Source organism: Lepidochelys kempii, chromosome 13 (genome assembly GCF_965140285.1).
Source record: "Lepidochelys kempii isolate rLepKem1 chromosome 13, rLepKem1.hap1, whole genome shotgun sequence".
In the NCBI taxonomy this organism is placed as follows: domain Eukaryota; kingdom Metazoa; phylum Chordata; order Testudines; family Cheloniidae; genus Lepidochelys; species Lepidochelys kempii.
This window is the reverse complement of record NC_136392.1, coordinates 15,409,538-15,531,433: the sequence shown is the minus strand read 5'-3', so window position 1 is coordinate 15,531,433 and position 121,896 is coordinate 15,409,538. Positions and strand designations below refer to the sequence as shown.

The 121,896-nt window shown below is 41.5% G+C and overlaps 1 protein-coding gene across 2 annotated transcripts; it reads right to left on the bottom strand.

Annotated features, from left to right (window-relative positions):
• Nucleotides 1-260: 260 nt before the first annotated feature.
• Nucleotides 261-95,027, bottom strand: ATP9A (ATPase phospholipid transporting 9A). Of its 2 annotated transcripts, XM_073309379.2 has the most exons (28): nucleotides 94,784-95,024; nucleotides 77,676-77,820; nucleotides 75,368-75,481; nucleotides 69,761-69,869; nucleotides 61,484-61,542; nucleotides 60,355-60,406; nucleotides 59,297-59,391; nucleotides 57,437-57,517; nucleotides 55,763-55,838; nucleotides 50,695-50,771; nucleotides 48,997-49,157; nucleotides 48,281-48,423; nucleotides 46,210-46,322; nucleotides 39,436-39,648; nucleotides 30,943-31,104; nucleotides 21,106-21,198; nucleotides 20,100-20,183; nucleotides 19,122-19,292; nucleotides 16,301-16,399; nucleotides 14,759-14,848; nucleotides 14,494-14,638; nucleotides 13,050-13,114; nucleotides 11,863-12,018; nucleotides 10,273-10,337; nucleotides 9,170-9,278; nucleotides 7,537-7,594; nucleotides 5,381-5,584; nucleotides 261-4,132 (listed from the first exon to the last, which is right to left on the bottom strand). In XM_073309379.2, exons 1-28 carry the CDS (start codon nucleotides 94,849-94,851, stop codon nucleotides 3,996-3,998), a joined length of 3,144 nt encoding a protein of 1,047 aa, XP_073165480.2. In that variant the 5' UTR covers nucleotides 94,852-95,024; the 3' UTR covers nucleotides 261-3,995. The 2 variants fall into 2 exon arrangements, with proteins under 2 accessions (XP_073165480.2, XP_073165482.2); XM_073309381.2 differs by lacking the exon at nucleotides 261-4,132 and having other exon boundaries at nucleotides 5,508-6,079; nucleotides 94,784-95,027.
• Between the last annotated feature and the right edge of the window lie 26,869 nt (nucleotides 95,028-121,896).

The following is a 121,896-nucleotide window of genomic DNA, read 5'->3' as shown; positions in this document are numbered from 1 at the left end:
GACATACATCCTTATTAAAAAAAAAAAAAGTCTCATTCCAAATAAGCACAAAATTCAAGTATAACAGAGGAAAAGATGTACTGTAACTTAAACTTCCAGTATGGCACCTATTTACTTTGTGCAGTAAATACAAACATCTGAATGAAACTTTGCTTTTAAAAACTTTTTTTTTAAAACATATGGGGAAATAGTTTACATACAAAGTGCTAAACTTAAAAAAAAATAACAATCATACCTCTCCCATCCCTGGTGTTTGTAAGTGGCAGTTTTACCCTTTTTTTTAATTGCTTTAAAAAAAAATTATACCCAAAGAGAAATACTTCCTAGATTTACAACTCTGCGCAAGAAACTAGCTACACCCCTTTCACAGAATGCTAAAGATGATTAATCACATCATTGCTAATATGAGTTCCTCATTAAGGTTATGAAGCCATTAAATATTACTGAAATTGCAATTCACCCCCGTTCTTGGTATAAGTTATGATTTTGCCAATATGGTCCATTTAGTGTAAACTGCATTGACTCCAGGAGACAGTGAATTCTAAATTATACTTTCCAAATATTTACATACAGTAGCATGGCACTGTTATTCTTACAGGACATTTAACTACTAATACACAGCTATTAGGGACAGGAGTCATTAAAATATATCTACTGTCATGTATTTTCATGACAAGGACAAGAGACTTAACTTGTCAGTCACAACAAGTTGCCAGAACCATTCTTGATTATTACATTTAAATCTGCTAAATCAAAATTTTGATCTGGGAAGCCAGCAACAAATGTATGACTGACCCTATCCTGTAACTGTAGCAAATCACTAGGAGAACATGAAGGATCTTTTTGGCGAACAGATGTCATTTACAAAAAACTGACAACCCAATTCTTCTACAACAAAGCTTTTCAGACACGGCTTTTCTTCTCTGAAACAAATCATAGAAAAATATAGAATTCAGCCGCCCCTGATACAAATCTGTATTAAAAAAGAAGAGTGGAAATGTTTTGCTGGAAAAAGTTTGTGACGGGATGTGCGAAGGTGAATTTTTAAAAAATACTGTAAACATAAATACAGCAGCTAGCTAATTTTTCCTTCTTGCTGGGTTGTTTATAGAGGATGCCACTGAGTATTCTGCTTTTATGGGGACCAGAGAAAAGACAAATCAAAGCCATGTAGCACAAAAGAAAAGCCACTGTTTTATCTTAACAAGTGCTCGCTCTTCTTATTCCTCTAAAAGAGCTAATGGACTTTGAAACATAAGACTCTAAATCAAGTATGCAGAAAGGAGACCATTGTAGCCAGCAGTGCTGGAGGCTACATTTCCCATCTTGCACTGCAGTCTAAAACATTTATTCATCCACTATCAAAATGGTCATACATAGAACTATTGAATGGTGAGGACCTGGTATTTCCCGCGATGGCATGAGAAGGAACAAAGGACCAAGGAGGAGGAGGGTACAAAAGGGCTCTAGAACACACAGTAGGGGTGAAAAGAGCCAATAGTGCAGGCTCCCTTTCCCCCAGGCTCATGGCCGCCCCTTCAGGTCAATTCAGTGTGGTGACAGCACTGTCAATTCAGAGAATGCGAAGGTGGGGAGCATGGCATGCTCTCTTCTGAGCCTAGCAGGTTTCCCATCAGGAAATCTAGTATGAACTTCATGCTCTTTGAGCCCTATTGGAGGAACAGGGCCACTGGCAACATGGCTCCAAAGAGGAACAAGCTGTCAGGAAGAGGAGGGGATCCAGGAAGATTTCCACTTATGTAGATAACCCAGAATCTACAGGGCAGAAATCAATATACTTCAACTGATCCTTTGGTGCTGCAGAATGGAAAAGCAGCAGGTTTTGACTCACCCACTCTGGGAACATCCTACATACTGCTTCAATTCATGCTCCTGGTTTCTCCAGAGGGTTCTTCTTTGAGAAACAATGACAGGTCATAAGGGCTTTTGCAGCGCAAGTGCACGCATCTCCTCCTGCCTCTCAGCCATTTATGTGATTAAATGATTGACAGATACCCAGTCCTTTCAAGGTTGCTAAAGTGTTTGGAACTTGCATGACTTGGTCTTTGTTGGACCCACATGTATCAAGGGTAGCAAGGTCATGCAGCATGTTCTTCAGAGATTAGATTTCCAAGTGCAAGTGAGACAACTAAGTAGTGCTAGGGTTTTCTGCAGCTGATAATCCAAAACATAGAGGTGCAAGTCACTGCCCACTACAGATCTCATTTTAAACACTGATCCAATTCTGCATTCAAGTTTGTAAGCCAGAAAATTTTATTTATCATTTGAATGCTTGTGAAAGTGCCAGATCTGCAGCAATGGAAACAAAAGTTGGCAACCCATCGAAGAGGTACAGCATGGCAGAGAGGGCCTGTCCTGCTGCTCCCCACGTGAGCACAATTTAAAAATACCGCAAGGGAAGTTCAGGGTATTTGGATTAGTCATTGCTGGTCTCCCTGCTGACCCTGCAAATAAGGGTGCTTAGTTCCGGTTATGACGGTGGTTTTTATGATGTGGATTCTGCTTCAGTAGAGCTGGACACTACACAACTCATTTATCACAGACTAAACAGTTATTAGATAAGTGTGACTGTCACTAAAACTATGACACATGTGACCTAGTGGTGGAAGCCTCTATTAGCTCATTGCCATACTCCTAAGCATTCCAGTCATATATTTCTGTCTCCATCCGCAAGGAATGCTTTATAAATTATGTGAGTTAATGCTTTTTTTAATTAACAACACACACACATACACACACACACACACAGAGCCCCCCTCTGGGAATTTTGCTGTTTAAAATAAATGGAAATCTTATCTGTACTTCACATTAAACAAACAACCATTTTGTGCATGGGCTCAGTTTCTGCCCGCTCTCAAACTCATGTCCACTGAGGCAAGTTCCAGTTTTAAACAATGCAAATTCCATAGTTATCTCAAACTGCCTCTCTTTGTAGACTGTGTCATGAATGGCGCATGTAGATGACTGCCTAGGCTTATTTGCAGCTCATCTTCATTAATTCAGCCTAACAGGAAACAGATTTTATGTAACTGTGAAGAGTAACAGCCCTGTGACCTTTCCTTTCAGTCTCCAAGGATTCAACACACGTCTGCCACATTGTCTGCAGAATAGGATGAGTCTCTTATTATGCTGTCAACACGTTCAAAGGCTGATCAGCTGCAAGTTTCCTTCCAAAAGGCTTTGCTTGAATTTAGGTAATTTTCTCCTATAACATAACTATATAGTGTAGTTATTTGTATGTCATCAGCTCCTTTTAACAAGAAGCACAAAAGCTAAACAAAATGGAATTTTCCCTTTTTTGGATGATATTTCTCAATGTGTATTAATTGCTGGAAATCATCAAAACACACTAGATTTTCTACATTCAGATCTTTCATTTTGATTGAAGGAAAAACTCAAGCAGTTAGGTTTTCAATTATGTATAGATCTGTTTAACACTGGAACCCTACAATCAAAACAGCATGACACCACCCAGTAGTCACCCGTTGGTAATACAGTACATCACCTATTTTAAGGGACTTCCAAAGATACACACAGACTCTCTCTACCTGAATTGAAAAGATAAATAATAATATAAAAATATAACACAATGCAAGGAACATCACAGACACTTAAACTAAAAAACAAAACAAAACATCTGTCATGTATAAACTTCAAGGTCATTTAGCAGCTTTCAGATACTCTGATCTCACATGAGAAACCAATTATCATTGCAGTTACATGCATTTGACCCCAATTAAGTAAATCCAAGTGACAAAGACTGAACAAACTCCTACACCTCCCCAAAAGACTCTAGTTACTGTTAGGTTTCAGTTTACTGCAGTTCTTAGTCTTTTTCATTAAAGCAGCACATAATATTGATTACTGCATAATCCTTATGCAACTATCGGACATAGTTCTTATGATGACGAATACATGATTTCTGTCTCTCCACGGTGTGCAAAATTAGTCTCTGCTCTGTGGGCCGAGCAGCTCTATGACGTGAGCTTTGAGTAGCTGGGGGGAGAGAATCTTCGCCTCAAGTACTTCAGGACGTAGAGGGGAAGGCAGCTCACCAGAGTGATGACTGTGACCTTCCACAAGAACGACAAGGTTGCAATGAAGTAAACATCTGCAAGGAAAGAGCACAGAAGCAATGGAGATGGGCCATAGACTGAAGTCAGAATTGCACTGCATGGGGAGGGTCAAAGGTCAAAGTGAAAGCTTCAGGGGGAAAAAATTCAGCCCAGTAAAGCTTTGGAACAGCCTCCTCCTCCTCACACACACACAAAACAGCATTTTTGCTCCTTATCTTTTTTTTTTTTTTTTTTAAACCAATGCAATTTCTGTTCCCCAACCACCTCTTGCTCTCTTCCTTTCTTGTTCATGAAGGATACAGCTTTCTCCCTAACACACTGCTCATCTCATTTCAATAAGGTATTTTGTCTAAACAAACAATTATAGACAATAAACTCGGTATGAAATATTGCAATCCTTCACCCCCCTGGCAGAATGACCTATATTAGCTTCCTTTACAGGGTCCGTAGATGGATGTTAGCTCTGGGAGTTCTTTTTCTTTGACTCGCTAGTAGTGCTGAATATGAATTATCTCCGTTCATGCTGATACCATGTAGCATCTCCTTTTACCCATTTACATTACATAATCACGGAAGCACTGTGGATATATTTGAAGTGGATTCAAAGATGAGCCACAATACTTTCCTGTACAAGATAGCCTTATTGCACATGGAGGCTTTGAACAAGAAAATGAGAGGGCTGTTTTATTCTGTAGCAGGATATCATCCTGGGAGTTTACAAGGCTTTCTGGGGGAAGTAGTGACATCTTGTGGTCCCTGATAGCACACTGAAACACGCTGCAGGGATCTGATATTTAACAGACTGACTGCCCAGGGAAATGTGGAATTCATTATCTGTTTTCTTCTAGCATGTGAGGTGTGTCTTCCATTTAGACAAATGAAAATATAAAACAAAAGTCCCAATGAAATAAAGAAATTGAGACAAGTTTTAGTGAGTCCACTACTACATGCAGCTAATGGACATGGTCTTTCACTCCAGCAACAAAGGGTGATGCTTTTACATTCAGAGGTCTCAGGTTCAGTCCCCACAGATGACCCAATCAAGTGGTGTTTTGTGTAGCATATTGGCCAAGTGTGTCTTTGTCCCTCTCTAGTGGCTGGACTGTGTAATGAGATCTGAGAGTCTGCTACTGCCTTCAAGCTAACGGATCTGGTCCCTGGGGTAACTTACAGTAGGTTAGTTCATCAGCAGTTGTGAGCCCAATTCATTCCCTTAACCTCTTGTTAAGCATGTAAACATTTGTCTGAAAAGACCTAAAGAAATACAAGATATTTAACCTTACCAATAAATTCATGTAAGAAGACCAGAGAGGCTATGTAGCAGGAGAGGCTGAGCAACTCTGCCACTATCATGAGCCAGTGCCATGTCTGGATTGTTAATGCCACCATCAGCAACTCTGTAAGAATCAGGGATGTGAAGGAAATGGCCACAATGTGGACAAATTCAGACTCGAACAGCAGAAGAGCTCCATACATAATGATACTCCCTGTGAGGAAAAAGAAGGAGAGAGGCTGGATATCTCACCGCTAAACATCAATCTAAGTTCTAAACATCAGTCTCAGTCCTGAAAGAGCAGAAACATATCGTCACCTCTTAAGACAGTTTGCAATGGCTTTTGGTAATGCATGTTGGACAATAAATCAGTTATTTATGACATGGCATTAAGAAGATAAAAGAACTCCTGTACAATGAGTAAAAGACATCACACAGGTGGTCAATGTTTCATGGGGCATGTCAGATTTACTGATGTGGAAATATGAAGTATATTATTTTAGCTACTGTCGTAGATCACTTGAAGATTATGGTGATCTATTTGTCCTTACAGAAAAAAAAGGAGTCACCACTCAAAAGAGAAGACATATATCAAACTCTTGTAACTTCTACTGTGCTGCCCTGAAGTCCAGATGGAAGCACAAGGTGTAGGGATGCTGAGTGCATATAGTTAGGTTTTCTGTGCCCTCCGTGGGCCATGTTCTCCACCCTAAACAAGCACAAATTAAAGCGGCATTAAGGAAGCATTATTTTGGGCCTCTATTCCAAGTTGGAAAGCTCACACAACTCCCTGCCCAGCCACCTGCACAAATAATTCATGTCAGCAGCATGAGTAATTGGCACCAACATCCATCACACAATAGTTTCTGAGGGGAAACCCTACAAGGGACTAGAGACTGAGCCACAAAGTTCAGATCCAGCTCTGAACTTTTCAACGTTTGAGGCTGTTCAGTTTTGGGTCAGGCCCACCACTGCTAGCAACTAGTCTAATTGTTTAGCCTGCTGCTTTCTAGTCATTTAGCACAGAAGATATGAAGTCACTTTAACCAAATACTGTATTTAGGATAGTGGCCTCATCTGAGAAAGAACTTTTCCTCCAATGCATCATCCTCTGGCTTTGACTTTCCACCACTTGTGAACTTCCTATAAATGTCTTGGCTTTGCCTTAGTATTTATAATAGCAACAGGAGACCATTATTCCTGCCATAGCATTCTACTGCACTAGACTTATCCCCTGAAATCTAATAGAGGTTTTATATTGCTGGCCCCACTCCCCATTTAAGGATGGTCATTTAAAACTGCTGATTTTGCCCCATATCTTCCTGCTTCTGTTGATAAAGGACTTTTGGAAAAATATCCTTTTGTCACAGGATCGTATGGCCATTTTAACTATACAACCTCAACACTATATGTGCATGTGTTGCATGCTTCCTTAGCAAACAGCAACAGAAATCACTTGTGCTTGAGGTTCTCTCTTTCTTTTTTAAACCAACAGGCTGACTTCCTAGGAGCTAAACCAATGGGTGCATCCACACTTGAAACAAACACAGGGTATTCAAAAAAGTTTTGTTAATAGCTTCTAGAAACTTGAAGATAAAATCCCAGATAAAGTGGAAGTTATTTGATCTCAAGAACTAGAACTTTCTTCAGATTCTTCACTACCAGAAAGGGTCATTTCCTTGGCTGGGAATAAGACAATCATCTCAGCTAGGCAGTAACCAGAACTGGGACTATTATGACTCATAGATAATACTGTGTTTATATAGTGGTTTCCCTTAAAAACAAAGGCAAGTGTCATTAACTTCATTTTACAGGTGGGATAACTGAAGCAGGGTATGGTGAAGAGACTTGCCCAATGTCAAAAAGCAGATCAATTGCCACTGTGGGAACAGAACCCAAATCTCCTGACTCCCATGAGGTCTCCTATCATGACCCAGTACTTCAAAATGTTGGTAAGCCACTTGCTAAAAATGTTTAGTTTTAGGTGATTTTTTTTTGCATTAGTAAGATAGTTGCTATCATTGTTCTGATGCAAGGAATGGCTATTTCCACCCTATCCTAAAGAGTCATTATTCCAGCAATACTCTACTTTTGATAATACAGCAGGACAGCTATATAATTCCCGACAGGTATGGGAACGCTGAGAAAACAGATGCAGTTTCTTACCTTGATAGATACTTATCAAAACCCATATTAAAAATGTTTTATATGACAACGGTCGCCCCTATAAAGAAAAAGAAAGACAGCAAGTATGACTTTTGAAAACTAATTTATAGGTTTTCAAGCAACTCTGACTCATAAATCTAAAATAGATGGTTTAGAGGTGACCTGCAAAGGGAAGAAAATTGATGTCTTTTTTGTGCTTCTTCATGGTGCATAATAGGCATTTGACTGTACTGTCACGATTATTTTGGTATAAACAGTGCTTCTATATATCAGTATAGTTATTCCTGTACGGGAATGGGAATAAACTATGTTTTGGTACAGGGTATCTTTTTACCATTAGAACTGCATCCACACGAGGGGAAATCTGGGTATAAGTAAAAATGTAAAAAAATAAAAATCATTCTTCTAACTAACATAGCAGTACAAAACACTGTGTGTAGACCAGGCCTAGGGATGGTTGGAGAATTAGTGGTTTATGACCTCAGAGATCACATGAGAGTGAAACCAGATGGAGATGGGCGGCGACTTATTCAGACTGTTGGAAAACACTCACTTTGCTTCTGTTGGACTCCATTTAATGGAAATTCTTGGGGGAAAGGATGTCTTTGTTGAAGAATCAGCTCACCCTTCCCTTCAATTAAGGATGTTCCTAGTCCACATACCCAAATCCTTCAAAGAGTTCTCCAGAAAAATAAAAGGGTGGCAAGGCTTGGCATTCCTCACATTTCTAAGGTAAAAATCAAATCAAGTGGACTTCCCCCCACCCCCCCCTTTCTTTTTTTTTAAACAAAGAAAACTCTTTCAGGCTTCCCGTACACATCATAAAGCAGCAAAAACAGCACAAAACCAACCTTTTGTTCTCTTTTTAGGTCACCTGTAAGGCAAGTCTCCATGCAAGAAACCATCTGAACTACTGTTTTTGAATAGATCATAAGCAGTAGAACTAGTCCAGAATTTTCCGACAGAACAGATTTCAATTGGAAAATACTGATTTCACAAAATCAACCCATTTAATGGGAACACATCAATTTCAACAAAATTTTCAACAGAAAGGAGGGGTTGGTGGATTTTCCTCCCAGAGTTCCTGTCTTTCTGTCCCCATAGCACGATGCTGGATCCCTATCACTGTCTCCCCTTCCCACAGCTTCAGCATGGTGCTGGGTCAGTGCCTGCTCCATCCCATCTTCATGTCATCAGGGCCCACCACTGGTGGAAGTGAGAAGCCATGATGAGAGAAACACAGAAACTGAGGAAAAGTGGTGGAGGTGTCATGTTCCAAAATCAGAATATTTCTTTTTTGTGGGAAATTCTGAGGTTCGATAGTTCATTCTGATTTGAAAGGAAACAAAATCTCAAACATTCAGAATTTTCCACAGGATGGAAATTCTATTTTATGGTCTGTTCTAATAAGCAGCTAACTGTTAACAAACACAACGAGCTGTGAAAAAATAAAAATAAGTTAAAATTGTAAACAGAATTGTGTGTCTTGACAACTGTACTTTCAGAGTCATACAATAAATTATCATGTCTATGGATATCGTGTTTGGTTTTTCTCTCTGAAAGCCAGTTCCAAATCAAGCCAAAGATTATATATGAAGCAGATGGAGGAGAAACAGAATAAGATCTACTCGACCTTAAGAAGATCTTTGTAGAGCTCTGGATACAACATGGCAACCTCAGATTTGACATCCCTGTCTAAGACCAGAGAGAAGACTGGAAACATTGTATAGATTGTGGAATACCTAGCAGAACAAGACAGGAGACATCAATAGAGCACACATTGTTTAAGCCATAAAAATGACTACAGCAGTCTTCAAAAAGGAAATATATGCTGCTCCCTGCATCTCAACAATAGTCACATCATAAACTCAAAAATGGAACACAGTACTGTATGTACAGCAAAAAAAATTGCAACATTTACTACTTTAAATTTATGAATAGAACTATTCCTAAACGGAAGCTGCAGGTATTGCAACCGATGTTACACATTTTCCAATAGAGTTTCTACTCCTTTAAGAGCTGGAACTCTTTCAGTGCTGTATTTGACTATGTAATTCAGTTCAGAGGGTTGGGCTGGGTTTGTTTGTTTTTTTTGAACACACTTATCTGAGAGCACGAGCAAATGTATATTATGCAAGCACCATGACATGGGCATAGTGAGATTTGGGGCTGTACCTCAGAGCCCAGAGGGAGGAGGAGGACTAAGGTGACTTTAAGCCACCTTTATACCTTCCTTATTCTGGGCTGCTCAGAGGGAGATACAAAGGTCCCCCGGCAGGCTATGCAGGTGACACAGCCTTTGCCTAGCTTCTTATGGGTAGTACTGCGGCCCAGAATCTCCACAGCATTGTGTGCTGCAGCCTCACCCTTGCCACAATCCTGTGTCATGGGCTCACAAAGACATCACTAGAAGATAGCCTGCTTCTGTCTTCCTCAGTTCCTGAACCAGGGGAATTCTTCTTTGGCCAGATCCAGGGCTTTTAGAGCCCCTTTACACTACCCCGCCTTTTACAACAGCATACAGGGGCTGGAACAGGGATGAAACTTTCTCTCCAGTTTCTGAAGTGGCATTTGCAGTAGGCATCAATGAAGAGCACTACTGAGCACTTACCAGTACACATACTAAGGAGACTTGCATACCTCTGATAAACTTCCACACGTATCACTTTTCAGACAGGAATCTATTCATTTTGCACAGGGTTTTCACATTTTTTTCCTGAACAATTTTGCTCTTACCCAATAATGAGGAAACCCTGGTAGAGAGGAACTGATGCAAAGTAAAACACCGATGAGAAGACAGCCTAGCAAAGAAAAGAAAAGGACTGTCAGGCTTCAAAAGCTGCAGTGTAAGTTATATTTGATAAATCCTACTTTATCCAAACTGAAAAGTATTTGAAGTAGACTCAAAATTCTTTAGATGAAGACAGGAGACTGTAAAACCGTTCCCTTGATTCCTGCACAAAACTTGGATGAAGGAGAATATTTAACAGCAAACTGTGAAGAACTGAACCCTTTTGGTAAACTTCTCTTTATATAATCCCGCAAAAAGAGAGGTTGGAGTGTTTCATCTAAAGCCCGTTGTTTTCATCCAGATGTCCTAAAGGACAGGGGTTTAGATATGTGTAGCTCACAATGTTTTCACAATGTAAAATGTATTAGCACTTAGTGATGGAGACAAAGGAAAGAGAAACTCCAGCATGGACTTTTGACCTCAGAATGGGGGTGGTACCTGCATTCTCAAAAACAGGAATGATCCCGTATTTTACTGAAAAATGTTTGTTTAAAAGAGATGTATTTGTCAGCAGTCTTATGGCTTGAAAGAAAAACTTCCAAACAGTAACCACTGTCACCAAATATGTCCAAGAATCTTGCCCTCATAGCTGAAGACAGAATTCTGCTCATGAACTCATATGTTTCTTTAAACTATCTCAGTCTAACGCAACCTATTGTTTTTAATCAACTGACAAATACACATCAATCTTGCTTGCTCAATACTGAAGTTGTGCAAACATGATGAAAAATACCCGAAATTCTATGAACACAAAACATATTTTGTCATTGAGGACCCCATTCTTTTTCCCACTGAAGTCAATCTCTTTTGGCTCAGTTTAGCAAGATGCGGAGCACTTAATGTGGGTAACACATGCCTCAACTCCTAATGAGGTCAGCACCTCCCTAAAGTGCTCAGCACCCTATAGGACTGAGCTTTTAGTAGGCCCTGATTCAGCAAGGTACCTAACTTTAGGCACACGAGACGTTCCATCGAGTTCAGTGGGGCTCCTCATGTGCTTAAAGTTATACATTCTTAAGTAACTTGCTGAAGAGAGGCTTTAGGAGCCATTTCATACTGAAGAAAGCTCATGAAAGCTTATGCTCAAATAAATTGGTTAGTCTCTAAGGTGCCACAAGTCCTCCTGTTCTTTTTGTGAATACAGACTAACATGGCTGCTACTCTGAAACCTGAAGAAATACAATATTTTATAAGATTTCCATGGAATGGCTGTTGTCACACTGACATATATGTGAAATCTCCAAGCTCACACGTTTTTGATGTTTGATGTTTGATGTTGTTTTGTTCCCAAAATAAAGTAAAATAATATTTTGAAAAAAAATTGCTGACTGTTCAAAAATGGAAACACCTTTACATGGAGGCGAGCCTCTTCTCATGCAAAAAAGTTACCCTTTTTTCAAGATCAAGCCCACTATAGTTCCAAGGAGAGCCAGGGACTGTGTCAAATGCGAAATGCAAAGCTTGTTTTTTGAACTTTTCACATTCCCTCCCCCATCACACACACACGCCCCGCCAAGATGGACCAGTCCATTCACCTGCATCGTACTGATACACAAGCTTCTGTGGATCACAAACTGGCTGAGAGCTGCAGATCTTTTGTAGCTGTTCCTTCCATGCACCATCAGTAACCGACCCAGATGTTTAAACTGAGTGATAGAGAAATCTGCTGCAAGGGATGCTTGTTTTCCTTCCTATGTAGGGTAATAAATCAAAGACCATGAGATCACAAGATTACATAAGATTAAGAAACACCATTCATGTTAATACATGCCTAAACAGTATTGACAGTAAAAATACCAACTCTGCCCACTTCCCCTCCCCCCAATATATATATATTTATTTTAACAGGACTGGATGAGGAAAAAACATTATCTTAGCATCTCTATTTCTTCTCTCAGCCCCCAGCTGCTTCCCCGATTTCCTCTATCTCCCGCCCCCAACACTCACGCAACGAATGAAAAGACCATACAAGGACAATTCCTATTTGGTTTCATGGTTCAAACCCAGAAGGAACGTCTGTGAATTACGGTTCACAGCATGCATGTTAGTGTGGCACTAACATCACCTATGTTACCAGATGCTATATCGGGAACATACCCACTGTCAGTACCACAAGTACTCAAATGAAAATGTCTGGATGAGAAGTGTACTGCAGTGGCTATGAGAGATAATAGGATACCACCATTTACTGGGCCAGCAAATGAGTTATAACACAACCTTTTAGGCTCACAAGGTTGCTTTCAAACAGCCTTGATTTTATTTTTTGGCCCATTTCATGCACAGCCTTTACACTCTTTGCAAATGCATTCCTCTGGTTCCAAGGTATGTAGGTATTCTGTACAGTAAAGTGGTGGACTCCTGAGCCAATGTCACTGTTTTCCAAATTAATACAAAACAGTTCTAATGAATATGTTATAGAACCAGCTACAACTCAAATGTTTTGAGCATCTATTTATAGTGATGAAGCAAGAATGAAATAGCCAGGTTTGACTATGTGGAATCCTCTAGTAAATATCAACATGAGTTTTGCTAAATCACTGCCTATTTTTCATCCTAACCTGAAAAGGGCCAGTGTTTTTGGCCCAATGTCTTTTCTTCTCAAGGCAGGTGCTCTCTCTATGACATGAATCAACAAGGATTCAATAAAAGGGGCACTTGGAAATCAGCCTCTGCATTTATATGACAAATCGTATCAAATGTGATGTGTGTTTCATAGTCTCACCTTTCCTTCAACCCCAACACCACAGTCAGCTTCTTGAATCATGCTGACATCATTCCCTCCATCACCTGCATGTTAGAGCACAGAGAAAGGACAGGGAATATGGTAAGAGAGCCACTTATTATAGCAATTGAATGTAGCTAAATTAATAAATTCATAAACTTTACAGTCAGAAAGGATGTTAGCCCATGGGGAATTAGAATAAAATCATCAGGCTTGACATGTTCAAAGTGAGCTAGAAGGAGTGGATGCCCTCAATTTTAAATAGGAATTGGGTGTTCAAATGTCTTGCACAATTTTTCATAGATTCGTAGGATCTTAAGGCCAGAATGGAGCACTAGATCATTTAATCTGACCTCCTGTATAACACAGGCCATGAAATTTCATCCAGAATATTGAAGTAAAGTTAGCAGCTTGGCTTAGAATTAGAGCTTCAAAATGAGTGTTGTTGCAGCCGTGTTCATCCCAGGATATGAGAGTGAGAACGGTCAGTGAGGTAATATTTTTTATTGGGCCAAAAAAAGATATTACCTCACACACCTTTGTCTCTCTAGCTTCACAATGAATAATTTTTCCATATGAAATGTGAACTCTTCTTTTTGTGAAACCCAACCTCAATATTTGTGAAGTTTTTCTGCCCTCCCCCCTGCCAAAAAAAATCATGAATATGCACAGTTTAGTTTATAGGTTATTCCACAAAACACTTTCATTTTATTTGTTATTTCTTGTTACCACTGATGTCACGAGGTGTCACAAAATATTTCCACTTCCGTCATGAAATGAAAGAAGACTGCTTAGTTCGAAAACAGAAGAGTTGCCATACCAGGCAACACAGGTCTTACATAATAATAAAGGAAATTTCTTCCTAACTTCAGCAGTTAGTGGCTGGTTTATGCCCTAAAGCATATGGGTTTATATTCTCTATATGACTGTAATTCAGCACAGCACTTTAAGTATATGCTTAGTTTTAAGCACATGAGTAGACCAACTGACTTCATAATACTTATGTACTTTAAGTACTTGATTTTATAGGGGGAGCTAATGTTTTTAAATTCATATCTAATATAAAACATTTTATAGGTTTGACCTCAATTTCTAGTATATGTAAAAAAAGCAGAATTAAATAATAACAATAAAAATAATCTTTCAGGCTTGTTTACGCAATAAAGAGCAAGAGGACAAAGGCCCTTGTTTTTTCTTTGCTGAGCACTTAGATCAGGAAAAGAAAATAGTGTACTGTATATTCAGAAAAAAAATTAATACTAAAAATGATCTATTAATTTTTAACTAAAGGAAAGCAGACTTGTATGTTTTTCCCTCCGTTTGAGAAGAGTTGAATCCGTTTCTCTTCAATGTCTTAAAAATTAATTAAAAGAAAAGTGAATATAAAAATGAGACTGCAATGGATAGCGATACCATAAGTTAGAGTTTCTCTTGCGTTCCTCACCTACAGCGCAGGTCAGTTTGCCAGTTCTTTCCTTAAGCAAGCGCACAATCTGGGCCTTCTGTGTGGGGGCACATCGGCAGCATACCACAGCTGGACATTGGCAAGCCAACTCCATGAACTCGTACTCATAGTATTTCAGACACACCTGTTTTACAGGAGACGGAAGTTTCAAAGATGATTATACGGCATATATTTCCCTAAACCAAATCACACACATAATACCCTTGGGACTCCTATACAGATGTCATAAGAGTTCGAAGCTTACCTCTAGCGAGTCACCAGAAATCACAAGCGCACAGTCATGTTTCCGACGGAACGCATTCAGCTCCAAATGAGCTTCTCCGCGGTTAGTCACCTGGAAATGAGCACAGAAGCTGAGAAAGTATGTGATTGGCGAGAACAAAATAAATTAATACAATCCTGAACACATACTCCAGGACGCTGGCAAATCAATCAGGTTATCAAACATACTTCTGACTAAAAAGAGAACCAAAAAAACCGGGGGGAAATTAAAGTCCACATTTTCAAGTTTCGTGTGTGTGTGTGTGTAAACTGGGGTTTACATCCCCATCCCTATTGCCCTCTTTGTGTGCAAACCTCAATTCTCATTCCCTTGTCAGGGAGTGGGGTTTGAATATGCACAAGAATCTTGAAGACTTGGGCCTAAAACTGTATTTGAAAGAACAGAAATTAACCAATCTTCTTATGAAATATGCATCACATCATTTTTTGCTGAGACTTTGGAAAATCAACCCTAGGTTTCTTATTAGTGTTTGCAGAAATGAACAGCACAGTTACACAAGGGCCTTTGCTCATGAGGGCTGAAATAAACGGCCCAAGGTGTGTGCTGGTTTTAGGGTTACATGACTCCTGCAGTGGTCAGGTGATGAGGCAACAGTCTGGGGACTGATGCCCTTTCTGGGAGTGCAAGACATGCCAGATTTTTTTAGAAAGTAAATCATTGAAAACACAAATTAAGCACAGGTATGTAAGAACAACTACTTTGTTTCATCAAACTTATGTATTTATTAAAATTATACATTTTTAATGATTACTGTAATATACAAATAGAAAAATATTTCTAGGTTTAAAGAACTGACCTACTTCAATGATTTTTGATAAGGGGTGCGAGAACATATTTTGAGAACCAAAGGGGTGAATGCTGCAGTAAAGGTTAAGAACCACTGGACTAAGGGATGCCCTCTGAGTATTTTTGGAACCATGAGGAGAAATTACATAGTTATTACACGGTCCTCCTGGAACTTCAAAAACTGTAAATCTCAAGTATCGTCAGTGACCTGCCCAATTTCACTATTATCTCTGCTCATGGGACTGAAGTGATCTATTGGCATAGTGCCCACTCAAGGCCCTCCATGATGCCAAACCACCATTGCAGTGTGGCAGAACAGCCCTGTGTGGAAGGGAGGAAGACACTTTACTCTTGCATGCTGCAGGGGCTCCATGCTAGCTCCAAACAGAGCAGCACAGAGGGTAAATCCAGCACTACTGAAGTCAATGGGAGCTTTGCCACTGACTTTGATAGGTGGAGGATCAGACTCGAGGGGAGATCTGAGGTAGGTGTGTATCCTGCTTACGCTAAATCACTGGCCAGGAACCACCCTTGTAGGGAGTGCAGAGCAGTAGCCATTATTCCAGGCCACAGGCTGGAGGAAGCACCATGGAAGTAATGCACAATAGCCTGCCTATAGATTGGGGTATTCTATCCCTTCTGATCCTCCACTTAATTCTTAACCAAGTCCAGAGAGGGGTGAATTTCACCCACAGGGAATAAGTGTACACTACTCACCAATCTGAATATATGAATGTCCTGGGTTCTGGTCACCAAATGAGCATTTTTCGCTGTACAAGTAGCTGTTTCTAGCTTATCCCCTGTCAGCATCCACACCTGAAATTCAAAGTATTTTTATATCCCCAAATAAACACAAAACCTAACACACACTATGTTTACAGGGAACTTCTAGGAACTCTGGGGTCTTATGCATGCAAATAGACCATATTTACAACAGAACGTGTGTGGTGTTCAACAAATTCCTCTACAACAGAATCCCATTTAAAAAGGGCAGGGAATTCCCCTACTCACAGAGGAACTGAGGGGTTTGAAAAATGCTTCAGTATACAGTGGGTTAAGAAATGTGCACATTTTTCCACCTGGCATTTCAAGACTTCACTGATAAAACACAAAACATAAATTGAAGAGGCAGACCCTTTGAATGTCTCCCCATCCTCAGCAAGTTTTAGACAGAAATCTTTAGCCCCCGCTGCAAATAGATCCTGCATGGCCCTGCCTGAAATATAGATGATGCAACTGCAGTTAGCTCACCACCCTTGTGTGTGTGGAACAAACTAAACATAAGAATGGCCACACTGGGTCTTACCTATGGTCCATCTACCCCACTATCTTGTCTTCCAACAGTGGCCAGTGCCAGCTGCTTCAGAGGGACTGAACAGAAGAGAGATTCATCCTCTGCTGTCCAGTCCCAGCTTCTCGCAGGCAGAGGGTTTAGGGACACTCACAGCATGAGGCTGTGTCCCTGACCCTCTTGGCTAATAGCCATAGATAGACCTATCCTCCATGAACTTATCCAGTTCTTTTTTGAACCCCCACAACATCCACTGGCAATGAGTTTCATAGGTTGACCATGAGTTGTGTGAAGAAGTACTTCCTTACGTTTGTTTGAAACCTGCTGCCTATTAATTTCATTGTGTGACCCATGGTTCTTGCATTGTGTGAAGGAGTAAACACCACTTCCCCTCTCTCCACACCATGACTTTATAGGTCTCTATCATTCCCCCTTAGTGGTCTCTTTTCTAGGCTTAACAGTCCCAGTCTTTTTAATCTTTCCTTGTATGGAAGCTGTTCCGTTGCCCTAATTAAAGGACAATGAAGACAGTGTATATGAAAACAATTCAGTCATTAAACGAGGACACTAGAAAGCAGTCAGCAGTGCTGACCGATATTTGCTATAATCTGGAAGGGAATTTTCTCAACAATATTAATGATTGGGGTTTTGGCTATTCTTTACCTGGTGCTTTTAATTCCCTCCAGGCCTTCCCCTGTTGGAGCAGATCAAATAAGGATCCACTTGTTTGTTTCATTCACTAAAAGGAGTTTAATAAGCTAAAAACGAGGTAGGACACTTATTGTAATTAACAAGATAGTATAATAAAGAAATAAAGAAAACAGATAGCTCCAGAATGAATTACAAAACTGCCTTCAGTCTTCATTCTCTACTGACATGCAGAATCCCAAAGAACATGAGCAGCAGAACATCTAAATTGCAGCAATATGTATGCAGTCACTAACAGGGCTATCCATTCAGCATGAAGGCAGTGACTTTAGCCAAGTTAACAAAACAAACATTTTTGGACCAAACAGTCAAGACTTAACTAATAAAAATCAAAATATTGCTATGGAAACTATGGGAACTGCATTCTGTTTGTTTGACCTACTCAGTGACATGTGCAAAGTTATGTTGATATTAGAGATGGCATCAAAGTTAAAACTGTATATTGAGGACTTCCCCGCCCCCCCAAGAAAAAACAACAACTTTGTGAATTCAGGTAAACTGGGTACTGGATCTGAAACAGCCTAGTTTTGAGTCTGCAATACAAAGTGAGGCTTTGTTTATTTACTGTTTGAAATAGGGAACCAGAATGGTAACCTTTTATCCAACTCTTCACCCCCAACTGTGAGTGCTAGTTCCAGATCACCCCTGATTTTGTAAACCTAGAACTTGACTGACAAGATTTTGGGCAAAGGCAGAGTCAAACCATAATCATCCCTGGCTTTGCCCATCTATGTATGGCTAATTCTGTAGGTGCACAAGTGGTGGAGATATATAAAGCTAGAAGGCATAAAAAAAATCCTTGTGAATTATTCTTTTTGGTTCAGACACCCTCTGGTGGCTATATATCAAGGCATAAAAATTCATAGTTGTGTGGTTCAACTTCAGTGCTCAAAAACTTGCACATTATAATTTGGGTGCCAGAAGAGAAAGGAAATAAAGCCGAGCTAACTTTAACTGCAGCCACTTACAAGACTAGCTTGGCTGACTCTTTATACTTACCTTTGATATATACTATTCTGTCTGCATATTTGGTTTCTTCGTATATTAAAAAATTTTGGGTGATGGTGACACATTTTAAGGTGCTCAGCTAGTACTCAGCACTTACAATGCTTTATATAGTCAAAGCGCTGTACAAAAATATTAGCTAGCTATTAGATGATAACATGATATAATCATTGAATCAGAGCACATGGGGTCATCATTTTCATGTCCTGTTGCACTTCCATTAACCAACAGAGCAGACCAACATTAGATAATAAGGTTGTTTCTGGACTGAATAATATATATAGAGTTTCTTTGTTGCTGGCGTCTTATTCTACAGCCAATAGAAAAAGAATTTTTCACTTATCACTGCTGCTCACCTATTGCAACAGTCACACTCAATGGAGATCACAATTTTATGGGGGTTTATCATCTGACAGACCCATTTACTCCAAATGTTACATTCCAGAGAGTCTCCCCGCAACTGTCTGGCCATTATCATCAACTGCAGTGTCAGTTACACTGAGGTTCCGCATTCCATTTCTAGGTTAGCCAAACCTTAATGCCAGCGTTTCTCAGGGTCTCCAGAGTGGGTCTGACATCTGCCTGCAGCTGATCCTCCACTCCAGTCAGACACAGCAACTCCATCTCCATTTCCAGGCTCTCAATCACAGTGGCTACCTTCAGCGAGCGATCGTGCACACTTAGCTTCGCCTGAACATAGCGTGCCTGAGAATAGCACAAGACAAAAACCCAGTCACTGTAATTCAAACTAGGAGTGTTTGTGTGTCTGTGGAATACAGGATTAAACAACACGACACAACTCAGGCCTCTGAAGGCCATAGGCTAAGTCCACCTCAAGGCTGTCCTCTGTAATGACTGGTTAACGTTAACTCTACAGTGCAAAGACAAATGAGGCTAAACAAATCTTTCCTGGTACGCTTATGCAAATCTGCCAGTTAGATGCAGAGTTATCTGATCTGTGCTCACAAATAATTCGTCAGTATACACAAAATTTGCAAGTGCTATTTTGAAGGTGGATCTTGAAATTTGGCTCATCTAGACCAGATTGTGGTAAATAGACAAATCAATCTGCCGGAGTCACATACACAAGCAACTGGAGCCCCCATTTCCAAAACACCTGAAAGTACACAGGATTCTTTGACTCTCTCTTGTTTTGCAAATGTCAGGATACAAAATTGAAGATTCAAAATGTCAACACAGGTTATTTCAGTAAATTTAAACATGGCTACGCAGCACTGAATGTTGGCAGAAGTAAAATGGCAACAACAGAAGTCTACGGGGCAGGATTCCTGGGCTGCAACTCCTGTGGAATCAATCCCTAGAATGGGAACTTGTGGAGATGGCAGAAGCAATGGCCTAGGGAGTAGTACACACCACTCAGTAGACACCTCCAGCTGATTACAAGAGCAACATGATGGTGATTAGGACATAACGAGTGGGGAGATGAAAGCAGATACTATAAATCAGAACTCTGTGGGCATCACTTACATGATTATAAAAATACAAACTTACTTCAAAGTCTTGATACTGTTCCTCAGTCAGGGACTTCTTCGCTACAACAAGGACCCTCAGGCCTTCCCTAGCCATGTTACCACACTGGAAAGAAGTGTCATATTGTAAATGATCACCCACATCACAACTTAACTGATTCAGAGATTGTAACAGTAGATACGATGCTAACAAAATAATTGTTCCAGTCAAACAACCCAGTTGAATACATAGCATCAGATAAACAGCATGATAAAGTAACCAGGGAAGAGGAGATCTCAAATTCTATTTGTAGGCTGTACAACTGATCTGGAACGATGCTCCTCTCACAGCAGTGTCAAACTGGCATAAGCAACTCCATTGGCTTCAGTTACTCCACTGAGCTCAGTTACTTTGAATATATACCAAAGTAAGAAGGGATCCAAGCCCATTGGTTTCAATAAGTACTGTATCTTTTGTTCACAAACTATTTAAAGAGACACTACAATATTCCTACGTAGTCAAATAGAAAAAGAACCATTTATATCTGCTATTGTGGAGACTGTTCACCATTACCAGCAATACGATGGAATGGGTTTAAGCAGGGAGGTTCAGAAAGACTTAAAATCAAAATGCAATTCTTGGTTTTCCAAAAAGTAAACAGACCCAGCAGTTTAAAATAAAGCCAAGTGCAGAATCAGGCCCAGTTACCCAAGATAAATCTTGTGAGAAAGAGGAATTACCAGACAAAGAACGAGAAACCTGGACAACGTCCATTTTGTTTACCAGAGTTATCCTGGACTAAATGGGTTGAATTCACCACATGGCTTCCTTACATTGACTAATACTGTATCTGTATTTCTGGCTACAGGTTAATCCAACCAAAATGCTAAACCAAACAATCTTTTTCCTGCATACATTTTAACAGCTACCTCAGCCTGCTTCACCAACGTAATGTCAGAAGGGCTTAGTGATGTGTTGCCATGGAACAAGCAGCATCTGCCTGAAGAAGTAAATATTCTACGCCTAAGAAAGTGAGACCACTTTGTACCTCTTCCTCTAGCCAGTCATTGTACTGCACGATGCCAGCCATGACTACATCGGCTCCCTTCATGTAGAAAGTGATTTCTCCCGTTGACTCATCCTGAGAGAGGAAAGAAAATGGTGAAAGATTATGGGTTCAATTATCTACAGCAAGCAGCAAGATACTTCATGCAAGGATTATCAACTTCTTGGTCAATAACAGGTGATACTGGCTCAAACCAAGGGGTGGGATGTATTCACACTATTCTATATGGAAAATAGTCATCCCCCTTCCTAACTCTCATCATTAATGGTCTAGTGTAACCATGACACTGGTGCATTTTGTTTTCATCCTGGAAATCAACGTTGATGTTTACACTTAGGAGGGGAAAATCAAGTAACAAATAAATACAATTTAATTGAGTAAAATCAATCTTAACGGCTCCCTGTATTATAATTATGCTGTATATATAAGTACAATTAAAACTCTGGCCTGCCACCAGGGGTTAGGCAACTGCCTGCCTCACCTGATGTGATTAATTTGTAGATTGCAAGCAAAGCATATTTACACTGTTACAAATTCATAATCCTTTCTGAGCAGGCAAATGTCTAAGGAGGTCACAGTTATTAGTATGGTGGGCTAATGGAAACACTGGCAAACTCTGCAAAGGAGATCAAACAATGTGCAAGGAGAACTTGCACCGTAAACCAAGATAGTATCTGTGGATGGAGAAAAAAAAACGTACAGAACAAAAAGATGAAGGTTTGGAAACATCAGTGAATGAACAAAACCAAAATACTTTCCAAAGAAGACAGGAATAGGGAAAAAAAATGCAATGTTTGCAAAGTACTCTCTCCAGTTTACATTAGATGATGCAAAATTACCTTGTATTCTAACCACTACAAAAGCTAGTTAAATGGAGATATGGCTGACACTATATAAAAATAAAAAACCCTGCCTCAAGGATGCACTAGGAGACCCAGAAGGAATGGGCAACTGGGGCGTGTGTGTGTGTGTGTGTGTGTTGTGTTTTGTTTTTTAATCTTTTCCCCCTCCCCATCTCCCATCTGACAATTCACTAGGGCAGAAAGGACATTTTACTGATGTGGGTTAGTGATGTGGGAAGAAGAGGGACTGGTCTGAGAAATGGGCGAAGGCCTGGCACACTGGTGTTGGAGAGGGTGCTTTCCACACACAGCTGGCAGCATGGAAGAAAAATAATTAAAATGGGCGTGGAAGAAGGAAATGGATTCCTTTGCTGAGGAAACTTCATGGGAGCTGTGGATACTCAATATCTCTGATTATCAAGACACCTTTTCATTCAGGTCCCTACACTGGGAATAAAGTGCCTAGCTTTAGCTGCTTGTGTTTGAATGTTGTTGCTTAAGTCTTTTTGAGACCTTTACCAGGAACATGTGGTGGTTCTTACAGGTGCATTACAAACCATTTCTGATTGATGGTGTTGACTCTGTGTCAATATGCACAGTTCATACATCTCAGAGTTCAAGTTTTACAGGTCACCAAGAAAACCCAGAACATGCTTAGTTTTAAAAAAATTAAGCTTTCTGGCACTGACAAAAGATTTATGTATTAAATTATTTGATTAAGAAAAAGTGTTTAACAACATCTCTGTAGGAAACTGAATAAAGACTCTACTTCCTGTGCTATAGAATTGGCTTAAGATAGTTTATAAATTTTGTCCAATATAAATATTGTATCAACTATCTCCTTGCATTAGTCATTTCCTCTTGCAGAGTTCAACAGGAGGTTAGCACGTTCTCATATTATGGTAAGATCACACTATAAATCTACAGAGAGATATGCCAGTTGTATTGTTTTAGAGCTTCATCTTTTTCCATCGTGGTCTGATTCTGGCCATGGTTCAAAGGCCTCTTTCAGTTCCAGATATGACAACAGTGCTATCTTTGTTGCAAAGCAATCATCATCATTCCACATGTGTGAAAAAAAAAAACAGAGTGGAAAATGTTGTGATCAACAAACAAATATCTTTTTAATGTAACCCTTTTCTTAGCATGAAAATAAGCAAGTAAACAATTCTGTAAAGAGGGTGGCTGCTTTCTTATAACAAGACTTCTTAGAACTGGAAGAATAAACCACCAGACAATGACAGTTGATATATGTAACAAGCAAATATTGCCAAATTGTCTTAAATGAGGCAACATCTGCTACTTGCGAACATACACTGCCACCTTAGTCCTCATCTGCTGAAGAAGCTTAAACGTTATCATAGTAATAATACAAAGAGACCCTTTACAAGAGACAGAGCAGGCAGGACCACAAGGGAAAGCAGGCATCTCTGAGAAGAAGTTCAACCACACATTTTTTTGGCTCTGTGTAGGAATCCTTGGATGAAATTCTATGGCCAGTATTACACAGGAGGTCAGACTAGGTGGCCATACTGGTCCCTTCTGGTGCTAAAATCTGTGTGTCTATAAGGACAAGTAGGACAGGAGGAAATTAGCTGTATATCTTATTCAGATAATTTTCTGAAGTCTTACAGAAGTTTACAGCTTCAAGGAAGAGATTTTAGAATTGTTTTTCCAACTGTGAATTTATTTTATACACTTATCTGCTCAATAAGCTATTTTTTCCCCACACACGACTCTTACCAACAGTTAAAACACTATTTTTAGAATTAATATTGATGAAATAACTGGTTCAGTTGCACCCAGTGTATTTGGTGGCTTGTAGGTAAAAAATAATATTTGGTACCTGCACTGGTATAAATATACAAAATTTTACTTGATAACTAGAAATTGTTAAGCAAAAAAACCTTTTTCATAAAAAGGAATGAAAACTTTGTTAGAAGACAAGAGTTCAGAGCATGCAGAAACACAGTATGTGGTGATACCCATCCAGTTAGCACCTGCTAATTAAAATCTGCTTCAGTTCAAAACAGAAGACAGAGCTCGTTTGGTTGTTCAGCCACACAACATTGAAGGAACAGGTTTTCACAAGCCCATTGGAGAGGGGCCAAAACTTCCACCCTGACACCACAGTAGTATAATATATGTAGACACTCAAGATTTTAGGCCTGATCATGTTTCCAAATGCAGTGAATGAAAGTTTTGCTATTGTCTTCAGAGGGATCATACCTAATATGCACTGTATATTAGAAATATTTTTAATTAGGTAGGGAGAGTTGTGGCTTATAGAAAAGGAGTACTCGTGGCACCTTAGAGACTAACCAATTTATTTGAGCATAAGCATCTGATGAAGTGAACTGTAGCTAACAAAAGCTTATGCTCAAATAAATTGGTTAGTCTCTAAGGTGCCACGAGTACTCCTTTTCTTTTTGCGAATACAGACTAACACGGCTGCTACTCTGAAACTTGTGGCTTATAGTTACCTTAAAAACTAGGATGGAATTGAGAATCCTGGCCTGTGAGGTCCAATGCCACCCTAAGTGATAGATTGTCAGAGAGGAAGGAAAAAAGGAAGCTAACTAAAGCTCTCCCTTTCAGTGAAGATAAAGTTCAGAATGTTTCAGGGACACCCATCTCTCTGCAGGGATGGTAAGTTTAAACCTTGATGAAATTCAAGTTGGTGACTGTTAACCACTTGGTGCTACTGCAATGGAACAAAACTAGTAAAAATTTGGGGAGAGGGAGAGATTTTGTTGAAATTTTTCCACAAGTTTTGTCAAATCTCTAGGTCTCATAGAGACCATTCAGATGGTGCCAACCCACCTGTTTAGTCTACACCATTTTCCACTATAGAAATAATCCAGCTGATGAAAAGGAACACAGCACTCGCTATGTTTCTATGAGCATTTGGTGAACGCATTGTCCCAACTAGGTCTAATATCAGACACTTGTTGGAACAAAGTTATGAACTGTATTCTCGAGGATATCCAGTTGTTTTCTAGATTCCTGTATTTATCATGTATTTCTGATTACCTCACTTGCACTCTGACCACTAGTCCATTCCCCCTAGGACTTATTCTATTGTTCCAAAACATGGAGCAATTCCAAATACAGGGTTTTGTTTTTTTAAAGCTAGCCTGCCAATAAAATTCTCTTGCTTCCCTTCACTCCCACCCCCAAAAAGGTGCCAGGGTCCAGGCCACAGAATGGGAAGCACTGAGTCCTGAACCAATGGCAGATTCAAGGTCTGAAATGCCACAAATGAGATGGGACATGATATTAATATATTGATGGTGCTGTATAAATCTTTTATCAACATTGCCTAGCTCCTCACTCATAGCTTAGTTTATTGACACCGTCATGTGTTCACATTATATCTTAATCTGTATGTCAACACAAATTAGGGAACCAGATGCATGCTAAGCTTCTCCAATCAATCACTTAGCTTTTTGTTGTATACCATCCTCTGCATCATTCAACTTTACATTATCTGTTTAGACTGTAATTCCTTCTTGCCTCTTCATGTCTGCAAAAGCACCTCACTCTTGTGGTGCTATAAAAAACTATAAAGCATGAGACAATGAAATAAACTTCATGTGACTGTATAGCAGAATCTCATATTGAAGATGCCTACAAATACAAGTAAGATTTGTCTTACCATTCTAACCTGTAATAATAGTAGAGTGGTACAAGGCCCTTCCTAGGCCATGTCTTTGCTGCTAAAAAGGTACACTTTTAATGACAAGATAACTAAGTTCACATGAACTATCTTAGGGTAAAAACAGAGTGAAGACAATGCATGTTAGTTTTACCATAATGTAAACTAGATGAGGTCAGCACTATACTACCGCCCGAGGTATGGGTTTGGTTTTTTGTTTTTTCTTTTAACCTCCAGATAGCTCACATGCATTAGTCACCCAGTGGTAAAAAACCAAAAAACAAATACACCTAACATGCATGAGCTATCTGGAGGTAAAACTGAAGTGCCTGGTCTTCACTGTGTTTTTAAACCTCAAGACAGTTCATGTGCTTTAGTAAAAAACACATCTGTTTAGCAGTGCAGACACCTCAGCCACTATTCATTTAAAGAATGGGGAGGTCCACTAAGCAGAACATAGTCGTGAGAGCCAAAATTATTAGAATTCTAGCCCCAAGGTGTAAAACTACTCCCGCTGAAACCTTGGGGAAGTCCTTCAACTCTGTATCAGCTTTCTCATCTGTGAAATGGGGAGGGATAGTTTTCCTTTCAAGGCTATTGAGGATTAACAGTAGGGCCTATCTTGGTTGGTCCTCAGGCACTACCAAAACAAAAATAAATAAATAATAATGCTGCACTTTGATAAGAGAGCTAAGAATGTTTTGGAAAGGTTTAAATATGGGTTCACCAGTTTGTGAGTAGGTAACAAGCATCAAGAGAAATATTACAGTTAACAGCCCTAAGAGGGGAGAGAAACAGAAAAAAATTACAATCATATTTTCACTGTTTCTAGCACTAGCTCCTTCTCAGCTGAATCAGGTTTTTGAAAATCTAGTCTCCACTGTATTAGTGCATAGGACCAAAATAAAGAATTAAGTGTGCAAGTGTATAGGTAGGTGCATGTCTAATTAGCACTGTCATTAAAGACATAAGATAACTGCATACACAAATACACCTTTCAGAGTAACAGCCATGTTAGTCTGTATTCGCAAAAAGAAAAGGAGTACTTGTGGCACCTTAGAGACTAACCAATTTATTTGAGCATGAGCTTTCGTGAGCTACAGCTCACTTCATCGGATGCATACCGTGGAAACTGCAGCAGACTTTATATACACACAGAGAATATGAAACAATACCTCTTCCCACCCCACTGTCCTGCTGGTAATAGCTTATCTAAAGTGATCATCAGGTTGGGCCATTTCCAGCACAAATCCAGGTTTTCTCACCCTCCACCCCCCCACACAAATTCACTCTCCTGCTGGTGATAGCCCATCCAAAGTGACAACTCTTTACACAATGTGCATGATAATCAAGTTGGGCCATTTCCTGCACAAATCCAGGTTCTCTCACCCCCTCACCCCCCTCCCAAAAACCACACACACAAACTCACTCTCCTGCTGGTAATAGCTCATCCAAACTGACCACTCTCCAAGTTTAAATCCAAGTTAAACCAGAACGTCTGTGGGGGGGGGGGGAGGTAGGAAAAAACAAGAGGAAATAGGCTACCTTGCATAATGACTTAGCCACTCCCAGTCTCTATTTAAGCCTAAATTAATAGTATCCAATTTGCAAATGAATTCCAATTCAGCAGTTTATCGCTGGAGTCTGGATTTGAAGTTTTTTTGTTTTAAGATAGCGACCTTCATGTCTGTGATTGCGTGACCAGAGAGACTGAAGTGTTCTCCGACTGGTTTATGAATGTTATAATTCTTGACATCTGATTTGTGTCCATTTATTCTTTTACGTAGAGACTGTCCAGTTTGACCAATGTACATGGCAGAGGGGCATTGCTGGCACATGATGGCATATATCACATTGGTAGATGTGCAGGTGAACGAGCCTCTGATAGCGTGGCTGATGTTATTAGGCCCTGTGATGGTGTCCCCTGAATAGATATGTGGGCACAATTGGCAACGGGCTTTGTTGCAAGGATAAGTTCCTGGGTTAGTGGTTCTGTTGTGTGGTATGTGGTTGTTGGTGAGTATTTGCTTCAGGTTGCGGGGCTGTCTGTAGGCAAGGACTGGCCTGTCTCCCAAGATTTGTGAGAGTGTTGGGTCATCCTTTAGGATAGGTTGTAGATCCTTAATAATGCGTTGGAGGGGTTTTAGTTGGGGGCTGAAGGTGACGGCTAGTGGCGTTCTGTTATTTTCTTTGTTAGGCCTGTCCTGTAGTAGGTAACTTCTGGGAACTCTTCTGGCTCTATCAATCTGTTTCTTTACTTCTGCAGGTGGGTATTGTAGTTGTAAGAAAGCTTGACAGAGATCTTGTAGGTGTTTGTCTCTGTCTGAGGGGTTGGAGCAAATGCGGTTGTATCGCAGAGCTTGGCTGTAGATGATGGATCGTGAAAGCTGGAGGCATGCAGGTAGGAATAGCGGTCAGTAGGTTTCCGGTATAGGGTGGTGTTTATGTGACCATTGTTTATTAGCACTGTAGTGTCCAGGAAGTAGATCTCTTGTGTGGACTGGACCAGGCTGAGGTTGGTGGTGGGATGGAAATTGTTGAAATCATGGTGGAATTCCTCAAGGGCTTCTTTTCCATGGGTCCAGATGATGAAGATGTCATCAATATAGCGCAAGTAGAGTAGGGGCTTTAGGGGACGAGAGCTGAGGAAGCGTTGTTCTAAATCAGCCATAAAAATGTTGGCATACTGTGGGGCCATGCGGGTACCCATAGCAGTGCCGCTGATCTGAAGGTATACATTGTCCCCAAATGTGGAATAGTTATGGGTAAGGACAAAGTCACAAAGTTCAGCCACCAGGTTAGCCGTGACATTATCGGGGATAGTGTTCCTGATGGCTTGTAGTCCATCTTTGTGTGGAATGTTGGTGTAGAGGGCTTCGACATCCATGGTGGCCAGGATGGTGTTATCAGGAAGATCACCGATGGATTGAAGTTTCCTCAGGAAGTCAGTGGTGTCTCGAAGGTAGCTGGGAGTGCTGGTAGCGTAGGGCCTGAGGAGGGAGTCTACATAGCCAGACAATCCTGCTGTCAGGGTGCCAATGCCTGAGATGATGGGGCGCCCAGGATTTCCAGGTTTATGGATCTTGGGTAGTAGATAGAATATCCCAGGTCGGGGTTCCAGGGGTGTGTCTGTGCGGATTTGATCTTGTGCTTTTTCAGGAAGTTTCTTGAGCAAATGCTGTAGTTGCTTTTGGTAACTCTCAGTGGGATCATAGGGTAATGGCTTGTAGAAACTCGTGTTGGAGAGCTGCCGAGCAGCCTCTTGTTCATATTCTGACCTATTCATGATGACAACAGCACCTCCTTTGTCAGCCTTTTTGATTATGATGTCAGAGTTGTTTCTGAGGCTGTGGATGGCATTGCGTTCCGCATGGCTGAGGTTATGGGGCAAGTGATGCTGCTTTTCCACAATTTCAGCCCGTGCACGTCGGCGGAAGCACTCTATGTAGAAGTCCAGTCTGCTGTTTCGACCTTCAGGAGGAGTCCACTTAGAATCCCTCTTTCTGTAGTGTTGGTAGGGAGACCTCTGTGGATTAGTATGTTGTTCAGAGGTACTTTGGAAATATTCCTTGAGTCGGAGACGTTGAAAATAGGATTCTAGGTCACCACAGAACTGTATCATGTTCGTGGGAGTGGAGGGGCAGAAGGAGAGGCCCCGAGATAGAACAGCAGCTTCTGCTGGGCTGAGAGTATAGCTGGATAGGTTAACAATATTGCTAGGTGGGTTGAGGGAACCATTGCTGTGGCCCCTTGTAGCATGTAGTGGTTTAGAAAGTTTAGTGTCCTTTTTCTTTTGTAGAGAAGCAAAGTGTGCGTTGTAAATGGCTTGTCTAGTTTTAGTAAAATCCAGCCACGAGGAAGTTTGTGTGGAAGGTTGGTTTTAGGCTTTATAGCTTTAGGCTTAAATAGAGACTGGGAGTGGCTAAGTCATTATGCAAGGTAGCCTATTTCCTCTTGTTTTTTCCTACCCCCCGCCCCCAGATGTTCTGGTTTAACTTGGATTTAAACTTGGAGAGTGGTCAGTTTGGATGAGCTATTACCAGCAGGAGAGTGAGTTTGTGTGCGTATGGGGGTGGGGGGTGTGTGAGAAAACCTGGATTTGTGCTGGAAATGGCCCACCTTGATTATCATGCACATTGTAGGGAGAATGGTCACTTTGGATGAGCTATTGCCAGCAGGATAGTGAGTTTGTGTGTGTGGTTTTTGGGAGGGGGGTGAGAGAACCTGGATTTGTGCAGGAAATGGCCCAACTTGATTATCATGCACATTGTGTAAAGAGTTGTCACTTTGGATGGGCTATCACCAGCAGGAGAGTGAATTTGTGTGGGGGGGTGGAGGGTGAGAAAACCTGGATTTGTGCTGGAAATGGCCCAACCTGATGATCACTTTAGATAAGCTATTACCAGCAGGACAGTGGGGTGGGAGGAGCTATTATTTCATATTCTCTGTGTGTATATAAAGTCTGCTGCAGTTTCCACGGTATGCATCCGATGAAGTGAGCTGTAGCTTACGAAAGCTCATGCTCAAATAAATTGGTTAGTCTCTAAGGTGCCACAAGTACTCCTTTTCTTTTTACAAATACACCTGATTACCCTAATTCCTCTGGGAAACCCCATGCACCAAGTAGTTCAAGGAAACCTCTGTTCCAGAAAAAATGCTTATCATAATAGCTATCAGGGCACAGAAAAAAGAAAGGAAATCACATAGTAATTTGTTAATTATTGCCCCACTTCTTGCTTTATTTTACATTTTAATATACATTGTATAAATAATATAATCCCAGCATGCTCATTTGACAGTTTACTTCTTAATGAGAAGCAAACCAGAAAGTACCTTCTTAAAATATATGTTTGACTTTCAGTAGCCCCTCTACTATACTGTAGTTATGTTATGAGTCATTAGAAGTCATCATACAGTCTACTATACTGTAGATATGTTATGAGTCAGAACTCCTGATTTAGCTGTAGTTGAGGGGTAAATCTGCATCTATTTATGGTGATTCTTGAATTGGAGTTTGTGCTCTTTTGTTGTTACTTTCAACAGTGGCTACAATTCTTTTCCTACTGTCTATGGGTTAAGGACTGCCACAGGCCTTTGGAGTTTGTGTTGAAAGAAAATACACTTTACTTATCAGTTCCAGGGGGATGGAAGGACAGTACTTCAACGTATAAAAATATTTTAGTTTCTGGTATCTGAGATAATGTAACATTCTCCCATAAAGAACAACATTGCTGATATCAAACAGATTGTACTTGCTTATTCAGTCAGTGTTTTGCAAGAGTTACATGAAGATGAAAAGAAACATGAAAAGCAACTTACCCTAACGATGATTCCCATACGTTTACTTTCATAAGTGAATGGAAAGATCTGGAGGATGGTGAAGTTTAGTATCTGACCACCAGGTGTCCTCAGCTGCATGGAGGATTGATCTCTACCAACCAGTGTTAAGCCTACACTTTCAGTCCACTGTACCAGGGCCACCTAAATACAAGAAAGGTCACAGGTCAGATAGACTGCTGAGCTTTGTGGTTCAGAGGTCATGTAAATGAACACCAGAGGGGAAGGGACAGTGGGTTAACTGAAGAAAAAGTTACTCAGTCATTAACGTCACTGTAAAACGGATCAGTTTTTCTACGTTGGCCATGTAATGTGAACAAATGGCTCTTTAGTGTTATTCCCTGCGGCCATTCCTGCCCATTGACAATATTAATTACTCTGTCCCTGGAAGGACCTACTAATGTCCAATAACACATGACATGCACTACACTGTGTTCTGAGCCAGCCAGATGATGTTAAAATAAAAAAAAATAAAGTTGGCGATGGAACACACAGTACATAACTGCCCCCATTCAAATGGGTTTAAGACAAGCAGAGGATATTAAAGCAATGAAAGTCTAAGTTGCCAATACGCCACTAACCCGAAGTGATGACACAGGATGTGATCCTGCACCACTGAGGTTAGTGGGAGCAGAATTGAGCCCATAATGAAACTGGAAATGAAAAGGAAGTCAATGAAACAGATCCAGGCAGTGAGTTTATGTGGCATTACTGTGCGCTGGGCATTCGGCTACAATGTCAAAGGATGTAACTACTGTTGTAAACAAAGCTGAGCAGAGGAGAGTTCTAAAGATCCGAGGACAAATGAGAGTTTCAGCCTCTTGCAGTGTGATATTCTCTCGAGACAACCGCACCGACTCAGCACAGCTAGTAATAGGTTATTTAAATCTGATCAGGATGAGTTTCAGATGGAAACATTGCACATACTAGGAAATGCCCTTTCCTCCCTCTCCCCAGTGAAAACACCTCCCCCTCCCCCATACAAAATTTTGGGCTAAATCTATATCCAACTCTTAAAACTCAGTCCCACCTCTGACTATAGTTGCCAACCCTGCAGGATAGGCATGGAGTCTTCCAGAATCAGTGTTGATCTCCCAGTGCCTATTAAAAGCAATCCGGGAGATTTTAATAGGATATTTTAAGAAAATGACATTACGTCATGTGGGGGGGCGGGGGGGGGGAAGGTTTGGAATCTCCCGGAATACTTTCAGTCACAGTTGGCAACCCTACTACCTCTGACACAAATATCAGGCCAAGTTCTCTGCTTGTGTAACTCCATTTACTACAAGGCAGTTACACCAGCAGAGAATTGGACTAATTCATTTTAGTGCTTGCAATCTGGCACTTATATTCAGTGCACATCCCAGGTTCTTTCAGCAAGGAAAGATTTAGACTCAACAGTGCATATAAATCTCTTAGAAGAAAGCCTGCTGTATCCTAAGTGCGCTAGTTCCTAAGTAAATAAAAACAAAACATAAGTGTCAGTGGATTTCTCACCTATTTTTATAGACATCCATTAAGAGTGGCATGTCTAAAGAGATGCACATAAAAATCCTTTACCTGTCTTGTCTTATAGCCATTATCTTGTTGAGAAGCTCAGTGGAATGAAGACCAGTTTTGTAGAGACTTATTTACTAATAATCTTTTCTCTTCATTAAAGAAATCACTTCTATAACCATAATTATTGCTGACATTTCATCTCTTTCGTCACAAGTCTATTTAGTGAACGCAAGCAATAGGACAAAGTATTCAGTTTACTACTAAAGGAGTTATGTCTTCCAAGAAAGTTCATGAAAAAATACCTACAACACATGCAATACTTAAGCTATGGAGCTATCCTCTCAACTTGAAGTACCTGCTTTAACCCTCAGTGGAAGGTGTGGGCACACATTAAGAGACACTGCCCTCATTTAAACCTAGTGTTTCTAACATGCTACAGCACATAGGACCTCATCCAAAGTTTCAACTGACTTCAATAGGCCATTCAGACCTCAATCTAATAAGGTATTTCAAGTCTAGAACTATTGGTGTGACTCTCCGTGGCAGGTTCTCCTTCAAGCTAAAGCTTATTGACTATTTTTAGGATTTGGACAGCCTGGCTCTAGGTCTCTCATACACTCACCATGTTGCTAAAAGCCCCCTTAGAATCTGTGTAGTAGCTTACCCATCTTCATCACATGATTACAATGTACTGAAGAAAAAACTTACTGCAAAGTGGGTGCCTAAATCTTCATTTACCCTAAAACCCGGCGGGAAATAACATGCTTAAAATGCTGCTTCTTGTGTTCGACGTTTCATAGTTTGTGGGATTCAACTTAAAGGAATTGCTCCCCCTCAGGACTGCAATAAATGAAACTTTGGAGGGCTAATTCAGAACTTATCTATACAGAATATTTGCATTAAGACACCTTCCAGTTTCTGCTCTACCTCACTTCTTTACTCTGTCTTACCATCATTTTATATTTTTCCGACAAAAAGCATGGTCCAACTAAATGCACAGAGCCCAATACTAGTTCAGATTTAGATCACTGTCATTGCAGCTGAAATAAGAACTTATTAAAAGGGTCACCTGAATTCCTGCTGGGCAGAACCCTGCATAGATATTTCAGTAGGGACTGCTCACAGACTAAGGTTCTTCACACAGCATGAGGATGTATGGCAGAATTAGACCATACATCATTAGTTAGATTATTTTTTTTACAGCACAAAATTCTTTCGTGGATTTGGAACCACAATGTGGTATTTGGAGAGGCAAATTATTTAACTGTTAAAAAAAAAAAAAAGAGAGCGAGGGCATGGCAGGTTTAGGGGAGGGAGCGGGAAGGGGCGGAGTGGGGACAGGGCATGTGGCAGAGCAGTGATCTCCCTCTCCCCCCCGGCACATTGGAAAGTTGGTGCCTGAAGCTCCAGCCCCGAAGTCGGTGCCTATTCGAGGAGCATGTGGCTCTGGAGCCATGGGCTGGCCACCCCTGCTCTATCCCATCTCCACAGTGCGATGTTACATTAGTATCACTCTCTGAAATCTCACAGACCGAAAAGAACACTTCACGCTTATTTGTCTACATGTTTGAAATCTGCAGTTGTCTGAAGGCCTAAACTTCCTTGTTCCCTTCACAGCCAAGTAAGAGTCTCATGGAAAAATAATTATTAAAATACCTGGATTTTCTCATGCAGGAGACAGGGACTAGATGAGAAATGTTACCGTACTTGGACTATGAAAAAAGGAAAGAGGTGGTCTGTCTCCTCCACTCACTCTAGACTGTCAACGTCATGCAGTGAGGTAAAAAAAGGCTTTATAAAAAATTTTCATAGGGGACAAAAGCTTCATCAGGGCTGTTAAGGAAAGTGTGCAACAAGCAGATGTGTTAAGAATAAGAGGACCAGAATTACATGGAATCAGCTAGTCAGAAATATTGAAACCCATTAATTTGCTTGTGTCTTGTTGATCAGGAGAATAATAGATTTTGTACCTTAGAGGCCTTGGTTTGTTTTTTAAACCTTTCACTTCCACCCATGCCCTAATATAGCATCACTGAAGTTTTCATATGTTACATAAAATGAAAAGTAATTACCATGAGTAATAAATAAAGAGAGTTACAAACCCCACAACATACAAAATCCATATGTGATTTACCAGGACATTTACAATAACTGATTCCATAAAAAAGAATTGATATAATAAACAAGGTTATCTTGGACTCCACAATTAAAATGAAATAAATCAATGGCTGGACTGCCATTAAGACAAGATACAAGGTGTAAGTCTCTTACAGAAGGAATGGAGAAATATCTATTTGGCTCTCAATCTAGGCTAAAATAAATATCCCTGGTGATAAATCAACTTAAGTATACTTCATTGCCAGAAGTTTCCTGATTGCTAGGATTCCCCATACTTTGCAAACTATTCCTCTGCTCAAAAGCCAAGTTGTACCCATTTACCAAATACATATTTCAAGCAGAAAAAAAGGCATAAAGCAATCCAATGGTTAGAAACTGAAGCTAGACCAATTCAGACTAGAAAAAATGCAATTAAAACAAACCACTTGAAACACAGCAAGTAGTTAACCACTAGGATATACCTAAGGACATGGTGAATTCTCCATCAAATGAAGTTTTTAAATCAAAACTGATATCTTTCTGAAAGATATGTTATAGCTCAAAACAGAAGTTATGGACTTAATGCAGAAATTACTGGGTGGGCTTCTATGGTCTATGTTATATAGGAGGTAAGATTAGATGATCATGGTGGTCTTCTGACCTTAAAAATCCAATAATACCTGCAACTGCAAGGAAAACTTTCTTAGTCAATTTATGAATCATTTCCCTATGAGCTTTGCAGATGGTTTAATTCTGCGGCACCTCAGGCAGAGACGGAGGACTCCTTTTACTCCTACATTTAACACACTAATTCAGTTACACATATTTAATATCAGCATCTCCTGGAAACTAAAAAACTACAGAGAAGTAGGTGTCGATTTTCCATATGTTGTACCGCTATTGAGGTAGGCTCACTTCCCCCCTCCAAATAGATCCTTTCTTTCTTGATCTGCCATTTAAGTTAGATCTCAGGACAACAAGCATTTAAATTTCCAAAAAAGTTTACACTTAGGGTAATATGTAAAACTGAATATAACATAATTGAAAAATTAGCTGAGTGAAGACCTTACAAGCCTCATAAGGTGGTGCAGAGTGCAACACAATCCTAGGGCTCTAGGACCCAGAAGAAGCCTGCACAAGAGAAGAAAGAAGCAGATCCTCCCTCCTGCTGCTGTCTCCGCCCACCTTCTGGTCCCAGACCAACCCCTCTGTCCCTTCTTAACTCTACCCTGGACCTTCAGTACTCAACTCAAGGGGAAGGGAAATGGCACTGGCTTTTTAAACCACCACTTTCCAACCTCCAAAAGCCGCAGAATTCCTGCCTCTGCCCAAAAAACATTTTTCACTGAAACTTTTGAAGTTTGCTGACTAGCTGTAATTGAAAATATTAAAATTAATAGGTTTACACAGCACCTAGTGCAATGGGGCCCTGGCACTACCATAAAGAAAATAAATAATAGTGTCAACATCAACAGGGCCTTCGTCGATGCAGATTTTGGGCACCCTGTTTTACTGGACATAGGAGTGCATTTTCAGAGTAATCAAAGATAGGAAACTGACATACACTGCGCTATTTAAACTGACAGTTATGTGTGTTACAAGTCACAGTCATGCTGTCTGAGAGAAGCATCTGAGTTGGAAAATAAGTGTGGGTGGGAAATTAAGTGCGTGCGTGTGTGTGTGATTTATATATAAAGCAAGCAAGAGTAAAACCGATTTCAGAGAACCCTGTGACCACTGAGAGAAACATAGCAAGAGAGTCCTCCATGCTCAGAGTTGAACAGCAACCAAAATAGCTAATAAACCTTTATTACTACATTCTAGGAATCTCTGGATATTGTTCTGTTTGCCTATACTATGTTAGATATATTTCTCTGCAGTGTAAGTCAGAATTGCTAGTGCAACTCTATATTCCATGTCTCTAAACGTCACTCTCTGGCCAGTCATTAAATTACTCAAGCCATCACTGAAATGGATATTGATTAACAAATTTCATTTTAAAGAGAGACAAATTGATCCTTGTTATTAGTTGCTCTTCAAATGTCCCCAACTGGATTGCCTAGGAACACAGACAATGGCAGTAATCAAGTGGAGCACACTCTTTCGTGTCCTGGAAGCTGTGGAGTGCTGTCAGAGTTAAAGATTGTTTGCCCAAGAATCCCAAGCACGCTTATCTCTGATCAGATTATATCTATTTCATTTCCCCTGTTAGTTACTGTATGGCTACAACGGACACAATCAAAGAGCCCCAAGGCTGTAACTGATATCTGAATAAAGATACTTCAAGACTTCTAAATGGGAATATGCACAGGAAACAAATTTAGGAAATCCTGTTCTCTGTTACAGGAAATTAATCCTATTCCAACTGGTAGAAATTACCCTCACTGTTCAAAAGTAAGAAGAATAAAAGTTTTTGTACTCATTTCATAAACTGACCTCTCCTGACATGCTAATATTTTATTGATATAGAATTTCAAAGTAGGCTTTAGATGCTTGTTAAAGACTTTCCCTCTAGGAATCCATGAATGCTATTTAACAGTATCACACTTTCCTGAAGGGTTTAACTAGCGCTGGTTTCATATTTAGTACTCCCTATTGTGAGACACATAGTAGATGTCTGACTGATATTTGTGCTCTTGAGACCTACAGACAAGATGTCTTCAGTAAAGCATATCTAATTTCTGAAACCACTTGTAATTCACAGTTCAAATCATTGCAAGGAAAACAATGTAGACAAAAGTATAATTTCAGAGAGATTAGTTATAAAGTTACAATATAAAAATACCATGTATTACAGCCACATTAGTTGCAAAAAAATTTAAAGCAGGAGTTACAATTACAATTGGAAATATGTCAAACTTCACTGAGACTATACGGGCATGTAGGTAAAGAAACAGAGGCTATGAATGTAAATAGCCAATAAATTCACTAGGAAACAGCCTCAAATACTGACCACAAAAATTAACATCTGGAAATTGTTCGGATCCAATTTCAACGCAAAGGCACTTACTTCTGTAAAACTGCTTTATTGGCGAGAGCAGCACTTCAAGGAGAAACCCAGGTAAGCAAAATACAGAAAAAAAGTACAGCTCGGAAGCAGTATTTGCACAGTGCCTGTTCACTCCAAGCACCATGAAGACACAAATACCCTTTTTGTCACCACGAGCACAAGAATTTTGTTTACAAAAGAATGTACTTAAAATGATCCTATACTGGGGGCTAGGAAACCTTTTGTCCTCTTGAAAGGAGATCATGGTCTATCTGAGTGAGTAATCATAGGAAATATTTTAAAAGTATGTGCAACGTAGGGCAAGTCGTCAGCACAATCTTTTGAGGTTGTACCTTACTAGAATAATCTTAGAACTCTGGATATTTGAAGGATTTAAAAATTTTCTTATATGAACAGCTCCTCACCTTTAATACCACCTTTAGGAAACCTAGCTAGTCTTATAATGTTAAGAGTGAAAAACTGTTTATGTAAAGCAATAAGAAAAAAAAAACGTTCAAATACTGCCAACGATCTACACATCATCAATGGAATTTCTAAGAAAAATTTCAAATTTTCAGTCTTCTAGCAGATATGGGCAAGTGTAATTATTCAAACAAAAGCTGATTTGGGCTGGGGGGGGGCAGGGGATTGGGCTCTGGGGCTAAAAATAGCAGTGTAAAGTTCAGGCTCAGATTGGAGACCCTCCTCCACTCTACTTTTATAGCCTCATAGCTCGAGCCCCATGAGCCTGAGTCAGCAGACCTAGGCCAGCTATGGGTCTTTTATTGCAGTTTAGACATACCCATAGAGGTGGGGGACTGCAGGTATCTGTGCCAGATCTGGACCTTTGCACCAGCAGCGAGTTCCTCTATGACAGAAGAATTCTTTGCTGGGCATTTGCGGTCAGTTTATGCTTCCTTTGTCCCATAACTGCATAGACAGTCTGACCCCTTGACTTGACTAGAATAGGCTTGCCTTTAATTAAAGATGAGCTGTGGTTCACCTTGCTAAATATACATAAAATTGGTTTAATATATAAGCAAAGAGGGAGGGTTTGTTTCACTTCTAAAATATTTATTGTTTGACACGTAGCACTTACATTATTTTCCTATTCATTCCTATAGTAAAGAGTTTTTGATTATGCTTTTTCTTAATAGAAGTGACAGACTTATTTTCAAATACACCTCTACGCTGATATAAAGCGGTCCTTGGGAGCCAAAAAATCTTATCGTGTTATAGGTGAAACCGCGTTATATCGAACTTGCTTTGGCCTCGAGCATTTCCATTCTTAATAGTCACTTCCCGCCCCCTGACTGACCCCTCAGAACCCCTGATCCATCCAACCCCCCTGCCCGCTCCCTGTCCCCCGACCCCATCCACACCCCTGCCCCCTGAGAGGCCCCCCGGGACTCCCACACCCTATCCAACGCCCCCATCCCCTGACCGCCCCGCCCCCAGAACCTCCGAACGATCCAATCCACCCTGCTCCCTGTCCCCTGACCACCCCCCAAGACCCTCTGCTCCTTTTCCAACCCCTCGGCCCCGGCCCGGCACCCTTAACATGCTGCTCAGAGCAGCGTTTCGGAGCCAGACACGCTGACGCGCTGATCTGCCAGAGCATGCAGCCCCGCCTCCCAGAGCGCTGCTTTACCGCGTTATATCCAAATTTGTGTTATATCGGGTCGTGTTATATCGGGGTAGAGATGTATGTTAATGTGACAATGACATAATTCATCGTGAGGATGCTCTATTAGCAATTATTAGTTAGCACTGATGGTTTGACACCGAGCTCTTCCATTTCAGAGAGGCTTCCTTCAGATATTGCCTATTTCAAACCCTTAAAAACATGGAGGTGAGGGAGAAGAGGGTGGGAAAAAAGGAAATCTCACCTCATCAGGACTGGAAGCCTGGTACACCCTGCAGGAGTCTTCATAATGTCTCTCAGCTTCAGCCTGATCTGTCACACCATTAGACTCATACACTGGTGTCACGTTGTGGCAGAGGGCAATCGCTTTCACAGCCTCGTGAACACGGCTACTCATGGTTTTACGTACTTTGGTGGCCAGGGTGGGGCCTTTTAAAGCAGGAGGGTCTTGTGACTGCTAACGAGAAAGGAGAAAAGAAAGCGTAGACAGTTTTGAAAAGCAGGAATAAATAGAGTATCATTAAGGATCTTGCTTCTGTTATAACCATACACATACTATTTGCATGGACACACACCTCCACTAACTTGGGATATGTTTTTGACTGGGGCATCTTCTTTGTATGTGTTATCATGGGAATAACTGAGACCACTTCCCAGTTATATGCAGCTAAATGAAGTTAGATTTACTTAATTAGAGATGAAATGAAAAAATAACTCCCTAAGATATTTGTCCAAGAGTTTTCAGCACAGCTTGAATGAAAAGGGTCATTTGCTGCTGATCCACCAAATCACTACACAAGCTTAGTGGATAAAAATGTTCCCCCAAAATCACCAGATTGTGTGTTCCGTTGAAATCACATTTTGGTCAGCAAAAGACCCAGTGGTTTTTATGCTTGAGAATGAATGGCTTTCATACGCATGAACAGGATTGCTGAAAACAGAAAACAGATGGGCTCACATGGAACGAGAAACTTAAATTAAGTTCATTTAATTTTTAATACTATTTTTAGTATCAGAATCAGACTCCTCTGGTAATTACACAATTACTAAAGTATGCTGGTCACAAAGAGGAGACATAGTGATCCAGTTTCCTGTTCTGTTAACCTTTAATGTCAAGAGGACAAAAGCTTCACTTCCAGGCCAAAGGGCATAGCATGGTAAAAATAAGAGCAATGAAGAACTACAATTTAAATGAATCATTACTAGCAAATGCTTCTAATTATAAAGTATCTTAATTCTACAAAATTTCTGTGCTAAACTTGTGTGCTGAACTTCCATAAATCTTATAATATATATATATATTCTTATATTTTAAAAATTAAATGCTATCTTCAAAATTTGAGTCTCTAATAAATCTAAAATCTATCTGTGGGTTTTAAACTGCTACCCATCACCCTGATATTAGGGTGCATTCCACATAAAATCAATAGGAATAGTGAAGTCCTTGGTTCAACCACATTTAGAGTCACATACAGTACTCAACCATTCATCCATTAAGTCTAGTACCCTGTCCTGATTAATACTGGATGCTTTAGGAAGTAATTTACCACTAGTCAAGTTTCTTCACCTCTCAGACTGAGATGGTGCCTGAACAGGTGTAGCCTGATCACAGAGAAATGTTTATAGACAGGAAGTATCTGGCAGTTCAGACTGACTAGCAGCTCTCAATGTCTGACAGAGATCAGATGCCAAAATGGCTGTGAAAGCCAAAGAACAAAAGGCAGGTAGGTGGCTAAGGCAGTCAGCAGTTGAAAGCCGCACCTACTAATATGCACATAAAGATTCTGAGGTGTTTGAGAATGCCAGGTGTGCAACTATACCTGAGAGGCAAAAGAAACAAACAAAACACATTATACCTGAGGCACACACACCAGTGGATATCTCACGAAGAGACAGCTCAAAATGCCAAATATCCATTGGCCTGGGAGGGAGAATAGGGGCTTTGCTTGACAGTTTGTACAAAGGCCAGCTGAATCACAGAAAGGAGATTTTCAGATTCAAGAAAGAGCAGAACAGCTCCTCTACAACCATACAGCACACTTCAATGGTATGTCTACACAGCAGCCAGGAGCATGCTTCCCAGCTCAGACAGACAGATATGCAATAGCTCTGCTCAAGCTACTGCACTAAAAATAGCAGTGTGTCCATAGCAGCACGGACAACGACTTGGGCTAGGCATCAGAGTACTACCCAGGGGTCAGATGGGTTTGTACTCTGAGAGCTAGCCAGAGCTGCCGCCCATGTCACCATGGCCACACTGTTATTTTTGTCATGCTAGCTCAAGAAGAGCTAGCGCATGACTGTCTACCCATGCTGGGAAGCACGCTCTCAGCTGCTATATAGACGTACCCCAAGGAGAAGAGTCCTATTTTACACTGCAGTTTTTGTCTTTTTTTTTGCATGCAGAATGCATGCTTCATATTTTAACTTTGGGAGGTTTGTGCATTCAGTTGGTTCTAAAATACCTTAGGTCAAAATGTAAGGAGATGTGATATGCAAAGAAGCAAATTACTGCACTCGGCATTTTGTTTTGGGGAGAATGTTAGTCCCTTGGCATATACACTGTCTTATGTGAAGTGACTCCATAACCAAAAAGAAATACAAGTGTTTGACAGTAAGACCCCATTGTACAATGACCCACCCATCTGCTGCCAAATTCTACTGACTGAACCTGCAGGGTCGCATTTTACAAATGAGGAACAGAGCAGTCACTAAAGACCGAGACTTCTGATCATGAATAAGCCACTGCAAAACTATTTCTAGCTGCAGGAGGGTCTAATGGTTGGAGAGAAAGCTGCTTGTTAAGAACAAATTTTAAAAAAATTTAAAAAACCCATTTTACTGATGACTAAATTACTATTAATCTAAACAGTGTTAAAAGACAACCGAAAACATTAACTATTGATGACTTCCCAAGGGTTAAACATTTTTTCAAGGGTAATTAACCTGCTGGGCTAGTGCAGTAGAAATTCATCCTGTTTTCGGGGAAAAGGTATGACATGTTTGATATGAAAAATCATCAAGCCCCTCATTAGCATAAAGAGTGACGTTTAGTTATTTTAATTCTCAATGAACAGGTGTTTTCATTGAATTTAACCATTCTGCTGCAATGTGTGCAATGCAGTCCCAGGAGCCTAACACTATTACATGCACCCAAAATGTTAAATTGACCAACCTTTTGCATTTCACTAAGTTTGGATTAAAAAAATTTTTTTTAAAAAGAGTACTTTCACTTGTTTTAGGGGAGGAAGTTCTTTTTAAGTCTGATTTTTACTGGACCATTTCCCTTTAAAAGAGACAGAAAAAAATACTAAAATGTAAACAAATTTCAAATAATAATTGAAGGCTCAAAGCAATCTATTGCGAAGAGGATTTGTAAAGGATTGTAATGAATTATGAATCCCAAATCTAGGACAACAGGATATGTGTTCATACTTCATGGATTGGTGCTGATGGTTTTGGATGTGCCCTTCATGATATATGTAGGCACAGCTGTGGTCATTACATTTTCTTCACAGGAAGTTGCAGGAGTGACTGCTAGGGTCCTTTGGTAGCTTTACCCAATTTACGAGAATGACAAAGGAAATTACAAGTCAGAGCCAGGAAATATAGTTTTCTCACCCTTACAGTTCAAAAGATGTCTATTTGTTATACAAAACTGAACCAAAAGAGCGCAAGCATATAAACAAAGAAGTTCAAGATTGTTCACTACCATAGAGAAGGAATGCTAAGGGAAAATCTCCCATTATCATAGAAACATAGGACTGGAAGGGACCTTGAGAGATCATCTAGTCCAGTCCCCTGCACTCATGGCACGACAAAGTATTATCTAGACCATCCCTGACAGGTGTTCATCTAGGATGGCCTTGCTTTGTAAGTCAAATACTGTACTTACTCATGTGATTTACCTGGAGATTTTAGGTATTTAACGTTGAGAAAAATTGGCCAAGTTTCAAAAGTACAAATTACTGTTATATCAGCCTGAACTATGATTTTACCCAATTTTGAAAAGATACAGAACGCTGTGGAAGAACTTCCCAAGTTGTAGCCAGTTTTGAAAAGTGGATATTTGGTTTGGACCATAAACATTCCCAGGAAACTTCTGATACTGTACTGTATGCAGTATTACCAACGACAAGAGATCAAAAATCATAATTCTGGCCCAAAATTCATGAGCTTTTTTAAACAGATTGCATTGTGTGTTTAGGTCAGTCTCTTGATTTTTGAACGCATACTGGCCATCCCCAGGGTGTGTACATATGACAATTAGTGTTGCCCACTCCCACATATACTGGATAAGGTGATTTTGGCCCCTGCTGCAGGAGCTCTCACCCCCATATCTGCCACTCTCCTGCCCAGCAATTAGTCCTGTCCCACAGTCCCTCATCAGTTGTGTCCCAACCCAACCCCCTCAATTCAACTCCCCCTCAGTTCAGTCCCACAGCCCCCATCAACCCCCACTGCACTCAGTTCACCCTCCCAGCACTCACCGCATCTGCTCAGATCAATATAGCCCTCCCACCCTACCAGCCCCCTCCCGCCTCACTTCAGCCCCACTGCAGGCCCCAGACCATAGTTCAGCCCTCCCAGCCTCACCTATGCTCCTCTTAAGGTTCTTCACCTTCACCAGGCTGCAGCCGGGGGGGGAGAAGGAGGGGGAAAGGGAAGGGACTGCAGTGGGGTCCCCTCTCCCACTTCCCAGATTGGCAGGGGAACCCTGGCTGCGGGGCTGACAGTGGGGAGCCCTGGCCACTGAGGGTTGACAGTGATTTCTAAGTAAAATTAAGCCTCACTCGTGATCTGGCTGTATTTCAAGGAATCCCTGTTGAGGTTACAGGGACAAACCATCCCGATGAGTCGAAAGAATAGTAAATATGGCAGGCGACCAGCTTGGCTTAATGGTGAAATCCTAGCGGATCTTAAACATAAAAAAGAAGCTTACAAGAAGTGGAAGGTTGGACATATGACCAGGGAAGAGTATAAAAATATTGCTCGGGCATGTAGGAATGATATCAGGAGGGCCAAATCGCACCTGGAGCTGCAGCTAGCAAGAGATGTCAAGAGTAACAAGAAGGGTTTCTTCAGGTATGTTGGCAACAAGAAGAAAGCCAAGGAAAGTGTGGGCCCCTTACTGAATGAGGGAGGCAACCTAGTGACAGAGGATGTGGAAAAAGCTAATGTACTCAATGCTTTTTTTGCCTCTGTTTTCACTAACAAGGTCAGCTCCCAGACTGTTGCGCTGGGCATCACAAAATGGGGAAGAGATGGCCAGCCCTCTGTGGAGATAGAGGTGGTTAGGGACTATTTAGAAAAGCTGGACGTGCACAAGTCCATGGGGCCGGACGAGTTGCATCCGAGAGTGCTGAAGGAATTGGCGGCTGTGATTGCAGAGCCATTGGCCATTATCTTTGAAAACTCGTGGCGAACAGGGGAAGTCCCGGATAACTGGAAAAAGGCTAATGTAGTGCCAATCTTTAAAAAAGGGAAGAAGGAGGATCCAGGGAACTACAGGCCAGTCAGCCTCACCTCAGTCCCTGGAAAAATCATGGAGCAGGTCCTCAAAGAATCAATCCTGAAGCACTTACATGAGAGGAGAGTGATCAGGAACAGCCAGCATGGATTCACCAAGGGAAGGTCATGCCTGACTAATCTAATTGCCTTTTATGATGAGATTACTGGTTCTGTGGATGAAGGGAAAGCAGTGGATGTATTGTTTCTTGACTTTAGCAAAGCTTTTGACACGGTCTCCCACAGTATTCTTGTCAGCAAGTTAAGGAAGTATGGGCTGGATGAATGCACTATAAGGTGGGTAGAAAGTTGGCAGCCGGTATCAAGTGGAGTGCCCCAAGGGTCGGTCCTGGGGCCGGTTTTGTTCAATATCTTCATAAATGATCTAGAGGATGGTGTGGATTGCACTCTCAGCAAATTTGCGGATGATACTAAACTGGGAGGAGTGGTAGATACGCTGGAGGGGAGGGATAGGATACAGAAGGACCTAGACAAATTGGAGGATTGGGCCAAAAGAAATCTGATGAGGTTCAATAAGGATAAGTGCAGGGTCCTGCACTTAGGACGGAAGAACCCAATGCACAGCTACAGACTAGGGACCGAATGGCTAGGCAGCAGTTCTGTGGAAAAGGACCTCGGGGTGACAGTGGATGAGAAGCTGGATATGAGTCAGCAGTGTGCCCTTGTTCCCAAGAAGGCCAATGGCATTTTGGGATGTATAAGTAGGGGCATAGCGAGCAGATCGAGGGACGTGATCGTTCCCCTCTATTCGACATTGGTGAGGCCTCATCTGGAGTACTGTGTCCAGTTTTGGGCCCCATACTACAAGAAGGATGTAGATAAATTGGAGAGAGTCCAGCGAAGGGCAACAAAAATGATTAGGGGTCTAGAACACATGACTTATGAGGAGAGGCTGAGGGAGCTGGGATTGTTTAGCCTGCAGAAGAGAAGAATGAGGGGGTATTTGATAGCTGCTTTCAACTACCTGAAAGGGGGTTCCAAAGAGGATGGCTCTAGACTGTTCTCAATGGTAGCAGATGACAGAACGAGGAGTAATGGTCTCAAGTTGCAGGGGGGGAGGTTTAGATTGGATATTAGGAAAAACTTTTTCACTAAGAGGGTAGTGAAACACTGGAATGCGTTACCTAGGGAGGTGGTAGAATCTCCTTCCTTAGAGGTTTTTAAGGTCAGGCTTGACAAAGCCCTGGCTGGGATGATTTAACTGGGAATTGGTCCTGCTTCGAGCAGGGGGTTGGATTAGATGACCTTCAGGGGTCCCTTCCAACCCTGATATTCTATGATTCTATGATCTCTGGATAGAACTCGGAAATGTCAGGATTTTTTTTTTTCAGTCACGGCTGGTATGTATGGTAATTATACATATATACATATTAATCATGCAGCTGCCTATATGTTTTACTGAAAGTTTGAGCTATGTAGTCAGGATCCCTTTATGAACAGCCCAATGACCTGTCAAACTAAGAGTTAAGTTAATCAGACTTTACTTTACCTGCGTATATATACTAAATATATGGCTCTGCACTTCATCCATGGAGTCCAGTCCATAGGCTACTGTCCCAAGGTGAAGCCGTTTAAAAACCATCTCATTCTGTGTGAGAGTTCCTGTAACAGAAGCAGCATTATAGGCCACGTCCAAGCCATGGCAGATACTTATTTTCCAGTCAAACCCTATTCCCTGCTCTTCCCAACAAAGAGAGAAAGGATGAGATGGGAGCACAGATGTTTACCTAGTTACTATAATAAGCTACTAGTGCAGCTTCAAGCTTAATAATTTGTGGGTAGATTCTTGCAGGGAGTGGTAGAATACTTGGCTAGGAGCTCCATTAAAATGAGACTATTCACCAAGTAACTTACTGCTTAGTGAGATAAGAGTATCAGTGTGAAATCCTGACCCCACTGAAGTCAATTTCAGTTTATCCATTGACTTAAATGGGTCTGGGATGACATCCCAGAATCTGGCCCTTGGTTATTAACTAAGGCCTTTTGTTGTCCTAGACCAGAGTCGTGAAGGTTCTGTGACAATAAACGCTGGAATGATGGCAGGTGACTGGTTTCTGTTCCTAAAGAAGGGTTGTCTGTAGAGCTGGGCAAAATGTATTTGGCAAATTTACTGCTCGCTAAACAATGCATTTTCAAGGCACCAAAACTTCACCAAAATAAATAAAAGCCACAAAAACTGGAAATGTTGATTTAAAGTTTCATTTTGAAAAGGTAAATTTTATTTCACAAATCAAAACACTGTGTTTCAAGCCAAAAAAAAAAGTTTTTTCAGTTTTTCATTCTGGGGAGAAAAACTGGAAAAAGAAGAAGAAAACTAACAGAACTTTATTTTGTATATTTCTGTCCAACTTCCAAACTGAAAATAAGCGTATTTTAAAAAAAAAAAAAAGGGGGAAGAAGGAAGTTATTCCATTCCCTCTAGCTCACAGAACAGGGACTAAAGACTGACAGAAGTGAGTGATGGTGAGAAAAACACACAATAAACCATAAGGGGTGAAAAATCATTCAGGTCTCTTGCCCGTTTCTGTGCACACCCCCTCATTAAGGAAGGGCTCTATTATATATGAGAACAACATGGAGATTCAAAACATTGTTTATACTGAACCACATTTTCTAAAAGGAAATCCCGGTTAGAAAAGAAGATACGTTATATCAGTGGTCACCAACTGGTCGATCGTGATCAACTGGTCGATCCTGGAGACTACCAGTCGATAGGGATCTCTAGCTGCACAGCCGCTAAGGCAGGCTCCCTGCCTGCCCTGGCCCCACACTGCTCCCAGAAGTGGCCAGCGCGCCCCCGCAGCCTGAGGCAGGATCTCCACGCGCTGCCCCTCTCTGCAGACACCACCCCTGCAGCTCTCATTGTCTGGGAATAGGAAGCTGTGGTCAATGGGAGTTGCGGGGGCGGTGCCTGCAGAGATGGGTAGTGCCTATGGAGCCACATGTCCCTCCCAGGGGCTTCAGGGGCGCGTTGGCCCCTTCCTTAGCCCTGCTGCACCGCCAACCAGGAGCTGCCCGAGGTAAGTGCCCCCCGGCAGGAGCCTGCACCCCAGCCCTGAGTCCCTTCCCAGAGCCAACTGCCTACACCCTAAACCCCTGCCCCAGCACTGAGCCCCCTCCCACAGCCAGCACCCTGTACCCCCTCCTGCACCCCAACACTCTGCCCCAGCCCGGAGTACTCTCCCACACTCCGAACCCGTCAGCCTCAGCCCAGAGCCTGCACCCCTTCCCGAACCTCAACCCCCTACCCCAGCCCAGTGAAAGTGAGTGAGGACGTTGGAGAGCGAGCGATTGGGGTGGTGGTGGAGGAGGGGATGGAGTGGGCACGGCTTTGGTGAAGGGGCAGGGCCACAGGGAAGGGGTGGGGTAGATCCTGGGTTGCACTTGAATTCAAAAAATGATCTTGTAAAAAGGTTGGAGACCACTGTGTTACATTTTCCTACCCCATCAAAGAAGAACGTATATTAACTTATTTGACTATTCAAAGAAAATGTTACCCAAAGACCTCCTTCACGCTTTTGCCTACACCAAAACTCCTGATAACTCATTTACCTGCATACCTGTTTTGTCTGTAAGTAAATAGGATATCCGTCCGAGCTGCTCTGGAATAGTGCTGGATCGAACCACTGTCCCAGGAATTTTGGAATCCCTACGGATCATCCAGCTGTAGACTATTTTCCCCATATCCAGGTTCACACGTAAGCTATGTTGGGGAAAAAAAGAACAAAAGGGCTAAAAAGAAATATCATCTGAGATTGTCCCCAAAGTATGGGGATAATAAATTTGCTATAAACCTTTGGACAAACATCATGAGCTACCACAGGAAAGTGCTGTAATAAAAGGATGAGACTTCCATATTAGAATTGATCAGCACAAGAAAGTGTTGAGGGAGAACCATGTATTAGCTCCTGCGACAGCAATGAGAAGTTCGAAGTTGCTAAGCAAAAAAGATACACTGTGAATGGAAGATGGACACACCATCTAAGTAGGGACAAAATGATCAACAACCAAAAAACCAGAGGTTAAAAAAAAAATTAAAAATCGTGGTGGTTTGCTTTCTTCCCCTCACCCCCTTCATTTTTGCTCACCTCTCTTCAGGGAAACAGGATGCCTATAGAGCAAGAGAGGCTGTCCCTGCAATAGGCATTTCTAATCCCTCATTTCTGGAGACCTCACAAGGAAGTCCAATATTGTAAAATTCTAGATGTGTATGTTAAAGTGTGGCAGAGTAGAAGGCTAATACATTTTGCTGGGAAGGGTTAATTGATTGGCTTACCTAATAGGAATGATGTTTGAAAACAGGAGGAGGAATCGTATGATCTGAAGATACCAGCGGCCTGCGAAATGCTGGAGGGCCACCATGACAAGCGAGACCACCACAAGGGCTCCAAACAAGATTTTGGTGAGGCAGTTCACTTCCAAGTCAAATAGGCCAATCTAAGCAAATAAAATAAAATATTTTCCACAGTGTAAAATCGAGAGATTAATCCATGTAGTGTTCTCATATTTGGCATGAGCTGCCATCATGCCTTCGAGTGTGCATGCACCCAAAAAGCTAATGGGACTGATGCGTACATTTCCAATGCAGAAGAAATGAATGCAATAAACGAAACAGAGCTCTAGAGACTACAGGGGTGGGGACCCGCACAAAATTAAAAACAGCAAGAGCGAGATTAAACATTAGTTTCAAATCAACTGGCCGTTCCAAGACGTTCATCCCCAGACACATTTTCATCTCTTCATTTAAATCCCTGTACTGTTTTGCATTTCAAAGCAACACTTTCCCCAACTCAACCTTCATGCTTCCAAGCCTTTGGAGTTACAGTGTCACAAGCACTGGAGTTCTACACACCTGCTGCTGCCACTTTCTAATGCAAGTGGCCTTTTAAAAAAAAAACGGTATTTAGAAGAGATCAACTTGGTTAGCACTTGGGTGAAGAGATCTGAGACACCTCATATCGTCAGCAACTGGCCACTAACATCCACAGAACTAAACTTAGCTAAGGGACACCATACAAGATTGTGTGTACACAATTTCAATTTATCTTTATAGTTAAAGCTAGCGTGGATCCAGTTACACTGGTATAAATGTACTTATACTAGTAGAGTTTAATCCTGCACAATAAGCCAAGCCACTACAACTGAGCGAACACTAGGGGTTGTACCAATATAATTACTGATAAATAACGATTCGTACCCCTAACATACATCACTATTCTGGTACCAAAAACCACTTGTAGACCAGGCCTGAGAAAGTAAGACAGGAAGAGACCACCTATGAGGAGTATCCTTAATTGCACACTGGAAGTAAATCACTACTCAGCTGATGCTGCCCAGTTTACACCTTGGTTAGATGTTTGCTGTGTAAGAGACAGAAACTCAACAGTATCTCCATGATGAACCTTTACATGGTTGCCCCCACTGATAATGTTTCATTTTTCTCTGAAACAGCAGGTGTACGCAAAGTTTGCAGGGGCAGGTCCAGTCAGGCAAATGGGGCTGAGTGTGGTGGGGATGGGCAATTGCCCACCTGCCCAAGGCTTGCAGTTTGAGGGGGAGCAATGACCCCTCTGCCGCCCCCCCACCCAACAAACTACACCCATGGGCGTATGTATCTGCAAGAGATAGAATACTGGGCTAGATCAGAGATTCTCAGCCTCTTTAATGCGGTGATTATATGCTAACTCTCCCTCAACTAGTTATCGTCAGATGCACCCCATAAACAATCTCGGTTCACATGGTGCTTTAGAAGAAATAAGGAGTCCATGGGTGACGCAAAGGCAGTGCCATAGGAACTGGGGTAATGAATTTACACTATTTCTCGTATCTGAGGAGAACTGATTACTAAGAACCTAGAAAATCAGCTTAGTTAAACATCAGGAGTGGGAATGAGTTTACAACCCACAGGTTGAGATCCATGGTACTATGGTGGCCCAACTGTCTACTATTGTACACCAATGGCTAAACACTGTACCTTACTTCGTGGATTTGAAGTGTTCATGACACTGCGCAGTTCCCTCCCTGTGTAAAGAACAACTCCCACAACTGTGCCTAAATGAAATAAAAAACACGATATATATTATTCTGGGATGAACAGGTTAAATAATGGCGCTTTTTTTAAAAAAAATGGTTGGGATGATGCTTGTTCTTAAAGGTTTATTTTATCCACGGACTCAATGTGCAGGCACGTTTTTAGTAGATTAATTTTAGAAAGCATGGAGAGCACCCCCCCCAAAAAAAACAAAAAAAATCAAATCAACTGATTCAAATACATGGGATATAAATTGGAAGGGTGGAGAAACGGAGACTGATTTTTATATTCAGAGTATCTCCCTCCTACAAATGCCAATGCTTGAAGCTGGACACAGCACTCTTAATTATCGTCTGTGCAATTAACCTTTAGATAAGGCAACATAAATTAATCTACTATAGTGCCTAAAAGGATAAGTACCCCCTTCTCCCATTTTCCTCCCTTAAACTCTTGGTGTGAATTCCCACCCTGTTGCAATCAAAGGAGTTGAAAAGCAGGGGTTTCGGTTCACCACCACCAATTGCCACCACAAAGTTGTACTGTTGCTTAGGTTGCCGGCCCTAGAGGCTACAAACTGTTTAAGCCTTACTATTGTCCTCGAAAAGCATAAAACAGCCACTTCATTCTAGTGGCCATCACTGCTAGCTAATGGAAATATAATACAACATTTAAACAGCAACGTGGTTATCTAGCTGCAGAATGTCAGTATTGCATACATTTTGCAACATGTCAGCATTGCACATTTCTACCCCAGCACTAAGCTCCTGTGGGTGATGGAATACTTAGTAGGACAGACACCCCAAGGACTCATATCCAGTTAGTGCTTCCATAATTTTGGGAGAATGTTGATCAAATGCATGCAGTTACATTTTAATTCTGGCCCTAGAAGCACTCGAACATCTTTAACTGGTGCACTTCACAAGTCTGAAGTCACTGTAGCCCTGATGGCAATTTCAGTGAAACAGGACTGTGCAATCCAATGTGTTCGACACGTGACCATGAGCCTTGATGGCTTCCTCTTCCTGTCTCATAAAGGTTGCGGAATTATGCCTCTCTCACAGGGCATACAAGGGCAAACAAGTTGTGCAGGGCATATAAACAGCTGTTAGGGCCTATATTTTTAAAGATATTTTGTACGTGTTAGATGCACAGAGGACATTCATGCAAATCCATGACTCCAATGTGGTTCTCTCCCTCAGTGTGCTGCTTGTCCAAGACTTACTTTGTAGTGCTAAGGCAGAGGTCCCCAAACTGTGGGGCCCAGAGAAATATTCAGGGCCCAGGCCAGCCTTGAATGTGGGGGGGTGGGGGGGAACACCACCCAACTCTGCTCCTGGCCTTGGCTCTGGCTGCCGGCCTGGGACCCCGGCTGTCAGCCCTTGCTGCCAGCCTCATGCCCGGGACCCGGTTGCCAGCCTTTACTGCCAGCCTTGCACCCGAAACCCTGGATGTCGACCTCGACCCCTGGCCCCGCCCCCTAGGTGTGGCTCCAACGTCTGCCCCCTTACCTCTGTCGGAGTCCCCACCTCTCAGAGCCCTGGCCCCGCTCCCAGCACTGGCTCCGGGGTAGGCGGAGGGCACGAGGTAAAAAGTTTGGGGACCACTGTGCTAAGGGCTGTGTGGAATGTAACAGACTACGGATGACAGAATGATTATCACAACACCATGTTCCATACAGGGCATGCAATAAGACATTCATCACACACAACTTTGCAACTTCAATAAGGGGAGCATCATAATAAAGAAGGCTAAGCTGATCTGCAATAGTTAGCGCAATATTCTTTTGATGGCCTTCCTACTACACTGTATGGATAAATTACGCAGGCCATGAATCCGTATATTTGTAGTGACAAATATTCCTGATTAAACTATACAGCTCAGTTTGATCTTTCTTTTGTGCAACTGTGCAAAAGATGCCAGGTACATTTCCTTTCTACTACCCCAGCTCATCTTTTAAGAATTAGCATTCCATTTGCACACAGACAGATCCACAATGCATGGGAATCCGAGGGTTTTTTTCTTCTTTGTAAAATAACTGACATCTGGAAGACAATTCAGTCTAGCAGCAGAGTCAGGAAGACCAATAACTTTCTTAAATTAAGAGCTCATTAAACTGAATTCATTGGGTTTGGTTTAAAAAAAAAATCCATTTGAAAAGTCTTCACTAGATTTGGATAGGCAGAAGATCCAAGTTTTATCAAACGTTTGGAAAATTAAATTTTTAGTCAGTGCTGTGGTTTGTAAGTTCTTTCTCAGTTATAAAATTCTGATAAAAGAAAACTGCATGAAGTTGCTATAAGCAGAGCAGTGAAGTTGCATCCAAACAGGAGACACAGGACTTGATCCTGCTCCATTCAAGTCAATGGAAAAATTCCAGTAATATTGTAGCTTTGTAGAGGCCCCATTGTGCTAGGCACTGTGCACATGTTAAGAAACAATCACTGGCCTGAACAGTTTACAATATTAACAGAGAGGCAAAGGGTCAGAGAAAGGCTGTTACAGTCATTGGGACCAGTGAGAGCTAGGCATAATCACATGAACTAAATAAATGTATTACGTAACTTTAAAACTATATCGTGAATGTTAAACTAGACATACGCCTGCCTATTCTCAGGAAGAGACAGAATCATACTAATTCCTACTATGCAGGAACAGATGGAGCTGCTGGGAGGTGGCAAATATATTTTAATGCTGAAATAAGTAATACACTGAGCCATTTCAAAAGGGCTAACAGTGAGTGTATGCCTCTTAGAAACCAGATTCTTTTAGTTGCTCTAAACCCATTGACAGGTTTCAGAGTAGCAGCCGGGTTTGTCTGTATCCGCAAAAAGAAAAGGAGTACTTGTGGCACCTTAGAGACTAACAAATATTGCGGTTTTAATACCTTGCCCAATTCCCACCATGCCCATTACTAACCAAGGTTTCAGAAGGCCGCAAACATATTATTTTTAAATAAAACTTAAGATGTAAAACTAATTCAAACTAAAAATATCCTGGGAAGCATTCTTTAAAAATAAGTCTCCGGAGCCAGATGACAGAAGGTGGCAAGCACACTAATTCAGATCAGCAGATGGCAGGCTACTCCAAATCTGACAGCAAACAGCAAGCGGAGTCAGACTCGCTCCTACCGCAGCAGCAGATGGACATGCTGCAAAGCTCTGCTTTAACTCAGTGCTGCCCCCAATCGCATGTGTATTATTTATTCTACTAAAGAGATAGGGAAACTGTTCCGTGTAGAATCACAGAAGTTAAAATAGGGGGAAAGCCTATTAGGGGATGGAAAAGGCCTATTAATTTTTCTGAGCAGAACAAAATTTTCACTGGGTACTTGTTCCTAATTGTTTTATGGATATTTGAAATAGACTACATTGTATAAACTATTTAAAAAGCTATTAAAATATTTTAAAATGCCATTCTTCTCGACTGATCCCACAAACACATGTGTACACAAGTAACTTTGCTCACAGGCATAAGTGACAGATTGGGCTCAAATTGTGAGCTCTTTAGGGCAGAGGAAAAGTCTTTGTATCATTTTGTACAGAAGATAGAACAATGGAGCGCCAATCCTGATAGGGTCTTCTGGGAGCTACTGTAAATAATAAGCTTATCGGGTAGATCTGAATGCATGCAGTTTCTCCCACCATAGTACAAGTGCCTATACATGACAGCCCATGTGCATATAAGCACATCTGATGGCACAGATTGGGAAGAGCATAATACTCTCTAGGCGCACTGAGGGTAAAATCCTGGCCCCACTGAAGTCAAAAGGACTTTTGCCATTGATTTCCATGGGGACATAATTTCACTCTGAGTCTGGTCATGTCATACAAATATAGAGCCATTAACAGATCAGGAAAGACTTCAGAAGACTATATGAATTGATTAAGAGTTCCAGTTTAAATTATCTAGCACACAAAATAAGTAAGATAGAATAGAAAAACATATCTGAAGAGGCAAGAGTTACTAGAACAATGGCTTTCCTGCCTCTTTGTCTTCTTATTTGGTTTAGGAGATGGACTGAATTGAAAATGTGCTCTGAACAGTCTATTTGATATTTGAAGCTGCCTGCACTAGTACTTGTGTGTTTGCATCAGGGGTGGTGGGGAAGGTTAGTTGCCAATCAGTTGACAATTACTGAACTATAAATAAGATTTACTCTACAGTACTATATTTGGACAGCTATATTTAATTACCTTTTGACATATCACTGTGACAACATATATTAAATTTTAGCATATTTTAAAGAGAAGGAGCAGGAGAATTGGATGGAAACATTGCAGAAATGAAATGCACCTACCTTTCTCTGCTAATGAAACGTTGGGGGGGGAGGGGAAGAGGAGGTGTTTCGATTGTTCCATTACAAAGAGAAACTTTCTGAAGTTCATATTCCTTCCCATCAGTCACTTTGTGAAGTGTCTCAAACCATAAAGTGAAACCTCTAAAACTCAAAAACTTCAATCCTCAAACTGCACTGCAGAATTTCACTCTTCTTCTGACACTCTCTTGTTACTTAAGGGCACCTTAGCTAGTGAAAGAATGAGCCTTTTCTCCAGACAAGCATTCAGAAGAGAATATTGACTCCTCTCATTCCTAGCAACTTTAGTGTGTGTATGTAACAACCCAAAATGTATCACAGAATGCTTTTTATTTATAGAACCATAACCTAGTGGAAGCATTTACCTGAAGATCTTTTATGTTAGCTTCTATTACTAGACTCTATTTGACACCATTTCTGTTACAGATTAGAATGTCAATGTAGCAATTAAGTGCTATTCTGGTAGCAGACGCTTAAGAAGCGCCCAAAGGCCCCTGGAATTCCAGTTCCTTCTCATCTATAAATGTCCAAGAGGTAATTAGATGTCAGCTCAGCTCCTCTGAGATGTTAGGACAAGTGGTAAACTTCATTCCAACCACTAAATTCTCTGACAGAGATGATTATTCCAAATTACAAAAGGATTTTTAAAAATTGCTAACATACTCCTCAAAAAAATTATACGTGCTTCCATCTTACCTGATGCAATCACTGTGCTGGCCCAGAGGGTGTTTTCTATGCTTAAGCTTTCATTCACTGGAGGGTCACTGTCTTCCTAGAACGGATACACAAACAGCATTCAAACGGCTTACTAGATGCATTCATGACACACAGAGAGGCAAAGGAGGGAAAACATCCTAAGCTTATGAAAATCCTAAAATCTTAACCATCAGATCCTCCTGGTTGGGCTAGAAACACAGGCATTTCACAGTGGGATGAAAGGGTGGGGGCAGGGGAAGCCTACTATTGTGCCTTTTCCTGCACAGGCAGCCCCTCCTCTCCAAGTTAGAAGAACGGTGGCTTGTTTCTTATAACTATTTGAAAGTGATTTGAAATCTTCAGCTGAACTCTGATTCAGGAACCACGACATTGGGTATGTTTTTCCAACACGATCCACTCACTCATGCAAATGACTGACATTTATCTGTCTTTTACTGAAAGGTACCAGTGAAATTTCTCCTTTTGCAGTTTAAGCCTCTCAGAAATGCCTGGAAAGCTAAATAAATAATCTGAACCATGCCAGTAAATGACACAGAGTGATCAGTATGCTAGATTCAGTATCCTTTTTTCAGGGATCAGGAGCATGCTTTACCTTTGCATTACAGTGTGCTGGGGAATTAAGGCCTTTTTACGGCTAACATAAAATTGCTTCTCTATCTGGATAGTCCAAGGGGATCTACAAACCTCCCAGGCTCAGTAGCTGCCCAAGCTGCTCCCTATTCCATGAAAGTACTACCTTCTGTAAAGCCAATCAAGCAGCAGCTATAGGATGGTGAGATCACAGTCTATCACTTTAAAATAAACAAATGTTGGCAAGCAATTCAGAAAATGGCCTAAAAAGTCTCAGGGCTTTTACCAAGCTGCCCATGCTCCTTCAAGCAGGAGGGAAAGGGGGTCTTAAAAGTAAGGAATCCATATATAACATGCATTCATCACAATCCCCTTTCTCCAGGGAGCAGTGGAAGAAGTTTTGGGCCCAAACACCCATTGCATCTCTTCTCTCCATTTCCCCCACCCCTCAGAGTAACAGACAGCTTAATTTTTTTTAAAATGTTACATTCTCAGGGACCTAGGGCCAGAACAGACTATTGGAGGTGCACATGTATTAGGCCACATTAACTCTTACAGACTGCCACATTAACTCCCACCAACTGACCCTGAGAGGGGAGAACCAACCAACCCAGAATAGGAGTTGATGGCCATTGGCTTATTTACCTAAAGTCTTCTGCCCCCACACAGCTCTGAATGGCAGAGATTTTTTCAGTCTTTGACCACTTGTGTGGTGGGCCAGCCTCCCTTCTGAACAGGTGAGCTTATTTTGCAGCACCATGTTGTTGGACCCAAATGGCCACAACTAATTCCATCTGGATAAGACCCTTAATGCTGAGTGGCCTGCTGTCTTTTGTTTCTAAGGCAAACTCTTAATGAATTATAAAGCTTTAGATTTTATTTAACACACGGATGCATATTATTTAGAAGAGAGAAGGATCCCTATTAACCTATTTGACTTTAGTATATTTGTACAGGGCAAAGCAACATTTCAGCATTTCTCGTGAAGCAATTTAAAGTCACTTCCAAGAACCAAAATGCTATTCAAAAGGTCTGTGTGGCAAACGCTTATATATAATGCTTAAAACATATCAGTAGACTTACTCTGGTGAAGGTCCCCACAAAATTATGTATATCAATATTGGGCTCTTCTGCATACACATAGGATCGGATTTGAAGAAGATCCTAAAGAATAGACATGTTATGGCAGCAGTTAAAACACGATTATCCCACAATATATAAAGCCTTTAAGCCTCCAATTATTTTATGAATAACATTTCTTTAAGCAAATCAAAAAAAGACACTCAATGTACTCATACGGAAAATCTCTCAGCCGATGAAGACAGAGTAGAATCATTACAATAGCTTCACTAGAATGGTGTTGCCACAGTAAGAGTTGGCAAAACAGCAGCACACTCAGCTGACTTGTTTTGTTTCTTATAACACACAAACAGAGTTCTGCAGGATTTGGGAAGACACATAGCATTCAATGGTTATATATTTAGTTCAGATGGCAAAGAGGAATAACCATGCTCTAACTCTCCTTTTATGAAGGCAATCAATTGCTTAAGTGGCAGGAAAAGTTCCATTGTCAGGTCACATGATTTGTTCTCTTGTAGTACAGTAGAGCAGTGGCTCTCAAACTAGGAGTGCTGCTTGTTCAGGGAAAGCCCTTGGCAGGCTGGGCTGGTTCATTTACCTGCTGTGTCCAGGTTCGACCAATTGCGGCTCCCACTGGCCATGGTTTGCCACTCCTGATGCGGGGGGGGGCTGCACATCCCTCGGGGGGCTGCGGGAAGGGCGGCCTGCACATCCCTCGGGGGGCTGCGGGAAGGGCGGCCTGCACATCCCTCGGTGCTTCCCGCAGCCCTCATTGGCCTGGAGCAGCGAACCGCGGCCAGTGGGAACCGCGATTGGCTGAACCTGTGGACGCAGCAGGTAAACAAACCAGCCTGGCCCACCAGGGGCTTTCCCTGAACAAGCGGCGCCCCTAGTTTGAGAACCACTGCAGTAGAGCTCAATAACAGAAAGGGGAGTATTTGAGAAAGCAGGAAGTGCACTGTCATCAAGGAAATGAACCTTTCTATAACAAATTACTGGTAGATGACTTTCATGTATACCATGCCCCATTTGATTGGCTCCTATTTCAAGGCAGTTCTTTGGATGCTAGCTCAGTAATTCTATTTAAGTTTTCCATAGGGATCCATCACTATAGTATCGAAACAATATTAACCTGTCTGTTGAAGTACCCAGTTGAATTCATGAAGTCTTCTGCTATTCTCTCTTTCCTGGCAAAAAGAAGTTCTAATTGTCATTCCTCTTCAGCTGCCAAATTTGCCTCAAAACTGCATAAGGCATGTTGAGATCAATACTTCATGCTGCAGAAGTGGTTACTGTACACCTTATGGGGTGTATTTTAACCATAGATCAATGGGTTACTAAGAGTACATTTCAAATAAGAAGTTAGGTGAATGTCATTCATACCCAAATCTCTCTCTTCCAATACCACTTTATTGTCTCTTGAACAAAACACAGTCTATATACCACTACTTGTACTTTAATTTGTCGGTTTCCTCCATTTTTCAAAATCCCAGAGCCCTAACCAGCTGTGAAGTGAGAACTGGAATAATAAAAATGACATTCAATCCTTCCCCCTCCACTCCTCTCCCCGCAAATACAGAAAAAAAACCAACCAAACAAAATATCAAGAAACCATGATCTTGTGGAAGAATGGATTTTTTCCCTTCAGTACAAATATTGGCAGGAGGATCAAGTGTGCAAATAATTTTCAAAGTCTTCAATTCTGATTCCAAAATGGCAATTATTTTGCCTTCTGTGAAAGCCAGACAGAACACACATTTTTCGCTTTTGGCAGATTACGTACGATTACGTACACTTTCAATTGTTCATGACACACTGATAAACAGTTAATTCAAAAAAGTCTTTTACTAGGAAACTACTTACAGAAGCGGTGGGTAATCTCTGAGTGCAGGCAACTGGCAGCCGCAGCTTCCAGTCTGTCTCACCATCTAGCTGATCAGTCCGGAGGAAGCAAGATCCTGTGGATGTTCAACATTTGTTAATGGTCTTTTAAAATCTATTGTAAGTACATATATGGTTCATGGAATTAGTTCCTGAGATAGGACACATTTCTTCCTATGAAAACAACAGCTGATTAAGAGTAACCTTTATGAGAAATTTAAATGAAAAGTTTCTTGAGACTCCAGCTATTTAAATAAGCCAAGACTAAGGAAACAAACAAACAAACAAACAAATCAAACCAAACTTTCAAGTAAGTTATATGAAGGGAACAAATCAAAGTAAAAAAAATATAAATATAATTTTAAGAGGCTAAAACACATATAATAAATAGCTAGTTAGAGACACTTGGATACAGTGCTGGATGACAGGTAAGGCATATACTACCTTATGTATGTAAAGGCTGTTTTGAGTTACAAATGCTATGAGACTGGCAACGATTTCAATGGACACAAAGAGAAACGAGTATGAATGTTTTAAAAGAACAGTGCTCCTGGCAACTGTTCATTTAATAAACCATATTACAGACACACAATGGGGGTCCCTAAGGCACGGAAGCCATGTTATTTTTGAGGAGTCAAGCACTCCTTTCCTTTTATATGACTGAATACAGCAAATCAGTGTACTCGATCTGTAAGACACAGTCAACCTATTTTCTAAGCCCCCTGATTAAACATTTACCCAAACTATCCTGTGTTTCAGCAGGACAAAGCTGAATGGCAATTCTAACCATATAGCTAATTCTCCATGTAATGAAAGCAATTGTGTGATTTCACTAACTATGACTCAACCTAAAGGTCAACTGTCTTTAATTTTCAAAAACCATCAGAATATAACAAAAAAAACAACACAAAAGAGCCAATCCATCAAGTGTTTGTAACTCTAAAACTGTATCATTTGTGTTACATTTTCAAATGATTATTTTTTCCAAATAACCAGTGAAAGGTTAATGGTTATTTTCATAATTAGTTCCAGATGTTTACCATTCTTCTCTGACGTCCTCAGGAAGATCATGTCAGCAGGGACCCGCTGGTTCTGTTACAAAAGGAAAGGCTGTTACCGCGCATAGCTGTATGCACATTCGTGTACCCCTGCATCCCGTGGCATAAAACTAAGGTTTTTTCAAAAATAATATTTAATTCTTTGTCCAGTTGGGGTTCAGGATTTATTTTATTTTGAATTCCAAAACAGGATCTCTTCCCTCTACCTGTGCTAGCTCACTGTAGAAATCCAAAGACAAAGGCATTAGGAGCCAGCTCCCAACAATTTCAATGGGAGCTGGCTCAGGCTCTAGGTTTTCAAAGAACTCATCCATTAGCTCTGGAGAGTCTCAAACAATCCAGCATTAGGAGCTTAAAGCCTGTACTGGTTTCCTTCCAAGAAGGCCTATGCTAGTAAAAAGACACATGCATGTGCTTTTTTCTATACAGGTTCTGTTTACCCCTCATCTGTACAAGTTGTTTGTTATATTACTGCTGATAGACATCTGCAGAAACAGAAAGTGGAAGTCTGTGCAAATCATCCTCTGAACAAAGGGGCAAGTTGATACAGGGTCATCTGAGGTCATATAAAGCACATAGTTTTCTAGGTTTTCAATTTCCAGTCAGCTACAGATACTTATAATATTGTGCAAGAGACTCTCCATCAAGCTTCATACAGGGATAATGTATTTGAACATGCAATGTAGGTACCTGTTCAGGTCAAGTGGGTCTTCGTGTATCCAAACACTCAGTTACAAGCATTTGCACATGCACATTTTATTGATGCACTTGGATCAAGAATTTGGCCTACTACAGATTGTAGGACCATGTGGGGTTTTTATCTCGTCATGCAGAAGTAAATGGAAACTTCAGATCATAGGCTTCCACAGAGAAATTTGTTCCAATTTCTAGAAACTTACTGAGAATTATTTAATACAGTATAAAATTATGGAAAAGGGAATATTACTAGGAGAGATTATTAAATATCATCACTAAAATTTTAGCCATTGTAAAAAAACACTGACATGGCAGATTTTAGTGAAATATTCTTATTGATTGTGCGAGAAAAGTATTTTACAAACTAATCCCCCACCCCCACATACACACAATACAAATACAAATCCACACAAACCTTTTCAACAATGATAAGGTCCCCTACTTGGATACTAGAACTCTTCACCTTCATGGTTCCTGCAGAAGTGAAACAAACTTCAGTAAGTTACAACCCTTTTCAGCAAAAGATACAGTATAAATACACACAGCTGAGCAGGATCTTTAGCTAAAGGTCCATCAAAGCTATACTGGAAACTGTTTGGGAATACTTTAAAATTTGTTATTTTGGAGGTGGCCAATAACAAATCTATAACATACAGAGCTGGTCCATACTACTTCTACCTGATGCTTTAGTTAAAGTGATAGAGGCCTATGCTTTGGTGTTGGAGATCCGAGGTTCAATCCCCAGTGATGACCCAGCAGGGTGAAGTTATTCTATTATTTTTATAGTGCTTAGCATCCATGAGTTTAAAAATGCTTTCAAAACTTGTTAGGCAGACTGTGGTATAACAATGAGAATGTAACAAGGAGCTATGAATTTCCGGTGTTTCTTTTCAGCAACGTTGGTGGAAAATGGAGGCTTACATCTTCAATATAATACCTGACCACAATAATTTAAACAGATACGTCAACCTTAACTCACGGTTAATTTCCTTTTTGTATTACAACCTTATAGATGGCCCACTTCTACAGTCATTCCTTTATGTCAACGAGAGCTTTGTCTGAATAAACATGGTAAGATATGCCCCCTCACAAGAAGGTATAAACATTTATTCCCTTGCAGTTTTCAAGCATTTTTACCGGTCGTTTTAAACCAGAGAACTAATTTAACAATTGGCTAGTAATTTTAAATCATTAGCCAGTTCTAGATTTGGCTTCTCATGGTGACTAGAGATTTATTATCAGTTAATTTGAACTCTGCTTTATGTGGCTGCCTGCTATACTCAACAAAAGCCTCTTTAATCTGTTGTGGTTTGAGTAGAAGGGGGGAGACTCGTGGGAGTTCATGCCAGGCAGAACCCCAGCATGGACAACAGTCCTACTGTAATTTGCAATTCATTGGCTAACGGGCCAGCTACCAGCTCAGAAAGGGGGTGAAAAAAAAAAGGAGGGGAAATTAGCACAAAGCACAAAGGTCACTAGGATTTTACTACTGGCAGTCCCTTCATTAGCATCCCTCTCAGGATATGCTTCAGTGTTTCTGCTTCAAATTAACAATGAAAGCCATTCTAAGCTCCTGGGCAGCCTGCTGCTTTGGTGATACACTGTGTCCTGAACAACATGCCTCATCACTGCTGCTAATAAACACAGACTTCCTTACCTGCTTTAATTATTACTACAAATTATAAGCAGTCAAGGTCCATTTACAAATATCTTGTAGGTCTTCACAGATCTTGAGCTTTGGCTCATCAGAATTTAGTGAACTAAGATAAACAAAATGACTATTGGGCTACTGAATCCATAGCTAGCAGGGCAGGCAGCATACCAAGGGATTAGAGTCCATTACCTTCCATGAAGAGGCTTAAAGGGAATGCAGCACTTCAAAACCATCACTTCTAGCCCCCTTCTGTATGTCCTATACAACACAATACATTATGACACTAAAATGGTCTGGCAGGTTACATCTCTTTCCTCCTCATATTGTCATTCATGGAATAATAGAGAACACTGGTGAATATTCTACTGTACAGGGAAAGAAGCCCTAAGCACTCCTTCCTCGTAGCCACAGAGGTTCCCAAACCATGGTGCACAGAGCACTGAGTGGGGTATGTGGAAAACTGGGTGGTCAGAGTGTGCTGGCCCCTCATTTCCAGCTTCTAAATTTAACTCCAAGTCATTTAAAATACTTGACATACTCTCCTAGCATCACTTTTCCATGTGAGCCACAGGGATGTTAGGCAATCATGAGTATGAGGGGAAATGGTCTGTGGCATTGCAAATGGAGAGGAAGTGTTAATGAGACAGGCTGAATTAAAATACGGTTCACACTAGGAAAAAGTTTGAAACCCCCTGGACATCACCACCTTGTAACTTCCATTACATGCATAAAAAGCTTTACAGACCCTCATACATCAGCGTCTGGGAAATTACAATAAATCTGCTACAAGTAAATACACCTTGGTATTCATGGTCTCATCCCATAAGCATCTCAATGTTGGCACTTTTAAGGAAAAAAGGGACAGATGATAGAAATATCTTTCTAACCGATCTGCACTCTCTAAAGAAGCCTGTTGCGTGAGATACACCCCCTCCCTTTTAACTAGCAAAGCTGATTTTCTTTACCAACCAAATTCATGGCCCCTCATGGATGACATCTTATGGGAAACACCGTATGTCACACTAAGAAGACAGGACCAGATGTTTCCTTTCAGTCAGGACTCCCATAAAGCAATTTACTAAAATTAGTTTTATTTTAATCTTGGGAATTCTATAGTTTTTTTGTTTTTTTTTGTTTTGTTTTTTTAAATCAGCTACTGAATACTGGAATTTGCTTATGCACATTTGAGATACTGAATAACACAAATGCTTCAATATCATTCTCAGTATTTTTCAACTAATGTAAAAGATAAGAAGATAAAATACGGACACTTTTATAAATGCATGAAACAGTACTGTTCTTTGACAAGCAGCAATGTACATTTTTAAAACAATTCAGATTTAACAAGGATTAACTAAAAATACTTCAAATGTTATGTTTTAAGGCCTCCATTTTTTGAAGTTCCTTAAAATGCTTAAACACAAAATTCAGATCACAAAATTCTGCTCCATTATGTTACATGAGGGTGGTTTTTCCTTTACATGGTATTGGTTTCATTCTTAAAGTGTGAGACAGGACTTGTTCCATTTTCCTGAAACAAAGGAATGTGTATGCCCCTTCTTGTATACAAAAACAAATATCATTCCCTCAAGTTCCTTGATATTAGCTTTTGATGTGCCCTGAAACATGCTATTTGTGTCTGACAAAAGACAGAAAACGTGCATTCTAGTGTGGAAATATTTCACTCCATCACGCAGCTATGGGTTTTTGAATTTCCACCAGATCCTCAGTGTGATAAACTCACCATTATGCAGATTATTTAAAACGTCAAACATACCAGCAAGAGGAAATGTCTCTTTCTACCATATAAAAGCCTCTATGGAGATTTTATGTGGGATTTCCACAGCCTTTATCACAGCAGAGATCAAAACACTCTTCATTCGGAATTAAAAGTTGAAGCCAAATGTTTATGAAAACAAGATTCTGCACCCTAGAATCAGAAATAGTTTGTTTTGAGCCATTCCATTAAGCTTTTGTCTTATACAGCCTAACACTATATAAACTGTGGAGCACGGCAGAGAGGGGTTGGCAAAATATTGTTTTTATATGGCTGGTAATTGCCAGTGATCTGTATCTTAAGGAGCACCCACTCGGTAGGAGTTCTTTTCACATTTCTTACCATTTGTGTAGTTTCTCTATTATGCTCTGTTGCCCAGGGAAGGGAAAAAAAGTGAGAGAAAACAAGAACAATCCTGGAATTGTAAGCAAAGACCTAGCTCTCTATCAAGCAGAAATTCAGCCTGCAGATTTTAAAACAAAAGTGGTCCTGTAGGTTTTGAAATGTGATTGTTGACCATTACAATCCAAACAACTGTCCTGTAAAACATTACTTAAACTTTCTAGAAGTTTGCTGATTTTTAACTAAAATATTTATGGGCTTAAAGAAGTAACAGCAGCAACCCATTAAAAAAAGGCAAAATAGGCTGAGTAATAATTTCTCTTTTACGCAGAATAAAGGATACAGCCCTCTATAGTAAGGAAATTATTAATTTTTATTATTAATTATTATTATACCAGTACTGGAGTTTGGCTACTATATTCCAAATAAGAAGTGATCCAAAGAGGATTCTCCCTTTTTCGCTATCAAGAAAGCAGCTTATTGAATCTTAAAGATGTTATCCAAAAGGATGCATTAGAAAATTGGTGAACAGGAGGAAAACTGCAAGTCACAAATAATTGCAAAATACCGAAGCTGTTGCAGTACGGCATGCTGGTGAGTTCATGTTTGACTGGTGAGATTAGTTGTGCTTGGAAGTGCATTAACAAGATACTGTTCAAGTGAACAGAAAATCCAGATCTCTGTAGAGAAGGAACTGGCAGGAATTCAAAGCAGGAGAAAGATGCACAGAGGAAGACAAGATGATGCTAATTCAGGGAAGCACCTAGGCCTCTTTTTAAATCCATCCCTATTCAGGAAAGCACATAAGCACATGCTTACATCTCACCGACGAAGGTCATGTCTACACTACCACTTATGTCCGCAAAGCTTATGTTGCTCAGTGGGTGAAAAAAACCCACACCCCTGAGCAACACAAGTTTCGCCTGCATAAGTGGTAGTGTGCACAGCGCTATGTCAGTGGGAGAGCTTCTCCCACCGACATAGCTACCATTGCTCGCTGGTTCAGTTACGTCGACAGGAGAGCTCTCTCCCATCAGCAAAGAGCAGCTACACGAGAGCTCTTACAGTGGTGCAGCTGTGTCGGTAATGTCTCATGTGTTGACATAGCCTTAAGTTCATGCTTAACTCTGACTAAGCTGCCTAGATTTGTGCTCACGGGGCAGTGGGGAGAAGAGAGAAAAACTACACGAGTTCTAGTTTTTGTAGCAATTTAGAGACATTCAACAGCACAGATTACAATTTCCTGATGAATATTCTTATGACAAATTAGTTCTGCCACAGTTATTCCTCAAGTATAGCCGTGTTCAGTTTCACTCCTTATTCTCCCTCTCCCATGCTGATGGCCATCTATAGGGCTGAAATTGCCCTCAATTAAAAACACACGGCAACATTTTAAAAGCCTTTAAGTCACTTGTACTGTCTCTTCGACTGCCCTTCTCAATGTGATATGCTCTTGTTATTTGTATGGTGATAGTACTTCGGAGCCCCAGTCATTGACCACGCCCCCTATCTTGCTAGGTGCTGTAGAAACATATCCAAAAAACAATCCTTGCACCAAACAGCTTACAATTTAAGTATCTGGAGTTTTGGTAAATTCACCCAAAAATAATTAATTAAAATTAATGGTAATAAGACTCTATTACTAATGCTACTGGTGACTTTCGCATACCCGGGGCCTAACTGTCTGAGGTCTCTGGTGGCTGACAATTAAGCCCCTGAAAGTTGCTAGCTTCCATTCCTACTGTGCAAAATGGTTTAATTCTTTCCCAAAAATTGTTATGAAAATACATATTTTAAAGTTTAGATAATCACTACTAATGTGCCCACTGCACATTTGAGCCTTACAATAAATAGTTTCATGATTCCTTCTATATACATTCTGTTCTGACTGGACCACTGTAGTGTCTCATTTATTGTTACCTCACCAAATATATTTTAAAAAATTAATGAAATGGCTTGTATTATATGCTAGTGTCCAGCTGCCCATCCCACTCAGTTTCTTTCAAGAATTAGTGAAGTTAAGAAGGAAGGGAGGGAAAATCATTCATGGGAAACGTAATTGCAATATGAAAAGAACTAAGAAAAGGTCAGGCCCCTTATAGATCAATGAATAGAACACAGAAGGAAACTCTTTTATACCTTTAAATAGATGTAGTAAACCCTTCTTTGATGGGACTTTTGCTGGTTGCCAAGCATTTTAAATGTTGTAGTGAGAACATGTTATTAAAAGGGGATTTAATATTCAGCAACTGCTATGGTTTATTCCACAGCAGCCTCACAGTTCCCAGCCTGTGAAATATGCATAATCTTAAGCAACTACATGCAAAAGAAGGCTTGTTCTCAGAAAATTGCAAAATGTTCATAGCATGAATCCCACATGCAGCTTTTTTTACACACATGCTCAGATCACTCCTCCTTCAAATTGAGAGGCTACATTTTTTTTGTGATATCAAAGAGGACTGAACCCCAAAAAAGAAGCTACTTAATTTCAGCTCACTCTCATTAAAAAAAAAAAGCTCCTGGCATCACTGGGCAGCACTGCTAGCTGTGCCATGGTTAAAACTATTATTCTTCAGTTAAAGTGGGATTTACACTTCTTTGTTAGGCATAATATAGATAATGATCTGAACCAAAAATCACACCACTGATACTTAGGGTACAGAATGAAATTTTGAGGAAGTCTGAAGTGACTCTATCCTATAGTTTAACTGTCTGGAAATACCCTATTAAAAATTTTGATCTAGTGTCTATTTTATTTTTGGCTTATAAATGACTTAACAGTCTGAACTATTCAGAGAGTTCAAGGGAGGGGCAGCTAAACAAAATATATTCAAAATACACAAATTAGCAATATCCCTGGTTAATGTTTCTGTCGTTGTCATGAAAACCACATTCAAAAATATTAGCTGAATGTCAACATGTAATATTTTTCACAACAAAGCACTAGTGACACACTAAGATGTGAGCTTTTTGGCAAAGAGGGTCAGGTGGTGGTGGCAGGGTTATGGAAGTGCATGCCCAGTAGAGCCAGGTAGAAACTGGAATTTGGCACGTACCCAGATGACATATCTTAAGATATGCAAGAGCAAAGTTCTTCTACTCCTCCTATACACTTCAGAGAGGAGAGCATGACACCATGCTTTTCTCTACACAATCTCCAAGGAGCTTGGTGCAAAGTATTTTCTACCCCAGACTGTGTTATGCTTTCAGGGATCCATTTCTTTCATACGATCACAAGCACGTACAGAAAAATTAGAGTTCAGGCTGCTTAACTCTTCCACAAAATACGTAATGTCATCATTACCATTAAAAAAACGTTAAGCATAAAAAACCCCCTGGAAATAATGAAATAGCTTATGCACATTTCATTACCCCTTCTCACATATCTGGTTTAATGAAAATATTAACATCTGAAAAGTCACCTTATATGTTTCAGCCACCTTAACGCTGACCTACACATTTATGAGCGCCTTCAGCACTTAGGTCACTAATTATACACTTTACATGGTTATAAGAAGAATATAATTAGTGGTGCATACGTTGAAAGAGTTCTTAAGTTTGTATAGTAGGGTCACAGCTAAGGTAACATGCAAGGTGAATTTTCATGCCATAGTCAAGTGCATGTATAAAGTGTTGGGGTAATAATGGATGTGTATGTAAATTATCTTAACTAGTTATGCTGTGTCCTTCTAACTGCCCCTGGACCCTACTGGACCGAACCCCTCCCACCCTTATCTGTTGCATGTCCCTTTGGCTAACTGGTGTCTGGAAAGTTTTTTAAGCTAGAACAAGGTTATTAGAACGTTTAAGTAAATAACTGCCACCGATAATCTGCAGTTTTCTTTCTTTCTTTAGTTATTAACAGCTATGCGTTAGTTTTGTATTTTGTATCTGGGTTTATATTTACTTCAGCAACCTTATTAGATCTTGGTTTGTGAAAATCTTTCATTGCACACAGCAGAGCACATTATTTCCTTCCATACAAGTGACAAGCCAGGAAGTGTACCTGGAAAGCAAAAGTATTATTGAAAGACTCATGCACAACTACTCATGTGAATAAAATACAATTTTGAACCCCCACACGATCGCTACTTCAGGCCTAGTTTTGCTTTCATTCCATCTACCATCTACTTGCTGCTCTTGGATCTCTCTCCCTCTCCTTGGCCACTGAGGGACCTCCCTTCCTTTAAAAAACACTGCTCCCATGAGGCCATTCACTGATAATCAGGCAACTAAAGGATCTATAGTAGAGGAGGGACAAGGATACTTTGCTTTCATTTTGCAGAAGCAAACTCCAAGGTGATTCAGTTCCAGGTTCCATTTTCTCCAACGTGCCATGGTACCACAAAGGAAAGGTCAGGGCACAGGTTTTACAATGGCCTGCGATTTAGGCCTATCAGTTTTCAAGAGCCTGATCTGCCTGAAAGTTCAACCTACATCCAACGTTTGCCTGGACTGGTGTGTGTGTGTGTAATTTAAATTTTAAATTTATGGAAAGGAACTACATCTTTCCATTCAGCCTGCACAGTACCAAATACAGCCTCACACACCCTATAAATAGAACACTGAGATTCTTACCACTTTGCATACAATATGTCCAGGAGTTACTTGAAATAACTTGCCCATTCACATTTGCTCTCGATTTATTTCCTAGGGGAACGTTCAATAACTGGCAGCTTCAACTGTACTTACGCAAGAAGCTATCTGCAAGTCTACCGAGACCTGTAGTGCTCCAGTGCTAAAAGCAACAAAGTGGACATTAAGCCACGTGCCTGCATGCCTGTAACCCTCCCGCCCTCCTTGAACTCTGCTTCTCTGACTGTCAGCAACATTTGATTGAGTTGCAACTCCTGCTATCCCAGCAGTCTGCTACAGGATACAGCGGGGCAGAGGCAGAGAACTGGAGCCAAAGAGCTGACCTCTTGCTGTGAGCTTGCTGTAGATCTGGGAGTTTACTTCCTTGTCGCGTGTGTAACATCGGATCTCCTCCACTGCCTCGCGAATGATGGTAACTGCAAGCACAAAACCCTAAAGGGGGAGAAAAAAACTAAATGGGTAAGAGGCCAGAAAACATCCTCTGTCTCAGATCCATGTAATGCACAATATTGACCAATGCCCATGTCTATATTCAATGTTTTCGTCTTGTTTTCCTGACTTATTATTGCTTACTTATTATGATGAGTGTTATACAGAACACTGATACCAAGATAACAATACACTCACATTTTTTAAATATAGTTTTATTTATAGGCTTTCTGTACTGCTTGCCAGGCACATCACAAACAATTTACCCTCACAACACCCTTGTAAGGTAGGGAAGTTTTATTTCCATTTTACAGATGGGAACTGAGGCAGAGAGAGATTAAGGCCTGGCTCCTAGCAGGTATTCAGGTGAATAACCTGGTCTACATCTAAAACTTAGGTCAACCTAGCTACAACACTCAGGGCTCTGAAAAATTTCTCACCCTGCACAACATAGTTAGTTTGACCTAACCCCCACTGCAGACCCAGCCAGATTGATGGAAGAATCCTTCCATTGATCTAGTTACTGCCTTTTGGAGAGATGGATTACCTACACTGATGGAGAAACTCTTTCTGTTGATGCAGGAAACATCTATACTACGGCTCTACAGAGGAACAGCTGCAGAGCCATAGTCGTGCCGCTGTAGCGTAAACATGGGCTAACCCCCAGTGAAATCAAAGGGAGTTTCATGCCTAAACATGTTGAAGGGCCTGGGCCGCTGTGGCTTGCCCCAGATCACACAGGAAACCCACTGCACGGCCAGATCTCCCGAGACCTTGTCTTGTGCCTTAAGCACAAGACTATCCAGGACAGTTCATCTAATTTGATCCTACGAACATACATGTGCCTAACTTTATTACTATGACTAGTGCCTCAAAATTAATGTGACTACTCACAGTACTAAAGCATAGACGAGAGGAACTATTTCAGTTTCTTACAGCATGGAGAACATGCACATCATACTTTTAGTATTACCAGACTCTAAAAATAAGCAGAGCTCAGACAAAGCAACTCCCTCTTTGGGCTAGTATTGCAAACTCATTTTATATTAGACATTATTCAGCTCTGATTCACTACATTGCTAAATCTGGCATGTCAATGAACAGAGCTGCAAGTGCTTTACACTCCATGTGAAAATTCATATTACAGAATCTTGTCATCAGGCAGCAGGGATCTTGTCAACCAATGTATTTGTTAGGTATCCAATCAAATTCAATTTTTTTTAATTGTTTGAAAACATGACAGTTGAAACATGAAAACCACAGACAGATTTATAAATAATGCAGAAAAGGGTTTGATAAGTAAATAACAAACGGGATAAGAATTTTTGCGTGCCCAACTTAAGCTGCCTTTCAAGGGACTTGATTTTCAGAAAGTGCTGAGCACCTACCCTTTGAAAATCAGGCCTCTTTAAAGACACCTCAAGTCAGGCACCCCAAAATTACAGATCATATTGGAAAACCTTGGGCATAGAGTGTTCACAATATTACTACCTGACACTGACAATAATTAACCTTTTCGCATGTCCTTTTTTGTTTTGTTTTTTTCAAACAAGAAACTGTCTCTGGTTTACTGAAACTGAAGGACAGCATTTTCTGCAACTAAATTCAGACATTCTTATAGCTTTGGTTTTTGTGCACACAGTCTCACCTAAAACATACAACACTGCAATAAAATTGTGCAGTGTCTTAGCCACAGTTCATACGTATCAGTGCACAACCACAGGATACATTAGAAAACATCTGACATTAGCTTTGAAATGCAGAAGGTATTGCATGTATTTGCATTATTTAAAGGGGGCATTTTCAAAAGGACCTAACTCAAGCGCCTTTGAAAGTTTCAGCCTAAAAACTTTCCTGTTTATTAGACTGTGGGAGGTTTAATTAAGATACACATGATTTAAAATATCAAGCCTCCCCGCCCCCTTTTCAAGGTCACTTGAGTATTTAGCAAAGAATACACTTTGGTACCTATTCTAATAATAGATAATAATAATTCTAATCATTCCACAAATTGTACACAGTGCCAATTAATGTTAATGGCAATTTTCTGCCTGTACAATAGAGAAGAACTGTTCAAAAAATGCTAATTTTTATAAGATTTTTTTTTTAAGTTTTCAAAATTTCCTCCATAAACTTCTCCATTTTTTTGACAAAACCCCAATATACTGAAAAAGTAGAGTCTCCATTGTGTGACCACCATTAAAATGTTCCCAATATATTTTTGGCCAAAATGAAAATAAAAGCCATTTTTCATGAAAAAAAAACAAAAAACAAAACATGTTTTGACAAGACAAAAAAACAAAACAAAAAAATCTACCAGCTTTGTTGTGGAGAGAAGAGAGTTGGTTAAATACACAAACTACTGAGATAGTCTCTCATTACCTTCCATACATAGTGCCCATTAACATTAACGGGAATTATATTCTTACATCAAGAGAGAATATGTCCTTAAGGCTTGGAATTGCTTTAATAATGTAAACATGACATTGAATAGATTCAAATTACAGAAGCCAGGAAGGCAATAATATACAAGATGATCTTTTGATAGAAGCATTTCATTCCAGAAGGGCTAGGGTCAGTACATTTCACTTTGAGCCACTCAAAGATATATCAGTTGGGTAACTGACAAGCAAAAAAAGACTGAAGGCTTCTCTGTCACTTAACGATTTCAAAAACTCCTAGGTGCTTTCAGATAAAAGGGAAAGAAACAATCCGTGTTGATTATTTTTAGCTTGCTTTGTGGATCAGGAATCTAAAGAGTTTGGGTATCTGAATTTAAAATAATCATCCAAAAATATTCCCACATGTGCTGCCTCACTATGCCATCATGTATGTCATTCTATACCGAACACTTGTATCAGCAGTCAGTAATGAACAAAGACCTTTCTTATACTACTCTCTAGCAGCTCATATGCTGAGTCCTAATTGCTCATCTGGCCTAGACAAATCACAATTGCTTATAGGATTCTATAAAAAACCTGTTGGGGGATAGGGGAGAGTGAGTGGGGGGGGCTTGTTCAAACTAGTTTTGTGACACACTCACTTTTCCTAAACAGATACAATACAAATACAATAACTTTGTCATACGTATATGCCAAAACATGAATTCAACCAGGCACAGGGCTGACTACCAGCAGAGTTTTAGTAGCAACTTCATGATATTCTTTACTTCTGTGGTATCAGTTTGCTTTTGCAAACAGGATTATCAGATTGAGGTAAATTTAATGGAAATCATTTTTCCCAATTCAGTTGAAAATGGGGAGAATGTTTTACCATCAACACTGCAGGGATTTTACCACCCGTGATTTCCAAAGAGCAGCCTAAAAGTGTCATCTTTAAAATCATTGTGGATCTATGATTATTTTAAATATGTTTTTGCTTCCTATATTGAAAGCAACAAGTTACACCCAAGGATTTCTAAACCCTGTTGGAAGATCCAGATAACTACAGTTCATTTGCAGCCCTGCTGAGTGAAGACAGATGGCAGCACAGGTTTGATGCAAGTGTTTTCTGCCATTTGTTTGTCAAAGCTGAACTGTTAATGTACTTAAAATACTATGCAGAAAACATAGGGTATTTCTTGGTGATTAACTATCAGCTGACCTCATGTGCAAGAGAGGGATGTAAACCCCCAGGAGGCTGCTTACTGGAAGTGGAAGGGAAAAAAGTTTAGAGGTGCATAGATTTTTAACGGGTTTCAGAGTAGCATCCGTGTTAGTCTGTATTCGCAAAAAGAAAAGGAAGATTTGTGGCACCTTGGAGACTAACACATTTATTTGAGCATAAGCTTTCGTGAGCTACAGCTCACTTCATCGGATGCATCCGATGAAGTGAGCTGTAGCTCACGAAAGCTTATGCTCAAATAAATGTGTTAGTCTCTAAGGTGCCACAAGTCCTCCTTTTCTTTTTATAGATTTTTAAGTGGCCCTTGTAGCTTCAATTGGCTTGTGCAGTGCGTTCCTATGTGCATTGCTCAGGTAATTTAAATTATCTTATCATTCCATTCAATCACTCCTTATTGTGCCTTTTTAACTCTTCCTTCCCCCCCGCCATACCTTCCCAAAAAAATCAGTGTTGTGTCCTTTTTTAAAAAAAATTCTAAATCACCATCCCTTTTTATCTGGTCTGCTCCTAAACACTTATTTCTATTGTCCCAGAATACTATGTACTCTACAGTCAATGGAGTCAAGGTAGTCAGCCATAAAACCCAATGTCCAGAGTTTTAGAATTGCATGCACAGATGACTAGACATCTTACTGAAGAGCTGATATGAATATCTGTCATGACTGCCCAGGCGTGCATATGTACATGTACATGCAAATGCACATAATTCTGAAAACAGGAACCTAAATATTAAAAAAAAGTCATCTCCTGACACCTTACCACCCTGACTTCCACTGGAGACAGCAACATGGCAAGGTTCCTCTGAGCAGTTGGCAGCAGAAAGGGAGCTTGGTTTATGCACACAGCAAGAGGTAAGGGGCAGACAGAAAACATTTGAGAACTCTGTAATAAGGAAATTATTCAACTCTTCCTGCAGATTTGAGATTGAAATAAAGCCACATGGAACCCTTGTGGATGCACCAATTTACTCTAGAGATCTGCCTAACAACTTTAACGAGAGATGGGAAACCCCATCTCAAATAGTTAGCTAGCATCCTTTCCCAAAGACTGTAGCGAACTTGGCTTTCTGACTTCTTCCAACCTCAGGGGAAATATATGTTTGGAAAATGACAAATCAGTAAGTGTGTGTGTCAGGGGTTTCGGGGGGAAGCATCTATGCTCTAAGCAAATTTGAATAAATGAAATGTAAAAATATGTATTTTAAGAAACTAAAACATCTTATTTTAAAATCAGCCTGTTGACCCATCCAAAGACTCTAAGTCAAACTGTTTGGCGGGACTGCATGATTTGCTGTCGTTGCACATACGGTCATTCATTAAGGTCGCTTTTGAAAACTGCCCTTTGGTCCTTTGCTTCACCTGACAAGCTTTTCTGAAATCCTGCTGATTTGCAGCCCTCTTCTGGAATGCTGTGACAAAGCAAAATGCTCTGATGCAGACCCTCCATCTTCACCCTTAACTTTCTAATAACTTAGCAGCTGTGATCAATACTCACAGGAGCCAGGAAGCTGTTTACTTTGCTCGCCATCTAGTCTCTCATTTTTTTGGAGTGTAGAAGTGGGCCAGTTGCCCCAGTGGTGGGTATGCCTAGTGGCAGTTGTGTAAGAGACAAAGAATTATGCCCCTATTAACTCAGATGAAGAGGGTATCGGTAACGGAGTCCTACCATACCTAAATGTCCAACCTGTATGAAATTAATTTAAAAGCGAGTACAAGCATCTGCACTCAGAACATTTAGAGAGCAGACTTCCTACAAATAAGCTGCCAAAAAAGCATGTGAGACACAGAATTACTTAGATCAGAGAGATAAGACAACAAAGGACATTTTGTATTTAAACACGGACACTTTCTTGAATAAACAAACCGTAGATTACCTACCAAGGGAACCCAATAGGTGTAAAGTGCACCAAGCCTCATTTCAGGGACAAATTGAGAGCAGGCCAGAAGCAAGAAGTAAAGATTAAAAAAGTATTTGAACTGGTTAAACAGCACCTACAAAAAAAGGGAGGAGGGGAGAGGTTAATGGAGATCTCAGAGTTATGCATATTGAACTAGTGATAAGAGACATTCATTTCTGCTAGCTCCTGTAATGTCTAAATCCTAAATAATGATAGCAAAGTAGTGCCGGAAATAATTTCCAAAAGATCATCTTGGTGAATATAACAACATGCACACAAATGTAGCTGTGCTATACAACAGATTCTGCAGTAGTTAGTCTTTAATACATACATATAATTTTACCTTTAAACTTTTGATAAATACCAATCAGAAAAGTGACAGCAACTGTAAATAGTGGATGCCTAACCAACATTATGTTTTGCCTACAAAAATCTGCTAAATATATATTTAAAACAAATGCAGTTTGAACTTGAACTGGTTTTGAAAGTAGTTCCACTGTCCCTTGCATACTGAACCATCACCAGTCAGACCTCTGTTTCAACAAGGACTGGTTTTGCTTTTAAACTGATGACAGAGACTATGGGCTTGGCTTCACTTACATTTTATAGCGCTCTAACTTGCTGGCTATGGGGTGTGAAAAATCACCCCCCTGAGTGCAGCAAGTCAGAGCGCTTTAAAGCACTAATGTAAACAGGCTCCAAGAGCTGGGAGCCAAGCGCTTGGCGCTAATCCCCTTGTGGAGGTGGATTACCAGGAGTGCTGGGTGAGCGCCTGACCACACTCACACTTCAAAGCGCTACCGAGGGAGTGCTTCCGCAACAGAGCTTTGATGTTTCCAGTGTAGCCATGCCCTATGACAATGTGAGCTGAAAGCACAGGGCATACATGATCTGGCCATGCATCATGATGGTTCTGTGGCCAGAGGGTAGGTAGCCTGTGGATGCAACACAGAAGAGATGATGATAGGGAGAAAGGCCATCTGCCCTGTTGCCATTGTCAGGGAGAAATTGGAGCCAGCAAGAAGAAGGGCCAGCCAGCAAGAAAGAGCGTACCACAGAAAACTACAGCCAACAGGTGGGCAACAAGGGGATGTCCAAAAACTGCCCCAATCTGCTTCTGACTCGCCATGTGTCTCTCCCTAAATAAAGTGCTCCCTCCGCAGAATAGCCTCAAGAAATTCAGTACCTCAGTGATTTCTTCAGGTAATCCTCTTATTTATAGAGGTGAGATCATCCAATCAGAGAATAGAACACATATCAGGTGACTTAGCTGCCTAATCACCCAAACCAGTATCAAATATTCAAAGGAGTACTTGCTGTGAGCAGTTTTCAAAAATCCATATGCCCAAGCACATTCATAAGAACTCTTCATTGAAGGACTATGAATAAACAGATTTGAGAAAAGCATAATATGGGGGTGAGAGTGGAAGTTGTCAAATCTGATGAACAGGTTGTCTGTCCAGCTCATCAGGTGCTACACTGAGATAACTTATCCATAGGCAAAAGAAATAAACCTGCCAGGTAACCCATTGAGCAACATATGCAATCTGATCAGTTGTATCCCAGCACTGGGAGAAGTTTCTCAATGAGCTTGCTTAAGAGACACATGTTAGACACTAGGTAATAGTCTACAGTCACCACAGCATGTCTGCTCTGCCAGTGAATTTTGGAAAGAAACCCTGAATATGCTGCCAGAGAACTGACTGCCTGTGTGGGCCTGCGTGATTCAGTGGAACAAGAACCCCATGTAACAGTATAGAGGTGTTCTGGCTGCCATTCCAGCCCATGAGCTTCGAAAGCAGTAGCATAAGGGCTGCAATGAAATCCATCCACATGACTCGGGTAGATTCCATTCATCCCCTCCCTTAAATCCTATAAGCTTTGGGCAGAGTGAATTTGACCCATAGAGACAACAATGCGAGATTTGTATGGCATCTATTCTACAACCATACAAACTACTAGTTAATTTTACGTTCAACAAAAAGTGACGTTTAGGCAGTGCTGTGACTAGGCATTTTAATGCCGGGGTGAGCAAGCATATTTGCACCCCCTAACCCCTGCCCCATTTTTCTGTCCTGATGGCTTTGTGCGCTGGGCTGTTGCCCTGCTCTGGTTATGGCCCTGAGTTTAGGCAAAGTGTGTGAAGCATATTCCTAACTACTTTAAGGGATCAGAATATTAGCTCTTTCCTCTGACTTAAGGTTCAGCATTCACTATGTTGTAAAAACCACTGAAAATGAGGAAGGTGTTAGGGGTACGGAGTCATGAAGTTTAATGGGCATACATACCCCAGGAAGAAATGTAAAAAAGTTGTATTTCTGATTGTTGATCACATTGCGAGGGTATCTCTGGTCTCTTTTTTCTGGATGGCCAAGCCAAACCGTACGAGGCCTTGGGTCTCTTCTTCCGCAGCATCTCATACACTCACAACACCTATTGGAAGGACATATTTAATTTAAGAAGTCTCCATTTTATCCCCCTCCATGATCCAGCCTACGTCCCCTGCCCTCACTTAACAAAACAGCCCATATTTCTTCCACAAAACTTATTAAACACAGACTCTCCCCCATATCGTCCCCCAGCAAACTGCTAAATAAACCCATATAAAAACTACAGAAGCGTACTGAGCATTGCTGCTTGTTCAAATCACTTGCCATCTTCTATCTGTTCACTGTCCATTTAGATTGTAAGCTCCTTCAGGCTGAGACCTGGACTCTTTTTTGGTCTGCAAAGCACCTAGCACACTTGAGGCACTATAGGCCTGAGCCAAAGCCCATTAATGAAAAGATTTCCATGGGCTATGGATAAGGCCCTATATAAATTGTTTTACTGTTAATGATATGCAGCATTTTTATGGTGCTTTCTATGTTCAAAGCACTGCACAGACATTAACTAGTTAATCCTCATTAACATCCCTGAAGGGTAGGTGGGTAATGCGTTATTATTCCCTTTTTAGATGTGAGGAAACCAACATTGAGAGATAACGTGACTCGCCCAAGTCCACACATTGAGTTAGCTCATCTCTTCCAAGATTAGATTGGAAACATCTGAGAAATTCTAATTTGAGATTCATGTTCTCTTATCATTCCCTGATTGAAGTCTCACATATTAGCATGAAAAGATCACAGGCTGATGCAGCCTTAGATATAAGGAACTCACATAGCAAAAAAAGGATTCTGGTTTTGTTTTGTCCTTTACTGTCAAAACAAGTTTCTGGAACTAAGGAAACAGAGTAGCAGGGATGCTCTCTGCACTGATCCAATTGCAGGATCTAGGCCTGAGTGACACAAAACTGCTCTGACTATATTTTGCTAGAAGAGTTGTTGCTTTTCATTGTTTTACTTCATGGGTGCTGTATGAAGATCCACATGAACAAAAGAGTCAGTGAACTGACTATGGATGGGAAGCAGCAGAAATGTAAATACCCAAGATGTTGTTAAATGCCCAAATCAAACTAACTGAAAAAAGATGCAGACTTTCTCCCTTCCCTGCAACCCCCTTAAGTGATAGGAACCTTAGCTGATACTTTTAACAATAGAAGGTACAAAATATTCAGATAAATATAAATTTTATTTGGCCCTTTAGTGTGTGTCATAACACAGTATTTGGCAAAAAACAAATGCATGGAGTATTAATGTTTTTATTTCCTCCAAAACAGTCACACAGAAAAACATCAAAATTGGAAGCCTGTTTTGATTTTCTACCCAGATAGCATTCTTTGTGCCATGGAAGCCACTCTCGTCCCCAGCAGTGCCGACTTTCTATGCTCAACCACCCGGCTCTTCCCCAGGTCCAGCCCCCACTCCATCCCTTCCCCCCAGTCCCCACCCACCTCTTCCCGCCCCCACCCTGCCACTTTCCGCCCCCTCCCCCGAGCCCTTGCTCCTCTCCCCTCCCAGCCAGTGTCTCCTGCACACCACAGAACAGCTGATCGTGGTGGGCAAGAGGCGCTGGGAGGGAGGGGAGAGGAGGAGAGGGGAGGGGAGATGGCTGCCGGTGGGTGCTCAGCATCCACCATTTTTTCCCCTGTCAATGCTCCAGCCCTGGAACACCCACAGACTCAGCACTATATTCCTCCCATCACCAACTTTAAATTAGCTAAAACAAACAAGAAATAAACATTTCCAGCTGTAATCCATTAATCTACTCTTCCCTTTTCTGGGGCTAACATTAAGGCTCTGTGACATCTCCCCTGTCCTTTAGTAAAAGCCACAGAGGGAAATCCTGAAAGCCACAAATTTCAGCATAACTTGGGTAAAACTGATATTGTGCCTACAGGATACCTCCTACTGTACTGTAGATGTATTTGAAGTATGAACGATAAAATACTAGGCAAGCTACAGTATAAAGGAATGTTTCTATATCACCTTCTTGCAAAACATGAGTATCTGCCATTTTGGCCCTATCATGAGTAATAAAAAGACCAAGGCCTGATCTTGCTGTAGCTGAAATCAACAAATTCTAAAGAGATACATTTGCCAGAATCAGAAAACCGAATACATGTCATATTTCAGATAAATACTATATATAAGTTAAATTTCCTCCAACGTATGTTAGGACATGAACTCCCAGAAATCTATATTCATGGCTTTTGAAAGTAATCAGTGTCACCAATTCTCCTGATATTTGATGTTTTTCTTAAAGCCACAAGATTCCCAAGAGGTCAGATTACATGAGGATCTCGTCTTTCTTTTTTTTTCAGCCCTGCTCGTGGCAGACTAAAGATAGAAAATGTGACCTGAGTGTTCCCTGAAAACTCAGAAACCTGAAGGGAAATAAAAATAACCCCCAAATCATTCCTTCTAAAACCCTCATGATTTTAAGGCACTCATGATTTTGGGAGCTTGACATGATTTTTAAATCTTTAGAGTTGGCAGTATTGAGTGAGTTTTCTTCCCCGGGGACAGCTGAAACTGCTCAGGACCTCCCTCTTTCATGGCTATTTGTAGACTGGGCATGTTATTCGGAAGCACTGGTAGCTGCCACACCCTACAGTTTACACATGGGGTGGAATTCGGCCTCTCTGTCCTGTTTACAATCCTCACAAAAAGCTCCTGTACAGCACAGGGCAGGCAGCGCAGGTCAATGTCTGCTATCGCAGCTGTAATTTCAGAAAACAAATTTCACTATCTATTGCCCGAAAATGGTTTCAGGCAGTTGAAATCCACATTCGTATGAAACTCCACTTCACTCCCAAAGAATGTGAACAATATCAGTTTGTACTTTGTCACTGTGTCACAATCAATAGTTGTGACATCACTGAGCAGCATGCACCAATCTTTCTTTCTATTGCTACACCTTAGGACACATATTTGCTGAATTACTAAAGTGAATCCTATCCGTAATGGGAGGGTTACCCACATTCTGCTAAGAAAAAGCAATGGCTTAAACACCCGAGCCTGCAGTGTTTATGCTCAATTAAATCTATGCACCTTTTGCATATGGTTCCTGACCAGGCTGTAAACTTGTACAGTTCCCTCGGTCTCCAGCTCCATAAAGAACACAGTACAATTCTGTCACTCTCCTGCTGATTTGGTAGTGATTTGGAATTCCATACTCATCCTGAAGAATATGGTCTCCCAATCTTCTCCCCAGCAAATAATTATTACATCTTTTCAAACCTATAATCGGAATGATCCATTCCATGTCCCATCAGTCCAAGGCAGGCTGCACCCTATCCCAAGGCCAGCTCTGTTTGGATCAGCAGTGTCGTTAAAACATCCAATGCAATACAGCAATCCTCTTTTTATTATCCACAAGTCAGTTACAACCATTTGGCACTTCTTCTGACACAACTTGACATGCATTATACTGCTTTGATCCCAGTTATAATAGCTAGCAAAAAATCTGGTCCCAAATGGATCAGAAAGAAATACAAAGGCCCCTAATACCCAGGAGAAATGGAGGAATAGGAGAACAAACAGATGAACATAAGAACGGCCTTACTGCGTCAGACCAATGGTCCATCTAGCCCAGTATCCTGTCTTTTAACAGTGGCCAGCACCAGATGCTTCAGAGGGAATTAACAAAAGAGGGCAATTATTGAGTGGTCCATCCACCGTCATTCAGTCCCAGCTTCTGGCAGTTGGAAGTTTAGGGACACCCAAAGCATGGGGTTGTGTCTCTGACCATCTTGGCTAATAGTCATTGAAGGACCTATCCACTGTGAACTTATCTAATTCTTTTTTGAGGCCCAGTTACACTTTTGGCCTTCATGACATCCCACAGCAATGAGTTCCACAGGTTGACTGTGTGCTGTGTGAAGAAATACTTCCTTATGTTTGTTTTAAAGCTGCTGCCTATTCATTTCATTGGGTGATCCCTGGTTCATGTGTTATGTGAAGGGGTAAACAACACTTCCTTATTCACCTTCACCACACCATTCACGATTTTACAGACTTCTATCATACCCACCTTAGTCGTCTCTTTTCTAAACTGAACAGTCCCAGTCTTTTTAAATCGCTCCTCACATGTGTATTTCTGTATCTGCTAGAAGATACAGAAATTTCCCACTCTCCTTTGTCCTTACAAAAGGACACACTCGGGAACAGTCTCTCTCTTTTTCAAAATGGCAATGCTGTAGCCTTCCAGGTCAGCAAAGATTGTTTTTCCTTCAAGTTTCCTCCTGTCACTGCTTGAAATAAAAGCTAATGTTTTCCCCCCTTTTTATAGCAAAAGGATTTGTATTAGATTTCACTGACATTTGAAATACAGCCCAGTATCAGATGCAAGCTTACAACAGAATGCCTTGGAGATCAGATAGAAATGCATATCTGACTCACTACATTAGATAACAATGTCAAGATGTCTGCCTTAAATTATAACAGTCATCTGCTCAAACAATTTGGGTAACTGCGTATCTAACTGATCAGAAATAAAGCAAGTAAATTTCCATTTAAGGAAGTATTCAATGCTTTCCGCAGGTAAACTCTCTATATACGTATTGCAGAACAGGAAACAGCATGATGAATAGAGCACACCATTCACTGCTACAAAGGTGGTTTTATACAAAAGTATCAGCTTTCATGCATTCCACCCCCATCTGCAAATAAACACAGGGAAAAAAAAATCTTATCTGCTAAGTAAACTCCTTCAGAATCCAAAAAGCTTGAAAATCCAATTGGTTTACAGAAGCTAGCACGGAAAAGGTAGTCTAACTCAAAGTATTTCATGGACATCTAACTGGATTAAACTTTTATAAGAGGCATTTTCTCACTCTTTTTAGACCAGTGCAAAATGATTTCCCACATAATCAGATCACTATTCTGATGTGATTACATTTCACTAAGAAGCAGTAAGTGAAACATCATCCGATGAAGTGAGCTGTAGCTCATGAAAGCTTATGCTCAAATAAATTGGTTAGTCTCTAAGGTGCCACAAGTCCTCCTTTTCTTTTTGCAAAGACAGACTAACACGGCTGCTACTCTGAAACTTATCAGAAAGATAACGTGTGTGTGTTGTGGTATAGCCTAAGGGCACCAGTTAGATCAGAGCCCCATTGTGCTAGGTCCTGTACAAACATACAGTGACAGTCCCTACCCCCAAAGAGCTTATAACCTCAAAAGAAAAAATTATAATAAAAGTGATCACTATAACTATTAACTTTCGCAAAAACCTTCCTCACAGAAAGCGTGGAATCAAATAAAAATCTTGTCCCATATTACACAGTACTGCAGAGTACACCACTACTGCTCCTAAAGGTGAAAGACCTATGGCTTCTCTCGACAGAATTACAGGCGGTTATGATTACAGAATAGTAGTTTTGGTCGAGAAGAAGGGTGAAATGCCATCAGCTAAAACACTGGATCCCAGCACTGGTTCCCTACAGCTTTGTCACGTTTCTGTGAAAACACACAGTGTCTAAATTATGGGTTCATCACCTTTTTCGGTCTATAACAATATACAGGTCAGCTTTATCACAGCCTCACCAGTTAGCATCTGCTGCTCACCCACAAACTATTTGTTCATTTGCTAGAGGAAAATGTATGAGAATTCTGGAAAATTTAATAGAAATAAATACAGCTTTCAATGTTAGTAACTTGACTGATTGAAGCAATGAACAGATATCTCAACTTATTGGAGTAAAATAATCTAGAACATCTTTTACCCTTCAAGTATCTATAATGACAGTTTCTGATTTTTAATGTGCGCTTTCACCCAGGTTATTTACATTTGATTACTTTTAGAAAATGACACTGTGTGTTACTCTGTGTTTGTATAATACCTAGCACATTTTTGACTGGTCTTTAGGTACTAACATAATAAACGTGATTCATAATAATTCAAAATCTATCCAATTTCAAAAGAGAGTTAAAAGTAGTTTCCGGTACCACTCTTGCATCTGAATCTCCCTGCCAATTTTTGCAGTTTTACAATCACACTTTCCTGTTTTTTAAAAGTTTACCCCATCTTTCAGTCAGTGAGGAGAGAAAAAGGAGTAATGGAAGACAGATACAGAAAAAACTATGGGAAATTGACTTATACAAGGCAAAACAATTAAATTGACCTCACAAAAAGTGTAGTCAAGTTTACAAATTAAACTTTAAAAATATGTTTTTTTAAATCTAATTCTAATCATAAGTATTTAATTACGTCTATTAAAGGTGTTGCTTGTAGACTTAGGGGAAAAAAATTCAGACAGAGCTGTGATTTAAGTCAATAATTTTCCTTTAAACTATACTAGTGCTATTTAAGAAATAAATTAATGAAAATGTTGGTGCTCAGAGGGGTGTCAAAAGGGAAATATATTTGTTCATTTTTAGGAATGGGAGGATTGTTTTCTCAAATCTCAATGAGAGAGGAAAGCGACACAAAGTTAGCCAGATTTACTCATGTTAACTGCTGTATTTAGAATGACCTTCAGTGTGAAGTTCTAAAACAGAGGCTTTACCAAAAGGAACGTGCATTTACAATGCTCAGTTTATCTCCACAACCTGCTTCACAATTCCAGACAGACTCCTGCTAATCACATATTAGAAACCAAAGTTACTTTTGCTTATCTTTCAGGTTGAGCCTCTTTTAGGGATTTTACTGAGAGAAATAAAGAGCTACATATCTTTATAGTTACATGAGGAGATAGGGCGAAAAGGGGGACCAAATATTTTAACACAGAACTTCTAATATGTTCTTGGGTTATTATAATTCACCAATATGTTCCAAAGATTATTTTAAATTATCCAAAACTAACTTCTAAAACTTTAAAGGGTATAAAGAGCTCACTGATATGTTTCTTCAGAAATGCAATAGAAAATTACATGAATGATGCTAACATAAAACAGTGACTTGAATGTTCTTATAAAAGGGAGTGCTCTGTGTGGGGATAAATATACACATTTTAAACAGCACTTAGTTTCTTTAAATTACTATGAACTTATAAATCACTGAGTATATATAACACCTAACATGATTTTAGTAACAAGGCAGATTTGACCATAGTTAAAGCTCAAGATCCTGTCCAGCAAATCATTTAAGCATGTGAATTGTCTCATATATTTCAATAGGGAAACTCAAGTGCTTAAAGTTAAGCACAGGCTTGAATGCTTTGCTGGATCAGGGTCAGTCTAAACTTAAGAAGTAGACCCTACCAAAGGAAAAAGAGGAGTAATGGACCATGATTTAACTCTAGGTGCTAAAGTGAAAGTGAGAGCACATTTTGTAAACAAGGCTATCATCTCACACAATATCCCCACTACAAACAGGAATGTTGCTATTGGAACAGTACTTCACTACAAACACAAGTATTGAACAACAGTTAATTATGTTAACTTTTAATAATTCATTTCCAATTTCTGCAACTCCTAGCCAACCAAAGATTTCACAACTTCGTTAGATACGGGGGAAAGAAAGTTCAACATGTACTTAAACTCGAGAAAAAAGACTTCCTGCCTATCTGGGTTCTGAAAGTGATACATATAATATTGTCCAAGTAAAGAAGAATTATCGCTACTTACAACACATTTGATTTCCAACACATGTGCAGAGAATTTACAAGAGATTCCCCTATTATATTTTCTCTTCTATTTGAAGGCATTTTTAAGTGATCACACATAGTCCTGGATATCTATTTATATGCTGTTTGTACTTTCATACTATCTACAGAACCTTATAATAAAAAAGGCAGAACTTGACCTATGCAGTTCTGTAACACAGACTTTTTATCCAATTTAAAGACTGCAGTAAAAAAACCCAAAAAAACAGACGTGTTACTCCAGTCGGCAATAATACAAATCCATGGGTTGCAGTTGATGGTTTAATGGACTAACCGGAAAAGTCAGTCAGCAAGTTTCAGAATCACATTACATCCAACCTTCTCCAGAAAATGTAAAACTAAACAAAGAAAGCATGTGCCAGTGTATTTCCACAGATAGGTTTAAAAATATAGCTAACGATGCCAGGAATACAAACTTTGACCTTTATCACTTGTATGTTCGAGAAGATCCCTAAAGAGCTTTTTGTTATGAAAGCTTATAGTCAAACCACCACAGCTGGAATTTAACACCTATTCACTTCCCTGACCTTGTTTTTTCCTGTTGTCCCACAAAACAGCAAAGCAATCTGGACAATTTTGTTGACTGGGTAGAGAGCAGAAACTTACAAACCAAACTAAACATATCCAGGAATGCTGAATGGCAACAGTTCATCTCTACACATCACTTATGCAGGTGCAGTATGTCTACCCATTTGATAAATTTGTAATGGAACTTTCAGCAGGAAAGCAGATATTTCTGTGGTGTAGACTTGCGTGCCCATTCCTAGAAGCAAATATTTAACTTCTTGGGAAGATACTCAACTACATTTAACATTCTTTAAAGTCCTCATTGAAATCTTATATTTTGTTCTCTGAAGATAGAATTCTAAAACTCATTATTTCTGCTTTAACATCCTGCACTCACATACACGGGCTAGTCTTTCACTAAGCACAATAATTATTAATGAATTGTTGTAACAGCAGTTGGTGTTTTAGCAGATCAAGGCTAGGACTGCGTATTCAAGAGTTAACAATAAAATTCAGACAAATCACAGGATAACTGCTTAAGTGAAAGAAGGTGTGGAAAGATTGTTAGCGAGGAGATCAACATAGAAAAACTTCAGGACGCCTCTTTAGTGTTTTCTTTCTTCCCCTTTGGAAACTGAATTATCTTAACCTCTCAAAAATGCATTTGATAATGCTGATCAATTGGAACCAGGAACAATCTGTCATATTATTGAAAGTTCGCTCTTGACTTTTCCTTGCAGGTTATTGAGAAGTCAATCAATAAGTCATCCCTTAAAGGTGGGGTTTTCAACCTTTTCCAACATAAGTCACTTGTTTTCCTTAAAGAACTGTACACAGACCCTAAATGCCAAACCTCAAATAGCTTGATTAATCAACCAATGCATGTTCTTTTTTTTTTTTTTTAAACAGGATTTGTGTTAGAAAAATAAAGCTTTAAGAAATGGATTGTGTAGGAGGGAGATGCAAGTTTACCTGGAAAACCAATAGATTTTTTTCCCTTGGGGCAGGTTTTTGTTTGCTTTAGATGGTTTTTTGTTGTTGTTGTTTTCCGGGGGGGAGGGGGGAGGTGGCAATTGTGGACGAGGATGTTGCAAAATATTTTACTATTCCTATGAAATCATTAATACATTCAAATTGCTTTTTTTAAAACCAAGAAAACACTGGACACTTTTTGAATGGGTACCAACCTATTACACTACCCCTATCACGTGGAGATGTAGTTAGGATTAGTTAACACATTTCAAAGTTCAATAATCTAAAGTATTATTCTACATAAGAGTAACAAAATCAAACAAAATTTAAAAGTCTTTCTACATAAAATGAATCATCAACTGCTAAAGCTAGAAACACTCAAGATATTTCCACTTTTTTCAGATGGAACTAAAAATATTGCCATTAGCTACTAATGTTATTTAAATTATATTATATTTTCTATTTTATACTCTATTCTACTAATATTGATAAACACCTGCAGTATCATAGTAGCAGTCACTGATGTATATAGTTGTTGAGCTTAAAGCACATTACTCTAAAATAAATTTTTTACTGAATTTTTTAATTACTTCCTTTTTAAATAAGGTACAAAAACATTCAAATGAAAATGTTCATAGAGCACGAAAACAAGTTGTTCTATATTCAAATCAAACACTTACTGTTTGGGTCAAAAAATTACTAACAGCATTAACCCAAGTTATAGGTTTCTACAACAATCCATAATCTATCACAACAGTTATGATTTCAAAGGGTCAGAAAAATTACGTAAAAATCTCATTCAACGTGTTTATATCATTTGCAACTTTCAGTTGTATCTGCTACCTTTGTTGACTGAGGCCCTTTTATCCTGCAAAAGGATCCATGTGGATCCAGTTTCAGATAGGGTCTGTCAGTACAGGCATCCATTCATTCATACCCAATAGCAGAACTGGACCCTGGACTAAGTGTTTTTTTAGGATCGCAGAGTCAGTACAGCTATAGAACAGTGAGCTGGGTTCTACTCTGCCACATGCATAATCAGTAGAACTGTTATCTATGGTTCGGATCCTGCAGTTAGAAATATGCAGTTCAGACCCTTATGCTTGCACAAAGCACCGGTGAAGTATGAGGGTCCACACAAGTGGACCTCTATGCTTGGGAGGGTCTGTCAGGGGCCTAAATTCTTCTTACCAAATCTTTATTACTGGTGATGAGGCAAGAGGCAGAAAGACAACATCTTGATTTGCAGATATCAGGCTAAATTTGCAGTAATAGCCATAAAAAAAAATCCACTGTCAACTGATTAAATTTTATACAAGAGGTCATTAAGAAATACCCATGGAAACACTTTGGGGAGCACTTTCCAGAGGATACCACCACTTTGCCATTATATTCCCTTGACTTTTTAAACTGATTTATATTATTTAGGATGTTTTTGCATTGTAAGTGGCTGTGCAGCAGGGCCAAGTGCGCACTTAATAAATAAAGGCCCCGATACTGCACTTGACTTTGCATGAGAGAAACACTGTTCCTGTCTGTAGCCCCTTTGAAATCAATGCAGCTCTACACAAATGCAGAGGTTTACCCACACAGTCAGAGGCAGGATAGGGGCCAAAAATCATTTATTCATCTATTCACTCCAATCTCTCCCCGTTGATTACAAGTGAGCTAATTTACCATTTTAATGGAACCATTAAGCTCAATACCATAACAGAGTAACCATGTGACCTATTACTGGAATCCTTGTCCTTCTTCATCCCATTTCCAATTATTCTTTGGTTTTCCTCACTTGTTACATCACATTTACTATTATTTATTACTTGCATTACCACACCACCTAGGAGCCAGAGTCATGGATCAGGATCCCACTGTGCTAGGTGCTGTACAAATGCAGAACAAAAAAACAGTGCCTGCCTCTACATAGTCTCTACATAGGCACAGCAGTCTTCCTGCATGATCTACATAGTAGGAATGGGTCCTTAGATTAGAAGGTGCTCAGGGTAGAGATCAAGTCTTTGCATATGTTCTTTGATATGCTTGGTACATTTGGGTACTGTCCATAGCAAGAAAGCAAGCCACAGCTTTTTGTCTCAGGATACATAACCCCCAGAAGCCCCTACAGAGGTACGGGCTGTGACACTATCATCAGCATTTTGAGATTACTCAATACCATGTCTCTTTTTGAACTGACATTATAGACTCCAGAGAGTGGTTATCAGGATGTCATAGCTAAATTGGCATTTTTATTTGGGTGAGATAACTATATAACTCAGTCAAGACCAGACCAAGGTGACAAGAAAATTGTGAAAAACGTGTCCATTACTCAAGCAATACAGCTGCAGAATTCAGAAGTCACCCTTGCCTGCACACTGGACGGGGCGGAGGGAGGGGGTCAATGTTGTGGCTATGGCCAAGAATGGCTACTGCCATCACCAACTTATTAAAACACCTGTTTCTCCTTGACATGGTCCACAGCCAACCTTTCCTTTGTCACATCTCAGTAACGGTACTGTAATGAGTTCCTCACTGTGTTTCCCTTGAAATGCATCTGGAAGCTGAAACATGGCTGCTGCCTTGTAAGGAGGAGGAAGATCAGTAACGTGGACTTGCCCTCCATGGCCTACACTGGCTGCAAGTATTTCAAACAGTTCTAGCTCTTTGTTCATATACTCAGAGACCTAAATGAATGACTTCATATACTAATACAATCTCCTCTTGCCTTATGTGCCTTCCCAGCAGTTACATTCAGTTTGAGAGGTCTACTGTTAAGTTAGGGTCAGAGACTTTAAGGTCAGAAGGGATCACTGGTCAATTATTATTAATTTATATATATTACAGTAGCACATAGAGACTCCAATCAGAGATGTGGACCTCATTGTGCTAGGCACTGTATACACATATAACGAATGCCACAAAGAGTCTCTTACAATCCAAGCAGCAATCAAAACCATATTATAAGGTAGGGTCTTCCAGGAGTTAGCCTGGATACCACTTTTTGGGGGGTTTATACTATTATTATTTGCATTGCAGTACTACATAGAACGCCCAGTCATGGGCCAGGACCCCATTCTGCATCTGCTACCATTTTCTCCCTGTTCCTCTCTAATTAGTTGGAAATGGATCATTTTGTGCCAGGGGGCTTGAGATGGATGACAGAGCAAGGACTTATACTGTCTGGCTGGTTGCTCTCTCTTAAGACTTATAATATTTGGGGGGAAAGGGAGCCGCTTTGCTTTGCTTAGATACTTTGCCAATGCACCCAATATATTGATCAAATAAACTAACTTATGTCAAAAAGAAAAGGAGGACTTGTGGCACCTTAGAGACTAACCAATTTATTTGAGCATGAGCTTTCGTGAGCTACAGCTCACTTCATCAGATGTTTACCGTGGAAACTGCAGCAGACTTTATATACACACAGAAATCATGAAACAATACCTCCTCCCACCCCACTGTCCTGCTGGTAATAGCTTATCTAAAGTGATCAACAGGTGGGCCATTTCCAGCACAAATCCAGGTTTTCTCACCCTCCACCCCCCCACACAAATTCACTCTCCTGCTGGTGCTAGCCCATCCAAAGTGACAACTCTTTACATAATCAAGTCGGGCTATTTCCTGCATAGATCAAGGTTTTCTCACATCCCCCCCACCCCCATACACACACAAACTCACTCTCCTGCTGGTAATAGCTCATCTAAACTGACCATTCTCCAGGTTTAAATCCAAGTTAAACCAGAACATCTGGGGGGGGGGGGGGGTAGGAAAAAACAAGAGGAAACAGGCTACCTTGCATAATGACTTAGCCACTCCCAGTCTCTATTTAAGCCTAAATTAATAGTATCCAATTTGCAAATGAATTCCAATTCAGCAGTTTCTCGCTGGAGTCTGGATTTGAAGTTTTTTTGTTTTAAGATAGCGACCTTCATGTCTGTGATTGCGTGACCAGAGAGATTGAAGTGTTCTCCGACTGGTTTATGAATGTTATAATTCTTGACATCTGATTTGTGTCCATTTATTCTTTTACGTAGAGACTGTCCAGTTTGACCAATGTACATGGCAGAGGGGCATTGCTGGCACATGATGGCATAGATCACATTGGTGGATGTGCAGGTGAACGAGCCTCTGATAGTGTGGCTCTACGTAAAAGAATAAATGGACACAAATCAGATGTCAAGAATTATAACATTCATAAACCAGTCGGAGAACACTTCAATCTCTCTGGTCACGCAATCACAGACATGAAGGTCGCTATCTTAAAACAAAAAAACTTCAAATCCAGACTCCAGCGAGAAACTGCTGAATTGGAATTCATTTGCAAATTGGATACTATTAATTTAGGCTTAAATAGAGACTGGGAGTGGCTAAGTCATTATGCAAGGTAGCCTGTTTCCTCTTGTTTTTTCCTACCCCCCCCCCCCAGATGTTCTGGTTTAACTTGGATTTAAACCTGGAGAATGGTCAGTTTAGATGAGCTATTACCAGCAGGAGAGTGAGTTTGTGTGTGTATGGGGGTGGGGGGGATGTGAGAAAACCTTGATCTATGCAGGAAATAGCCCGACTTGATTATGTAAAGAGTTGTCACTTTGGATGGGCTAGCACCAGCAGGAGAGTGAATTTGTGTGGGGGGGTGGAGGGTGAGAAAACCTGGATTTGTGCTGGAAATGGCCCACCTGTTGATCACTTTAGATAAGCTATTACCAGCAGGACAGTGGGGTGGGAGGAGGTATTGTTTCATGATTTCTGTGTGTATATAAAGTCTGCTGCAGTTTCCACGGTAAACATCTGATGAAGTGAGCTGTAGCTCACGAAAGCTCATGCTCAAATAAATTGGTTAGTCTCTAAGGTGCCACAAGTCCTCCTTTTCTTTTTGCGAATACAGACTAACACGGCTGTTCCTCTGTAACTTATGTCAGAGACTGTTTGACAAAAGACAAGACTCTGAAAATCATTGTAAATAAGTCACTTTTCTGGAGTGTGCCGGTCTTTAAAAAAAGAGAGAGAGATCAGGACTTGTATAAAGAAAAACAAAAAAGTCACAGAATCTCAAACCACTAAATCAATGCAGCATCATAAGAGCAAGCTGTCAACAGTTCTTGCTAGCACAGGAAATACTGCCTCCAAGTGAGAGCTCCCTAGCCAGTGACATAGGGCTAGTGCTTACGTTACATCAGGGTAATTGCTGTCAGCATCTGCTAACAAGGCACACCACAACAGAATGCCCAAGAGAGACCTATGGAGATTGTGGAGACCTCTAAGAAAGCAAATCAGCTAAGGAGCATTGAGGAATACCCTAAGCCCCTCATATAGCTGATCCTTTATCTCATAACTGAACTTTAAGCAGTGGCCAACCCAGGAACTGTCGTTAACAGATTACTACCATGACTGCTATATAGCACACATGTTCCACAGTCTAGTCCTCAGTGTCCAGGCCAACTTCACATTATTAAATCAACATACTGTCAGCTACATGACAGAAACCTTATCCATCAACAGAACATTGTAGGTTGCTCAACAACCTCAGTTAAAAAGAATCCAAATCACAATTATTAACCAAAAAATGTAACAAAATGGTAATTGATATGTACTCTTCCTTATTTGTTCCAACACAATCATTATTTCTTCTGAGATTTTGGTGTATTTGCTACAACTGTATATGATATTTAAAACAAAAAAGATTAATTTGTCATTGGATCACAATTTGTCATCATAATACAACATTACTTTCCAGTCAGCAAGTTTCGATTCCAAATCTATACACACATTTTGTACTGGTATAATGTTGTCAGTTAGGGTTGTGATTTTTTTTTTAACTGAAATAGTTATACCAGTACAACCCCTAGTGTGGGCACAGTTACATTGGTATAAAATACTGGTACAGCTTATTCCCTTACCTGCATGGGAATAGCTACACAGGAATAAGATGGGTTTCAGAGTAACAGCCGTGTTAGTCTGTATTCGCAAAAAGAAAAGGAGTACTTGTGGCACCTTAGAGACTAACCTGGATTTGTGAGAAAACCTGGATTTGTGCTGGAAATGGCCCACCTTGATTATCATACACATTTTAAAGAGAGTGGTCACTTTGGATGGGCTATTACCAGCAGGAGAGTGAGTTTGTGTGTGTGTGTGGGGGGGGGCGGAGGGTGAGAAAACCTGGATTTGTGCTGGAAATGGCCCAACTTGATGATCACTTTAGATAAGCTATTACCAGCAGGAGAGTGGGGTGGGAGGAGGTATTGTTTCATGGTCTCTGTGTATATAATGTCTTCTGCAGTTTCCACGGTATGCATCCGATGAAGTGAGCTGTAGCTCACGAAAGCTCATGCTCAAATAAATTGGTTAGTCTCTAAGGTGCCACAAGTACTCCTTTTCTTTTTACACAGGAATAAACCACCTTTATATCAATATAATCAATACATCATCAGGGGTTGCACTGCTTTAGCTGTACCAATATAATTAAAATGGTAAGATCTGTAAGTAGCTAGAACCCTTTGTTATAAAGTTATAAATATATTTGTTCCTGAAAACAAGTGTATTGTCATTAATAAAACCCACTCAGTGAAGCAACAACCTGCATTCTGCCTACGCTGAGCTAAGCAACAGAATGATCCTGATCAGATGTTAAATGATAAATACATTAAATGAAAATCTGTATTCAAATGGCTTGCCATACACATCCTCCCCTTCCCCCAAGATAATCTACCAACAAGCCATCCAGCCAAGGGTTTCATAGCCCTCCCAATCACCAGGGTGCCTGAGTGCCACTGAAGCATATGGGCTGATTTTCAGAGGAGCTGAGCTCCCATTGAGAAAGTCAATACGTCTGAAAATCTGGCCATTGCCAGTTTGTTCCTGACACTACGGCTTAAAGCTGTCAGGCTATTTCTTTGTTTACATTTGTGCAAGGAAGAAAAACTGGGTGTGATCTCTTCATAACAGCAGTAATAAATGGAGTGCCAAGTGACTTCATCTGAGGCTCATTCCTCAAGCTTGGCAATATACGAGCCTCCAAGAGGGCTCTGTTCTTTCATTTCACCCAGCCTGAGATGCACAGGTCCTGCAGTCACAGGGCGAGACGGCAGGGAAGGGGCTCTCCGCCTGCACAAGGGAGCAGGGCCTATCGTTTTAGCGTAACCAGGTTGCCATGGCAGGATCCTGCCCTTTTCTTGCAGTTCGCTGGGCTGGGATCGCGGCGCTGGGTGTGCCACAGACAATGGCGTCAGGAACAACCTGTCAGCTCCTGCCGGAACGCCGCTGCGGCCGCCGCCCTGCAGGACCTTGGCCAGGCAGCCCCGGGCGAGAGAGGAGACCTCGATCGGTCCCCTAGTAATGCCATCTTCCAACACCAGCTCTCAGCCTCTCCGGGGGGCTGCAAGGCCAGCGACCCTCCTAGGCCCCCTCCCAAAAGAAGGGAGCTTTTCCCAGTCCAGCCTCCCCTTCCCAAAGGAGAGGGGACCCCCTAATGCCAGAGCCCGCTGTGTCCTTTCCTGGGCGGGTTGTGCGGCTGCTGCCCAGGGGCCGGGCCCTGCTGGAACAAACAAAGGCGAGCCGGGCCCCCTGCGCCCCAGCCAGCCACATGGCGAGAGAGCCGGGGTCCCCGGCGCTGCCGGGACGCCGCTCCCCAGCCCAGGGAGGAGGAGGAGGAGGAGGAGGGGGCAATCCCCACCCATCGCTCGCTCCCTTCCTTCCTTCCTTCCTTCCCCCGAGAGCGGACCGGGGAGCCGGTTCCAGGGCGGGGCTGGCTGCCCAGCACCAGCCGGAGCCCAGCCGGACACATCAGCCACCGGGCAGGGCCCTAGAGGGGCGCAGCCCCCTGCAGCCGCGGGGCAGCAGCCCAGCCAGCCGGGCATCGGAAAAAGCGAAGCCGGGGTTTGGGGAGCCACGGCAGCCGCGGGACCCGAGGGGAGCGCCCGCTGCGGACCCCGCGCTCACCCGCTCCGGTGCTTGCTGTCCATCCGCTTCTTCTGCCTGACGGGCTGCAGGGGGATGTTATCGGTCATGGCCGCGGCGGCTGGGCGCAGCCGGGGAGGAGCGGAGTGGGATCGGCTTCCCAGCAGCGCCTCGGCCCGGCCTCTCCGCGGTCTGACAGCGCCGGGGAGGGGGGCTGGGCTGGGCTGGGCCGGGCTTCCAGCACGCAGGTAACGTGCCCGCTCGCCGCCTGCCACTCGCACCGGCCGGCCTCAGGCCCCCTCCGCCGGGCGCTGCACCCCTTGTGCACCTCCTCCAGCTGAGCTATGGCACTGCACCCGTATACCCCACCCCAGCCCCCTCCTCACCCACGGGTCACTGCACCCCTAGACCCTACCCGCTGGACACTGCACCCCAACCCACATCCTCACCGAGGGACACTGCACCCCACACCCCATCTACTGGTCACTACGCCCCTAAAACCCACCCGCCTGACACTGCACCCCCAACCCCCATCCTCACCCACTGGACACTACACCTCACATCCTATCTACTGGCAGTGCCCCCCTACACCCCACCCCTAACCCCTATCTTCACCCACTGGACACTGCACCCCTAAAACCCACCCGCCCGACACTGCACCCCAACCCAAATCCTCACCTACTGGACACTGCACTTCTAAAGCCCACATGCTCGACGCGGCACCCCCACACCCCATCTACTGGTCACTGCACGTCTAAACCCCAACCGCCCGACACTGCACATCACACCCCATCTACTGGCCACTGCACCTCTAAACCACACCCACTGGCCACTGCACCTCTAAACCCCACCTGCCCAACACGATACCTCCAACCCATCTACCGTCCACTGCACCCAAAAACCCCATCTGCTCGACATTGCACCCCTAAACCACACCTGCTCGACAATGCACCCCCACACCCCATCTACAGCTCACTGAACTCCTAAACCACATCCACTGGACACTGCATTCCATGTGCTGCACCTGCCCATACACCTCTGGTCACTGTACCCCTTCCCACTGCACCTGCCCACAACCCCTCTGGGAAACTGCCCTCAAGCCCTATACCTCCCCCCCTGCACTTTCATGCCCCAGGCACTGGGTACTGAACCCCCTCCCACTGCACCCCCTCATCCTATCTACTTGTCACTGTTCCCTCTCTCAGATACCCTCCCAACTACTACCCAACACCCACCCCCGCAGGTACTGGCTCCTTTACTTCACTGACTTCCTGCACTCCGGCCCCTGGGTACTGATCCCTGACACTGTCCTTACAACCCCACCACCACCATCACCAATTTAGGTCAGTACAGTTCCCTCCTATGGCTACTCAAACCAGCTGGACTAAACACTATCCCAGTGGTTCTCAAACTTTTGTACTGGTGACCCCTTTCACATAGCAAGCCCCTGAGTGCGACCCCCCCCTTATAAATTAAAACCACTTTTTTATATAGTTAAGACCATTATAAATGCTGGAGGGAAAGCGGAGTTTGGGGTGGGGGTTGACAGCTTGCGACCCCCCACGTAATAACCTCACAACCCCCTGAGGGGTCCCGACCCCCAGTTTGAGAACCCCTGCACTATCCCGTTTACGTTCCCATGCTCTGTGCCCCTACAGCTTCTCCAGGCATCCCATCCCACAACACAGCTGCCTCCTCCTCCTACTCAAACAACAAGTTTCAGACCCACTGTTCCCCCTACTACACCCCAGCTCCCTTTTCTGTCCCTACAACTCTCACAGTGTGTTAAGTACTTCCTCCTATTGCCTTCTCATCACCCTTGTGCTTCTTCATAGTTCTCCCTCTCCCCCAGCTGCTGTAACTTTCTGCCTGCTTCTGGCAACACCCCAAGCACTGGATCCGTTACTGGGAAGACACTGGTGTGGGAAAAGAGGTCTGGAGTTTGACATGGGGACTTAAAGGGGAGCAGACATGTTGCTAGTGGTTGGGAGGCTGCCAGGAACTAAGGGTTTCAGGTGGAGATGAGGGCGGAGATCAGGTGTGCAGGAGGAGATGCTGAGGGAAGGACTAGCACTTGTCTTGCCTGGCTAACTAAGGCAATGTGGGGAGGCGGAGGCGATCCACACCATGATACAAGGCTACCATGAGGTCCTCCACTTGGAGTGTCAGTAAAGAGTGTCACCTCTCCTCAGGAGATGCAGGATCAGCAGATGGGTGGCTGTTCCCTTGTCCCCCACTAAGAATGGCAGGAGAGTGTCCTCTCTTTCCTGGAGCAGTCAGGGATGACCAGATACCAGCACCCAGGATGTATCTGCTTGGGTAGTCTAAGCTCTTCTTTTTTGACTATAGCCAGCATCCCCTGCTGGGGTGGTGCTGGCAGAGCTGCTGGAGTGTAGAGTCTAAGCACTAAAACATCAGGGCTTGTGCACATTAGGGTAAATGATGGGTGGGTGAGTTTTGTTAGATGTTTTAAAGCCTTAGGCTATGTCTACACTGTGCACCTTACAATCATATGGCCATGCCGCTGCAGCTGCATCATTGTAAGGTGCACCGCGTAGCCGCTCTTTGTCGCCGGGAGAGGGGTCTCCCGGTGACAAAATAAAACTACCCCGAACAAGGGGCGGTCCACACCGGTGCCTTTTGTCATTAGAACTTGTTGCTGCAGGATATGAAAAAAACACACCCCTGAATGACAAAAGTTTTAACAACGAAAATGCAGTGTAGACATAGCCTTAGCATGGACAGGGTGAGCTGTATTTTAACACATTATTAGGCTAATACAATACCAAACCCCACCTTTTATCCATAGTGATGCATAGGGCAATTCACCCCTCTCAGAGCTATTGTGTTATTCTGTCTGCCAACTCAGGCAGACATTACTATATCATTACACTCAGTTCATGTTTTCAAGCTTTCCTTTGCAACCATGAAAACTAGAACTCACTTAAAAAAAGAGAGAGAGACAAAGTGGGTGAGATATCTTTGATTGGACCAACTTTTACTGGTGAGCGTGAAGCTCTCGAGATTACACAGAGCTCTTCTTCAGATTTGAAGAAGCGCTCCCTAAAAGCTTGACTTTCTCCCCAACAGAAGTTGGTCCAATCAAAGATATCTCACACACTTTGTCTGCGACCAATGTGGCTACAACAACACTGCAAAAGAAAGAAAGCAAGCTCAGATTCTGACATAAATACCTGACTACAGAATGCCTTAATGTGGGCTTGCTTCCTTCTCCACCTGAAAATCTTCCTGTGGTGGGGCAGGGCCTGGACCCAAGGTCTATCACCTCCCAGGTACGTGCCCTAACCACTGTACTACAGCCATTCCTACTCATGCTCTCTCTATGTGGCCCACTGACTGCTCCACTGTGGATAAATGCTAAAATAGTCATTGGACCAGCGAAAGAGTGTAAGCAGGAATGACTGTAATCCAGTGGTCAGGGCACCCAGCTGTGAGGTGGGACCAGAGGCGCAGACTTTCTGATTTTCCTGGGGTACTTGACCCCTGCCCCCACTCCACCCCTTCCCCAAGGCCGCAACCTGCCTCTTCCTGCTCCTCCCCTTCCCCCCCGCCACTGAACAACTGATCAGCAGAGGATGGGAGGGAGGACCTGATTGGCAGGGCCTGCCAGTGGGTGCTGAGCACCCACTATTTTTTTTCCATACGTGCTCCAGCCCCAGAGCACCCACGGAGTCTGCGCCTATGGGTGGGACCAGCCCCCCTTTCCACCCATTCTTTCATGAGGTATCTACAGTGGAAGAGCTTCATCAGGAGAGAATGAGGGATACTCACATCAGATTGTCCCATTGCTCAATGATTAGAAAGTACACCTACGAGATGGGAGACCTCTCTTCAAGTTGTTTCTCCTCCTTGTGCAGGGAAGGGGGAATTGAAGCTGGGTCTCCCATGTCCCAGGTGAGTACTCTAACGAACTTCTCCCTGGTTGGATTTTGAATGGGACTCAATCTGATCAGTGTGCTCAGAGGCCACATACTGGCTTGAGCCCTACACATGACTTTGGCAAATGTGGACTACCATCAGCAAAACTTTTGCTAAGAAAACTTATTCTATAAGGAAGTTGTTTTAGGAAAGAAGCACTGTGCATATTATCACATAGTTTCTCCTTGATTAGCATATATTTTAATGAGTATTGCTAAAAGAACCTTACTTCTCTGTATGGGTTTTTATATCATCCATTTTTACATAAATATAAATTTGAAATCATTGTTCTCTTAATATACTGAAAAGTGGGAAGTATTCTATTTTAGCTGTAAGTTAGTTAAAACCTACTCTCTTTGCCTGTCTTTCATTCATCCTGAAAGCTGTCCAGGTTTGGTACAAGGAAAATGCATGATAGAAAGTTATTAACTTTAACATTATTTTATTTATTATTTGTTAAGCAACAGTGCAAGTGTGCCCATGCTAGGATTAAAGGTGCTACATTTCAGCTCAGATGTTTTAAAACCCTGGTGCCAGCAGGGTAAGCATGTGCTGTGTTGTACAGGATACAGTTCCTGTCCCAAAGAATTTACAACCGAAGGCTCTGATCCCACAGAGACTTATGCATGTGTTTAACTTTACACACCCTGAGTAGTCCATTGATTTTAAAGTTAAGTGCTGGAACAATTTTTATAGTGGGGGTTCTGATGATGGAAACCAGATATTTGGTGTTTGTGGTTACTACTTCAAGCTGGGGGGGAGGGGTGTGGTAGCACCCCCGGCACCTCGAGTTCCAGCATGACTGCTGAGTCTCATTGCCCATCCTCACACTCAAGAGGGCAATTGAAGTGGGATTCCCTTAATTCCCCATAACCAGTCCACCTCATAAAATGTCACATATGGTTATACGGGAAGCATCTTTTTACGACATTTTTCCTCAGTATTAAAATGCCATCTCCTTCAGTTGCAGGAATAAATTGAGTGGGATGTTTTATTGTGAGATAGAAACAGGCTGGTAACATTCTCTCAAAGTGATAATTTAATAAGAGTAGCAATCAAGGCACCTAAACAGGGTATTATATTATAGCCAAGAAATACTTTGAGAGGTAATGTAATCGGTAGTAGCCACAAAACCACTCCTAACTGTAGTCTTAGACTGAAAACCTAAGTCTGTTTGTAACTGATATAACCACCACCCCCCCAAAAAAAGTGTTATTCACTTTGACTCTGATTGGCACAAATAAGAGCTTTAAAAGATTATGTTGTGCATCACAATTTGGCCACAGTTCCCCGTGCTTCGGGATGGAAATAAGTTGCACTGGTCCTTTCCCTAGTGCAGCTGATGTCCTCTTCTATGCCAGTTCCTCACACCTGCCTGACTATTCCCTTTCCACATGCAAGGGACAGAAATAACTCAGCCCCATGCTGTGACACACGATGCTGGTAATTCTAGCAGAGAAGTAAGGTGGTTCATAGCATGGTTCACAAGTTGGCCCTTCGCTGTTACAGGAATCTTTGCATAATCATCCGAGTGACAATGAACATTAATAGAGATACAGCAACAACAATAGAAGCACTCTCACAGACCTTGAGAGACAGCCAGTCCTTGCTTACAGACAGTCCCCCAACCTGAAGCAAATACTCATCAGCAACCACACACCACCCAACAAAAACACTAACCCAGGAACCTATCCTTGCAACGAAGCCCATTGCCAACTGTGTCCACATATCTATTCAGGGGACACCATCATAGGACCTAATCATATCAGCCACACTGATTATGGAAATGGGCCATCCTGATTATCACTACAAAAGGTTTTTTTTCTCCTGCTGATAATAGCTTAACTGATTACTTTGTTATAATTGGTATGGCAACACCCATTTTTTCATGTTCTCTGTGTGTATATATATATCTTCCTACTGTATTTTCCACTGCATGCATCCGATGAAGTGAGCTGTAGCCCACGAAAGCTTATGCTCAAATAAATTTGTTAGTCTCTAAGGTGCCACAAGTTCTCCTGTTCTTTTTGTTATTCCACAGTCCACTGACTCACTAACAGAGCGTCTTGCGGTACAAAGAAACAATCTTTGAGAGTCAAACTCCTGTGGACTTTCATTTCCCACCCTCATTTTGTGTTCTGCTGTTTTTCATTTTGTATTGAGAAAATCACAGTAAAAAACAGTAGCCTTCAGAAATGATCTAGGCTGAACTGTAGCCAAATGGGCAAAGCACTTTTTGGATAGGATTAGCCTTGTTAAAGACACTGCATACACTCTCTTGGGAATAGCAGCCACACAGTTCCCTTGTTCACCAACCCTTGATTTAGATGGGAAAAAAACATGATGCATATTTCCTTTGTATTTTCTGGATGAATATGAGACAGTCCCCATAAAAAAAGTCTATGACTAGGGGCTGAGGAGTTCAATCTGTTAAATCAAGTGCCATAAAACCCACTCTGGTTTCTCTGATGCCACTAGCTTCTCTCTCTGACATTTAGTTTTTGCATGCACAGAGCCTGAGGCAAACAAGGAAGCCCTGGAAAGACCTGTGTGCCACCCAATTCCTACCTCATAACTGCTCATTAGAAAGGGGCTAATTATTGTTCACAGCTTTAATTCATTACCTTTGTTTTCTTCTCTCAGGCCCAACCTATGCCCCCCAGGTTGTTCTAAATCACTGAGTCTCAAACTTTTGTACTGGTGCCCCCTTTCACATAGCAGGCCTCTGGGTGTGATTCCCCCCACCCCTTATAAATTAAAAACACTTTTTAATATATTTAACACCATTATAAATGCTGGAGGCAAAGCGGGGTTTGGGGTGGAGGCTCACAGCTTGTGACTCCCCATATAATAACCTCATGATCCCTTGAGGGGTCCTGACCCCCAGTTTGAGAACCCCTGATCTAAATGTGGATTAAGTTGATGCAATAGTGTCCCATTAAACTTAAAGGTTGGCAGAGCTTCTCCTACTTTTTTTTTCCTGAGTGATTTAGGACAGCACCAATTCTGATCCAACTGGCAACCTACTATCGTAGCTATATTGCAGGAAGAGTTTATTGCTATTTATTGAGCACCAATGTGCTTTTCATTGTTAAAGTGTGGAAGAATTTGTTAAAGAACAGCATTTTTTAAAGGTCAAAGGGCAAGCCCACATTTTTATCCCATCAGCTGTACAAAGCCAAACCAGGTGATTTAAATACCTTTTTCTATTACAGCAAAGAGAAGCTTCTGTTTTGTTATATGCTAAATACATTTGTGAGTCTTTTGGGAGCCACAAAACAAAGGCACATAGACAGACACTGCTCTGATATTTTACTGATGGAGTTGCAGCAAATGGCTTCACATTCTTTATCTGTTCTTCCACTACAGATGTTCCAACAGCAGAGCTGGCTAGATTTCTCAGGTTACCAATGGTATCTGTGAACAGGCATGGAGAAGCAAGGGGATTTTAAAGGGACGCACTACTGCTCTGTATGCATCTTTTCTTGCCTACATCACTGATCTCATTTCTTCCTCCCCCCTTCCACTCAACAGCTCTTTTTGTTTCCTTCTCCCACTTTTTCATCATGTCTCTTTCCATGCTGCTCCTAACGCCTGGATCTTCCTGACATTCCTGTTGCATTAGCCAGCTACTCTATCTTCATTCAGATCTTTCATTCGCTGACTCCTGCTCATTACATATGATGTTACTGAAAATTACCAGTGGTACATCGCTCTTACACAACATGAGGAGGACAGTGAGAAATACCACTTTTACGTTACAATCCCTCTGTATTTTGTCAAATTTAGGGCGATATCCTGCAAATTTAGGGCCATTCCTGCCCAAGCCTTAGTAACATAGGGGGCCTTTCTCTATACTAGGGAAATTCATCAATCTACGACCCTGCTCAGAACAAAGTTTAGATGACACAGTGGTAAAGAGAGAGGCAAGTGAGTGAGGTAATATATTTTATTAGACCAACTTTTGCTGGTGGAAGAGACAAGTTTTCAAGCTTCACAGAGCTCTTCTTCAGGTTCGGAAAAGGTAACCAGGTCAAGATATTACCTCGCTCACCTTGTCTCTCTCATATCCTGGAACCAACACAGGTACATCAACATTGGTGCTGCCCTCATGCAGAAATATACCCAAATAGCCCAACAGTAGTCTTAGATTAAGACTACTCAAGTGAGTAAGATTTGCAGAGTTGAGTTCTTTGAGCTGATTCAAAGTCTACCAAAGCACTGAAAAGACTTCTATTCCTAAAGATGCAAATAGGTGCCTAGTGGGATATCAGAAGTGTCTAGGACCCAGATCCTCAAAGGTATTTAAGTGCCTGACTCTCACTGAAATCAAATGGAGCTAGGTGCCTAGATGCTTTTGAAAATCCCACTAGTCACCCATCTGCATCTTTAGGTGCCTTTTAAAATCTGGCCCAAAAGTTACTTGTGGCAGAGACCTTGTCTGTAGAGCTGGTCAACATTATTGTAAAAGTATTTGTGCTATTTTAAAAACCAGCTTATGGGTATGGTTAAAATTTTGTCATCAAACTGTTTTGAAATTGTCCCCACTTTTTTTTTTTTACCAGCTCTTCTTATGTGTAAAGTGTCCTGCACATTCCTGATGCTGTAATAATAAACAGTTTCACCAACCCCAAGCACTCAAAAATTATGAGCCAGGAACCCCCCAAAAAAACATGTGAGTCCCATTTTCAAGCTTTTCTCCACCACCACCCAGGACTAGAAACTTCCTTTAAAAAAATATAAGTGAAAGCACAACAGTCTCTTGACTTTAGGAACTGAGGCTTTAATAAAAACGCCAAATATTGTGAGACTCATGATTAAAGTGCAAGAATCAGCAACACTGAATAAATGTTGTTCTGCACCTTAAAAGTTTGTGATATTTTAGCTTTGAATTATCTTCAGGCTTTTGTGGCTACACTTCTACTACTCCAATAGCATGTGGCTCACTTGGCATATTAACTGTTCTTTAGGGTTTCCATTTAATACAAATTCAAACTTAGTCAGCAGCGCATAACTCTTGTTCAGATGTAACTAACGTAAAACATGCAAATAAATGTCTATGACCTGTTCTTTGCTGTGGGAAAATTGTTCTCTGCATTCCTTTCCCACTGCCCTCCTCCTACCTCACTTTCCTACCCTTTATCCAACATTGTCTGTTGCTATAAGACCTAAGTGGGGGGCATATTACCCCACATCTGCCTACTGTGGGGTTCTTACACCTTCATCTAAGCTAAAGCAACTGGTACTGGTTACTGCAAGAGACAGGATGCTAGACTATATGAACCTTGGGTCTGATCCACTATGGAAATTCCTATATGCCATTTCTGCTGTGTTTTTGACTTGATGACTGCATTTGCTAGACACAGTCAGGGACTGTGTCTTTTATTTGCTTCTCAAGCTCTACAGAAATACTGAATACTAATATATTATGTTGGCTTTTTTATTTGGGAAGGTTAATATGAATGTCTAACCGGATATGTTGGACTTAATCTGTGTTTGCTTAGTTCTGTTTGCCTCTGTGCATATGGCATGTCATTTTCAAAATTTAATAATCAAACTATTCAAAATACTGAGATAATGGTAATGGCCCTGCTTTTCTATCCATGTACTACTGCATGGACAAGGCACACATGAAGTTACCATGATTTCACATGAGAAACAGATAACTGCACACTGAAATTGGTAATTCTGATTATTTGTGCATGCTATTACTTGACTTCTGTACTCACAAATTAAGTGTACAATTTGTGCATGCTTTTGCGCATCTTATTTGTATGAGAATTTAGCTCCAAGGTGTATCATACTTTCCACATGGCAGCGGGACTGTGCTTGCAATTCCATCATTTGTAAGGTAGAGACATCTGAAACTGCGAGAGTAGAGATTTGGTTGCTAAGGGATTGAAAAGTTGCAGTCATGCATTAACTCTGCAGCAGACCATTTCATGTGCTGCATTGCTTCCACCAGCTACTGATTCATTTCAGGGAGGGCAAGGGAGAAGGCAGACTCATCCTGTTTCTTCAGGCAATACTGAAACACACTCAGCCTATTAAATTCACTCTTCTGAAAAAAGAACAAGTACCAGAATGAACACATGCAAGAGCAGCCTGTTCCCAGTGGCTTAATGCACACACACAGTCACTACCTCTGTGCATAATGCCTAGATCGGAGGAAGCATTTTTACAACAGAAATGCAAATGTGAGATCTGTGATGCCAAGGCAGGAATGATTAGCAATATGGTAGCAATGTACATGTGCCCTAAGTCTACACATGATGCATTCATCTCTTAAATTTATATTTTAAATGTCTGAACTCAGACAAGGTTACTGCAATTAATTGGCAAGTTAATCACTACCAGACTATAATGTGCTGTTAGCACCTGTATCTCTGATCTGGACGGATGGCTTTGATATTATTTTTTCTTTTGACAAGTGGGTGATAGCGGATATCCTTTAAGCTTATATGTAATGAAGCCCTTCATAAATCCATCAACACTTGCGAAGGGAAACTACAATAAAGCTCACACTGCCACAGGCTCTGTTATTGAAAGACCATTTGGCATTCTTATAATGAAGTTTCAGCATGCATGTGTTTTGGTTTGGGGAAACATAGGATTTCTACAAGGTTTTGTTTTGTTCCTCATACAAAGATATATTGAAACACACACAAAAAATCCCTTGTATGCCTAATTTACAGAATAACAGGACTGACACCCTCTCACTCATCCAGAATGAGATCAAATTTAAAAGTGTGACTAATAAAATAAAATAAACAAATACAAAGAGTGCAGTATTTTGGGAAAAATGAGCCCATTTTGTGATTTTTCATAAAAGCTATTTTTATGAGATTTAGCATGTGAGTTTTTTGGATGTGGAAAAATCTAGGGGCACAAGTAGGAAGGCAGAACGTGCAGCTTAACAATTAGAATAAATTAATATTTATTACGTTGTTTGCAAATTTGCAAGGCTAACAATTTTTTTTACATAAAACGGTGAAAGTGTCAAGTAAAAAGAGGGGATAAAAAGAACTGAAAACAGGTATACGGAGATGTGGAAAGGGGAAAATTAGACTCCTTCTATATCTGGACATCAGCAAGGGGTGGATAGCCTGCTTCCCATGCAGAGAGATTTAGGCTGGTCCTGATTCAGCAAAGCATTTAACTTTAAGGCCATGAGCAGTCACATTGGCCTCAGTGAGCCTACTCACATGTTTAAAGTTAAGTACTTGCACATGTGTTTTCCAGGATCTGTGGACCATAGAGGTTAATTTTTTCTGAATTTGAGCTGCTCGGGGCTGCAGGCCTAATTTGGGCTTGCAATGAATGTGACTATTCAAGCAAAACTGCCTTTTTTGAATGCAAATGGCTAGTTAAAATATTATCCAGGTGTTTTATGTATACAAATGCCCAATCTGTACATTCAGTCATGTTAACTACACATGCAAATTAGGTGCACAAGCAGTAGCAGGGAAAGTGCACAACTTTTGTTTTAGCTTCAGGAGACTGAAATGCAGCTGCCAAAAATTAATAGTCATCTTCACTCTTAAATATTCATCTCTGAATGAGTCACACCTCCGTAAGGGTAAATTGAACAGAAGATAATGGAAGACAGCAGGATTTGTGGCACCCTTCTAGCCAATCAGCAATACCACTCTGGGAAGGAAAAGGGAGTGAAGCATAGAGAGTAAGTATAGACATCATAAAAGCTGCTACAACATGACCAGCTAACACAATTGTAAAGGTGTTAAACTGTCTATACCAGGGGTCGGCAGCCTTTCAGAAGTGGTGGGCCGAGTCTTCACTTATTCACTGTAATTTAAGGTTTCGCGTGCCAGTAATGCATTTTAACGTTTTTAGAAGGTCTCTCTCTATAAGTCTCTGTATTGTATAACTAAACTATTGTCATATGTAAACAAGGTTTTCAAAATGTTTAAGAAGCTTCATTTAAAATTAAATTAAAATGCTGATCTTACGCCGCCGGCCCGCTCAGCCCGTTGCCGGCCTGGGGTTCCGTTCACCTAGGCCGGCAGTGGGCTGAGCAGGGCCTGTGGCCGGGACGCTGGCTGGCAAGGGGCTAGCAACCAGAAATCTAGACTGGCAGTGGGCTGAGCGGCTCAGCCCGCTGCCGGTCTGGGGGTCCATCCGCCGGCTCCTGCCAGCCAGGGTCCCAGCTGCCGGCCCCGCTCAATCCTGGTGCCAGTCTGGGGTCCCAGCCTTGTCCACATACAGTAGGTACCTACCTTCTCCCTGGTTCTAGCCATTCTCTTCCTCTCTCTGCACTGAGATGAGGGTGGGAGTGCACTGAGAACAGGGCTAGGGGTGAAGGAGCAGGATGGGGGTTGGGGTACAGGGTCTGGCCAGGAGCTAGAATGAGGGAAGGGACTCGGGGTTGGGGCAGGAGGTTTGGGTGTGGAGTGCTTATCTGGGCAGCTCCTATTTGGTGTGAGAGGTACAGGTGGGAATGTGTGTGTGTGTGCAGGAGCTCCCGTTTGGTGCTCAGGGTGGGGGTGGGGATGTGGGGGGTGCAAGAGTCAGGGCATGGGGTTTGCGGGGGCTGGGTATGTGTGGGGGGTGCAGGAATCAGGACAGGGGGCTGGGGGTGTGTGAGGAGGGTGCAGGAGTCAGGGCAGGAGGCTGGGGATGTGGGCTGGGGTCGTGGGGGGGTGCTCCCAGCCCCCTGCCCTGAGTGGCTCACGGCAGGGGGCTGGAGGGGATATGCTGATTCCATCCCCTTCCCCAAGGTCCCCGGAGCAGAGAGCGTGAGTGCACTGTGCTCTGCCTTTCCCTCTCCCCCTCCCTAGTAAGGGGATTGGCAGCAGGAAGGGAGAGGAGGAGGGGCAGAAACCCAGCACGCCGGGGGAAGAGGTGGGGGAGAGAGAAGCTTGCCTGCCCTGCAAGGAGAGAGCGGTGGGCAAGGGGTGGAGAAGAGCAAGCCAGGCCGGGCAGGATTTTTAATGGCACGCTGCTGTCTGCCATCCCCAGCAGACAGCAGCGTGCCATTAAAAATTGGCTCGCGTGCCGTCTTTGGCATGCGTGCCATAGGTTGCCAACCCCTGGTCTAAACAGTGTTATGGGGGAGTTAAGCTAACTCAATGAATTAACTTGATTGAAAAGAGCACCTTTTTGCATCATGTAGACACTACTTAAGGTGTGTGGAGATGATGCACTAGGAGATGGCTATGTGACTGTTTCAGTCTTATTGTAATATTACCCTGTTCAGTTTCCCTGTGACAGATTTTTGTTACCAATCTGCCTGGGGCATCAGTTGATCAGGCTGATGCCACAGGATTGTTGGGGGGGTGGAAATGACGAAACACACCAAACATCTAAATTTTAAAGCTTTATTGATAAAATAATAAAACAACAGCAGAGAGTGATGGGAATGCTTCCACGTCATTCAGGGGAAGAAAGAAAGGGTTAGCTCCCCAAGCCCTAACCCACTTTCATACTCACACACGCACGACCCGAGACTGGCTAGGCCTGGGTATAATGTCAGAAGAAGAGGCAGGGAAGGGTGGACGGTAGTGGTGTCCTGGGCCCAGGTCATCCAAGGATCCGCTGTTGATCGCCGAGTTGCTCCAGCTCTCAGGAGGGTTTTAAGTCCTGGCCTCCTTGGGTGGGGGGAAAGCGGGTATTCCACTCAGGGACCTCTGCTTCTGATGCTCTCTGTGCCAGTCCAAACCAGCTTGTGGTTTCCCAAAACATCCCGGCTCCGGAGACTTTGTTTTCTCTTCTATTGGCCTTCGCTGTTGCCATCTCATTTGCTCTCACTGTTCTTGCTGCTATCTCTGCAGCTCTGCTCAACTTAGTTCTCCTCTTCTCACGGCTGGGCAGCTGCTGATTTCTTGTTGAGCCCATGACCTTGGGCCGGGGCCAGCGTCTTATCTTCACACGGAGCTAGCTGAAGTGTTGAGTTAACCCATTCTCTGCTCTTCTTCTTTCTCCCCGCCGGCCTCTCGTATTCTGCAAAGGAAACTTCCACTCTCCACTCACACACCCTTGACCATCCTCAAAATGCTTTGCGATGCTTGCAACAGTATTAGCCATATATAATGCTGATCTGCCTTCCCTGGAGACTCCCTGAGGGAGGGCCATGACATCCCCATGAGCCTTTCTGTGCGCCTACATGCCTTCTGCAGTGACCTTCCATTCACAGTGCACCTCATGCATTTTTTATGCACGTGACCTTCAGTGTCTCAAGGTTTCAGAAATTAAGTCTTTAAGGCTTTTAGTAGGTTCTGTATAACTTTTCCAAAGCTTGACCATGCCAAACAAAGAAGGGCTGAATGGCTGAACAATGTCTCTCATTAGATAGGATTTTAATTATTCATCTGATCACACTTGCCTTTTAACCCATGTGAGGAAACCATGGGAAACTACTCTACAAGACGGCTCTCAAAATAGTTTTTAAAATGACTTTGGCAGCTCTACATTCACCACATATACAATTTAACCAGTGTTAAGAATATTAGAATATACATTAGAATATAAATACTGGGCCCATCTAGCCCAGTATCCTGTCTTCAATAGTGGCCAATGCCAGATGCTTCAAAGGGAATGAACAGGACAGAGCAATCCCCAAATGATCCATCCCCTGTCGTCCAGTCCCAACATCTGGTAGTCAGAGGCCTAGGGATACCCAGAGCATGGGGTTGCATCCCTGGCCATCTTGATTAATAGCCATGTATGGACCTATCCTTCACGAGCCTAATTCTTTTTTGAATCCAGTTATAGTTATGGCCTTTACAACTCCTGGCAAGGAGTTCCACAGGTTGACTGTGCACTGTGTGAAGAAGTACTTCCTTTTGTTTGTTTTAAACCTGCTGCCTATTAATTTCACTGGGTGACCCCTCATTTTTGTGTTTATGTGAAGGAGTAAATAACACTTCCTTATTTACTTTCTTCACACCATTCATGATTTTATAGACCTCTATCTTATTCCCCCTTAGTCATCTCCTTTCCAAGCTGAATGTCCAAGACTTTTTAATCTCTTTTCATATAGAAGCTGTTCCATACCCTTAATCATTTTTGTTGCCCTTCCTTTTCCATGTCTAATATATCTTTTTTGAGATGGAGTGACCAGAACTGCATGCAGTATTCCTGGTGTGGGTGTACCATGGATTTATATAGTGGCGTTATGATATTTTCTGTCTTACCTATCCCTTTCCTAATGGTTCCTAACATTCTGTTAGCTTCTTTGACTAGTGCTGCACATTGAGTGGATGTTTTGAGAGAACTATCTTCAATGACTGCAAGATCTCTTTCTTGAGTGGTAACAGCTATTTTACACCCCATCATTTTGTATGTACAGCTGGGATTATGATTCCAATGTACATTACTTTACATTTATCAAAACTGAATTTCATCTGCCATTTTGTTGCCCAGTCACCCAGTTTTGTGAGATCCCTTTGTAACTCTTAGCAGTCTGCTCTGGACTTAACTATCTTTGTGTCATCTGCAAACTTTGCCACCTCACTGTTTATCCCTTTTCCTACATCATTTATGTATACGTTGAACAGCACTAGTCCCACTACTGATCCTTGGGGGATACCACTATTTACCTGACTCTTCTGAAAACTGACCATTATTCCTACCTTTTGTTTTCTGCTTCTATCCAGTAACTGATCCATGAGAAGACCTTCCTTCTTATCCCATGACTGCAGACTTTGGTTAACAGCCTTTGGTAAGGGATCTCATCAAAGGCTTTCTGAAAGCCCAAATACCCTCTATCCCCTGGATCATTATTTTCCATGTTTGTTGACCCCCTCAAAGAATTCTAATAGATTGGTGAGGCAGGATTTCCCTTTACAAAAGCTGTGTTGATTCTTCCCAGCAAATCAGGTTCATCTGTATGTCTAATAATTCCGTTCTTTACAGACTATTAGCAGAAAACATTATGAAGCAAGTGTTGAAGTTGAAACGAAAAGTTCCCTTCTTCAGTTTGTGAAGCCAGGTTTTAGAGAACTGGGAGTGTCTCCTCAAAGGCAAGAGGACATTGGTCTCTGAGAGTTTCCCGTCCACGCCACAAGCTCTGAGTTGTGATCAGACAGCACATTTTCAGCAAAGATGTTTTTCATGCTGCCAGCTGTATGGCATTTGGAGAGGAAATGCTGGGAGAGATCCTAACAAAGTGTCAGAGTGGATTTATCTATGGCAGTCCTGCATAGATGCCAACTTCCTCTGTTTAGAAGGGACAGTGTTTTCCAGCACAGTATTTACCATTTTTCATGCTGTCCTTCTGTAGTGCTTCACTAGTTCAATGTATTTCACTGGCGTTAAAGGAGAATCTCTATTTTTCTCCTTAAATTAAAATTCAATGTGTTGGCACGTAGGTTTATTATTTATTAAATGCTGACAGTGTGCCTCACCCTGTACAGACATACGAGATGTACTGTCTGTCTTAAGTGGGCCCTTATCTTGTAACCCTCAGTGATTCCATGGGACAACTTGCATGAGTAAGGGTCACAGTGCCATGCCAGTAAGGGTTACAGGATTGGACCCTAAATCGGTAAAACATACAATCAGACCTAAAATGTACCAGGTGACCATAAGATGGTTTTAACACAGATCATTATTTAAAATAATAGAAGTATAGTTATTGCCACAGCAATACTCACAGCAGAGTGGGTTAAAAATGCATTGATTTAATGGAAGAGGAGGATGCGTAGTGCACAGTGGAAGGGAGATCCAGGTGTAGCAGGCAGAACGGACAAAGGCTGCAATTAAAGACAGGAAGGCAGTGTAATGCTAGCATTTCAGATTTAGCCTAATTAATGGGTTGTTCCAAACCACTGAGGGTATTAGGAGTCATATCCTTGTTCAGCCTCACAAGTCACTCTAGAGGAATGCTGGTGCCATTAGAAACTGGTGATGGCTTCTTCTTAGCAGAAATAATGCAAACATATCGAAAGTAAATCATATTTTCAAGTATGTGCTTTGGCTTTTTGTATTGTCTAGCCAGATAATTCTGTTTGCTGGTTTATTGGAGTGGCTTGAGAGAAATTGAATATGTCCGCACGCCGCCCTGTCGTCTCTCTCTCACACTGAAGTTAACTGCTTCTCACATGGCTAAAGTGTAATGTGTCTAAAATATGCATTCCTTGAAAACTACACACCAGTTGAGAATTCCCTGACATTGGAAGAAATCAGAAGTGCCCATCAAGGGGAATTTTAAAGTCTCTTTGTGCTTCTCTGGTGGTGCACCGGTACCTTACTGCAGGCCATGATCTGTCCTGAGGAATTCTTAGCTTTTAGAGCTGTGTTCATTCACAGACCATGTGGTATCTTGGGTCACCTGGGCTACCTCCCAGTCTTGGCTATGACAATGCTTATTAATAACCTTCTGAAATGTATATAAGGTTCAATGGACTTCATAGTCCAATAGTTAAATTTCACACCTGAAAGCACTGTCATTTAGAGTATGATGTGTTTGCGCAAAAATTGCACATTTGAAGATTTAATTTAAAAATTCCTTGGAAGCTGAGATCAAATTAAAGCACTTCACAACACATCCAGCATTGCAAGCCACTTTAGAATGTTATAACACCAAAACATCTATCAGCAAATCTTATGGGGGTAAAAGTCCCACAAAAATTTGGCATTTATAACTTTAAACCTGCCAAACCAATTTTGTCCAAACTTAGCTCATTTCTTAGACCACAACAAGACTGGCAAAGCGAAGTGTATTGATTTCTGAATTGTGTATGCACATTTCTAATCAATTGATGCACCAAACACACACACACACAGTTTCATTCACAAATAAAAAGAAAATTTTTGATGAAGCTATAAGCAACTGAAAAGGAGGATGACATGAAAATTCAATTGGAATTATATATTATATGGACAATTTAATTCCATCTCTCTATAGTGCATCAATTCCTAGGCTTTTGAAAGCTAAGTCTCGCTTTAGGAAAATAAAAATATTTGCATGCAACTCAAATCTCACCATATTAGCAGAACAGAATGGGGGAGACTTATGTTGCTCTGCACCACCCTAGCTGTCTGGTTTTTGAAAATTTGGGAAGTGCTATAATGGAAGTTGAAATTCAGCTTTAACCATGTTACTATGCAGATTTTAATACTGAATAGTAAAACAATTGAACAAGCAGATTATTCAGTTAATCAGGAAAAACACAATACACTATAATAGCATGCAGGTTAAATAACTTGTTCTATTGTGCTTATTGTACATAATGGGCTAGAATGGCAGGGTTTGTTTTGTTAGCTAGACTTGACTTCTCTTCCTCAACCTCCCCACCCCAAAATAGGCATCATGCTGTTAGGTGTAATTGTATTAGTATTTAATTTGCTTTATGGGCACACTATTGCTGGTTTTATTGCACAAACCTCTGGAGATTGGTTGGTTTTCCCTGAATAAAGAGTTGCTAAACAGAGTCCAGAATTAGGTACAGCCATTGTCATTGAGGGGACATTTCTAATGTGAAGGATTTTCCTGTGGAATTGTGAAATGGAATACATCAGAAAAGCTAATCATAACAATGCAGAGCCTGACAGCAAGGGAGGCCAATAAGAGAACATGAATAGATAGGGCGCATTAAATTTGCCAGGGCATCCTCCCTCTGACTCCCAGCCACATTAGTAACTGAACAGCGGGATTCTCCCAGGGCAGAGTCAATATCCTTCACCCAGGATTTGCTGCACAAATATCAATGGCATTTCCAAAAATGGAAACAGAGCAGCAGTTTATACAGTTTATCTTAAGTGTTGAGAATAGAAAATTTGAAAATAAGCGGGTGTCTGTGATCAACAGCTCTTTTCTGTGCTTCAGCAATTATATTTCCCCTCCTGCTGTGGGAGTGCAGCCAGAGAGAGTCTTTTCTAGGTCAGTGATGAATGTGGGATGGTGTCAAACATGCTCGAGTCCGGATTTGCCCACCCACGTGGGGCAACATGGAGAGCACTCACCACAGTGAGCCAGCCTGCATGGGGAGGATAGGTATAATGCAGGCAGCTAGAAACCTTGTTTGAAATTTAGCAGAGATTCAGAAATGTTCAGCACCATGGTGATAACATTTATGGGCCCCACAAGTGAGTGATAACATTGAAGCTTTCAGGCCCAATGTGGCCTTTGTTTATATTGGGGGGCTCTCAAACTTTATCATATTGGTCATATCACAATAGGGAGATTATCACATGGCCACCTCCCCTCCCGCTTCCAAATACATTACATCCATGTGGGCAAGCACAATGCTATTTCATGGAAACTATTAATAATAGATTTTAAACTAACTTCAGTGCAGCAAGTGTTTTGCCTTCTGGAAAATATAAATCTGGGTCTGTTTTTACTCTGTCATTTCATTTAATCTCACCCTCACAGGTTTCCCTTCCCTTCCCTTCCCTTCTGCAAGCTGAAGTACCTCACTAGCACCTCTCCACTCTGTAGCTCTAGTCTCAGGTGGTTCTGGTAAGCAAAGGCAGTTCCTGATTTCTCTTCTACTGCTATGTAGTGACAGGCCCGGGCTGGCTCCTCCCTCCTCATTTACAGCTACTTTTAAAGGCTATCAGCTCTACTGAGCCCACTCAGTACTATGAGGATTATTTCCATAAAGAGCGACAGCCTCTATAGAAGTTGGTAGAATTAAACTGGAGTTAACCCTGCACCTCTAAAAAGCAGGCCCTAGGTATGTTTCCAGCTGTGTTGAGTGGAAGTAGTTGACACTTTCTGAACAAAAAGCTTTTTATTTTTAAAAATGGCCTTTTTTCAAAATCAAAAATGTTAGTTACAAAAAACCTGACTTGAAAACTTTTTTTTTTTTTGCAAACTTTTATGACTTATGGAAGCTTTTAGTGAAACTATCAAAGTGGTTACTAACATTTAAAGTTTTGGTACAAACACCCAGCATTTAAAAGAAACCCTTAAACAATGGGGCTATTTCAAACCCTGAGAAACAAAGAAAAATGTAAATCTTTGCAATTTTTTTTTTCCTTTTTCAACTACTGAACATGTGTAAGTGCTTCATGGACCATAGTCTGATCACCTCTGAGTTTGGTGATGTACTTTTTATGCAAATCATGCCGGTTTGTACATGGGACATGATTTTTTTTCCAGTCATTTAGGTGCCTAAATACAGATAGGTTTCAGAGTAACAGCCATGTTAGTCTGTATTCACAAAAAGAAAAGGAGTACTTGTGGCACCTTAGAAACTAACCAATATATTTGAGCATAAGCTTTCGTGAGCTACAGCTCACTTCATCGGATGCATACTGTGGAAAATACAGAAGATGTTTTTATACACACAGACCATGAAAAAATGGGTGTCTGTGTGTATAAAAACATCTTCTGTATTTTCCACAGTATGCATCCGATGAAGTGAGCTGTAGCTTACGAAAGCTTATGCTCAAATAAATTGGTTAGTCTCTAAGGTGCCACAAGTACTCCTTTTCTTTTTGTAAATACAGATAGAAACTTAGGGGGATTTAAGGTAGTTAGAGAAGTTAGGAACTCTTGAAAATCTGCATCTTTAGGCACCTAAATAGCCTGGAAAATCTGGCCTATAGGAACATCTTAGTGGTAGGGCCAAACTTTTACTGGCTTCTAAGAGAATGACTCAATCCTTGGCTTGACTCCTACGAGTAAATCTGCTGCTTCTATATTAGTAACAGCTAGGACAAATCCACTAAGTAGCTGCAGTGGAAAGGTGAGCAATTACAAGAAGTACAGAATGGTGCTTCGGGCAATCAGAGTGTCTAATCAACAGAGACAGTGCACTTACTGGCCCCAGTCCCTCTCCACGTACACTGACATAACTGTTGGCAGCAGTGATATTCCTCCCAAGCTGCATGAGCATATAAATAATAAAAAGGAAATGTTACTTTAAAACTAAAAGTTACCTCTTCAATAAGTTCCATTACAGTGAGTCTGAAAATTGCTTAGAGCACATATTTTTCAGCACTGTAGATTGGAGTTAATTTCTGGTCCCACCTGTTCTGCAAATGTAGCCAACCTGGCACCCAGTTACAACATTGCTCTCCCCTCTTAGAGGCTAATTCTCTCTTGCAATATAGATGAGATCTGATTGTAGTCACGATAAAAGGTCAGACATGTCTGCTGCAGTTAGGGTGACCAGATGTCCCAATTTTAAAGGGACAGTCCTGATATTTGGGCTTTTTTCTTATATAGACACCTTTTACTCCTCCACCCCATCCCGATTTTTCACACTTGCTGTCTGGTCACCCTAGCTGCAGTAGCCCCGCTGCAGAGCATAGTTAAGATCCCATCTGTGCACAAATTGGAACTATATTGTAACTGAGCCATGGGACAGTATTATAAGTGGGTCACTGACACTTTAGTATAGATGAGACCCTTGCAACAATTGTAGCCAGAACCAACACAGTTCTATTCCACCTGTAGATTACAATACAACCTTTTCTTCTGAAATGTTACATGAATCACTTGCTGTAGCTGAGTTCACTCCACTCCAGCAAGACTCCCCCCCCTTTTTTTTTTCAAATAAGAGAAAGCATTTAAAAAGAACTGAAAAGAGACTCAGTGATCTGCTTTCCCTTGCTTGTTTTGACATCTCTCCTTGCTGCTGTCTGTTTTCATTTGATTGTAATGTCTTTGGGGCAGGGACTTCTGGTGCCATATAACTAATTGTGTAGGGCAGGGGTCTCCAAACTACGGCCCACAGGCTGGATCCAGCCCGGGGCTTCCATTTGTCTGGCCCTCCAACCAACAGGGGAGATGCGAACAGCTGAGCAGGCCCCCGGAGCAGGCAGGGGGAGGGGCCGCTGGCAGCAGCTCAGGCGAGGGGGGAGGGGAGTAGCTCAGCTGAGCTGTGCAAAGCTGTGAGTGCCCCCAGGAGCCAGTGTCCCCCCAAAAGGGGAGCAAACTTAGGGGAGAGTCATTGCTGCAGCCAAGCAGGCACATACCCCTGCCTTAGAGTAAAAATACAAGCCAGATGCTTAATTACATCTCCAATAAATGGAGTAAAGAAGATGGAATTTAACCATTTCATAATGGTTAAATTTTAACTACAGCCCTAATAGAACCAAATAGTCCCAACCAACAATGGGAACCTGGAGCTCCTCTTACCAAAGTATAGCCAAACTTTCAGTCCTTTGTCATTTTCTTCAGCAGAGCAGGCACAGGGCAGAGCAGACCCAAAAAGGGGAGCCAACTTACTAACTTTTATACCTGATTTAGAATTTAATGCAAGAATTTAGAATTTAATGCAAGCAGACCCAAAAAGGGGAGCCAACTTACTAACTTTTATACCTGATTTAGAATTTAATGCAACACTGACACAGTATAGTGTTTTTTTTAATGATTTTGCATATATTTAATTTCTTTCACAGTTGCTTCGGCTCGTGAAGCCCCTTCAAAATTTTAACATGGCCCTCGTCACATAAAGTTTGGAGACCGCTGGTGTAGGGAGACCAGATGTCCCGTTTTTAAAGGGACAGTCCTGTTTTTTGGGACTTTTTCTTATATAGGCACCTATTACCGCCCCCCCCCCCCCCGGTCCGGTTTTTCACTGTTGCTATCTGGTCACCCTATAATTGTGGAATGCACACACTTTAGCTGCACAGAACTAGTCCTTTGAATTTAGGATGCCTCTTTCATACTATCCATGGAAGCGTGCATGGATGTACAATGTAGCAAGTCCTAATTTAGGGTAGCTCTTTGATAATTAAGACCAGGTCCTTGCCTCTGCCATCTGACTATTGCTTCCTTTCTTCCAGCAGCTGCTATCTAAGCAGCTTTTAAGCATGGAGAGGTGTTTGATTTGACCTAAATGTCACTGACATTTTACCAGGAGGGGTACCAAGCTACTCATTGTCACAGCAGGAATAGTCTTGGGATCCAGCTTGTTCTCAACCTAAAAGGTGTGGTGTATTACATGAAATATGAATGAGATGCCCTGGTAATAAACTGATAGACACAGAATACCTGAATCAAGTTTACCCTCTCAAAAAATATTGAAAGGTTTATAAGTTGGCTATTACAAGAGCAGCCTCTACTACAGCTAGCTGGAGGACAACAACTGCAATTTTGCAGCAACTTTCAAAATTTGTTTTCATGCCATATTGGAAAACTAAACACTTCAAATGTTTTTGTAAAAACTAAGAGGTGTTGAAATGTCCACTGACCGATCAAAACCTGGGAGTGTTCTTGTCCTAGGGGTCAGGGCTCTAATCTAGGCTGTGGCAGATGCAGGCGAAAGGCTCTGCCCTTCCTGATTCAGAGCAGTTTTGCATCCCAGATCACTTTGAATAAGGCAGGGCAGTAACTAGAAGCAGGTTTCCACATGGTGGGCTAGTGCTTTAACCACCACATGCTAGGCTGTGAGTCTCTCCCTCCAACTCCTTTCCAACAAAGTCTTTGCTGGGACAGATACATCTCTGCAAATTGTTTCAGCTTTGGGAAAAAACAGCATACTTCATTTAATTGAAAATGTTCTGAGCAGTGCTAGCTGCCTACACGCTGGGTGGATGTAAGTGCATCCTCCTTCCCCCACCAGTAGACTTTGCAGACTGCAGTCAGTCGTTGATGAAGACAAATGCTGGAACATTAGTAACAACTGTCTTCAAAAACTCAAGCATAGATCGTGACACCCATTTTGACTGTGTCGTAAGAGATGCACCCCTGGAGATGGTGTAGAGGGGAGGGTGGGGTGGAAAATACCCAAGCGCAGCACCACTCACTCAGGTTTGCCCCAGCCACCTGCCCAGTTTGCCTTGAACTAGAGCAACTCCTAATGCTATGCTACCTTCCATGTCCCACATGGAATGACCTGGAAGAGAAAACAATCAACACTGATAAGGTCTCCAGGTGACACAAATTGGTGAGTGGTAAATAATGAAAAGCATGGGTCACTACTTTGAAGTGATCTAGCTTGCTTGGTAAACTGAGTGCATGCAAACAGTGTGCATTTTGATATGGGTGAAATATAAATGCACACATCTGGGAACAAAGAATATAGGCCCTAATTACAGGATGGGTGACCCTGTCCTGGGAAGTAATGACTCTGAGAAAGATTTGGGGATTGTGGTGGATCATCAGCTGAACATGAGCTCTCAAGCCGATGCTGTAGCCAAGAGAATTAATACAATCCTGGGATGCACAAACAAGGGAATCTTGAATAGGAGTACACAGGTTATTTCACCTCTGCATTTGGCACTGGTGCAACTGGCACTGAAATACCGTGTCCAGCTCTTTTGCCCACAATTCAAGGATGTTGATAAACTGGAGAGATTCAGAGAAGAGCCATGAGAATTAAAGGAAAAAAGCCATATAGCAGGGATGGCCAAATTTACTAACCCCTCTGTGCTGCATATGACAATCTTCAGAAGTTCAAGAACCAGGGTGTGCCTACTCAGGGTCTTCAGCCCTGCTGCTGCTGAAGCCCCCAACCCCAGCCAGCGTGCCCCACGACCCTCCTCCCCATTGGGCAGAAGTCCCTACACCCCCACTCCGCTGCAAGGCACAGGTCCTGAGCTCTCTCCCCCCAAGTCTGGTAGGTGAAGGGACGGAGGGGGAGAAGCATGGAGGGCTACACGAGCCCCACTTTAATGGTAAAAGAGCCATATGTGGCTAAGGCAGGGGTAGCAGTAGCCAAACCGTGGCTTGTCATAGTGATACTCAAGGAGCTGGAGCTATTTAGATTAAAGAGAAGGTTAAGGGGTAATTTAATTATAGTTTAAGTACCTAGATGTCGAACAAATATTTAATAATGGACTCCTCTCTCTAGCAGAGAGAGAGCTGGATCCAATAGCTGGATGTTGAAGCTAGACAAATGCAGAGTAGAAATAAGGTATAAATATTGAATAGTGAGACTAATTAACCATTGGAACAATTTATTAAGGGTCACAGTGGATTCTCCGTCACTGACAACTTTAAAATAAAGATAGAGCATGTTTTAGAAAAAACATCCAAAGACTTATCTTGGGAGAGTTCTAGGGCCTGTGTACGTGTGTCAGACTAGATGACCACAGTGGTCCTTTCTGGCCTTAGTTTTTAGATTCTAAGTGTACAAGCTGGTGAAGAGAAGGAAAGAAGTTACTCCATATTAGTAGAGTAAGTAAGTGGAAGAGAGAGACAGTTTGCATTACAATGCAGAGGTGAAAAAACTAGGCACTTTTATGAATTGTGTTATGCTAAACAGTGATGTTAAACTTAGATTACACATTAGTGTATGTAAAAAAAAAAAAATCATGATTTCCTGTAAAGGAGAGTTTAAAGTTTGGAATTTAGAAAGGAGGAGTTCCTTCTCTAGAACTGAGTATAAGAGACACCTTTGGTGAAGGAGCACAGCAGCCAAGTTCTATGGAGCAAGTTCCTCAAGCTATGTCATGGTCCTCTTGCATCATCCAGATGGTGCAAGAGGGACCATAATCTGCCTGCAGATGCCCAGAGCTGTTTCTGTCTCAGACAGGACATGCCTGTGGCAATAGTATGTCAGATCCAGGCCCTACTCTTTGCGGTCTGTTGTAGGGGGCCAGAGATTCCAAGGCTAGAAGGGACAACTATGATCATCTAGTCTGACCTTCTGCATAATTACACACCCTAGAACTTCCCAAGAGAATTCCTGTTTGAGCTGGTTGGCATGTCAGGGCATGTGGCCAAGAATCACTTATTTTCTATTAGTATAGGGTCCATTAAAGACAGTGATGACAAGCTCCTGGTGGCTGGAGAAGCCCTACCCATTTTGCTGGCTAGAATAGAAAATGGCTGCATGAACACATCTTATTCACCCAATCAGTGGTGCACCAAAAAAAAACCAAAAAACAAAACAAAAAACCCTACCCAACCAGACCTGAACAACAAGCACCTCTAGAGGTTACAAAGGGGCAACCTACTCACGCACCTTAGCTTCTGGGCAGCCATGTTCTGACCCTCAGAAATTGGGAGCCAGAATTAACCAGTCCACTTACCGAGCCAGAGATCTGCTTGGCAGAGAAAGATATGGCTGTACATCTGCAAAACACACCCACCCATCCCTGCCCTAGACACCCATAAAACTGTGGATAGGTGTGTCAGTGACTGTGACCTAGTACTCTTTTCCCTTTGTAGCCCAATTGCAATATACCTGTTGCTAAGAGTTCAAATCAATATTCATGCACATACTAGTGTTTCCCCTATTAACTAAACTAAACTCCAACATGTAGCATGCGAATACCAAAAAAAAGACTCTGTGGAGGCAAAGGTATTACTAGGCGTACTGGAATTTCAGTTCAAAGGGGACAAAAGTACTTTACCAGAAAAATGTAAGCATGAAGTGCGAAAAAGCCATCCCAAATTTATTCTCAAAACATCAACAGAAATGCATCAGATACTCAAAACTACAGAATTCTTAAGTCATACATTCACAATGCAGAAACGTGACACTTGGGATGCCTTTGGCATGTTCGACGTAACAATATCCATTTTACAGTGTAAACAGGTACTGTTGTGTTCTTACTTACAAGTCCAGCAGGAAAGGCACAACATGGCAAAAATAGATCATAAACAAGAATCAGGTGCAACAACATTACACAAACTTTTGGTGATCTGCATTTTGGAGGGGGGGGGGGCCCTTCCACAATTGAGACTGGACTCAAAGGATTTCCTGCAGTCAGAAATCAGACTTCTTTCCATCATTCAGTCCTTTAATACCAAATGCTTAGTTGTTCTTCAATCTAGCTTTAGATTTTGTTACCTACACAGATCCAGCAAATGTAAGAAGAGTGAAAAATAAGTCCATGAAGTCTTCAGGTGCTTCCACTAATACATCAGGTTTTGGTTTCATATAGTGCATGGAAGCATCTGCTTGAATCTCAGTTCATTACAGTGGTCATTTATAGAAAAATAGACACTACATCTACAAAGAAAAAAAATGAGGTAGATAACTTAGAATCCAGAGGGCTATCCCAATAACCTTCATACAATACACATGGGTCACCATGGTTTTGTGATGTAATGCAAGTGCACTAATCACCAAGAAACTTAATGACCAAAGTGGGAATGCCATCCAAAAAAACCCACAAAACATTAAACTTAGGTGTGAGTACTTTTGTATTTAAATACAGGTTTACACAAACTGATCTCCTAAATAACTCAAAATTTAAAAAAAAACAAAAAAAAACACAAAAACGTTCCTCTTGCTAAAGGAAACCAGTTCCAAAGCTTAGATGCAACAGTCATCTGAGATTCCTTGCAGAGCTTTCAGACCTGACCTTCTCTTTCTAGAGGAGAAAGGGGGGAGGGGGAAGAG

What these genes read in the sequence shown, in the direction of transcription:
- ATP9A (XM_073309379.2), bottom strand. Translation starts at nt 94,851, where the DNA reads ATGACCGATAACATCCCCCTGCAGCCCGTCAGGCAGAAGAAGCGGATG. An exon ending in ACCTTATCATTGTTGAAAAG is followed by an intron (nt 60,407 to 61,483) that starts GTTTGTGTGGAT and finishes CTTTTGTAACAG; the next exon opens with AACCAGCGGGTCCCTGCTGA. An exon ending in TCAAACATCATTCCTATTAG is followed by an intron (nt 48,424 to 48,996) that starts GTAAGCCAATCA and finishes TCCCCAACATAG; the next exon opens with CTTACGTGTGAACCTGGATA.